Source organism: Canis lupus, chromosome 1 (genome assembly GCF_003254725.2).
Source record: "Canis lupus dingo isolate Sandy chromosome 1, ASM325472v2, whole genome shotgun sequence".
NCBI lineage: Eukaryota > Metazoa > Chordata > Mammalia > Carnivora > Canidae > Canis > Canis lupus.
The window spans coordinates 19,363,732-19,507,910 of NC_064243.1; the positions used below are offsets into that span (position 1 = coordinate 19,363,732).

The 144,179-nt window shown below is 39.5% G+C and overlaps 4 long non-coding RNA genes across 4 annotated transcripts; 3 read left to right on the plus strand and 1 right to left on the minus strand.

Moving 5' to 3' along the window:
• Window positions 1–22,662: 22,662 nt before the first annotated feature.
• Window positions 22,663–27,788, minus strand: LOC112643758 (uncharacterized). The gene is made up of 3 exons (XR_003125873.3): window positions 27,185–27,788; window positions 25,411–25,510; window positions 22,663–22,879 (listed from the first exon to the last, which is right to left on the minus strand). It is a non-coding gene; the product is annotated as an uncharacterized LOC112643758 (long non-coding RNA).
• Window positions 27,789–56,675: 28,887 nt separating this feature from the next.
• On the plus strand, window positions 56,676–72,957 carry LOC118352324 (uncharacterized). The gene is made up of 3 exons (XR_007411971.1): window positions 56,676–56,801; window positions 59,519–59,632; window positions 72,838–72,957. It is a non-coding gene; the product is annotated as an uncharacterized LOC118352324 (long non-coding RNA).
• Window positions 72,958–82,055: 9,098 nt separating this feature from the next.
• On the plus strand, window positions 82,056–90,867 carry LOC112643794 (uncharacterized). Its single transcript, XR_003125900.3, has 3 exons — window positions 82,056–82,194; window positions 89,183–89,244; window positions 90,584–90,867. It is a non-coding gene; the product is annotated as an uncharacterized LOC112643794 (long non-coding RNA).
• A 3,691-nt stretch (window positions 90,868–94,558) lies between these two features.
• LOC125755425 (uncharacterized) lies at window positions 94,559–100,727 on the plus strand. The gene is made up of 4 exons (XR_007411974.1): window positions 94,559–95,317; window positions 95,398–95,511; window positions 98,140–98,373; window positions 98,501–100,727. It is a non-coding gene; the product is annotated as an uncharacterized LOC125755425 (long non-coding RNA).
• The last annotated feature ends 43,452 nt before the right edge of the window (window positions 100,728–144,179 follow it).

A 144,179-nucleotide genomic window follows, 5' to 3' on the forward strand; every position in this document is an offset into this window, starting at 1 on the left:
TAAAAAGAGGGACTCCTGAGTGGCTCAGTGGTTGAGCATCTGCCTTTGGCTCAGGGTGTGATCCTGGGAACCAGGAATTGTGTCCCATATTAGGCTCCCTGCAGGGACCCTGTTTCTCCCTGTGCCTATGTCTCTGCCTCTCTGTGTCTCTCATGTATAAAAAAAAAGTGTAGAAAAATGAGTATATAATCAAAAATGAAAATATGAAGGCACTTAGTCTTCATTGTCCATGTATCTTATTTGGCCTATTTGTTAGAGAAAAGTAGTTTGAACGATGATGCATAAAAAGCATCAAAAATGAGTTTCACCTTTAAAACCCACGGTGCTAACAAAGCCAGATTCAGAAGGAAGAGTTACCCAAGGAAATGGAGGATTTACTTGCAATAAGAATGATGAATCAGAGTTTAAAATGCATATCACTTAACCTAATGACCATTTAAGTAAAGCCTTAAAGTTGGAGGAAGGAAAGAGGAAGCACAGTGATCTCTTGCAGAATGGGGCTGTTCAAGGGTGGGTCATGTAGGAACTTAAATGACAAAAAATGGGGGAGGAGTGGTGCCATGGTGAGAATAGACAGGAAAGCAACAAAAGTATATGCAGGGATATTCAGAAAAATACAGAAGGATATTACACAACTCGGGAAGTCTTTTCATGAATGAAATCAGACTGACTTTGGAGAAAACGCGTCACCAAGAGTAGACATTTTCCAGAGTTAAAATCAACTCTAGGACCGAAGGCTTGGGGCTAATGTAGTGGGAAATTGCAAATAGAAACTGTTGTCTGTTTATCACTCCAGCGGTCCCCTGGTAACTTAAAGGCATTAGGCACATGTATTTTCAGCGTATACTGATTCCCACATTGCCAGGCTTTCTTGAAAAGGCCATTGATGTAATTTGAGGAGTATCTGGACAATTATAAACCTTTCCTTCAAGGAGTTCATATTTGGTGGTGAAGGATGTGCTCAATGGAGGACCTCTCCAAGATGAACCCAGTCTTTGGCATGGAGGGGTCCTCACTGTGTGTTTGGTTGCAAAGACCATCTTCTTGCCCACAGCATAAGACCTGGGGGGGGGGGGAGCGGAAATCCAGGTTTTATGTGTAGTTTTAAAACAATGACTCCATCTCCCAGAGATAGGAATTATTATCTTCATTTTATAGCTGAGGAAATCCACGCACTGAGAAAGACATCATTTGCCCAAGGTCATGTAGCTAGTGAGTGACTGATGGGGCTGGGATCAGAACCCCGGTGGTGTGAAACCAAACCCATGTCCTTGATCCCTCTGTCCTGGTGTTCCCTCTAATCTCTGCCCATGCCCATCTCCCAAAGATTTAGTGGGTGTTCATCGCTCCTGACAAGAGTGAACTCTTTTTTTTTTTTTTTTTTAAAGATTTCTTTATTCCTGAGAGACAGAGAGAGAGAGAGAGAGGGAGGCAGAGACACAGGCAGAGGGAGAAGCAGGCTCCCTGCGAGGAGCCCGATGCAGGACTCGATCCCAGGATCCCAGGATCATGCCCTGGGCCGAAGGCAGGTGCTCAACCACTGAGCCATGCAGGCACCCCCAAGAGTGAACTCTTCAGCTTGGGGCTGGAATCTCCAGCTTATTTAGTGTGTGTTGACTGTGTTTTACTAACTAGATCACAGGCCTCTTGAAAGCATTGTCTCTTGTTTTTCTCCCTTTCTCATACTCCAATATATTTTATTTTTCCTTTATTGTTTCCTACATATTTTAATATGGGATACACGCACCCACCTAATCAATAGTTAAGCTGCTTGACTACACATGTATTCAGGTGTTCTGTTTTTGTTAGTGGCTGTTGAAGGTGCCATGCCTTTGCTGGTTTGAAGGCTGCCACTAAGCAGGTCAGGTTATGCCTACAAGACTGTTTACAAGAACCACAGAAGATTCAAGAGGCTTCTGTTCAAACATAGGAGACTCTTTACAAGAACTCTGGTGCACTCTCTAGTACTTCGAGAACACATCATTGGAGCTTTTACTTGCTGCAAGGATTGTCTAGTAGAACTTGAAATTATACACTGAAAATTTGTGGAATGAATAAAGGAAAACATAAAATATTGAATGCGGGGTGTTTAGAAACTCAAAATATAGAAGGAAACTTTATTTTTCTTCCTGTGTTAATTTTTTGCCTGGTGGTGAGAACAGAGGTTAGAAAGAAAGATGAAGGGAAGGGAAGTAAAATATTTTGCATCCAGTGCTTATTTAATAATTTTATACTGATTCACACTGAGGATTAAAAAAGAAGGATTTTTTTTTTTTTTTTTTTGTCCATTTAGCTAACAATGATCAAGGTCTTACTCTGAGCTAAGTCTATATACCTTACATAGCCCATTAGTCCACTGGTTCTCAAATCTGGCTGCACACTGGGCTCCCCTGAAAAAATTTAAAATTATTGACACCTGATGCCCATCCCCAGGGATTCTTATTAAATTGGTCTGGAGTATGACACAGACAAAGGGTTTTTAAAAGTTCCTCAGGTGATTCTAATGTACAGCTAACTTTGAGAACTTACCTAATACTCCTTTTATCCAGGGTTGTCAAACTCTTTCTGTAAAACCCCAGATAGTAAGTATTTTAGTTTTCTCTGGCCATGTGGTTTCTGTCACAAATATTCAATCTTGCTGTTGTGGCAGTTAACACAGCCATGGACAATATGTAAGTGAATAAGTGTAGCTGTGTTCCAATAAAACTTTATTTATGGACACTGAAATTTGATGCCATAAAATTTTCACATGTCACAAAATAGTATGGTTGTTTTGATTTTTTTCTCTCTATTTAATAATCCAGGTTTGGGGCTATACAGAGAAACAGGCAGTTGGCTGGATTTGGTCATAGTTTGCAGACTCCTGCTTTCTTTTTCTTTTATTTTAAGATTTTATTTATTTATTTGAGAGAGAGAGAGAGAAAAAAAACATGAGCAGGGGGAAAGGGCAAAGGGAGAAGAAGAAGCAGGCTCCCCGCTGAGCAAGGAGCCTGATTGGGGCTCAATCCCAGGACCCTGGGATCATGACCTGAGCCAAAGGCAGATGCTTAACAGACTGAGCCACCTAGGCACCCCAGACTCCTACTTCTATATAACTCCAAGGAGGCAAACATAACTATTATTCTCATTTTTACAGCTGAGGAAAGTGAGACAAGATGTGATGTCTGCTAGTGGTTGAGTCAGGATTTGACCGTGAGGCTAAGCTTCTCTTTTAAGAAGTATCAACATTTTTCCCCAAATTACACTTTGGGCTATATTTGAGGTTAGTTACGAGGATAGGTGATGTGGGGAAGCTCTCCTTCCAAACCCTATTATTTATAAAATAAATTGCCAACAAATTAAAACTTAAGCAGTATCTCATTTCAATTAAAAAAAAAATTTAAAGCATTGCTCACCTGTCTCCTTCCCACATTGTGGGACAGACCTGGCCTTTTACATATTCTTTGAAGGATTTACTCAATTTAATGGAAGTTACAGTTTTTTCTTGTTCCCCATGTACCACCAAATGAAGCAAATAGTGTTAAAATATTATGGTCAATTATACATATAAATCTTGCAGCGTTAATGAACATATTCTGTAGATTGTGGAACAGACTGGACACTTATCTTACTCTTTAAGATAAAATACCACATCTATATAATGCATTGCTAAGCTTTCTTCTTCCTACACATTTTGCCTAGAATCCCATTTTCCATTAAATAATAATCACTGTAATTAATAGACTGGTTATTTTATCTCCCTAATCAGGTTACAGTAATTTATCAAAGGCATGTAAAGGAATGCTAGAAAAGTAGTGCACCCTTCTTTTTATAAGAAGGTGAAAAATATAAAATCTAATAATTCCCTAGGGGAACGTAAGTATACGTGACTTCTTGTAACTCACTGCAGGAAATATGTAGAATATTTACCATTGTTTTAAGGGCATTTGATCAGTTTAACTTCTCACAGCTAGTGATTGTGGGTAAGTTGAGGGGTGACTTGAATGTTTTCTGCATATCTTCCCAAGGGCCCTGGGACTGAGCAGCAGGAGTCATTCTTGGCTCTGCATCCTGCATTCCTCAGTACTGACGAGCAAGCGGGAATGTGCAACACCCCCAGGTGGTGCTGAGGACAATTCGGAGCTTGGATGTTCTTGAGAAGGGCTTAGAGAACGCTTTACCTCACCTTAAATCTCCCAGGAGGATTTGATATCACCTCTACTGCCTGCCCCCCCCCCCCTTGTCCTCTGGCACTGACAATTTATTCAGGCAAGAAAAAGGAGGAGAATGAAGGGGACCCACCAGGTAGGTGACTGGGCTCTTATACAAGATCTGTTGCAGTTCTTCAGTTGAGCCCATCTGCCTGGCCCTTAATGCCCAGGCAGCCTCCTCCTCTGCACCCGCACCTGTCCAGCCTGATCCGTGGGACTCCCCCAAGGCTTGGCCAGATATATCTACCATGCACATGAAACGTCCGTGGCCAAGGCTGGATGGGCACCTAGCTTCGGTGCATTGGGTTTGAAGCATGACCTTTGGTGCCAGTCAGGCCTGGATTCAAATCTCAGTGACACTCCTCCTTAGCTGACAACCTTGAGGATGTTCCAAGATCTCTGGATACCTCTGTTCATCATGGGTAAAATAAGACTCATGAGCTTATTGTGAGAATTAAAATCAGAAAATGCTTCCAAATCGTACCCAGACACAGAGTGAGCCCTAGAAAAATGATGTGTATCCTCCTCCTGTTCTCCTTCACATCTTTCCCTTTCTTTTTCAATAGGCTGTAATGATCCATGTGGGACAAGGAACCACCCACCTTTCTGGCAGCCCACCCAGTTCTTTGGAATGTTCATTCAGAAAGAGGAAAAGAGCAAAGAACAAAAATAAAAGCCCCAAAGAGAAACAAAATCTGATTGTGTCATTATCTTCCTCATGCCTTTTGTGGCTTCTCATTGTTTGTTCTCAGGGTAAAGAGCATTTTTTTTGCCACTGACCCCAGGGCCTTGTGTGTGTGCTGCCTCCCACAATGCCAGCCTTTTCTGTCACCAGGCTCTGGCACTATTAATTTCAATGGCTGCACAACGAATCGCCACTAACACTGCAGCTTTAAATCAACACTCATTTAGTATCTCCTAGTTTGGTAGGTCTGAGTTCAGGCATGGTGTGCCTGGCTTCTCTGCTCGGGATATCACAAGGCAGAGTCATCTGGTTGGCTAGACTGAGAGCTCGTCTGGAATCTCTGAGAGAAAATCCACTTTCTAAGCTCTATGGGTTGAATTGTGTCTTTCTTCTCCCCTACCCCAAATTCAGGATCATAGAATGTGACCCAATAGCACAAATTAGACCCAACCCCAAACCCAGTACCTCAGAATGTGACCTTATTTGGACATAGGGTCTTTACAGATGTGATCCAGTTGAAATGAGGTCACAAGGTGGATCCTACTCCTATATGACCGGTGTCCTTGTAAAAGAAAGAAATGATATCACAGAGACAGGCATGTTAGAGGGAGGAAGATGTAAAGACCAAGGAGGAGACAAGGCCATCTATAAGCCAAGAAGAGAGAATTGGAGCAGAGCTGTCCTTCACAGCCCGCAGAAGGAACCAACCCTGCCGTGCTCAGTCCTGGACTTCCAGGCTTCTGAAACATGAAAGTTAAATGTCTATGTAATGGCAGCCCTAGAAAATTAACATGCAAGCTCATTGTTGCTGTTGGCAGAGTTCAATTCCTTACGTGTGTAGGACCAAGTTCCCATTTCCTGGCTGGCTGACAACCAGGACTGCTGTCTGCTGCAGGAGGTCATCCACATTCCTTGTTAGGGGGCCTGTTCCATCCTCAAGACAGAAATGGTGTATTGAATCCTGCTCATGATTTCAATGTCTGGCTGCCTCTGTCTCTGACTTCTCGATGTAGATTTAAAAGGCTCATGTGATTAGATCAGATCTGCTTAGTCTTTCTAAAAGTTAACTGTATCATATAATCTAACCTAATCATGTGAACAAAATCCATCAGCCACAGCCTCAAAAATTATGCAGGCTGTGTGTACCCCGGGAATGACAACCTTGGGAGCATCTTAGGATTTTGCCTACAGGGGCCCAGTTTCTGGTTTGGGCCCCACTTTCTCTTCCCACCACACTCTGTGCCTGCTGTTCCTTCTCTATGAAAACTCTTCCTTGCACCCCATTTTCTGAGACAGATCTTTATTCATACTTCCGATCAGAGTATGTTTGGTCATTTATATGGATACATAACATTTTCTTCTGAAGAACTAACTACTCACAGTTACGATTTCCATTTGGTTCATTTCTCCCCCATTCACCCTATAAAGTCTTGAGAGCAAGGGCTGTGTCAGTTTCTGGTAGTCATTGTATGATACTAACACAGCACCTCACAGGCCATACAATATCCACTGAGTGAATAAATAAATGATAAAAATACCCTCCCCCTTATTCTTCCAATCTTTGGCACAGATTGAGATGATCAGAGACTCCAACTTGCGGTATGTAGGGAATTTTCTTTTCAGAGCATTGTGCTGGCTCCTGGAGTGAGAATTTGATATGGACCAAATGGCTCCCCGCTTGAGTTATCAACCTGATGCCTGAACATTTTATGTTAATTTTTAGAGTTTAGGTGATGAGAGTATAAAGGCCACCATCATTGTCCCTGACAACTTAACCTAGAATGATGTATGCTACTTCCAGTGGCCTTGAAGGAACACAATAAAGGACGGGTCTTCTCAATGAAAGTAGAGACGAAGGAAAAATGCACCCTGGAAGTCCATCTGGCATGGACATCATACCGTGGATTTGGGGTAGCTAGGAAGTATTGGGGTGAAATAGTGTGAGGCAGAAAGAGAAGGTGCTGCCCTCCAGCTCTGTGTAAGTGCCAGATGGACTATAGTTGGTTCAGTGAAATCCATTAATGGGTTAAACCGTGGTGAGACAACAGCTTGTGTTGCTGTGCCTTCTATCCAGGGTGGCTATTTGGTGGAGGCGCAGGAGAGTGGGGGAGATGAAGATGATGGGGGAAACATTTCTCTTCTCTGAAACATCAGAACAGTTACCTTAATGGCCACTTCTGTCGGGGTTCCAAGGTTTTCATTCAAAATGATAATATAAAAAAAAATGATAATAAAAAGACACCTTAAACCCATAGGGAAAGCCCATTCACATAGAGCAGCTTTGAGCCAAGCCTCTGGAGTCACCAAGCTGAAAAGAACCTGATTAATGACAGCACCTGAGATAAGTGGCACTTTAACCAACCTTAACTGTTGATGTATGATGACATAATGTCCCCTCCAATTAATGACAAGGATATAAAACACCTGTATTTAGCAGAGCAGATGCTGCTTTTATGGTTAGATGCGCAGATGAAATTGACTTCTAAAGGACCATCTATAACTTACTTCTCTATTATTTGTTTCTATATTTGTTTCATTATGTGTGTTACAGGTACAAGAGGAAATTTAACCTCAGATTCTACACCTGTGCAGCAAAAGGGTACAAGTTATACTGTAATTTACCTTCAAACTTGCAGCCCATGATTGAGCAGGTTGGCACTGGTGATCTGCCTCATTTACTGAGGGCCTTTTATGCTGTATGAACCCCGAGTTTATATATATATACATATATATGAGCAATCCTTTAATGAATCATCCAATCAATCAATATACAGAAGCCACCTGTTTAAATCCTCTATAAGATAAACAAGGTATATGTAGTTTTTAAAATAAAAATGGTTATTGCATACTAAATATGTGCAAGGGGCTGGTTAGGTGTTTTCAGCTTACTGAGGACTTCTTTATGGAGTTATAATTTATCAGGGGAAGCAAGGCATAGACACATGACCCTAAGTGCTAAATCTCAGGGAAAGCTACTGTGATAGTGTGATTTATAGTAAGAAATATGTATTTGGTCTTCCTCCCCATTTCTGGCACAGAGCTCCTAAAACCCCTGAAATTTCCTAAGTGCTGAGAGTTACCAAAGTGTCTTTTGTTATGTTAATGAGGTAACATCTCAAAAGCACTTAGGTTTCCTAAGGATTGGGGCTGGTTGCCAGGGGGCCCAACAGTGTCCTTAGAGGGTTGAAACTTTGAGTCCACCACCCACCCTGCCCTGCTCCAATCTTAGAGGAGAGGAGAAAGGCTGAAGGTTGAATCAATCTCCAATGGCCCATGACTTAATCAATCATGGCCGTACAATGAAGCCTCCATAAAACCCACAGGGATAGGGTTCGGATGGGGAACACAGAGAGATTCCAGAAAAATGGCCCCTGGAGAGGGCTTAGAAGCTCTGCGCCCTTTCCCCATACTTTGCCCTGAGCATCTCTTCAATCTGGCCGTTCCTGAGTTATGTCCTTTTATAACAAACTGGTGATCTAGCAACAAAAATATTTCTCTGAGAACGATGAGCCATTCTAGCAAATGAACTGACCTGAGGAGGAAGCCATGGGAAGTTTTTGTCTGTAACCAGTTGGTCAGAAGTATGGGTGACAACCTGAATTCACAAGTGACATCTAAAGTGGGGAGTGGGGCAGTCTTGTGGGCACAAGACCTTCGCCTGTGGGATCTGAAATCTCCAGACAGGTAGTGTCAGAAGTAAGTTAAATTGTAGGGTACCCAGCTGTGATGAAGACTGGCCTGTTGGATGTGTGGGGGAAAACCTATGCACCCACACATTAGCATTGGATCCAGAACGCTTTTAGCTACAAATAATGGACATTCTGTGAGTTCGGAGAAAGGAGAGTGCCATGGGCTGAGGTTGGCTGGAGAAAGCCACATGGAAGAGTTGGGGTGGGAGAAGGAGCTGTGTAATAATGTGGGGAAGAAACAAATGTAATAAATTAATTAATAAATAACTTAATTAATTAATTAACTTAGCAAATCTCTTAAAAAGAATATGGGGAAGGGATCCCTGGGTGGCTCAGTGGTTTAGTGCCTGCCTTCGGCCCAGGGCATGATCCTGGAGTCCGGGGATCCAGTCCCACATCGGGCTCCCTGCAGGGAGCCTGCTTCTCCCTCTGCCTGTGTCTCTCATGAATAAATAAATAAAATCTTTAGAAACAAAATGTGGGGAAGAGAGAGTACATGTTGGATGGGAGATTATGCTTTTGAAGCAAAGACAAAGGAATACACAGATCAAGCTAGGGTCTGGAGCCAACAAGAAAACAGCAAATATAAAATGTACTTTGGATAAACTGCAGCTCATGATCAAAAAGATAGATTGAGTCAAGATCATAAGTGGTGTTGAAGACCAACTTAACTTCTTCTTTATGACGAGTTGGGAATCTAAAGGAAAATAATGGGAAATCTTCTACTTTCTATCTCAACCTGAAGTATTTTATGTTACTGACTGTGTTATTTGAGTGCTGACCTTGGAGACTGGGTAACAGTTTTAGAACATTTAAATGGTCACTGCCTAGAGGTTTCAGTGCCCTTGTTGTGTGGGGTTAGGGTCCTAGTATGCATGAGTATGGACTCTTACTGATCTCTCTTGGGTTCCTGAGGCCAGAGAAGACCTCGGGCTCCTGCTTGGGGCGGGGGGGGGGGGGGGGGGGCTTGTTAAAGCCCATCAGCAGCCCCGTCTCTGCATCTCCAGGTTATTGCCAGGAAGTGGCAGCTTCCTTCCCTCCTCCTTGTTGGGACAGGTGGCCTTCACCAGTTCTGCTTTCTTTGTGAGGGCAAACGTTCTGCCTCTTTCACTTTCTCTTGTTTGCCATTAAGAATGGCAGGTGCAGCCATTCTCACATCTCAGGGTGGTCTCTGAGATGGCAGGAGGCTGGATAGACAGCTTGGCTGACAATCGGAGGTCACGCTTTTCTTGATAAATTTGGAGATGGAATGTAAATCCCAAGAGAACAGGACTTTATTTTGTCCATTGCTGTATCCCTAGCACCTGTGCCCTACACACAGGGAGTGTATAATATACGTTCATGGAATGTGTCACTTAGCCTTGCTTTCTTTTTTGCACACATATTTCCTTTAAGGACCCAGATGGCTGATTGAGAGCAACATCAGCTGTTTGGGGTCCCATTCCCTAGACCTCCATGTTTCTGTTTGAATACCTGTTTATAGCTATAAAATGGGGCACCTCATTTTAATATACTCAACAGTAGCCACTAACAGTTTGCAACAAGTTTTTCCTTTGCTTCTGGAGAAGCTGTTGGTGGGGTCAGTAAAGCCTCCCAAAGACGGTTTTCAGTTTTCTATGCCTGTTACCTCAAGATTGCAGTCTGAGAAATGAACCAGCTGAGACCATGTGAAACTCATGTTCTCACTTCTTTGTAAAAGGAAAAGGTGCCCTTCCTTCTCGTCAAGATTCTTCTCCATCCCATCCCCTCCTATCTAAGGAGGACCAGACTAACGTTTTATACATTATCCTTCCCCATCACCTGATATTTCCCATCTCTTACTATCAACAGGTTACTTCTCAGCAATCCAAGGACCTATTTATTAATCCTTAAACAGATCTCCCTTCATCTCTATGTTCCAGTTGTTGCCACTGGCCCTCCCTCCTTTCCCTCATAGCCTAGCTTCTTGGGAAAAACAAATACACATGTTTATAGCCTCTACTTTCTCCCTTCCCTCTGTGGTTCCCTAACACCTTCTTCGGTGGCTGGCTCAGGACTCAGCCTGTGCTTTCTGGTCTCTCGCATATTATTAAGGGCCCTTTGTGTTGTCATAGATCCCTGGCTATCTGTGCTGGTTCCTTTTTGGTAATGTTCAGCCATTGAATAGAATTCTAGGAATCCTTATACCTGTGAACTAATTTTATATTAAAATGATACTGGAGGAATGGGGACCATGTGCAATTTTCTTGTTTGTTCTGATGCTTGTATTTTTTATGGAAGATTTTTATTTCTGGAAGAAGGGCAAATCATGGTTCGATGCTCCCTTATGTAATCTTACCAAGAATTTAAGGTCAAGGAATGTTAAGGGAGGGGGAATGGGTGGGTAATGGAAGATTCTCTGTGCCCCACCAGCTCTCCAAGAATCATAGGCTAGAACCACACTTTATAGAACAGAAGAGACCTCAGGGACCACCACCCGGGTGAGGTGAGGCAGAAAGGCCTGGGGGGGGGGATCCCTGGGTGGCGCAGCGGTTTGGCGCCTGCCTTTGGCCCAGGGCGCGATCCTGGAGACCCGGGATCGAATCCCACATCGGGCTCCCGGTGCATGGAGCCTGCTTCTCCCTCTGCCTGTGTCTCTGCACCACTCTCTCTCTCTCACTGTGTGCCTATCATAAAATAAAATTTAAAAAAAAAAAAAAAAAAAGAAAGGCCTGGGGGTTGAAGGTGGGGAGAGAGAAGAAGGGTGGTGTGGTGGGTCAAAGCCGTACCTTCTGGAATCTGGTTTCCTGGATTTAAATCCCAACTCTGCCACTTAAGAACCAGTTGCTTTCTCTCTCTGTGTCCCAGTTTCCTCAACTGTAGGTTGGAACAATAATAACTGCTACGGTTTAGCACTGTCGTGAGGATTAAACAAGTTAATATTTGCAAGAGCCTTGGTACAGTGCCTGGCAGATAATACACATGTATAAAGTGTTGCTTTTCATTATTATTCATTAAACAGATATTGACTGCTCACCGCATGGCCAAAACTGTACCGAGTGCTGGCAGTTGTAACGTGATGAAGTCACAGGGACAGAAGTCATATGCAATGTGAGTAAGTTACTGGGGGAATGCAGAATCCAGGCTCCAGTGGGCGCTGGGATCGCCTTACCACCAGCACCCAGTTCCACATAACCTTGTGGAAGAGCTGTGTTTCCCCATTGCCCCACGTATTGGAACGAGGGGAAAGCACCCAGGTGCGTGGGCAAGCACTGCCTGCTGACAGCCCTGCTCACACATTCAGAAAGGGAGAATGTGAACTAAGGTAGCGTTCAGCGGCAGGCTTTTCTAAGAACTGGAATGTGCGTGGCTTGGCCAATGGAAATAATGTTCTTTTTGCCTGAAACCATAAGCTTCTTTGTCCTTCTTCTTTGTCATGGATTTGTTTAGTCTTCAGAATGGCATTTAGGAACACGTGTAGCATTTCTAAGAGAAGAGAAGTAATTACTGGACCAAAAAAGAGGTGCGACTTCCATATAAGCCAAAGTGTAGTGTAGTTGGAAGTGAGACACTCTGCTTTTTGCCTGTTGTGTTTGTTTGGGTACTTATTTACTCATTTATTTTTAATGGCAGAAATATATATATGAAAGTTGTCTCCTAAGCAAAAAATAAACAAAAGCCCACTCTCAGACATTTGTGCTCATAACAGAATTTTTGGTCTGTGAATTGGGTCCTGAGAGATTAAAGACAGCTGGTGCATACCACAGCAGCCGAGAAGGAGCGCATTTCTGGGTAAGTGTGTTGAATGAAATCTAAACAATGCTAACTGGTCACAGACACTAATTAAGGAGCATGCCAGTAGCTGTAGGCCGCTCCAAATGAAACACTATCTTTTCTTCCCTCTGTTGACATAGAGATACAAATAAGGTTCTGGAAAGATTGAAAAGAAGAGTGTGGGCACTGTAATCTTATCTTCCCGGTAAATTTGCCAGAATCAGATAACACTAAGAAGGAACTGGTTCGACGCCACCAAGAGACATTGTTAAATGAGGGCTACATTGTTTTTTCCTTAAAAAAAAAAAAAAGTCAAAAAGCTCAAATCCCTTAAATCCTCAATTCTCTACCATATAGTTTTGTATTAATTGGAAAGCAAATAGTTCCACTGAGAATTGTTTGCCATGTTTTATGTAGTTTCAAGGATGGCTGTTTATTAAAAAGGACACTTTAAAAAAATCTAATGACTTTATAAGGTAGACAAAAGAATTTAAGGAAAATAAAGTTTTAAAAGATATCCATTTGCAAAACACTGTATGCAAATTCCTCATTTCAGAAAGTCTAGGGGTGTCCTTGAAGGCCGAGGAGAGAGTAGTTCTTCTGGTCAGTTGGGGGAAGGCATTTTGGCCTCTTTATGGTATTTTTGACTTATCAGGACCCCCTGGGAGAGACTGGTGAGTCAGGAAAGCAGAATAAGCCAAGATGGAGCAGAGACAACTGAAATGAGTAAACCATCTTCAACTCCAAGGAACTCTACTTTCAAGAAGACATCTCTGCTGCCCTCTGGGATTCTAAGAAGACAACAAGACCTACTTGATACAAAGCTATTTTAAATTAAAAGGATGAGAAAGGAGGATGATAAATATCTTTGCACCCAAAGCTATCTCCTTATCATGAAATAGGACCTTGGTTTTGGGGTGATGGTTAGGAAGTCAGTACTCAATCTAGGCTTCTGTCCAACTATCTCCTCAAATAGCAGAGTTTTCCCTTGTCAAGCTCTTCATGAATTCCATATTTTCCCTTTTGGAATGAAATTACAGTCATAATTTGAATGAATTCAAATTTATTTTGAATTTACTGTTAGAGGAGTCACTACACATCACACTTTAAAAGTTTTATATAGGGATCCCTGGGTGGTGCAGCGGTTTGGCGCCTGCCTTTAGCCCAGGGTGCGATCCTGGAGACCCAAGATCGAATCCCACGTCGGGCTCCCGGTGCATGGAGCCTGCTTCTCCCTCTGCCTGTGTCTCTGCCTCTCTCTCTCTCTCTCTGTGTGACTATCATAAATTTAAAAATAAATAAATAAATAAATAAATAAATAAATAAATAAATAAAAATAAAAGTTTTATATACATTATTTTGTTCAATCCTTATGACAACTCAATTCTCATTTTTGTAGGTTAGAAAATCAAGACACTGAGAGATTCAATATACCTCCCAAAGCCAAAGGATGCATACGTGGTAAAGTCAGAATTAAAACTGTATGATCTTGAAGAAGACCAAAGTTGGAATCTTCCAAAGGGTTTCAGGAAATCCATAAAGTTGCATGGCAGGAGTAGGGAGGCCCATTCAGCCTGAGACCTTGATCTGTAGATCAGGGATGGAAAATAGCTTCAGTGGGTGTGGGTGAGGTGAAGCTCAAGTCCAAGCCTATCTAGGAATATTGACTATGTATTCATTACAGGTATAATGAGCATGTTTAATATTTAACATATGTGTTGCATAGAGTTTTACTGTCAATTAAATGCAATTTATCCTATACCATATTTAAAATCATCCAAGGAGGCTAAGGGAAGTGTGCATATTGGACAAGGAGGAGGGGTGGGAGGTAAATACTCTATTTGGAATATAGCTAGCTATATCACTTAGGGTTTAAATTTCTATGGTATTTACAACTGACAGAAAATCCAAGTAACATGGGTTTAACCAAGATAAGAATATATTTTTCTTTTATCTACATAAAAAGGTTTGGATGCCCAGGGCTAGCAGAGCAGCCTCAGGGACTCAGGCACCTTCTCTCTTGATGCTCCACTATTCTCAGTCTGTGATTTCCAATTTATGGCACAAGATGGCTGCTTGAACTCCAGCCATCATATCGATAATCCATTCTGCAAGAAGGAGGAGAAAATGGAACTGGTATGCAGCAAATCTGCTTATATAACATTGGCCAGAACTTAACATTTGTGACTATGTTACGCCACTATTATGACAAAGGAATCCAAATGAAAGTGTTAATACTAACAGATATTAACATACAATAAATTACTCTCTCCAAGTACCATTTTGTGTTTTCAAGAGGCTGCCTTCACTCCAGAATTTTACTTTTATGTAGACACCATACAAATAGGTAGCTGAATTTGGGGGGAGTTTTCTGTAAAGTATAAAGCAAATAAGAAAGGGACCCTGGCTTGAAATTTTGGACCATATCTCTAGTCACTTATTCCTAAAAAGGGTGTGTGTGTGGGGGAAAGTGCTAAATAAAGGAAAGATTGGTTATCAGATAAATTGCAGGGTACATTGCTTTATTCCAACCCTGGGGTTTATAATTTAAAAAACTCCACACGGGTAGAGAAAAATAAATTCCATATTAAGTAGCAAAATCTACATCTTAATTAATGGAGGGTAGTCATATTTAGTAACATAGCAAAGAGCCTTTGAAGCACAAAATATTAAAGCCTTAAGTAAATTAAGCTAGTTAGTCAAGAGGCAAGATTTTATCAGTTAAGTTTATTTGTTTGTTTTAATTGCAAGTAACCGACACTGACTTGCGCCGACATTAGCAAGGAAAATTAAAAATAATTTGTTGGAAGATCATGGAGAGCTTACTGACTCTAAGAAGAAGTGAAAATTGGGCAGCATCGTATTTACAGAAAACTCCCCAACAATTCTTGGTCTCAGAAAAGACATTGACCATGAAACATGCTGGGGAACCAGCTTTAATCACTTTTCATTTTTGGGTCACTGCTCTCTAGATTCAAGTTCCCAGGAAGTCCGACTGGCTAAGCTGGAGTCTTGTGCTACCTCTGGGCCAGGAGAGGCTGTGACACTTTGATTGACAGAGCTACCAAGACTGATGCAGGGGGGTGGGGTGGTTCTCACAGAAAAATGAGGCCACTCTTAGCAAGAGAAGAGGGGGGAACGCTGGCAGGCAGAAATAACAGATGGCCTGCTACCTACGTGTGCACAGAGAGTAGCTCAACTTGAATCTCAAAGGATGAGAAAAAGCATAGAAACTTGGGTTAAAAAGTAGTAAGATCATGAGCGAGCCCGACTAGGTCGTGTAAATATTCCTTATTTAATTAAACAGAACCCTACAGCTGGAGAGTCAGGAAAATCCCTTTGGTCCCTCAGAGATGGAAAAAGGCAGGGGGAGAGTTGAAAAGACCAGGCCCAGAGAGAGAGAGAACGGTAATGACCCAAGGCCCATGCCATGGCCCGACTGGCTTGACCTGCAAACCTGCAACACGGGCCAGTGCTCTCGTGTTTTCATGGAAGGTGCAATGCTCTTGACTAACACAACATGGTCAACAAATGAGGCCACCTGAACACACACCACTGCAGGGATTTGGTGACGCATTGACACTGGAACAGCATCACTAGGGGCCAGGCTTCACTGGAGCAGTTTGGCTGAGCTGATAAAAATCTGGGTCTTGAAGGCAAAGAAGCTTGAAGTCAAATCTCACTTATTGCAACTTGGGAAAGTTATTTAGGAGCTCAGTACCCCCCCACCCCCGCCTCTGTAAATTGGGGCTTCCTACCTAATAGCACACGGGATCGTCTCAATTGCAGGTGAGACAGCCAGCTGCCCCCCCTGATCCCACCTGCTTCCCGCCCTTTGTGGCTTGGCTGCGGCCGAGCTGCCGCAGGTGCTCCCCAGGTACGATCCCTAGAAGAAGCCATCACCCAGGTGAGCAGCGTGGCCGGGGCTGGTTCATGCTGGGTCATCCAAAAGCATCAGCCTACCTCCTACCCCGCTGCACCCCCAGGCCTGCCTGACCAGCCTCGGGAAGTTTCTGTAGCTCAGCTTTGGGTGGTTTCCTATGTGGCTATACAGGTGCCACCCCAAACTTCGCCAAGTATCCCTGGGCCACAGTCAAGGTGTGCGCAGGGCTGCATTCCTTCCCAGAGGTTCTAGTGGAGAACTTGTTTCTGGGCCTAGAAGCAGTTTCTGGAGGCTGCCGGGCTCGCTGGCACACGGCCCCTCCCTCCACCTTCAAGTCCAACGCTGTCCAGACAGGTCCTTCCCAGTTGGGTCTCTCTGGTTCTCATCTGCCTCCCTCTTGGCATTTTAAAGACCCCTGATGATGACACTGGGCCCAACCCCCCAAACCAGGGTAATCTGCCCATTTGGAAGTCAGCTGATTAGGAACTTTAATCCTACTCTAATTTTAATCGTCCCTGCCTCATTAACTATCACATTGCCTGCTCCCTGGGACTGGGGCACAGACACCCTGGGGGGTCATGGTTCTACGTGGCCCCAAAAATAATATGCAATTCTCATTTTTTCTTAAATTCTGGAGACTCTTCCAATAAATTTTCTTTATTTTCCCTGTTTATGTTAATCCAAGTCGGTGGTGGGCCCCTCTGCCTATATTCTTCTTCTTCCAAGGTACGCCATGGCTCGCCCCCTTGTTCTCCTGTTTGTCACCATGTACCTTCCTGATGGGATCTTCATGCTCACTACCTGCTTCACTCCGGGATTTCTGAACCCCTCTCTCCTCATCAATTATTCCCACAGCTCTTATCACCTCCTACCTCACTATGTGATTTATTTATTCATCCTGTTTATTTCGTGTCCTCCTTCCCCTAGAATAGTGTCTGGGACACAACAGGCTCACAACAAACAGATGTTTGATGAATGAATGAAAAAAAGTCATAGTTAGGGTAAAATAAATTTAACTGAGATGATTTCTGTGCTACAGTGCTCATGGGATGTGCTAGCAAGTGCTCATGGGATGGTCATTCTTAGTTTCAAGTCCCAAAAGTCTCTGGCTTCTAGACTTCTTCACGGTACATGCCTCAGCCCCAACTGGAGGACAAATGTTGCTAACAAGCCCTAAGAAACTTCCCTTGTAGCATTTCTGTGACTGGTAAATACAATTTTCATTCTTTGAAAGCCACACAAATCTTTTAAATAAGGCAGTTACCATACTGGTAACTGGTTTTGTCTTTGTGGGACTGTTGGAATGGAGGGACAAATTCATGCACCCACAGCTCCATTTACTTTCCCTCGAGGGTGATGGACCTCGGTGAGAACCTGAGAGACCCTGCCCGTCTCCTCAAGATTCCAGGCAACTGCTCCCGCTGCCACAGGGACGGGGCTGTGGCCCTGAGAAGTGTGGTCAGAAAGCCACCAAGTGAGAAAAGGCCAGAAGGAGGGAACAGACCTCAGTGCCGCGTAGCAGGCTTTTTCGAATCAGCCTCTGAAGTGCCACTTCCCTGAATGTGCCAAAAATGTGAAGCTTTGACCCTGCAAACCAGAGAAGTTCAGGTTTACACTCTAGGTAAAGATTTCCTTAAAGCAGGGCAGCAGCTGCAGAACTCCGAAGAAAAAGAGGAAGACAATGCGTTTTCTTGCTCGGTCTGCGGTGGCAGGTGCACGCCGAGGGTCATGACCTCCAGGAGGAACTGGGGCCTGGCTGGAGAACCGTCAGTTAATCATCCAGGAGAAAGCCCCTGACAGCAGGGAGCAGACTCCCATTCGTTTGCTCGGGGTTGGGCTGCAGCCACACACCCAAGAATTCATTCGCAGCGTCTAGGCTCTGGGCGTCATTTGTTTGCTCCTGCTCATCCTAGAGCACGGGCTCCTAAACACACGTGTGCCTTCCTGTCCCTGGTTTGCCTCTCATTGGGAACGCACCCCCTCTTCTCTGCCCACGTAAATGCCACCCAGCCTGGATGTCCCACCAAGTCCCAATTCCTCTCCTGGCCATTTCTGTTGACCCTTGTACCCACTTTACCCCGTTTGGTGGTTTGAAGGATCATGAATCGCATTTATAATAATAATAATGAAATAATAATAATAAAATAAATAATCATAAAATAAATAATCATTTTTATTGGTTTAGAAAATTGTCCACTTTCCCATTTATTATCTACACGACCTACAGCAAGTCACTTTACATCTCTAGGCCTCCGGCTCCCTGCCTATAAGAATGGGGCGGCCAACTAACTAGGAGTTGCTGTGAGGGTGGCGGAGTGACCTGGGAGAGCTTCCTTTGGGTCACTTTACATGTTAGTAATTGCTCAGTAAATGGCAGTTGAATCTGAAAGTCCTGTCTGTCCTCAGGATGGCTCAGATGCTAAACTAGAGTTTCTGACATGGAACATTCTGTGGCCGCGCCTTTGTGGGATTCCTCAAGATCCCAGGCCCAAGTCCTCCTCCTCTTCCTCCCTTCTCCCTGCCTCCACCTCTTTTTGTCTTTTTTCTCTTCCTCCTTCTCCTTCTTTCTTCTTTCTTCACTGTTCTGACCGGTCTCTGCTGTGTCAAGGCCTTTCCGTAGCCACATCTCCCCAGCCACCAGCATCCCCGTCTAAAGGCATGTCTCGTCGGGAGACGCTCATCCTGCAGAGGGCTCACAAATCGAATTTCCAAGGTAGTGGCAGTGTGCCTCGAGGCAGCTCACACAGCATGCTCCAGAGTCCTGGGCCAGGTTGCTACTCTAAAAAAAAAATGTATTCATCGCAGGGGGAGCTCTTCCCTAGCCTGTGGTTTCATGCCACTCACCTGGCTCAGCTCTTTCTTTTCTGTAAGATTTATCCCCCAGAGGAGTTCATCTCCTGGACAACCTCACCTATTTCTAGTCCCAGAGTGTGGTGGGTTTTCTCCTTCCTCCCTGCTTATTACTTTTTCTTTTCTTTTTGTGGTTCCATTTTTGATACATGAAGTATTCATCTTGTTTGCTTTTTTTTTTTTTTTTTTAAGATTTATTTATTTGAGAGAGAACAAGCAGAAGGGGTGGGGGAGGCAGGGCACTGGGAGAGCGAGAATCCCAAGCAGATTCCCTGCTGAGCTCGGAGCCTAACCTGGGGCTGGATCTCACACCCCTGAGATCATGACCTGAGCCAAAATCATGAGTCAGAAGCTTAACTGACTGAGCTACCCAAGCCCCTCTCATCTTGTTTTTGAGGATGGCTATGCCCATTATTATTATTTTCCCCAACCTTTTTTTTTTTCTAATTTTAAATCTACTGAAAATTTAATTAATTTTAATTTAATTAAACATCTGGTAATAAAATTAACATCTGAGATTCACCTAGTACCACCAATTATTAATACGTTGCCAGATTTACTTTCTCCCTCTCTCTTTTTTTTCCTTAACCATTTAAGAGTTAATTGTAGACATCATTATCTGGAACTTCATCCATAAATACTTTATCTTCTACATGGGTAGGGAGTTCTGCATGGAGTCCTGGCACCATGTTCAATGGAACCTTTGATAAGCTTTTTCTGTTGCACTAGGATTGCATTTTATTAATACGTTGATGAAATTCATTTTGAAAATGCACTAGGATTGCATAAAAATAATAAATAATTTATTAAAAATTTTATTATTAATTTATTAATACATCGATGAAAGCTATTTTGAAAATGTTACACCATTGTCTTCTTGGATCCAGGGATAGCAATGAGAAATCAAATGTTGATTCCTTTTTTGTTCTTGTTCTTTTTTTCTTGTGCAGGGAAGTTCTTTTAGCCTTTCTACTTACAACTTTCTATCACTTTAATATATTTTTGAAAAACCTTTGACTCCGCCTTCCATGTTACCAATCATGACCCTGTCCATTACACCTCCACACCCCAATGGTGTGCTCACTTTTCTCCTTACTTTGGTCCATTTTTGATCCTTGCAAACACTTTTCCTTGCCCCTTCTCTCACTTTGTTAGTTATTTGGCAAACTCAAACCCTTCATTAAACTCAATTACCAACACACTTTGCCCCTCAACCCAGATAGCTGAACATTGTTAGAAAAAAAAAATTCCTGTGATGACAATTCTTATTAAAAATTCCCTACGGGAGTATCCCTGGGTGGCTCAGCAGTTTAGTGCCAGCCTTCAACCCAGGACGTGATCCTGGGGGGTCCTGGGATCGAGTCCCGCGTCGGGCTCCCTGCATGGAGCCTGCTTCTCCCTCTGCCTGTGTCTCTGCCTCTTTCTCTCTCTCTGTGTTTCTCATAAATAAATTAAAAAAAAAAATCCCTACGGCAAACCTCCAGTGGATGCGCAGTCGGCATTCCTATGACACTTCCCTGGTGTATTTGTTATACTATTCTCCAGAACAACTCCTCCCTTCCCTCCTGCTCTGCTTCTCCATTGACTTGTGGCTTCACCACTTAACTTTACTCAGAAAACTGAATCAGGCAGCAGGTGAGTTACCTACTAAACAACTAGAATCCATGTCTTTGCTTCCTTCCTTGTCCTTCTTTCCTACCTCCAGAGCTAGATCAAGTGCGTTCCTACTCCCATGCTGCTACTGTGGGTCTTTGTGTTCTTTCCCAGAAATCTTCCCTGTGGTCATTATCATGGCTAACTACCCCCCCCCCATCAGCTCTCTTCCTTACCTCTCTCACCAACTGCTGTTGCCAATATCCACAATAATATTAATATTTAATATTATGAATCTGCCATTTTGTCTTCATCTTACCTGCTATGTCAGCCACATTTTTAAAAAAGATTTTATTTATTTATTAATGAATGACACAGAGAGGGAGGCAGAAACATAGACAGAACGAGAAGTAAGCTCTCTGTGGGAAGCTTGATGCAAGACTCTATCCTGGGACCCCAGCATCATGACCTGAGCTAAAGGCAGACGTTCAACCATTGAGCCACTCAGGTGTCCTATTTCAGCCACATATGACACAGTGACTTTTTTTCCTTCTTGAAAGATTTTTTTTTTTCCTCTTGGAGACCACGCACATGCTGATTTTCCTACTACCTCTCTGGTACTCCAAAATTTCAAACCCTGCGGAGGAGGATCTCAGGATTCAGTCTTGGGTTCTCTTCTCTTCTCGATAGAACCTCTTCTAAGTATCTCACCCAGGCCCCAGTGCTTTAAACACCATCTTTGTATTGACCACGTACACACACATGCCCACACAGGTATGAAAATACATGCACATGCTCACATGTACACATACATATCTACTTCTGACCTCTTTCCTGATCTCCACAGTTGAGTATCCAACTGACTATTGAACATCCTCACAGGGACATCTCAAATGTAATATATTTGAGACAAAGCCTTTGCTGTTGACCCTGCCCAAGCTTGTTATCTTCTTAGACGTCAGTATTTTATGAAATGGGACCACCGACTCAGTTTCTAAGGTTCAAAGCCTAGAAGAACTTCTTGTCACCTCTCTTTCTCTCCTTCCCTACATCTAGCCCACCATCAAGTTCTCTTGAATCTACCCTGAAAATAACTCAAATCTGTCTATTTCTCTCCATTTCCACTGCTATTACACTGTACCTGTGATTCTCCACCCTGGATAGTCACTAGTGTTTCCTGGCCAGCTTTTAAGATGTATTTAGGTCTTACTCCAGAACAATTAGACTGCAGTCTCTGCAGCAGGGGGCAAGCCACGGTCATGTCTTACTTACAGCACAGTAGTAGACCATCAACTGGTCTCCCCACTTCTGTTTCCCATCCTTTCTCACCCTTTCAATCTAGCAGCAGAGTGAGCTTTATAAGCTATGAATTATTTCACATCATCCTCTTGCTTAGAACCAGTTCAGGTCTTTTCATGATTCTTAGAATAAAATTAAAATTCCTTATAAGAACCACGTGGTCTATCCCCTGCTGAGCTTACAGACATCATCTGAAACAACTCTCTATCTTACTCATCTTGTGCCAAGTCTACTGACTATTCCATTCCTTGTGCTTGGAACCAGATTTTCTTTGATTCATGTCACTAGCTGGCATTTATTTTTCACTTTATAATTTGCCTTATCATTCTCTCTGTGTTCTCAAGACTGGGACTAGGTAGGGAAACTGGGCTTATTTATATTTTCTCCTAAACTGTGTGACCTTGAGGGAGTTACTTAACCCTGAGGATATTTTCCCCAAGACTTATTTACAAGCCAATAACTTTTTATGATACACAGATAATTTCTCCTCATTTTTCTTTCTGTAACTTTCTGGTCTGAGAGAATCTAAAACAAGATTATATCCTGCAAGTAACATTTGTTTAAAGTTTTTCTATACATAAGATTATTTAATATATAAAATATGAGTCTTCAGAATGATAGATAGCTTACAAATTAATTGCTGTTATTATTCCTAATAATGGTAATGATGACACTACACTTGGCACTGAAGAATAAGTTAGAAAGATCCATGTGAAAAGTATTTATTTAATATAACCTGGCTTCAATAGTGTGTTTGTATTTTTCTTATGCTATTAAAGCTGAGAGTTCCAACTTAAATGAAGGTGCAGTACAGATAGCAGGGTAAATGCTCCCAGGTTTACACTTTTCATTAGATGCCAACTTAACTTCGGCTCCAAGAACTCATGGGAGAAGTGGTCTTCGGTTGCCATGTGTCATTTCAGGTTATGTAAGGTCTTACCACATGTTCCATTTTTAGCTACATTAACAAAAAGGATTGTTCATCATTATATCAGCTTAGCAGGCACAAATCACACACTGGGTCAAACCTTTAGGGGAAATAAGGTGATTCATTCTATTAATCCTTGGCCTCCCAAGCCCTAATAATTCTTGTCTCTTACACTGAGATGCAAACTTGAGCACCCAGAGATGTACCTTGCTTGCTGACTTTGCTGTTGTTATATCACATTTAGATTTTATTTTGGCCACATTAAAAAACTACCATGACCATATGCCTGGAAAAACAAGAAAAAGTGCTCTTGATATATGGTTGAATAAAACATTATTGCAAAGCAGTGTGGTTCAAAATCCAAAAAGATATTAGAATATATTAAGGATACAGAGTAATATTCAATATGTAATTCTTTTTTTAATTAAAACTTTTAAAATTTGAGGATAGTTGACATACAATATTACAATAGTTTTAGGTGTACATCAATTTCTCTATAAAAAAAAAATTTCTCTATACCTTCTGCTATGCTCACCACAAGTGTAACTACCATCTGTCACTATACAACACTACTATATCATTGAATGAAATATATATCATCAATACAATGTGCCTTTTATTCCCGATTTATTCATTCCACAGCTGGAAATCTGTATCTCCCAATCCCCTTCATCCATTTCACCCACCCTAGCCATCCCCTCTGTCAACCATCAGTTTGTTCTCTGTGTTTATAGATCTGATTCTGCTTTTTGTTTATTAATTTATTTTGTTTCTGTTTTGTAAGTTCTACATATGAGTGAAATTATATGGTATTTTGTCTTTCTCAGTTTGACTGACTTCACTTAGTATAATACCCTCTAGGTCCATCCATGTTGTTGCAAATGGCAAAAAAGGCTCATCCTTTTTTATGGCTATGTAATATTCCATTATATATGTATATATATCTCACATATATGTATGTGTATATATATATAATATATATATATATATATATATATATATATAAAACATCTTTGTCCATTCATCTATAATGGACACTTAGGTTGTTTCCATATCTTGGCTATTGTAAATAATGCTCTGATAAACATAGGGTACACATTTTTTTTTTCAAATTATTGTTTTTGAAAAAAAATTAGTGTTTTTGTTTTCTTTGGGTAAATACTCCATAATGGAATTATTGGATCATCTGGTATTTCCATTTTTAATTTTTTGAGGGACCGCCATACTGTTTTCCACAGTGGCTGTACCAGTTTACATTTCTTTTCTTTTTTTTTTTTTTAAGATTTTATTTATTTATTCATGAGAGACACAGAGAAAGAAAGAGGCAGAGACACAGGCAGAGGGAGAAGCAGTCTGCATGCAGGGAGCCCCATGTGGGACTCGATCCTGGGACTCCAGGATCACGCCCTGAGCCAAAGGCAGATGCTGAACAGCTAAGGCATCCAGGCATCCCTATATTTCTGCTAATAGTGCACAAGCATTTCTTTTCTTCTACATGCTTGCCAGCACTTGCTATTTCTTGTGTTTTTTCTTTTTAATCTTAGCCATTCTAACAAGTATGAGGTGGTATCTCATTGTGATTTTGATTTGCATTTCCCTGATGATTAGTGATGGTGAACATCCTTTCATATGTCTGTTGGCCATCTGTATGTCTTCTATGGAAAAAATGTCTACTTAGGTCCTCTGCCCATTTTTAAATGTGATTGTGTTGGAGTTCCTTTTAGGAGTGGTGTTGAGTTGTATAAATTCTCTATATATTTTGTATATTAACCCCTTATTGGAAATATCACTTGCAAGTATCTTCTTCCATTCAATATGTTGTTGCCTTTTGTTTTGTTGGTGATTTTATCTACTCTGCAAAGGCTCAAAATGCAAGCATTTAAGTGCCATGGAAACCAGGCTCACATCTATTTCAACTACCCCAGTGTACTTTTCAGGTACCTCTAGGTTGTGGAGACCAGAGCTAATAGAAGCTGAAGTGATAACTTCTGCCCATGATAAATCCTCCTTCCTTTGTTCCAGCAGGTGGCACTGAGCATCCTGAGTATGGAAGGACTGCTGTTCCTATCAGCCTAATGTATGCATAGTCAGAGATTTCACCCAACAGCCAGAACTGGAATGTATTTACAGATTATCTAAGGTAGCTGAAACAATGGATGATAGATCAAAACTCAGTTGCAGTAGATAAAAGAGTGGGAACTTTGAATGCTTAGCTGAAATTCTTCTAGATTCATCTCTTTTTAGGCTACAAACTCAACTGGATTTCTTCTAGACAAACCAAGCCTTTTGGTTCCCAGGGTTACCCGGATCCAAATGTTGAAGGCTCTTTCCTGTGGGATGTGGCACAGAAAGGGGCAGTTTGGAGGAAGTGAAGAGGGAAAAGGAGAAAAACTTAGTTGTAGTTTCCAAAGCATTCTTGAGTAGCAGGAGGATATATATACATATATGTAGTATGCATTTTTCTTGTTGTGCAGTACAAAAGCAACTTCAGTATAGTAGGAGAGATAATTGGAGCCAAGAATATTAATAAACTCTAAATTCTGTAGTCAACAATGGGATACCTTGATGTGAGTTATTTACTTCATGTATTATCTGCAGCAATTCTTGTGTCTTCCTCTACTTCTCAGCCATAGCCCAGAAGTCAATCCTTTGAAGTTGGGCCTAATTAAGAAGGTTGAAATGAGACATAGCTGAGATATGTGTGTGTCTAAGCTTGTAAATGTAGAAGAAATGGAGAATCCTATGATTTGCTTTTACTGCCAAAGGTAGTGAGTTATAATGGCTATGATACATCCTTGTTATATTAGCCTAGGCAAGTTTTGAAACTTCATGAGCTTTAGTTTCCTCCCTTAAGGAAGGAAAAAAATATTGTTCCCAGAAGAAGAACAATAATATTAACTTTGAAGTGTTGTGATGAATGAATAGATAAAATATAATATAAACAACATATAAAAAGTACTTTCCACTTGCCTGGCATATAGTAGGTACTCAGGAAATGGTAGCTTTTATATTTACCCTAAATTTGGTCATTCAGGAAAAAGTCATTCTGGTTAATACCCATGCCATTTTACACATATTCATTTTAATTTACTGATAGATTATATTCCTTTGTATCTTTTCTTCCTGTTTTATTAATAACTGCTTTATCTTTAATATATGGGTAGGACAGCACTGCTTTATTGATAATTTACTTTTTCTATTTTCTTATTTTAAAGTTCATCAGTGGGATTGGGTTTCAAGTCATAGATGAAAGAGAGGCTTACCCACAACTAATACTCAGAAATGTTTATATTTTAATAGGGCCATTTCCCCATTACTCTCACAATTTCAAGGGAAAGAAAAGAAATTCTTAGAAGAAGCAGAACCTTGAAGAGACAGATTAAGTCAAATGAACTGAGCATTGATTTGACATATTGGACATTTTATCTAGGGTATATATCTACTTAAATTGTACACATGATTTTTTTTCCTCCCATTTTTATGTCCTGATCGGATGTACCCATTAGGTTCTTTAGGAGTATCTGCTTGTACTGATCAATTATGTATTTATCCAGTAAATATTCCCAGTAAATATTGGATGAATACAGACTGTTAATAATAAACTATAATCAATTTTGGATGCAGCAGGGGATATTAAGTTGTTTAAGATACTCATGGTATACACATATTATAGGAGCCAATATAAGTAAATATATATGGGAGAAAGTGCTAAATGCTATGAGAGAATCAGTGAAAGTTCTAAAGAGAGATCATAACTGCTCAAGACAGAGATTTGGAAGGGCTTCTAGAAGTGGCATCTGATAGAAGTTTTGAATGAGGAAGAGCATTTTTGGCATCTAGAGATGAGCCCTTAGACAACACAGGCAGAGAAAGCAGTATGATCGATACACAGAGCCAGGCACAAGCAAGGAGATATTGAGTCCTTGTCCTGCTTTACTTCCTGTCCCTGTTATGTGATCACTTTGCTTTCAGTATAAAGATATTTTTAAAAGTAGAAGAGCATAAAGAAAATAAAAATTTTAAATGCAAAGTGTATTCATATTTATCAAGCAAAGAACAGTACGTCTGAAGCTTTCCAAAATGAATGATCTGACAGCCCAGATTGGAACATCTCAGTATTGTATTAAGCCCAAAATGCTCAGCTAAGATGAATAACAGTTCCTGTGTTGAAGGATGGACAAATTATTCCCTCTTGGTATCCAACCATCCAGGTATCCGAATTACTTAGCAGATTGGATGTGGGAGGCTTTATCCAAAGAGGTAGCCAACTGGACCAAATCTCAAAATCCCAAAATGAAACACAAATACCATAGTAGACACTTTGCAAAACCATACCTCGCCCATTCCAAGGCTTTAGACCCAATCTATCCAACTATGCTTTGTCGTTTCCTAGTATGATATTCCATGTGTGTTTCATATTCCTTGAAAATACATCCTTCCTCCTCACTTAACATCTCGGCATAGTGTTGAGCATCATTAGTACTCCTCAATGATCCTTTGTTGAGGACTTCTTAAAATAGTACTATGCCCATGCTTCATTTTCTTTTTTCTTTTCTTTTTTCTTTTCTTCTTTCTTTTTGTTCTTCTTTTTTTCTGCAGTGTTCTGTGTTTCTTTGCTTTTTCTTCATCCTTGAAAGGTAGGTTTCCTGTAGGAATAAGTATCCAATGAATATTTGTGAGTTGACTCAGAATTAAAATAAGGGTTAGTGTAGTTCCAGGACTACATTAGGTAAAAAGAAAACTTTTTATTTTTTGTGAGCTCTAGAAATACAAAACTGCCCCCAGAAAAATGTATCCAGTTTAATCACACTCATGGACTTTAGTTCAAGTTAGCAAATATAGAGCATAAACCAATGAGCCAACTTGACATGACTAGGGCAAATCCTGAGTCCTCTAAAACTACCCATGAGGTCAACTGAAATGGTATTAGCACTTGGCTCAAGGCTTAGTCTAGGAGAAGTAAGCCATTGTGATGTCACATATGAGCCAGGCTGGCTTTGGGGAGAAGAATTAGTTCCTCTTGTATGGGTAGGGCCATTGTGTTCTGTGGCATATAACTCTCATATACCCTATACCCATATACCTTAGGCTTTAAAACTCTAAATGAAGATTGGACTTGGTTAGGGCCTAGAGGGTTCTGTGCCTAAAGTAACCATTCAATGATTCTCCAGGGAAATCTTGGCTGACTCCTTGTGCTCTCCAGAGGCCATCTGCTGCTTTTCTCAGAGAACTTGCTGCCAGCAGCCTGTCCTGGGAGACTTGGCAGCCAATGTACTCCCCTTTAGTCTAAATTATCTTAGATAAAGGAAAATCCCAGCCACAGATGAAGTAGGCTCTTTTCTCCTTTTGAATTTTGGGAACATTTTATCCATCTACAATGAAGGAAGTCTGATATGTCTTTTTTTCCCCAAAAGGAGAAATTTCACTCAAAATAATCCTCCTTGAAGAAGTGGGCATTGGTTGGGTACCATATACTCAGTAGAACTGGCAAGCATAGAGGGTCTGAAGACTGCATGTGTACTCAGAGCCTGCCAGTTCTGTGACTCATGACACGGCAGAGGCTGAGTTGGCAGCAAAGCCCTGTCCCAACCAAATGTCTCTTGCCTGCACAATCTAATTCTTTACCCACTTCTGAAGGAGTATGGTCTCTGGAAGCACATGCAGTCTCTTCCTCATTTAGTTACCTGTGTTCATTTGTAGGTGTTTATGTTTGCCAATGTATAAGATGCATTTTAAATGGCATATGCAAAGTGTGAGTTTAATTGTCACTGTCCTATCTGATGAGAGAACTTTGTTCTAGTGGATGATTACAGTACTGTTTCACACTTAGACAACTCTTCACTGAGCCTTCTCTTTATCTCTGCTTTGATATTGGGATATAAGCAAACTTGAACATTCACTTGAGTTCTTGAATACTGCTCTTGAATTCAACCACTTGTGACACAAACATTCTGATCACGACAGAGTGACCCCTGAACATTCCTTGCCCATTCTTATTCTCATGCTTTTGCTCATGCAGTTCTCCTTGCTTGAAGTTCCCTTTCTCTTTTCTACTAATCTATCCCCTTCCCACCATTGGAGGCCTCCCCAGGGTAATGATCCCAGCTCTACATGTTCCTTCACTCTGTGGAATCATTATCAGGTTTGATGGTCTGGGAAACAAAGTAAGGGGCTACAAATCAGGCCAGGCTGGTCATGTACAGTTATCTTAATTATGAGAATGAACATGAGGTCAGAGCTCAGGTTATCCAGCCAATCAGAGAACATTCATGGGGTTCAGAGTCTATGTACATGGACTAAGAATAATGTGTAGTGTCCTGAGCCTCCAGAGAGCAAAAGCAGCAAAGTTTGACATAGACAAAGCATTCTAAAACAAGAAGGTATTTAGAAATCCACTTCCATCCTTTACAGAAGATCTTGAGGACAGAGAAGTTAGGTGGCATTCCCAAGATCACCAGATACTAAAAGACAAGCTAGGACCAGAGCACAGGTGGTATAGGGATCTAGAAATTTCTGTGTTTCATTCAGCTACACAGGCATAAGAATATATGCAGTTTCTGTCTCAATAGGATTCAAGAATCAGCACTTTTAATAAATGCCCCAGGTGTCTGATGTACCATAAAGTTTGAAAATGGCTGATCATAGGTTTTCTAGTGAATTCTCATTGTAGTGTCATATGGGCTAGATTATTTAATTTGACTCTTATTTTTCATTTTTAATATGTCATAATGTGTGTATGTGTGTGTAGATTATTTTTGTGTGTGTCAAAGTTTGGATGTTCAAATGACCTTTTCAAAATCGTCATAGGCTCTGTAATTATCTGAGAGGCTTTTTTGGAACATGCTTGAAAAGGTTCTTTTAGAGCCTGGGACACTTTTATCATCCATGAATCCTTCTACTTTTTATTCTTCCCTTTCTTTCCCTTCCCTTCCCTCCTTCTTTCCCTTTCCCCTTCTTCTCTTCTTCTGGTCCGTTGTGAGTTGATTTGTTATTTCAGAAAACTGATGCAAATTGGTGAGAGACTGCTTTGGGAAGCAAATTGGATGATCTCACTGGGCCACATTTGATAAAATTATAGTTTGATGGCAAAATAACAAGATCAGTTTTCTACATTTAATAACTAAATATTTATCAAGGGCCTGCTATATACACCACCCTAATTCAGGGGTGAACAAACTCAGATAGCTAAGTCATGAGATACAGCAAAGTGAAAGTGCAAGACTTAGAGTGGGCCCTGTTGAGATGTGTGGAAGAGCTTGGGGAGGACTGGAATGCACCCCTTGAATCCATAGCTAACAGTACAGAAGCTACACATTGGCTCTCTGAGGCCATTGGTAAGAGGGAATCTCAGATGTATTTTGAGTAATGACAGGATTGCTGACATAATGCAACATCCCTCAAGGTAAAAACCTCATTTGGAAAAGTAAAATCTTGTTTTATTAAAAAACTAATTCTCTTTGTTCTATTACTATATTAAAAATGCCTAAAATTACATAATAAGCCATTGGATTTTGCCTGAGATTGTTGGCGTGAAGATATCCTCAATGCAATACATGTAGACTCAACCTTGGCGTCAGTCTAAATGAACCTGTTTCTCCTTCAGTGCTGGGTGTGCATCAGCTCAATGCAGAATCCCAAGAGCATCCTTGGTGGCTCTTTTATCTACTCTTATCTGATCAACCACAGAGCTTGTCAGTTTTACTTCCTAAGGATTTTTTTAAATGTATCTGTTTCTTTCCATCTCCACCATCACTCCCCTGATTCAAGCTGCTGTGGTCTCTTCCCTGGACTCTCATAATGACCTCCAAATTTCCCTTCCCACTTCTACTTGTGGTCCCCTTCAGTCCACTCACCATATTATAACCTGAAAGATTTTTTTTAAAGAGAGGTAGGGAGTGAGAAGCGGTGGGAGGAGGGAGGGAGAATTTTAAGTAGGTTCCATGTCCAGAGTGGAACCCGACATGGGTCTTGATCTCACAACTCTGAAAGCATGACCTAAACTGAAATCAAGAGTCAGATGCCTAACTGATGGAGCCACCTTTTTACATACCAATCAGATCATGTCACTTTCACACTTAAAACTATCCAATTCTCTTTAGATAAAGATCAGCGTCTTCCATATGGCCTAATGGCATTGAATGAGTAGACCTTTCTTTAGCCCTCAAACAAATCAGCCCCCTTAATGTCCTCTGTTGTTTCTGTTGCAATCACATTGTCCTTTCCGTTCCTGGGTCTAGGCATGCTCCGTTCCACCTTAGAGACTTTATTTTCTTCCTCACTTTCTCCCTCTGGTTAAATGCCTATTCACTCTTCACTTTTCTTCAGTAGTTTCCCATGCTAAACCAGACACTTCTGTTTTGTAGTTTCCTGAGCTTTATTTTTATGACACATATATGATATAGTTTGATACTATTTATCCCCACCACAATTTGATGAAGGTCTCTCTTCTGTACTAGACTGTAATATTTATGACTTTTATCAACATTTGCTTTTGCTTACCATGATTTTCTGGGGACTAGTATTATGCCTGGCACCTAGTAGGTGCTCCATTAACATAGACAGCTAGAATGAATGAATTGAATCTTAGAGTGTTGCAAAAAGAAATGCATCTCTGGAAGCAATATAAATAATAAGTATAAATAATATAATAAATAAATAAATAATATAAATATATAAATAATATAATATATAATAATATAAATATTAATAATAATTATAAATATAAATATATAATTAATATATTAATTATATTAATAATATAAATAATAATATAAATATAAATATAATTAATATAAATAATATATAATATTATATAATATAATATATAATATAAATATAATATAAATAATATAAATATAAATAATAATTATAAATAATATAAATAAATAATAATAAGTAATATAAATAAATTCTGATTCAACAAGATCTAAATAAGCACAAGTAGTAAAGAAATAAGGGCTATGTGTCATACTCTATTAAATACCCACACTTCTAGGGAAATGTCCTCATGACACACATACATATATACATACTCTTATAAAAAGTACTGACAAAGCAATAAATATAATATGTGAAAATGGAGGCAAGAATTCTTTTTCTCCATAATTTATATATACATATATATCTCACTATATAGATGCGTATATATATTTATAAACATACAGGAAAATTGAAAATATTATTTAATGAACACAGGTATATGCACCATTTAGGTATAATTATTAACATCTTACTACATTTGCTTCATAGCTTTCTGTGTCTGTATGCAGCAGGATTTGAGTAAGTTGTATTCATTGTGAAGAGATACTTCAGCAAACATTTCCTAAGTTAAGACATTTTGCTTACATAAGTACAAGATCGTTATAACTTAAGAAAATAAGCAATAATTATGTAATCTAATAGCCAATCCAGATTTAAATTTCCCCAGCTGTCCCAAAAATGTCTTCTACAATTTTATCAAATGAAGATGCAAAGTTTATGCATCTCTTGAGGTTATTGTGTTTTGTTTTGTGTTTAGTGCCTTTTAATCTGTAATAGTCCCTCATTTTTAAAAGTTCAGTACATTGATTTTTTTGAAGTGACTAGACATTTTCTTGGACTATGCCCTGTCCTGGATTAGTTTGATTGTTTCCTGTTGGAGTGATTTATGTTGTTCTTCTATTTTTCCAAAACCTGCAGCTTCGGTCTACAAGCTTGATAAGAACTAAAGAAAAAAATTATTAGCAAGAATATCTCATAGATATTGCTGGGTATGGCATATTGCATCTCAGAACATCTTTGAGAGATCCATTAATAGTGATGCTAAATAAAATGGCCAGTTCCCTCCATTGTAAAAGTTTCTTTTTTTTATTCTTTGCAATTAACAAGTGATCAATAGGATGACACAGGACACCTTTGGACTAAACTTTCCTCCCTAAATTATTTTATCGGGATCCCTGGGTGGCGCAGCGGTTTGGCGCCTGCCTTTGGCCCGGGGCACGATCCTGGAGACCCGTGATCGAGTCCCACGTCGGGCTCCCGGTGCATGGAGCCTGCTTCTCCCTCTGCCTCTCTGCCTCCCTCTGTGTGACTATCATGAATAAATAAATAAAATCTTTAATAAATAAATAAATAAATTATTTTATCTAATAGTTTTGGCTCCCATTGATGTTCCTTGTCTGAACCAATGCTTTAGTGGGTAGGGATCAGATAACAAAATGGTGATTTTTAGAATTTCTATCATTTCTTTTGCTTTAATTAGTTGATATTCATTTGCAAAAATTAGCTTTCCCACATCAACTGGGGATAAATTAAAATTCCTTCTTTAGAGATGTTAAAATGCTTAATTCTCTGTGAGAAGTATTCCAAGTGGGCAAATCAACACACCTTTAACACAGCATTTTTGAGTGGTTGTTTTAAGGAGTTGGCTCACTGGTGATCTGCAGTAGTGCATATGCCCAAACCAATTATGGTGCTTTGGTCAATGATCCATGAATTTCAAATTCTAATTAAATCTTGACACCTTAGGTTAGAATGATGCAAAAGTTCATTAAAGATTACTGAGTGTATGATACCTGGTTTTAAAATAATCTAATTATGTATTTAGCCAATTACTATTGAAGATGATGAAGTAAATTCTGTGCATTTTAAGAAGTCTTCCAATTCAATATTTACATAAACAGCCTGGAATGGGCAAAATATCAAGTAATTAATATACATTTTAAAATGCCAAAAATATCCATGTTTAGAAAGTTAATTATGTATTTATGTGATATGGATGAGTGGGCAACTGATAGGCATTTTTAAAAGTTAATTGTTTCCTATCTTTGCAGAGGCTTACTATGGTTTGTAACGAGACACAATGGTAGACCCGTGTCACATCTCCTTTTGCAGATAGAGCAATGGATCCTTCTTTTCATCCAGACTAGCATCCGATGAATTTCTCATTTGGACTTGCACTCCTTCAAAGAGCTAAGGGAAATAAATCTACAACAGTCAACTGCATGCTAAAGGAAGTGTTAGGCTTTTAGCTCCCTGAATTCAACCAGGAAACAATAGAAACCCAGAGTCAAGGCTGGCAGTCTCTCTCCTAGTTGAGGATGTCGGAATTTGTAAGTGAGGCACATTCATAGAAATTATAATGAGGCTGTCAGTTCAGATGGGAATACCCAAGACAGATTTTCTTACTTTTCAGGATTCTCATCATTTATTGAAAATGGACTTCTTGGGAATTTATTATTTATTTAGTTTCAGATATCTCTGTTGTCTTTCATCTAGGAGCATAATAGTCTTTAGAAGGCTGAAAAGATCTGTGTGTCCTACAGGCTACTTTTTTTTTTTTTAAATAAATGGGATCAATTAGCATCAAGTGCTGAAATCGCTGAGTGAAATAAGAGAAAAACTATTGCTTGAGCTGATTATGTGCTCTGTGGTGTGCTGATATGTTGATGAGAAAATAATAAGTTTATTGATAATGTTATTCACTACAAGAAATCTGATCTTTAGAATGTAACTGAAAATAATGCTTTACAGAAGAGTTGGTTGAATTTAAGAACATAATAGAAGCAAAAAAACCATAGTCCCCTTCAGCAACAATTGCTGCCACATAACTTTTACGCATAATGGCTCAATCCAAATTAATTTAATGGACATTTATTCAACTATATTGGTCATGACAGGCTAGACAATGCTGCAGAAACAGACAACTCCCCCAAATCACAGTGGCTTAACCCAGTACAAGTTTATGTCTTGCTTACAGTGCCAGGTACTATTTCTCAATGTTTTATTTGTATTAATAACTTTTTTTAAAAAAGATTCCATTTATTTATTCATGAGAGAGAGAGAGAAACAGACACAGGCAGAGGGAGAAGCAAGCTCCATGCAGGGACCCCGATGTGGGACTCGATCTTGGGACTCCAGGATCACGCCCTGGGCCAAAGGCAGGTGCTAAACCACTGAGCCACCCAGGGATCCCTGTATTAATAACTTTTTAATGACTTATGAGGCATACAGCATTATCATCACTTCCATTTTACAGATAAGGAAACCGATCTTGCCCAAGATCACACAGCTAGAAAGTGGAGTTGCTGGGCATTTCATTCCGGCATTCTGGCCCTAGAGCCTTCTCTCTTAATCTCTGCACTGGCTTAGGCATGAAAGCCAGTGAGCAGTTCCTCCTGGTTTAGGCATAGGGGCCAGTGAGCAGTTTAATGAAGAGGAAAGCAACAGGCTTAGCAAGGCAATATGAGCATACGAATGACACAGATGTGCACATGGCTAGGTGGGATACTTCCCTTGGCCAATTATCAGCTATGACCTTGACATTACCTGTCTGGCTTTAGTTTCATGACCTGGGAAATGAGAGTGAAAAGAATCTATTCCATTGTGTTTGTGTACATGCACATATATGCACATGCAAGCACTTGCATGGATATGAGAGAAAGAGACAGAGAGAGAATGAGAGAGTGTGTGCACAGGAGCACAGAAGGTTTGACACTTAGTAAAGTTCTATCCCTTTGCAGTGGTTTCTTTTCAAATTTCCTGCAGAGCATTTTAATTGGCCTTTTGGTCTTTCAGATTATAGCTCTTGATTCCTGTATGTCTCTCCTTGTTCTCTCCTTGCATTTTCCAAAGCAAGTTCCTTAAATCACTGAGAGAGCCAGGTAAAGTCCGTTCTCTGAGAACACGTGCTGTCACCTTGCATAACTGAAGTCCTCAGGAAAATGATGGCGTGAGGACTAATGTATGTATTATGGAGAGAGAAGTTAAGAAAATGACTTTTCTTATCATGAAATAAAGACAAACTCAGTCTACAGGTGTCCAGATTCTTGGCCATTCCAGTGACAGACGCAATCTCCAGGAAGGAATTTACACCAGAAACTCTCTTCCTTTCTGTAATTTTGTGATTTAATAGTATATCTTATGTTACAAACATCCTCCATTACATATGTGCTATTGTTTGTTATTGTTTTATATAGTTTTAAACCTTATATACATGGCATCATATTCCAAATCTTATATTTACTGCCTAAAATGTTTCACAAATTGACAATAAATTGATTATGCTTTTTGAGATTGTTAACTTTTTGAGATTGTTATCAATGAGAACTAAAAATACAACTCAAATCATTGATAAACAAGCTGTTTTGTACCCATTCAATTGACTTCTGTGATCCAGAAGAATGCTATAGAGTGTTCATATGATCATATAATTTTCTTTAAGAAGAGAAAATTTGATCCTTGTTTTGATAAAATTCATTCTGGAAGTTCTATTTTCTTTTCTTTTCTTTTTTCTTTCTTTTTTTTTTTTTTTTTTGCTATTGTCTTTTGTTTGTACCTATTTAACTTAATTTATTTATTTAATAAAACTTTGTAATTGACACACGATGTTCATTCATTTCAGGAGTAACAGGCATAGGAAACAGAAATCATAGAAGAGAGTTTCTGTTTGCCATGCTGTTACTGAGGTGGTTTTGACTTTCACCAGCCTGGCTTTTGAGGCAGACAGAGGGCCTCTCACTTCCTATAGGAGCCATGTTTGTAAGACCCACACCTGTCTCCTGCTTAGGGATCTTCCTGCCAAAAATTTTGGCTCCAACAGGTGCTTTTTCTGGTCTTTCCAGAATCAATAGATTCTGAGTGCTGGAGAGGTGGACATGACTACCTTAGGTTCTGACTTTGTTTCTCAGCTATCCAGGCTTAGCTCATCCAGATCTTCCCATGTCCCACAATCTAGGGCAGAAAACTGGCTTAGATGCTGTTCATTGTATTAGGGCAGGTAGCTGGTAAAAGGTGATAGGAGAGATTCTTCCCCAAAGTAGTCTCCCCTCAGAGTAGGCTCTTGGACCCTAATACTTTAGGAGGGAGGGTTCATTGGAAACTGGCCAGTTTGTGAGTGCTGGGTATGCTTCTCAGATAAGACAGCAGATAAAAGTACAATCTTGTTTTCATTTTTTTGAGCAAAAACTAAAGAAAAAAATTCTCAGGTCTAAGTATTTGGTGAGACCATCAAGAAAGCAGACACTTTCTGAGGCTTTCCTAACTCATCCACTGGCACTGCATCTCATCTAAGAGCCAGTGACTAACACTTCTTTGGGTTGTATACTAATTGCTGCCCTGTAAGGAGGTATTCAATTTGAAGGGCTTTCCATGTGCTTTCAGTGGGGATGACTTTGAGGGCAGGTTGGACAAGTCAGCTATGAGAGAGAAGCTTAAATTTGAGGACTAACTACACACTGGATGTTTTTGAATTATATACAGTGTGCATAGTGAATGTAATCCCACACCCAAACCTAGACAGTGATGGACTGAGTAGCTATGGGTCTCTCCCGATCATAATGATCTCTTTGAATAGTGGCTCTGGTGACATCCTTCTTCATAAGCAAACTGAGAGGCTGAGCTAGCCTGGCACTAGGATTTACATGTTTAGAAATAGATTTACTTTCTGCTTGCTTGAATGGGACCTTGAAGGAGGAAATGTGCTCTGTGGAAAGGGATGTGGGAGATGAAGGGATGTGTCTCAGCTAGATATATGAGCAATGAGGGGAGTAGGAACCCCCAGGCCATTGCTTCGTTGGCTAGTGTGTATAGGAAATAGACGTAGATTTGGAAAAGTCAATAAGAGTCAGGTTTGATTTATAGGCCTAAAGATATAGGATATCTCATGGGGTTGCCCATTAGAATCCTCTTGGGAGATTACCAAAGATATCATTAATTGGGCCTAACTTCCATAGATGGAAAGTCTGTAGGTGGGCATTCCAGGCACCTACATTTTTAAGTACCCCGTCATGCTAATTGGTTAAGAACTGGTGTCATTAGCAAAGGGAAGCCAATGAACATGTGGGATAAGGACTTATACATGTAGTAGCTTAGGGTGAACCTGCAGGTGTGGCATCTCCCAGTCCTGTGACCAAAAGGGACTGGATAGGGCTTGTACATATTAGTACAGAAAGATTTTTGAACATTATACTCACACTCTTTTATTACTTGCAAGAAGGTGATTCAAGATGGCTCAGTATTTGAGTTTATGAATTGATTTAAGAAATTTAAATACTTTGTATGTATGCATACAAATGCTTTCTACTATGGGTGTGTTTATTGATGGAGCAGAGTCTTGCAGGGGAAGAAGAGTGCTAAACTTGGCTCTAACCTGTTAAACCGGCTTGCTTCTTCTCTGAAGTGATTTTAGTCTCACACCTACACATTTATTCTCATTTTCCTTTAGGAATTTGGCCTTGTGCCATGTGTCCAGGAAAGGTTCAGTAAATGTTAATTAACTTTGATTTCCAAGGAGGGAAATTCTACAGAGAACGGTGATCAGTTCTTTCTCTTTTCTGCTGGGAGCAGAACAAGGAAAATTGCAGTAGAAAATATCTATTGAGTCTGAAGTGTGTGTGTGTGTGTGTGTATGCACGTGTGTGTTAGGGAGTAGGGGTAACCTGCTTCCATTAATTAAAAGACAGGGTTGGGCCATAACTGGGGAGATTAATAAAGGATTTCCTGGATTTTTTCGTGTGCCTCTCCAGCTATCAGGTCCTGGAACAGAGAACTAGATTGAAGACCACTGGAGTAGGTTTCTCTGAGTGTAGTGTGTAGTGCAGTGTGTAGCATCTAGTACGTAATATGTTACACCTCTCACCTCCTCTTCATGTCCTCACTTTTGTAGTTTAAACCTCCACCTCCTTAAATTACATTCTTCCTTCTTTCCAATGCAATCTGGCTTTATCTCCAGAATTCCAAATTATTTTCTTCCTTAAAAGGTTGCTTCTTATTTTAGAACATGACATTGCAATCTATTGACACCCAAGCTAAAGCTTAAAAGTCATTCTAATCTACTCCTTTCTCTCCCTCACCTTCTTTTTAGCATCTCCCACCCTCAACCTGCTGCATCTAAAACGTGTTCTCCATTCCCACTGCCATTGCCTGTCTGAAGTCCTCCCTCTTGCATTGCCCTGCATCTAGCCTCTCCTACCTCCAATTCACCCTCTTACTCCCTCTGTGCAGGATTCCCTGTTCTCAATCACATGTAGGAAGAACTTTCTTGAAGTATCTGTAATGTTTTCTAATCCCATCAATACCTGTTTGCCCTTCCCTTGTTGGTCTTGTAACAGTTATAGCCACATATCAGAGACAGCCCAGCTGTCTGGCCCAGCCATATTCCCATTTAGAGAAACCCCTTGTTAATGGTCAGAACATCTGCAAACCCCATGAAGCAAGACTTGAGGCCTGGGATATCTGGAGAAGATGCAGTTTCTGTGGACAGAAGTAGTGTGTCCGCTACTGAAGTAGGGTGTACATAGAGACCGTTTCGGATTTTCTCTCCAGTGGGTAGGTGATGAAACCCATGCATGGTATGACACTATCCAATTGTTAATATATTTGAATTCCTCTCTCAAGTACATTTTTACTGCCCCCACAAAGAGCTTTTATTTTCCTTTAGGATCCTAGAAGAATCCTACCCCCTTCCTCTGGACCTCAATGTAGTAAGAACTGGGGTCTGATTTGCACCTATGCCTCCAGTATAGCCCTTCTTATAAGCAAGGCTATGCATGGGTAACATGTTCCCAGGGTCCCACATTGTCAGGTAGGTGAAGCTGGGTATCAGGTGAATATCTCTCCACCTTGATTTGGGAACTCACCAGTGATGTCCCCAGTCCCAAAAGCTATTTCTGCTCCCATAGCAGTCAGGTCTTCTTAGTTATCCCTAGTTTTGTCTCAAATTGGGAAAAGGCTGGAGTCTCGGGGCCCTCTGTGTACATCAGGAGTGATGCCCACCTGAGCTTAAGGCTTTATTGAGCCCACTGTAACTGTCCTGTGTGTTCTCACCCTTGCTGAGACAAGGCAGGCATAAAATGCACCCTACAGAGGGTGAAGCCTGTAGTATGAGATAGTAAAAATTGCAGTGTGAATGGGAAAGAACTTCATCATCTCTACTTGAAGGAGAGATTTAACAAAACTGCCTTGAGATCTCCTTAACAGGACAGTAGTGAAATTCACCCCCAGTTTATGACCGTTACCAGTGAATACAACATCTGAGATGCTATTAACTTAGGTTACCCCAGGGGCATATGAAAAATTCTAGATTTACCCCACCTACCTCTGTTTTGTTTGTTTCTAGCATCATCTCAAATAGGCTTCAGATTGATCAAAGAATAGCATATATATAGAACAGAAGTTATTAGTTTTAGGCCATGTAGAGATGCAGATTTAGGGATTATGTTGTGATTAGTAGTTCTTTACTGTATGATATCATTTGTATAGTTTAGAGCCCTTATTCTCCCTAACCATTCTGCAGAAAGATAGGAGTTACTCAGCTCTCTCCTAAATTGCTCTCTTAAACATACTGCATATCCCGTTCACGGAAGCAAAAAAAGTTTTTCTGTTAGCTTGGAGTTTCTTTCTAAAGTTCTCTATACCTTATATGTCAGGGAGTCATAAAGTCAACACCATTAGATTTTTAACCTGGGAAGTCTACAGATTCTACAGTCCTAGAGGGCAGAGCAGAGGTCATCACCTGGGTCTTTATTTTCCTTTTATTTATCTTTTTGTAAGCATTTGTGCATGGAAAACAAACAGGAGAATCTAGGTATGCAATGCCTATCTGCTGTCAACAGAACTGAGCATCCATTTCATATAGTTGGAATTTGCTATTATTAGCCTTCAAGGCATTCCTTCACTTTGGTGGAACCAAAGAAATCTGGTAAAAGATTAATGTGTGTGTTTGTATCCAGATTCATCCATTAAAATAGATTAGGACTTTATATTGTGAGTGCCTTGAACTTTTGCCGGGGAGTTGGTGGCCTTCAGAACTGGACATGAAGAATGGGTATTTTCAAATATCAGTGACTGATAAGTGCAGAGAAAACTGCCTTCCCATGTCCTGTGTGTTGTTGTCAATCGCCCACACTTACATGATTTGCTCAGTGACGTAATGCTTTCCCTAAAACCTAGTTGCCTTTTCCCTGAGCGACTGTGAAGTAGCTGCATCCACAGGCATCTTCTGGGAGAACTGGTTGACGTCAGAAGCCCAGCTCTGTTGTGTGGCAGAGGCAAATAAAAGTTCTTTGTGGGATTACAAAAATGTACTGAGACAGGGGTCTAAGTAGATGTATCTTGAAATACATGTGTGTGATATTGTACAGAGTGGATTTCTCCACTGCTGTGACTGAGGTGAAGTCTCAAGCTGGCCTCGTTCAATCTCCAAGTCCTTCCTCTAAGTTGAGGTATAAAGGTACATTCTCTTTCATACTTCCTGTGGGTGTCAAGGCCTCACTTCCTTTTTGAGGTTTACAAGTTTACATTTGCAGAGGGGGCTGTTCCATATAGGGGGATTGGCTGAATTGAGAAGTCTGGAGGCCTAGCCATGTCTCACTGCTGTCTAAGTGCAAGCAGTTGTTGACAAGATGTCCTTAAGGGACAAGTAGCCTCTAGGACCAAGCAACATCAGTGATGTTCACTAAAATAGATACAATAACAGAGGAGTCAGGATGAGTTCCCTCAGGATTCACTGGCTCTGGCCACTGGAAGTATTTGTTCAGACGCTGGGTCCTCTCTCAGAGTTGATTCTCAGTTTTCTGAGTAGTCTTAGGTACAGGGAACACCCTCCCAACACCCTTGTCGCCCACACCCCAAATTTTGTAGGGTGTCTGTCTGGTAAACACAGTGTTCTTTCTTCTACTTCATCTATTCTCTTGTCAATTTATTATTTTTGGATAAACTCTTTGGTTGCCCTATGGGTATATTAACACTCTTAGATGTAACCCAGCTATCTCTTCCTTTTTTTGTCATCATCTCAGAGAGACACCACACTGATAAAAGAATGATATACGGCACTAGAAAGTAATTGGTCTTAAGCCACGTGAGTGGTGGTGGCTTTACAGATTCAGAGACTATGCCACCATTTGGAATTCCTACCTGTGTTCTCATGCATTTTGCCAGCTTGACCAGGGCTTTGCCTTTTGATATGCAAAACTTTTTATTCCCCTCAAAATATTGGTTCTTGAAAATTAAAAGCAGTGACTTTTACTTTTTTTTTTAATTTGAAAGCTGAAATAGACTCTTTCTTGCTGCTTTCTTACTATAGAATTCTTAGTTCTCTCTGAAGCAGTGGGAACCTCTGATTTAATTATTTCCACACACGAGAATTTGTTCAAATTGCCCTCTGTCTTCCAAGTCCTTCTAGCTCCTCATTGTCTATAAGATTAAGTCCCAATTCCAGAAGAGATTCAAGAGCTTTAGTGGTCTGCCATCATACTTCGGTCTCATCTCCTGCCTCCCTCCCAGGCTCCCTTTGCTAGTCATCATGCTATTTCCCAATGAGGCCTCACCCATTAGTGACATCATACCCTTGTTCATGCTTTTCCACCACAATGGTACATTACTGACTCTTCTCCATTTGGGGAACTTTTACTTAATCTTTAATGCCCAAATCAAATATTATTTCTTCTATGAACTACTCTATATGGACTTAATCTCACCTCCCTTGTCCTCTGAAAACATACTATTCATCACTAAAACATAGCATTTATCACATTTATAACACCGAGTTTCATCCTTCTCTCACTCACTATCCTGTGAACTCCTTGAGGCAGATAATATATCCAATTAATTTTTGCAACTGTACTATCTACCACAGAGCCTAGTACAGAGTTGATTCTCAATAAAAGTTTGTTGAATTAGCTACTAGAGAATTCTTTACAATAAAACTCAATTTGGATTATGCTAATTTGGAATTTATGAGTTAAAATGTTGTTACCATTTGTGAGTAAACTACTAATATACTAATTAAAAATTAATCCCTCTATTCATTAAAGTAGGTCCCCAATGAATTTTGTCTGTCAGTATTTTGTTAGCTTGAGTTACTGTATGTATTTGAAATTTGTAAGCTTCATTTCTTTAAAAAAAATACACCATTATTTACAAATTGGTTACTCTTTAGTATAAGTTCAAGAGATTTTAAGACATTTCCATATGAAGATATCCCATTCCAGACCTATGATCAGCCATGAAGTCTCATGAAAACCCAATAGCTCTTATTTTGGCCATTGAACTGAGATTCATTGGCTACATTTTTCAAAGGAGAGAGGACCATTTGTGCATCATGTTCCACAGAAATATTAATGGTTCACCATTTGACCAAGTAATAATCCCCTCATGCAAGTGGATCACCTATGTGTCTACTCAGGTGTCCAGCCCATCATAAAGGACTTCAAGCCAAAACCATCTAAGAGGACTTTGAAGTTGTCAGTTTCTGAGATTTGGATCTGCAGTGGGAAATCTTCCATTCCAAACACAAGTCAGTATTTGGTCCAATCAAAGTGTCTTTTTGGTCATTATTCTTGTTAAATATTACTCCTCAAGTGGCTTTTATTTTCATCTAGTAGTTCCTTTGAGACACAAACATGAAAGAATAAGAGGCTTTTAATCATTACTCAAAGTGACTGTCCTACTTCCTGAAGTCACACTACAGGGAAGATAGCCAAAGAGGGTAGCCATATATGTCAATGTCAGTTGTGATCATTGTGCAAAGGGAGGAACACTCCCCCTCTAAGGTTATGTGCTATGTGCCAGCTAAGACGTGCTCTGCATGGTCGATGAATGCCAAACGATGGGAGTAAATGTAATGGAATTATTCAAGCAGTATGTCTTCCATATTTTAAAAGCACTAGAGAATGAAAAGTGATGGCACCTCTACATCATGTCATCCTCTATTTGAGAATCAGCCTGATTATTGTAATTGTAAAAGAGAAACATTCAGTTCTCTAAATATTTATGGGCCATGGTCTGTACTCTTCTGGTTACCATTTGTTGTTCTCAGAAAGAGTATGAAAGAATCCTGAGATCATTTCTGAGTTCTGGCTACTTGTTTGATTGGTTTGATCTTCATGATTCCAGATCTTGGACTCTGACCTAATAGTTAAATCTTTCCTTATTTGATGTCATAGCTTCCAAACCCTTGGATGACTACTGTTAGGTTAGCAGGGAAATACTGACCAGTGTCTTGACTTCTTGACTTTCAAATCTTGACTACTTACCTTGGCTCAACTCAGCACCCCCTGACTCACCTTAGTCCACTTTGACTCACGTTGGCCCATCTTGGCCCACTTTAACTCACTTTGAGGTTTTAGCAAAGGCTATAACATTAATCCTAAAAGTGCTGATTTAGGATATGAGTTCCCTTTCTGGTTTTACCCTGAATCTGACCCATTCTTCTGACCTTCTTCTATCCTAGGTCATTTATGCTCAGTGTGCTGCTTTGTTAGTTGGTGGCCTCTGGAACAAACACAGAGGTAATGGCACATAAACCATAACTGTGATGAGCAGAGGCCTTCTTAATGTTGAGAGGTTTAATGCAAGAAATCATATGTCTAGCTATAGTAGCAAATTAAGGAACAGCAGTGTCTTGAGAAGACCTGATACAGTAAAATTGTTGGTAGTTTTGTGTGTGAAATTGTCTGGGAAATCTGACATTTTCTTTCAAACTCTCTATTTCACCCCATCCTACTTTAAGAAAAAAAATATTTATTTATTTATTTATTTGAAAGAGAGAGAAAGAGACAGAGCACAAGTGGGGTGGAGGGGCAGAGGGAGAGGGAGAAGCAGACTCCCCACTGATCAAGGAGTCCAACACGGGGCTCGATCCCAGGACCCCAAGACCATGACCTGAACCGAAGGTAGATACTCTACTGACTGAGCCACCCAGGTGCCCCACCCCATCCTACTTTTAATTGAATCATAGCAACACAACAAGGGACAAATTCTTTAGATAAATTGTTTGCTTTTCCATCATAAAACAATGTTGATTTTAGATATTTTTGATGGAAAATGTTCTTTCATGCATTAAGTAAAATCCTATCTTCTTAAAGAGAATACATTGGGTGGAATTTAAATTTTTAAAAGAAGATTCAATTTCATCATTTCAAATGCCTGATGATGTCATTATTGTTTAGTTTAATATTGCTTTTATGTCCCCTCAAACCATTGCAGACTCAGTTTACAGTTGCTATATAACAACCATCTCCATACGGAGTGGCTTACAACAATAATCGTTTCATTATCTCTTACGATTCTACAAGTTGACTGGGCTCAGCTGTGTGGTCCTTCTGCTCCAGGTGATGTGGGCAGCAGCTGCATCCTGGGGGCTTGATTTGGCTGGACATCTAAGATGGCTTCCTTATGTGACTGGCAGTTGGTCCTGGCTTTGTCAGCAACTCAGCTGGGGCTGTTGATCAGAGGGACTCTCCCGGAGATCTGAGCTTTTCACAACATTGCATCTGAGTTCCATGAGAGGGAGCATTCCAAGAGGTAAAAATGAAAGCTATAAATCTCTTAAGGCCCCGTTCCAATACACTGTGTCACTTCTGCCAAAATCCTATTGCTTAAAGCAATTCACAATCCTGACCAAAATTCAATGTGGTAAGGCTACGGTTCACTGGGTGCCATCTTTAAGGATCGGTGATTAGAAATACTTAGCAAGTTTCCTTCTACTAATAAAGCTCTAATTTCTGGGAGAGTTACTCCAGTGGCTCAGCATCTGGTTAGTTCTCCTCTTGGTTCCAGTTCTAATCCCCGGTCTCTTGACTTGTTCTTTGTGACCAAATCCTACTTAGATACCAGATACAGTCATTGGTCTCTGCCCCTCATCTCCAGGGCTTCCAGCTGACTATAAATCATGTGCTGCCAAGTTTCTTCCATACTAACTGCCTAAGTCATCCTTAGATAATCTTCCTCTTTCCCCATCTTTTTCACTGCTGTCTCCCTCCTTGCTGAACCTCCTCTTATTTACTGAAAAGTTGGATTTCTCCCTCTGGGATCTATTTGATTTGGACCCAGATATCAGTCTGACCTGGCTCACTATCACCTGAGTTCCACTAATGCAGGAGCTTTTCTCTGAGGCTGAAGTTGCGTAGAGCTTGTGTCTGCCTGTGAGGTGGTCTCTATATCTGATTTGTTCCTAATGCAGTTTAATTCTGAAAACAATAAACCTAGTGCTCTTTGGATTGTTGGTTGGGCCATGTTTGCTATTTATTTAGCTGTGTGGACTGGTCCCCTCCCCAGGGCCCGGTTGGCCACACTAAGATAGCTACATAAGTTTATGCTCTTACCTCTGTGGCAATATTCCCCTAGCTCCTTATTTATGTTGACTCTGGCATGTCAGCTTGTAAAACCAAAGAACTTTTGCAATAAAATAATCTTGCAAAGGTCAGCCATACCTTTAACACTGGCCCCTTTTTCACGATTTTTAGAATATCCACCATCTCAAAGAATGTTAGCCTTCTATAACACAGGCTCCTGGGTCATGCCTATTCATCTTATTTCATTCTCTTCCAAAAGAAACAGAACATGTGTTGGCATAAGGTGGATGTAGAATGTTTATGTAATGACATAGTTATTTTAAGATTCCTGACTAGGAAGCAGCTTGTTGCTGCTAAAAAGCTTAAAAGAACACCCCATACTGCCAGGACAGTCTATTAACAAAATGTCATTTTAGCATGCACGATGCCTATGTGTGTACCTTTAATTACTGAAGTCACAATTTATTAATAGATTTCTTTAACCTCATGTTCTGGACATGTCCCAGTTTGAAGGAATGTATTCTTCTTGCCTAAATTTTTTTTAGTCCCAGGCTAGTGAGAGCAGAATAATAGGCTAACCCTGACTTCCCGTGGTCCACTCAGGTAACCAATAAACGTTTGATGGCGTATGAACTGAGCACCCACTAATGAACATGCATTTTCCATAATAGTAACTTCATATAATAGATGATACATATTTATTGATTTGACTTGAATTCTAACCTGACTCGATGGTAATTCATCTCATGCAACTTGTGGCCTCGTACACTAATAATAGTACAATATTTCAAGTGTTTAGTATGTGTCAGGTACTATCCCACGTCTTTTACATGTTCTATCTCGTTTGATCCTTTCAATGAACCTATGAGGTAGGTTAGGTACTATAATTATTCTTCTCCAATGACAAGGAAACTGAGGCACTGGGGATTACATAACTGTATCATGTGGCACTGACATGCTCTTGTTTTATCAGTTGTAATTCAAAAGCACCAACAAAAAAACTCAACATAAACCTCATAGAAAACAAAAGGAACTTCACTCTTCCTTTCTAATAGAGAGGTGGATTTGAAGAGGCAGGAATGAAATGGGCAGGACAGGTGCCACATGGATGAAGTTTATGAACTCTTGCTATGAACTCTCTGTATGGGATAAGGCTCACAAACTATATGAGTGTGTATGTGTGTATACACATCACTACATTTCATTTGTGCTTGTGTATAAGGACTATGAATAGCCAAAAAGTCTTGCTCCAAATAGGAAAATCTTTAAAGATTATGAAAACATTTCCTAAATAAAGGAAACATGTTCCTAATGAATCAAATGGAGAATTATAAGGTCTTGTGTTCAAATCAGATGAGGCTTATTTAAAGGTCTTGAGAAACTATCAGATCTTGGTTTTGCACTTCCATTGAGCAGGCCAGGCTTTATCTATGGTCTCCTTAACTCTGACATTGTTGTGAATTTTTAACTATGAAGAAAATTGAGAAGATCAGCAAACCATTCTTGTCTGCAGAGGATGTGTTTATCCTGTTTCTCTGAAGCAGATTCTATGGCTGGTGGCTTCAGAGAGCTCCAAATAATTTTTTCCACTATGGGAAAAACTAAAAAAGCTATGCCTATTGGTTACCCTCTGTTTCTATATATGGTGCATCTGCCCATGCTATTTATATGTAGATACTTGTTTTTTTCTCTCTGTACTGACTGTGTGCTCCAACCAGCATCCATTGCCTATCCCTTTTCCTCACACACTGCAGGTTCTAGAGCTTCCCTCTCCTCAGCTTTAGTTATTTCTTTATTGCTACTGTATGCATGGTGGCCTTGTTGTCACAGCCAAATAAACCCTGAATCTGGATCCCCTTCCTGTGTCACATGTGAGTGGATTATTTTACCTTAAAAATTATTCACACAAAGATGATTCCTATAAATGCTGCTCCATGGTGGGAGGTAGTAGGCAATTATGAGAGTCAACCGTATTTTCTAAGTTCCTCTGAGATTCTGGGTAGAAGTTCAACTGATTTCACTCAATTGCTTTTGAGTAGAAGAAACAGAAGGCCAATGTATTTATGCTATTTGCTTTGGCAATATTAAGAGTTAGTACTGTTATTTAGTTTAAAAGTCCCCCAAAACATTGATGCCAAGTTGTTAGAGCAATGAAAGCCTTGGAGAATGATTACATTCAAACAGCAGTCCTCATAAGTGCTCAAAACAATAATATTGTAGAGTAGATAAGAATCTAATTTCTACATTGGTTCCAAAGAGAAACTTCTCCAAGTCCTTTTCAAACCCTGCTTTCAGACCCATCCTCTGGAGTCTCTTGGATTAAATAGAAAATAAACAACCCAGAGTAAAACACACACGCTGGAATCCAAGTGCTTTCTGTGAACAAGGCTTGATTTTGTTGGATTGCTAATAAGACTACTATAGTTCTTTGTACTTTAAAAATAAACAAATATGTTTTATGGAAGCAAGAGATCTGGAAGCACTGTCAGAAGTATTGAAATCTAGCCTAAAGAAAGCAGCTAGAGGTCAGCTCAGAGTTGGCTTGTCTTTCCTAGGACACATTCATTTAGTCTGGGGATAGACCAAAGTGGAAAACAAAATTCCATGTTTGCTTTTGGGGCACAGATGGACAACATAGAAGCCAAGCACCTTTATTAGCAGCCATTGTGAAACGGCTGGAAGCAGAGTAGGGAAGGCCTGTCATTATGTTTCATTACCTATCCCAGGACAAGGTGGAAGGTTCAGCCATAAGTGCACGTCTTGGGTCGGGATGTCAGAGAACGATGAGAATTACCTGTTTGTGGTCAGCCTTCTTGACAGGGAAGCCTTATCCTTTTCTCTAGCTTTGCTGAGGATATCAATCAGGACCTCAGTGGGGAAAACTGCCACTGTTTACCCAAACACCTTCAGTACTGTTATTGAGTCTTGTTCTGCAATTCACATTTTATTGTTTTAGCTGAGACAGGGCCAGTGCTGTCAAAATGTGAGTTTTCATTACTGGTCTGATTGTCATTTTGTTCCTGTGCTGATAAAAAGGCTGAGCCAGAGGCTAATATCTGGCTGCCCTATAGATGCTCAATTTCTACTGGTCTCTCCCTGGACATTCATGGTACAGGGGTGGAGTTCCCACCGGCCCTCTTACTCTTGTCCCCCTGGGTTGGTTCTTTTCTTTCCACCTCTGACAGCATTGAGGAGGGAAAAAGGTCATGGGGCACATTGCCAGATATGTATGGGGCTTTCCAAATACGATGTAATAAAGTTTACAAGGTTTGCTCTTGGTTTTTCCCATCTTCTTTTGTAGAACCTTTAGCTTTTGGGCCTACAGTATTTTGCTGATAGTAAATGAAATCCTTAAGAAAACTCAATCCCTGTGTGAATAGGAAGAGAGTTTGTTTAAAAAGTTATAGTTCATTTTCAAAAATATTTGCATTTTCAAGGAGGAGGTCTGAAAAAGTAAGAATTATTGTAAATGATCACTCAGTAATAATCAAATTTAAGGCATTAGAAAGGGAGATACATTTATTCAGGAGTGGGCTCCACCCTGATTAGATGGCTACCTACTGTTTCTTTCTTTCTTTGGCTGGCTGGTTGGTTGGTTCGTTGTTTTTTAAGTCCGTATAGAGCACAGGACTGTAAAGTATCATTTATCAATTATGTGTGTTCCAGTCTGCTTCTTCATCTACCCTTCACAGCTATAGTTCTGCTCTACAAACAAAACAAAACAAAGCAGAAACCTAAAAACAATCTCCCCTGACATAAAAAACAAAACACAACTGGAAGCCAATGATGAGACAGAGAAACCAAGGAAGACTAGAAGTAAAACTATTAAAGAAAGGTATTAAGTGGCTAAAGTCAGGAGGATGACTTATGTTTATTTAGGAATGATCTAGATGCTTTACACCTGGACCAGAAAGAATTCAATTAATGATGAAGGACTTTTCCAAGTTATGAGAAAAAAATTATAATGTGGGCCTACATCTACATCTCTGAGGAGGAAAAATTTAACAGAACTTATCCCCAAGGGCCTACCTGTCAGCTATTTGTTCTACTTATTCCATTTAAAAATTTCCAAAGGATGAGGAAAAAAGACATGATCTATTTCAAAAAGTGCAATTTACACTCTCAAGGTGTCCCATATTAGCTGGCACTTTGGTAAAAAATAAGCCAACCAGTAGGAGAGGAGATGACGGTGAGAAAAAAAGGAGCATGGGCATAAATATTAAATGGGTCAAGTTAAAATTAAATTAATTCACTGGCATTATGCTCTATGTTAAACTAGAAACCTGTGAAAGTTAGATGCAGAGAAATGATATTCAATGTCTTCATTCAGAGTTTTCACAATATTTTATCTGGTTAGGAATGTTAATATGCGGAATTTTTTGAAAAGAAAGATGATTTGAGCCTAAAACAAATGCTTCTTTTATTTTTTCTGATGATACAATAATACATGCTATTTATAGAAAGACAGAAGAATTAAAATGACAATAATCTCACTATCAAGAAATAGGCACGGCTAATATTTTTGGAAACAAATTACAGAAAAAAATTCCCTTCTAAGCATTTTCTTGCACACATGTGCACATGAACACGCATTTTACAAAATTAAATATTTTGTATTTAGTTTTGAAGCCCTTTTTTGCATTCACATAATTAATATATCCCTACATCATTAACATATACTCTCCAAACAATAGCCCACTTAACATTCTTCTATTACACCTTGAGGTCAGCTCTAAAGTTTTTAATATTATAAATAAGGCTGTAATGGACGTTCTAGTACAACTGCTGCATTGAATGGCTTCAGAATGAACCTCCCTCAAATGTGCCACCTTGGCATGTGTATTTTGGTCTGATGACAGTCAAGGCCCAAAAAAGGAAGAGCTTTTTACCTTCCCCTTAATTGCCTCTGAGAATTTTGATAGAGCGCATGGCCCAGGAAAGACCTATCACCAGTACAAAAAGTGTGGGCTAGGTGTGGTAAACTAGGCTTGTAGGGGGGTGGTGAACAGTGTGGGGAGAATGGCACTCAGCAGGGCCTTTTTGCTCAGGTTCCTCTGTGCCCTATTGTCTCTGCCTGGCATGGCAAGCATTTGTTTACCAAACATTTGCTCTTCCCATCTTCCTGTGAATGGTCTTCCTACCCTTTATAGCCTCAGGCTCCCATCCCCTTCTTAGTTTAGGATGGCATATAAACCTCAATTGTCTGTCTTTTGGCTTCTCATATCTTTGTGGGGCTTCCATACATATTAAATTAAATTTGTTTTTCTCCTCTTAATCTGTCTTGTATCCATTTAATTAATAGACCAGCCAAAAGAACCTAGAAGGGCAGGATAAAAATTTTTCCTCTCCTGCATAGGTTTACTTATTATTTTATCAGGGTTTTTTTCCTTTTAATTATCGTCTAAACAACATCTATCTTATACCATTTTCTAATATAGGTGCATGTTTTCTTATAAAGTTGTAGGGTTTTTTTTTTATACGTTGATGATATGAACACTTTGTAATATTTGTTCCAAAGCTATCCCCAATTCTTCATGCATCGATTATATTTTTGATGCTTTTATTGACATATAGAAATTGTGCCAAATTTCTTGGTTTTCCTTTGGTCTTTCTTCCATGCCTTCTAAGTTTTGAAAGTCTTTCATCACCCCAAGATCAATAAAATATCCATCTACATTTTCTCTCCATTTTGAAATATGCGTGACATTGTTACTTATTGTTTTTCAAAAAACAAAAGAGAAGTATAAAGTAAAAGTAGAAGTGCCTTTGTTCCCCACCCCCTTCTTCTTGCCAATCCCAATCCACAGATGCTCCTTCAGTTTTTGATGCTTTCACTTTTTACATTTCACTTTCGAACATCAGCTGGAATTTATTTTGTTGTGTGGTCTGAGGTGAAAATCTAACTTGAGAATTTTTTTTCTTCCAGATAGTGAGCCAATTTTCCCAACACCATTGTTGAATAATTCATTCCTTCCTCTTTGGTTTGTGAAGGCCCATATTTTTTGAGTTACCAAAGACAGGAAACGCACAATGACATTATGCAACAAAAATAACCTGCTTTCAGTGCTTGAATACATGACTGGCTAAGCACATGGTTACTTATACACCTACACTCTATGTGGAGGCAGAGCATCTCGCTGTAGGGCAAGTGATTGGATTGTCCATTTTTAACAGAACGTTCTAATTTGCTGAACCACACAAGTCTTTAATTTTTCAGTTCAGTTCAGTTCAATTCAACTGACTTAATTTTAACCAGTGTTTATTAAATGCTTATTATATGCATTCACCGTAGTATGTGAATTATGGTTGATCCAGTTTTGGATTTCAACCCAGCCCATGAGCAACTTGTTTAATAACACGGGCAAGCACCAAATAAAATTCCCAAAACAATTCTGGAAGAAAAGAAGGAGGCTTTGCTGAAGTAATTTTAAATGACAACCATCAGAGTTTGAACTGATATGCTTTTGGGGCTGCAGGGTGCCTTCATGTTCTCATCTCAAAAGCTGACAATAACAAATTGTCCAAGTCGTTTGGATTATGCCATGGGAGCAGACTGAAAGCTCATAAGCACACGATTGAGCAAAATAAATAAATAAAACAACATATGTAAGTCAAGGAGACACATTCCTTTCCCAGTATAAAAACATAGGAAGACAAAGATGCCTGCCATTCTCGGATAACTACCCATAGTTCATCAAGTACAGAGGAGAAGGCGGAAACAACATTCTTATCACAGACGCCATATGAATATCTAAAATAATCATGTCCACAAATATTCTATTTTACTTGTATTTCTATTGCTTATCTTTTCTTTTCATCATGTTAGTATTCATTTTTTCCTAGGATGATATAAAAACAACCTGATGAGATTATATATTTCACTGGTTCCTATTAGAGAAAACAAAATTATTCATATGATCCCATTAGCGTATGACAGAAAACTGCTGACAGAATGGAAATGTACCAAAGATGTGTTCCTTGTGTTTGTAGTTACACTGCCATTTTTCTTTATTACCCCTGACATGTTGCCTATCACATCAGGCACAGTATGGGAAGCGAGGGAGTGCTGTTGGAAAACTTCACTCCTCCAGGGAGTTCAGAAGCACCTGCTAATTGCCCAGCACCCCTTTGCATTGCTCACTACCTCTTGGAATCTCCACAGGGCAAGATTTCCCACAATCTACATGACGGTCTTTTTTTGTGTGTTTTATTTTTTGCTTTTTTTCAGTTTACTCAACATCATCATTGTCTTTAAACTTGGTTTGAAGAGATTTTTCTTTTTTTTACACAGTGTATTTTTATTTCCTAATATTCAGCATGGCTGCAATTTTACATTTATTTGTGTGAAAAGTGAATCGACTTTATAAATTCACTACGGAGAAATTAGTGTACTTTCACACCAAGGTATTTCTAGTACTTAAAACAGTGTATATAACGGAAACTCAATGAGTATTTATTGACTGAATGTTGAATGAACCAATTATAGGGAAGACATTTTGCTGGATATGAAGAGAGACACAAAGATGTGTGACATATTGTTTCTATTCTCAAAGTACTTACAGTAGAACTGGGAGCCATGACAGACACAAAATTAAATAGGAAGACAAGCCAATAATACAAGAGATGTCTTTCAAAAGCATACAAAGTATCCAATTAAAGGTACCACAGTCTGTCCTTGTGTCAGAGACAGTGTTTACCAAATGAAACACTCCTACTCATTTCTCAGCCTCCCTTGCAGTTACCGGCCAAGCCACTAGTGCTAGCTCCATTCTCTAAAATGTGAGTGTAGTTTTGTGTGTATCATCCAGGTGGAGGCTGTTAATTACCAGTGTGCCTCCTCCAACACGCTCTTCCTCTGCTGGGGCAAATTTAGAGACGCCCTGTTCCTAACAACCTAGCTAGGAGATGAAAACAGCCTGGATCTCTGAGTCACCACTTGGAGGAGCGGTGCCCTGTACACTCACTCAACCCACCTCAGACTATGATGTGAGCTAGAGATCAACCTTTTTTTTTTTTTTTTTAAGATTTTATTTATTTATTCATGAGAGACATAGAGAGAGAAAGAGAGGCAGAGACACAGGCAGAGGGAGAAGCAGGCTCCATGCAGGGAGCCCGATGCGGGACTCGATTCCAGGTCTCCAGGATCACACCCTGGGCCCAAAGTAGATGCTCAACCCCTGAGCCACCCAGGCGTCCCATTTTTTTTTTTCTTCAAGTCATTGATTTGTTGGTGTGAAATATCTTCATGCGCTATTACCACAGTTTTAGGAAGTTGGAATCACAGATCCATGGTTCTTTGGTGAGGTCTTTGAAATGCAGGAACACTGAGAACTTCAGAACCACAAATGCACTGGTGTGGGAGGAGGAGACAGTGGGAACAGTCCCCAAAGGAAATAATCCTCAGGATAGACACATTTTATTTGGGATGCAAGATGCTAGATTCAGAAGTAGAAACCTCTCCATGTCCTGGGAGAAGGAAAATACCCTGGCAATCAGAGCCTTTACTTTATCAGGCAATCAATTCTTCTTCTTCTTCTTCTTCTTCTTCTTCTTCTTCTTCTTCTTCTTCTTCTTCTTCTTCTTCTTCTTCTTCTTCTTTTACAAGACAGAAGCTGCAAGGTACATATTCCTGTTCTACAGGATCAAGGGTGGACATACAGAACCTCTTAAAAAATTCACAGCAAGTTTTCTCAGCTTTCACAAAGTGATTTCAATCACATGGACAGAGAAAAACATACCAACTCAAAACAGTAACAAAAGCCTTTGAAGTCAGCTAAAAATATTGTGATTGCTTTTGTTTAGGAATGGAAAATTAAAGAATTGAATATTAGGCTCTTAGCTGAGGGGAAACAAACAAGAAGAAATAGCAAAACAGAATATTAAGAGGGAGGAGTGGAATTCAGCAACTTTTCATAATACTTGTAGAAATTGTTCAAGTTTTCTAAGGCTTTCTACAGAAACCATCCCATTTGAATTATGTGGGAACTTTTAGTCTAATGGGTGTCCTCTCTGGATGTTGGCACCACCCCAACTCCACTCACCAGAGACCTTAGTTTTCCTTTTTATAATTTTGTTTCTTGTGAATTTCAAGGTTTAGTGGAGAAGGGAAAATATCTACATTTCCTTTGTGGGAGGATTTCTAAGATAAAATACTAACATTCTGGATCATGCCCCACTCTGCTGTGCGTGTGTGTATGTGTGTGTGTGTAGATCGGTGACAGCTAAAAAACTAGAACTAGAATTTAGGAATTTCTCCCAAAACTGCTACACTGTTACTATTCAGTCCCATCCAGGCTGCCCCCTGAACTTTAAGTGACAGTCTGATTAGGTCTTAGATCATGGATAACTAGTGTGATACTTGGCAAAGCATTTTAGCAGCAGAATAATTTTAGGTCACATGAGGCCTGGGGAGCTCCAGCTTAACTTGATCCATCGCAGCAGAGAAACAACAAAAGACTTTTAGGTATGTGGTGGCCTAAGTCCCACCAAAGAGTACTATTCAGCACTCCGGGTCAACTCAATATTCAATTATATCAGTTAAGCAGGGAATAATCTAATACTGGCTTTGTGTAAATACTCTTTCTATATTGAACCCTACATGCCATACATTTGCCAGAAAGGAAATTTTGAGTTTAATGATGTTTAAGAGTTCCTTAATAGAAGCACCACCTATTCCTTGACCTGCTTTTTAAGACATAGACGCAGTCTCAGCTCTGACAGTCTCTAAGGGAGGAGATGAGAATGGTGGCTCTGCCACTGTGTGCTCGTGATGGGGACGCGTCTCATCAGCCTGTGTACCGTGGGCCCTGCTGTCACTCATTCCAGAGTGTGCACACCCCTCTCCCCATGAGGAGCCTTTCGTGGCTCCCTTCCTGCACATTGGCCCCCATGTCCCTCGTGGGGGAGAGGAACACAACTCCCCAGGGATGTCCCCGTTTCCTGTCCCTTTCAGTCAACCTCTACTTACTCCTCACCTCCAATCTCTGAGATGCTTGATGGGGACTTAAAAGTCTTGTTATTCCAAGACCAGCAACACCTTATCACTCTGGAAGAATATTGCTGCAAAGCCTTGTTTTGAATGGTTGTGTTCCGTCAGATTGATTGGAAGTTTCTGGCTGGAATGTTTAATTATCACCTAATGAAGACAGACTTGCGTTAGACTCTTTTTTGCATGCCATGAGGTTTGCCAGCAGCGGGGTAAGTATGGCTTGATTGACAGCTGTCAGTGGCCCAGATGGAAATGACAAATAATATGACAGGAAGCGATCAAAGTTTTCACCTCAATGCTGACCTATGCCAGTATTCCTCTCTCTACTCCAGCATTTTAGGGCACATGCCATGGCCACGGGGTGCACTGACATGGTCATTAGAAGGCTGTGTTCTGGGCAACCCCTGTAGAGACCTGTCAAGCTATTCATCCTAATTTACGTGTTGCACCGTCTGGGTTGCATGGACCACTCCACTGAATGATCCACTGGTTGGAAACTGCAGATTCTACTCAGAAGGCCTGCGTCGCTGCCCACGTAAGCCACACCTAGTGTACTGAAAATAATGTTGCATCTTTATGAGATCAACACAGAAGAAGTTAGAAGTAATAGCTCTGTAGGCTTTTATTTTAAAATCTGGTGTGCAAGGTTTGCTGGTGTTTTCACAGGCCCTGGGAGGGACAAGGAGTTGCTAATTCTGATTTTTGTTCTATTCCATTCATCCTGATTGGTACCCTAAACAAAATTTTTTTTTTGAAACATCACAGCTTTTGTCACATTAATCACCTACTCAGAGGACCCTGGAAGACTGCCCATTGCTGACCATGGTAGTCCAAACTCAACTTGGATTCAAGGCTGTGTAGGCAACATTATCAATCTGCCTGTCCGGTCACATCACCTCCTGTTCCCTGAAAGGTATTCCACTTTGACAAACTGTCTCCTCCCTATCCTCCGGAAGGCATCTTTCTTCACTTTATTTCCAACCTTGACTTGGCCTTTCTTCCATTTCCTGCCTTGGTGAGTGGAAGTCTTCTAAGTATACTCACTAGACTTCTTGCGTTAATTGGAGTTTGGCATTCTCTGGGGCTACAGATTTTTCTGGAACTCAAAAGAACAAAGGTTTATTCCCTGTACCTCAAGCAACCCAGATGAGGAGAGAGGAAGGATGTAGCATGCTTCTTGATCCCCATGGCCGCTCTCACTCTTCTACCCTTGCAGAAAATTTCCATCTGTTTGGATACTTACAGCATCCATCCAGACTACCTTCTACACCATAGCCTATTGTCTCTCTCATCTGTTCAGTCCTCACTTCCCTGTCCCCTAAACCACAATTGTGTTCTCTGATCTGTGATTTTAATTTCTGCTATGATTAATGTCATAAGAGACATCGTCAATGTATGTTCAGGGAATCCATGTAATCTCCCTTCTACTCTCTTTATTTCCCTTGGAATTGTTAGCTCCAATGACCTTTATAGCATTTCTGGTGCAGTATCATATGTTTCTGTCCACCCTCAGCATTATTGCATCTTTGAAACCTCTGATTATCTCTGTCCTCCCAACTGCCTTCTACCACCATTAGATTTGTTCATTGGCCTCAGTGAGTCCTCCAGACTTGAGACCCTTTAATTTTTACTTGTGTATCCAGCTCCGATCTCAATGATACATCATTTTGATTGTTCACTGGCTGATCACCCCTACTCCCTTTGCTCTTCCATCTTTCAGTACATCTACCCTCTAAGACACAGCTTCCTGACAGTCCAACCATGTGTTTCCTCTGTTTTTAGAGATGAACTTCTGAGCTGCTGAAGGAAAAGAAAATGTGGTCAAATAATGCTTCATAACTTGAAACAGGAACATTGTGGTCATGTCCTAAGAATGTTTCCTTCTAGAATCTTTAACAGGAAGTTCCAATGTGGTGTAAAAAAATGAACACAACTAAGAACCTGGAGGTTCTGTCTTTAATATTAAAGTAACCTTACTCGATATTTCAGAGACCTTCCTTCCTCTTTTCTCCCTTTCCTCCTTCCTTATTTCTTTCCTTCCTTCCTTTTTTCATCCATACTCCCCTTTTCCCTTTGTCTTTTCTTTTTCTTTCATGAACATTGATAAGGCATCTACATTATTTGTGTTTCTGGGGACACAAACAAGTGGGACATAGGTCCTTCCTCAGGGAGTTCATAGGACAGCAGTCAAGGAAATCATCTACTCTGGTGTGATGCAGTAGGTACAGCTGTAGTGCTCTCAACAGTGGAGTGGTAAAAGAGAGGAAGATGAGAGAGGGAAGAAGATGATTCTGATCCACATCCAATTCATCTTCTCAGATTTAGGGAATTGATCTGTACAGATAGACTAACCACATCTCAAGGTCAAGCCACCAAATGAATTTTCATATTCTGAGTTATTTATAGTAAAAAAAAAGTATAAACTTACATCTTTTCTTTGTGTCGTGCAGGCCTCACTGAAGGATCCCACCTCTGACTCTTCATTCAGTCACCCTCCCTAGAGCTAGGCCCTCACAGCAGTTCATCAATGTACAGATCCCTCTGGAACATGCTGTCTGGTATGGTAGCCACCCGGCACATGTAGCTATTTAATTTTGAATCTAAATTAATTAAACAATATTAAGATTTAATTCCATGACTGCACAAGCCACATGCCAAGTGCTCAATAGCCCCATGAGCCTAGAGGCTACCATATTGGACATAGTTATACAGATCACTGTCATCATTGCAGAAAGTTCTATTGGACTACACTAATCTGAAGGATGCTTCTTTCATGATTCTTTTTTCTTTCCATCAGATCTAACTGTGCAAGCCAGGCTAGACTCAGCCCATGAGTCAGGGCCTGCCCTGCCTTATGCTTAGCCTTTTGCCCACCTCCATGTCAGAGAGCAATATGGATGGAGGAGAATGTCCTGGAGATACCTTATGTCATTCAGTTTCATAACTGTGGCATTAGGCAGGTCCATCTTACGGGAAATAATGCCAATAGCAGTTATTTACTGTATTTTTATTCTATGCCAGACACTGTACTATTTTTTATATATTATCTCATTTAATCCTCATAACAATTGTTGAAGTCAGGCACAATCGGTCCTTCATATAGACGAGGAAACCAAAGTCTAGAAGAGTTAATTAACTTGCCAAAGATCACACAGCTAATAAGTGGCAGAACTTAACTCACTTACATCTAACTCCAAAGCTCCTGTATCTGTGGTGCTAACACACAGTACCTGCAAGCAGGTTATAACAGAACTGGCTGAGGAGATCCCAAACTGGCAGTTCCTGGGCTTTATCACAGACTCACAGACAACCTGGGAAAGTCTAATGAGTGCTTTGTATAGAGAGTATAGACAACCCCAGGCATGCCCCCTCCTCTCCAGAAAGACCCTGCATTTGGTCCGTTTTTCTGTTCTTTGCTGTCCATACCACTTGCAAATGCCCAGAGCCAGGCAGAGTCATCACCTACTGCCTGAGGCACTGGGATGAGACTGAAATACTACCCTCAACTCTCCATCACTGGAGTAACTGCTTTGGTTTTCTCAGGTGATACTTAGCACTGGACTACCTCTTTTCCTTGTTCTTTCTACTCATTTATTATTTGGGTGGCATATCTTTCTGTTCTATCACCAGGTCCTGAGCTTCTAGTGAGGACAGACACCATGACTCAGTCCTCTTGGCACCAGCCCTCCCTGACCCTCTCCCATCTACATACTTATTAATGTCCAGTGTAGTCTTCTGCATAAGGTGAGAGCTCAAAATAATTATGTTAAATGGAGATAAAGGGGAACAACTAAGCATTGTTTTAGGTGCTATTGATCCAAAGTAAGGGCAATAGCATCTAAGAGAAGAAAAAGAGCAATATGATTAATAAGCCATGAAAGTTTCTGAGGAGGAAGAGAAAATTTGGTACCAAGTAGTGCAGTTTTAGAACCCATTGCATGGAAACAATAACTTCAATGGATGTGTTCTTTATTGTTGTATGAACTAAAAGGACTTTACTACACTATTATTTAACATTTAGCATTTTTTTCCTGTTGTAATTTGAATTAACAGTGGCAGATTTTGAGACTCTTCTATTTCATCCTATTTATATAATAGATTCATGTCACAAAATGTACTGCATCCCATTTCCACTTTAATCTGTGAGAGGTAATTTAAGACCATATAGTCCAATGGCTACAAATATAATTGCAGTTTCAAAATCTGCTGAGGTCATTAGTGGAGGACATATTCCATATTAAAATGATGCTTTAAACTTATTTTGCTATTCATTACTAGCATGGTAGCTAGTTCATTTCTATGAACCTATGTAATAAAAAGAAAGTCTGCAGTTTGAGCTGGTACTTAAAGGTGAAAGTGAATCAGCTTTTTAACTCAAATCTTAACTGGACTTTTAATTTATAAAATGAAAGGCAAAGTGGATACATCAAGCATTATAGTTAGAAACTCCATTAAATGTCTCTCAAAACTAAGTTCAAGGAAGGGGAAAAGCATAAGGAAATAAATAATAAAATGAATAAACTTGATTACATATAGATTTATATATGTATATCAATATATCTCCAAGAAATTGAGAAAGTATATATTTTTTCTGAGTACACATGGAACATTTACAAAAACAGGCTATAATTCAGGCCTCCAAAGAAGTCTAAATTTAGGATTGGTGACATTAGCAACATGGTGGCATAAGATATTTCTCCCTTTAATCCCCTTTTAAGTCAATGAATTAGACACCTCTATGTGAACAAAGTGCCTTGGTGGGTCTTTGGGGTCTTAGAACTTCACTCCAGCAGACACAAGAGAAGTCTCATTCACCAGTGTAGCTGGTAAAGAGGTCTTGGTTTGAAACATTATGTGGGGGATACCTGGGTATCTCAGTGGTTGAGCATCTACCTTTGGCTCAGTTCATGATCCCAGAGTCCAGGGATCGAGTCCTGCTTTGGGCTCCCTGCAGGAAGCCTGCTTCTCCCTCTGCCAATGTCTCTGCCTCTCTCTGTGTGTCTCTCATGAATAAATAAATAAAAATCTTAAAAAAAAAACATGTAGAGGGAAATTTTTATGTATATAAATTTATATCTTTAAATCAATAGCACCCAGTGTAAAAATTCAGGTCTGCGCACAGCATTGATCTCCATGATCCTGCCCCCCATTTTCCACCATAAGCCTACTATCTCCTAACATACTGATAATTCACCTATTTATTATGTCTATTAATTATGATATGTCTTCCCCAATTAGGATATAAGTTGCAGAAGGGCAGTGCTTTCTGTTTTTTTATTCATTGATGTACTGCCAACTATTAAAATGGTACCTGGCACATAGGAAGCACTCATTAAAATATGTTGAATGAATGGATGAATGAAGAAAGGTTTTTTTTTTTTAAATATAAAAAATATAAGTAAGGGTGATTGCATTGATATTAAAGACATCTGTTCAACCCTATGGAAAAGTCAACAGACTGATGATAAGTTGGGAAATTATATGTGTAACATTTAAACCAGACAAAGAACAAATATTTAGATTATACAGAGAGTTGCTGAAAAACAATGAGAATAAGCCAGGAATCCAAATAGAATAATGTGTAGTCTGAAAAATGCAACTAACACAAAAAAATAAAATGGAAAAAAAATGGATAACACTAAGTGTCAGTGGGATACAAACACCTTTATTCAGTGCTGATGGAATATAGACTAATCTGCTATTCTGGACAGCAAAGTAGTAGTATTTTTCATTATGAATTCATTATGAATGCACATATCAATTTCACTCCTGGCTCTCAATCTCAAAGAAATTCCTATATAAGGGCCCATGAATGAAAGTGTTCATCAAAACATTCTTTGTCATGCTGAGGCCCCTGAGTGGTGCATCGTTAAGACTTTGACTCTTAGTTTGGGCTCAGGTCCTGATCTCATGGTAGTAAGATTGAGCCCTGAGACTGGATCAGCACTCAGCATGAAGTCTGCTTAGGACTCTTTCTCCCTCCCATGCTGAACCTGCCCCCTGTGCATGCTGTCTCTTTCTCTCACTCTAATAAAAAATCTTGTGAAAAAAAAAGAAAGAAACATCCTTAGTCATGCCATGATAGGGAAAATGTCTGATGACCACCACACAGGGAGTGACTGGGGAATATATGGCACATGCATACCAAGAGCTAGATATATACGTGGCAACATGGATAGATTTTTAAAATGTAGTGCTGAGTGTGGGGGAAAAAAGTAAGAAAGAGAATAAGATCTAGAACAATATAACTTTTTTTGTAAGTTCAAAATACAAGGACAAAATAATAATATATGTTATACATAAAGATATATAAAGGAAAGAATGCCATTTGGCAGGGGTTTAGATGATAGGAATATATAAAAGGGCTATAAGGAAATAAATAAATAAATAAGACAAAATAAATGCTTTGTACAATGATTCTATGCTATGAACTGAAAAATAGAATAAACCGAACCTTCCAAAACTAAGACTCAACTGAAAATTTAAAAAAATTCAAAATAAATGAATAAATAAAAAAAATAAAATAAAACAGTTGTCCAGGATAATTTTTAGGTTTCTTTACATAACCCAGAATTTTTAGTAAATGATTATTCTCCTTAAATGCTAACCTTATAGAATTCACCTTAGAATTTCATATAGAATTAGCCTTAAATGATTTGTAAATAGTTTATAAATGTTTTACAAATTCATTTTAGTGTGCATAGTGTACTTTCAGTCAACATATACTTTACATTCTAACCATTTTGTTTAATGTCTGCCTTTGATCATCATCTTTCCTATAAAGCTTTCTCTAGTTGTCCTGAGTGAAATGTTCCTTCCCTTTTTACCCTCTGCAAAACTTTCTTTCTAATAAAACTTATAGTTGACAATGAAAATATAGTCTTCAGGGAAGCCGAACCCCTATGTTGCATCAGAGAGGTTTGTAGGGTATAGAATAGAAACATCAAGTCCTTCACAGTATTGAGTTTGTCAGGGACAAAGATGTTTGGGGCTTGGATGCTAAAATGGTACCCATCAACCAATTCCTACTTTTCACAGAGTATATTTCTAAGGGAAACTGAAAAGGAGCATCCATGAATATTAATATTCCAATGAGAGAAGACTATTAGAATGAGAGAAGAATATTAGAATGCTCTAAAATGAAAAGCTAAATTATAAGCAAAATTCATGAAGAAAGGTGCAAACTTACTTACTCATATGAATTTTAAAAATTACAATGGTTTCTCCCTAATACACCATGATTAAATAGTCACACTTTGTTGAAAGTGAAATACTTGCATTTCAAATAATTTAATTTAATACTTGCAGTATGAATATATGTTAGTATATGCAAGATTTTTTTTAAGCCTAAATGGGATCATAGAATATGATCACTACTTGTTTTGCTCACTACCCAGTGAAGTAGGACTTTTTTTGTAATTTTGCCCAAAGGAAGAAAAAAATGGATATTTGATGATTTTCCAGATTACCTTTTCATGTTAAATTTCTGAGATAAAGGGTTAGTAAGTAAACTAGATGCAAAGGTCGCATTCATAATTACCCTTTTGAACAGATGTTCTCTGTCTGTTGAGGCTGGCAAAGATCTGAGCTTGTGGTTTTCTGCATGAGTTCTCTGAGCTCCAGAGAGGCGGAAGGTGGGGTTTTGAGAGGGTGAAAGGAAAAGCAAAAGCAGAAGTCAAACTGTTTTCTTGCCTCCACTCCTCTGTAGGAAACTCTTTTCTCTTCAGGCCAACTCCTATGGTAGGGACAGCTTTTCATTTTGTACTTATTTGTATTTATGGTTATGTGGTCCTCTACACTTTATAATGCTCTTAAAGCTCTTTCAAATTCAATATCTCATTTGATCCTGACAACCACCCTGTGAGATAAGTAGAACTCTATTTTCACTTTACTGATGAAGTAACCAAGGCTTAGAGAAGATAAAACTAGAACTCAAACAGTTTTGTTAACTTTGAATATAGCGTTCTTTCTTTGAACCAAGATAAGTATTAGGTTCCCTTCACCCCATAGCTTTCTCATCCCATGATTCTCTCATCCAATGCCAACATCACCATGATCAAAAATGGGTTTAACATTTACTTTAAAATTCAACATCACCGTGCATCTCATACAAAGTTATTATTTTAAAAAAGAGAGAGAAAAAAATAAAAAAATAAAACAGAGAGAGAGAGAGAATAACAAAAACAACAAAAAAAGCAGTGGGACAGTTAGAAACCCTAAAATTTGTAATTTGAGAAGACATTCCCTAAATAAAGGAAGACTCAAAACTGCATATTGAAAGAAGACATCATATTTCTGGGATATCCAGCACCAAGATATATGCTATTCAAATTAGTGGATATTAAATTTAAAAAAAATCATTTGGACATCTAGGAACCACTGTTTACACAAATAAAGTAAAACCAAATATGAATTAAAAGTTATTTACAAAGGAAAGAAATCACATTTTCATTAGATAATTTTGATGGTTGTTGGTAGAAGAGCATGGAGTAACATATTTTCCTTTAGAGACTAAAGTTTAAAAAGGAGCTAAGGATTTTATACCCAGCTAAAACAACTTCCAAATATTACAAACTTATGAATATGCAAGGAAGAATTAAAGGAATATTCTTCCCATGAATACTTCTTAACAATTCATTTGTAAACATGCAAGGAATATTCTTCCCATGAACACTTTATTTATAAACGTGCTTTACTTAAGCAAAATGACCAGAAAGACACCAACCAAAAAAATAAAAAATGAATCACCCCTATGCTGTGTAGTTAAATATACTATTTAAAGCCAAGAGATTTAGAAAGGCTAAAAATAAAAAGGTAAACAAAGATATATCAGACAATGAAAACATAAATGAGGCAGAGGTTATAATCTTGTTTCTTGATAAGGCAGAGATCAGGTCAAGCATTATGAGTGACAAGTTTAAAAGATAAAGGCTAAATTGTAGTGAAGATAAAAGTTATTAATATAGTATCAACCAATGACTCATTGACAACTTTCATACATCAAAACTTTTGGAGATTCAAGGAGAAATACATAAAGCTACACAAAGATTACTCCCAAAATGTAAACTATAGGGCAGCCCGGGTGGCTCAGCAGTTTAGAGAACACTTCAGCCCAGGTGTGATCCTGGAGTCCCAGGATCGAGTCCCATGTCAGACTCCCTGCTTGGAGCCTGCTTCTCCCTCTGCCTGTGTCTCTGCCTCTCTCTCTTTCTCCGTGTGTGTCTCTCATGAATAAATAAAATCTTAAAAAAGAAAAAGAAAAAGAAATTGATTATTAGGGGTTCCTGGCTGGTTCAGTTGGAAGAGCATATGACTCTTGATCTCTGGGTCATGAGTTTAAGCCCCATAGTTGGTGTAGAGATTACTTTAAAAAGTTAAAAAAATGAAAAAAAGAATTTATTATAATCCATTTTTATAGAGTTAGGAAAAAGATTCATGTTTTAGAGCTAGGAAGAAAATTCCTATCTCCACAAATATATAAAAACATTGAAAAATTTAACACCTATTCACAATGAAAGTACTCAATAAGGTAGGAATGGGTGACTATTTCCTTAAAGACAAGTGATAGGTAGCTTCTTAATAGATAGCTTCTTAATTAATGGATAGTTAGCTTCTTAATTAGTGGAGAAACACCAAAAGCTTTTCTATTAAATCCAAGAACAAGTAAAGGATGTCCATTATAATAATTATTATTTAATAATGTATTAGAATTACATGCAATTATATAAAAGAACACTAAAGGCAAAAGAATTGGTAAATAAGAAGTAATTACTATCTTTTTATTTTTTTATTTTTATTTATTTATTTTTTTGCAAATGGTTACAAATCTGGAGAAACCAAAGGTCAATAGGAAAATAAGCATTATAAACATGTTATAAAGCAAACCTTAAAAAGAATAGCTATTATGAATATTTTCTGGATACTACCAAAAGAAACTATAAGAGTTTTTTGGTTTTGCTTTTGTTTTTTTTTAGAGAGAGAGAGTGGGCAGAGGAGGGGGCAGGAGAGGAGCAAAGGGAGAAGGAGAAAGAGAATCCTAAGCAGACTCCCTACTCAAAACAGAGTAAACACAGGCCTCAGTCTCACAATCCTGAGTTTATTACCTGAGCTAAAATCAAGAGTTGGATACTTAACCAACTGAGCTACCCAGGCACCTAAAACCACCTTTTTTCTTATATCAAAAGATTCAGTATTGCAAAGATAAATTTAATTTAATATCAAGAAAAATACCATAATTTCCTTTTCTTCAGCAAGACAAGTTGGTTTTTAGGTTTATTTGAAAGGAAAAAAGAAGCAAAAATAGCCAGTATAATTTTGAAAAAGAACAATGAGGTAGCACATGATATTTGCCCACTCAGTAGAAGAATATATTAAAACTCTCTATAAGTAAAATAATATGATGTTAGCACAAGAATAGACAGACCAATGGGACAGACAGAAAGCCCAGAAATCAATTATCTTTGGATATTCGAATGCTTTGAGATAACTAGATGGCTGGATGGTGAAAGATAAAATTGAAACTTGCTCTTACACTCTCACCAAGATAAATCCCAAATGGATCCCATATTTAGATAGTAAAAAGTGAAAATATACAACTACTAGAATAAAACAGGAATTATGGTTTCTATAATATAGGAGAGAGAAAACTTTCCTAATTATGCCTAAAAATCCAGAATAATTGTATTGCTTTAAAACCCCCCACACTTTCTAATAAAAAGTTGTATCGGGGTATAATTAACATACACCATTGTATTGGTGTCAGGTGTACAACATAAGGATTTGATATTTTCTTTTTTTTTTTTGGATTTTATATTTTCATACACTGCAAAACCATCACTATAATAAGCCTAGTAAACATCCATCACCACGCATAGTTCATAGTTATGCATAGTTCATATTTATGGAATTTTTTTCTTGTGATGAGAATTTAAAGATCTCTCTTAGCAACTTTCAAATATATAATAGAATATTATTAACTTTAGTTGTACATTACATCCTCATTACTGACTTATTTTATAACTAGAAGGTCTGTAGGTTTCGACGATCTTTACCTATTTTGCCCAGCCCTACACTTCCCATCCCCAGCTTCCCTTCCTCTGGCAACCTGTAGTCTGTTCTCTCTCTATGAGCTTGGAAAAACCCACATTTTCACAGCAAAATTATCATAACTAAAATAAAGAGACAACAAACAAATGGAGAAAACCATTTGCAACTGACATCACAAAGGGATAATGTCCCTTACATTTATACAGTTTCTTAAATTAGAGAAGAAAAAAACCAAGAACCCTAGCAAAATGAACTAAAGAAATGAAGAGACTGTTCAAAGAAAAAGGTGCAGTGACTCTTGAACTTGTGAAAAGGTAGCCAATCTCCCTTCCTCATAATAAGGGAAATGCAAAATAAAATTACATCAAAATATTATTTCTCATATCTCAAATTGACAAAATTCCAAAAGTTTGACAACACACTCTATTGGGAAGGCAATTGGGGGGACGGGATTAAAAAAATGGTACTAGCTCTGAAAAGGAATTGGCAATGTCTTGCAAAATTGCACACATATAACTTCGACCTCCAAACCTCACGTTTAGAAATCTATCCCAGAGGTACATTAGCAAAAATTGAAGAGATGTATGCTATAGACTACGAATTCCAGAATTATTTGCAGTAATAAAAGACAGAAATCAACACAAATGTCCATCAGTAGGGACCAGGTTGAGTAAAACATGACGCATCCTTGCAGTAGGGTACCACGCGGACCAAAAAAGGAATGAGGAATATTTGTAAATATTGATATATTGTGAATTATTTGAAAAATGGAAGAATGAGTAATTTTTCAAAAAGTTACCAAAAAAGAGGAGTCATAGAAACTTGACTTATCTGAATATACATTTTTTTTTCTGTAGTTTTAACTTTAGAAACTTGTAAATATTTTCTCTAAGTATAAAACAAAATTTAGGGGCAGCTCGGGTAGCTCAGTGGTTTAGCGCCGTCTTCAGTTCAGGGTGTGATCCTGGAGACCTCTGCCTGTGTTTCTGCCTCTCTCTCTGTGTGTCTCTCATGAATAAATAAATAAAATCTTTAAAAAAAATTTAAAAATTTTTAAAGATTTTATTTAAGGACACCAGAGTGGCCTAGTGGTTGAGCATCTGCCTTTGGCTCAGGTGATGATCCCGGGGTCCTGGGATTGAGTCCGTGTCGGGCTCCCCCATGAACCTGCTTCTCTCTCTGCCTGTGTCTCTGCCTCTCTTTCTGTATCTCTCATGAATAAATAAATTAAAAATCTTAAAAAAAAACATTTTATTTATTCATGAGAGAGAGAGAGCACAGAAGCAAGGGGAGGGGAAGAGGAAGAGGGAAAAGCAGGCTCCCCATGGAACAGGGATCCTGAAGACAACAACACAGGGCTTGATTCCATCCAGTACCCTGGGATCATGACCGGATCGGAAGGCAGATGCTTAACCAACTGAGCCACCTAGGTGCCCCAAAACAAAATTTAAATTTTTTTTAAGATGTGGTATATCTACACAATGAAATATTACTCAGCCATCAGAAAGGATGAATCCCTATCATTTACAAGATTTAAATTTTAAAAGCAGTCACTAAAACATCAGAAGGAAGGTGAACCAAATGAACCGTATTTTATTCCGGAAGCAATGTGCCCTGATAGAAGCAATTCTTTCTCAGCTTTGTTCGTAGATAGCAATAGCTAATGAGGTGTATTTGCAAGTCATTCAGTGAGGCTTCTGAAATATCTCTTTAAAAGATCCAGTTTAGCTCTGAGAATTTTTTTTTTTCCCTTGCCCTTTGCCTTCTTCCCTCCTAGAGTGTCAGCATGATGGCTGGATCTCTAATAGCCATATTGCAACTTTAGAATGAAGTTATTCTTCATTCTTCCACAAGTTATTGATGAAGGGAAAGTAAGAAGGAGTTTGGATGCTTTGTAAATTTCTGGTTTCACTATCCTAACCCTGGATTACCAAGCTTTGGAATGATTTTATATGAGAAAACAAACTTTTGATTCCTTAAGCCACTGTAATTAGGTCTCTATTGCCAGCCTTTGAAGGCAATTCCTAATCAATACAGTGTTCTACCCATTTTTTAGCAGTCTGGAGGGATGGCGAGGGTAGGAGTTTTTAGGTGATGCAAAAGTTGTCCTTGTTAAAATAGCTGAGCTGTGCTTTCTCAGAGATATTGTTTTTTATTAGGGTTTTTGCTACATGGTTGGCAGGTGTGGACCATGACCATTAGGGTGTAGCTTGCTCTTCCGATTCCTTGGGTAGCCCTGAGCCTTACTTCCACCAGAGAGTCAAACCCATCTCATCTTTTCCTATTTCTTCCCAAAGACCATTTCCACAGGTCAGAAGAATGAAAGATGCAGATACTGATTCAAGTTGCTTCTCTCCAGAATGGGGGGATATTAGAGATTTGTGGACTCACCTGTACATTCTCTAGAGGGTGAGAGCAGAGCCAGGAGCTGACCATGCCTGGTCTCTGTTTCACTCCAGATGCTTCTGCTTTCTACTGTGGCAACTGGTCTTTGACACTTATTTCATTACACCTTTTACTTCTATGAATAATCATGTCCTCTTATATTGAAGAGAGAGGTTTTCCAATACCGTTTTAATTATTTAATGTAATATTTTTTTTTAAAGATCAATATTGCCTTTATTTTGATTTAGTGTAGAGACACAGGTTAATCTGTAGTACTGGAAAAGTCTAATTTTTAGTGTCTTTTCCACTAGTGTGTCCCCCAAGTCAGAAATCCCATGGAGTTCTTAAACAGGAATGATCAGATGTGGTGCTACAGCTATCATGGCTGTTTATAGCCGGTGTCTCTCTTGAGTGGACATTTCCCTGCTATCCTGATCCTTAGATATTTAGAATATCACACCTGTTGTTTTATAAAGAAGGATACCCATAGAGATTGTCAAAGTATGTGTGAGAAAGGATAATTATTTAGGGGAATCAAGGGATAAAGTCAAGCAAATTCATGTCTTTGCTGCAGGATTTATTATCGACTTTAATATGCTAATGTTTTTTCTGGAAGCTCCAAGTGAATGGCTTAGTGCGTGACAAGAACTTCACAAATTTATTCAAACTCTGAGCTTCTTTAACTGGAGCATCTCTTGGGACTAGTATTCTGAAATAAACTCTGGGAAACACTTCCTTAAACATTTAAATTTTTCAATGAATTTTGAAGAATGAAGAAAATATGGCAATTATCGTTCAGCAGTACAAATGCTAGGCACAATATTTAGCTGTGATTTTCCTTCTTTTGTGTATCTTCAATTTTTTTCTCCTAGAAGGAACTTTTATTTATATGCAGATTTAGTTTTCAGAATATTCTTTAATATTCAGGAAGACATTGTTTAGTAGGAGAATCTATGCTTTTTTTCCTGACCCTCAAGTTTGAAGAGAGCCTTTGTATTTGAACTAGGGCTAAATGTATTTTATAAATAAACACAGGCACAAATCAAAGACCTTTCCATCATCTCTGTATATGTCAATCATAAAGATATTGTGAGCTTTGTGTAGAAAGTGAGCATTATATTGATGAAATAATGTTCCTTTTGGAAAATCTGTAAAAATATAGTATCAAGAAGGCAGAAGGGAGGATCCGAACCCTCTTTAAATGTGGTTGGATTTGTCCCAGTACCAAATATCTAAATAAGTGCCCCAAAGTTTAATTTATCGTCAACATTTTCATGACTAGAATTTTTACTTTCATTTCTTTGTGTTAAAATAATCACAACTGTGGACACTTTTCAAAGCCTTCTAATTTCAGATACTTTGAAGTTTATATTCTGATTTTTATCCCCTTAGAGGTTTTTTTATTTTTTTTTTTAAGATTTATTTATTTATTTGAGAGAGGGAGAGAGTGCAGGACGTGAGGGGAGAGGGTGTAGAGGGAGAGAGTTTTAAGCAGACTCTGCACCGGAGGCAGAGCCCAGTGTAGGGCCCAATTCCATGACCCTGAGATCAGGACCTGAGCTTTCACCAAGAGTCAGACCCTTAACCAACTGCACCACCCAGGAGCCCCTACCCTTAGGTTTTAAATCCTTTCCCTCAACCTGAAATTCATGTATAAACTAACATCCCATTTTCTGTGTTTTGCTTTCATCCTATTTTTTTGGTTGGCCATTCCCATCGTGTCAGGGGCAAGACTTTAATTGTTTGGATTTGAATATTCTCTTATTCATTTCAGTTTTAGCAACAGCAGTTTTTGCTGTTTTGTTTGTTTCCCAGGGCTTGCCTTCAGTTTCAGGCTCATGGTGACCCAACAATGTAAGCTACAAAGACACAAATGGGATAAACATCCCTGACTGGCCCCCTCCTGGGCAGAGGCCAGGTTCACCAACTCTGCATGGGCCTTCCCATGAAGCAAATGGGCATTTTACAAGTTGGAGATTTATAATAATTAGATTTATAAATTAAATAAACACCAGATTATAAACAATGACAATTTCTTGGTGGGTGTACTGATAAGCCTTTTGTTATCATGGTTTTTACATTTTATCCCCAGAACTTATTTTATAGCTGGAAGTTTTTATCTTTTGACCACCTTCAACCATTATTCCCACTCCCCTCCATTTTTTTTTTTAAAGTTTGTGCTTTTCCATGTTTTGTAAAATTTTGTAAATATTCTTTCATCAGAAAAAAGTCAGTAAATGTCTTCGGCCTTTATGAGGATGGCACAGCAAGCTTTCTTACCTTTGGAAGGCAGAGGACATGTCTTTTTCCTCTCTCTCAACACCTTCCTTGCTGTGTTTCCTGCAGTCTTCCTGTGTTGGCAACATCTCATTTAAATTACATGCAGTTATTTCTTTTTTAAAAAAATATTTTTAATTAATTTATTTATTCACGAGAGACACAGAGAGAGAGGAAGAGACATAAGCAGAGGGAGAAGCAGGCTCCATGCAAGGAGCCCAATGTGGGACTCGATCTCAGGATCCCAGGATCTCAACCTGAGCCAAAGGCAGGTGCTCAACCACTGAGCCACCCAGGTGCCCTCACATCCAGTTATTTCTTATCAAGAACCAACAAGATATTATTGGTTCTTTAGGTGGATTAGATGGTGTAGTAGTGCACAAAATATTCTCCACATCCAAGGTATTTATAACACCCTAGGGGAGACATACATGAAATCACTATAGAATATTACACAACAATATAAACATGGACAGGAATGTGTGGTCAATGCTGTAATTGCCTAGGCATTCAGAGAACATGATCAATCCCCTCTCCCAGTGTGTTTTTAGAACTTTCTTGATAATAGAAATTGGGTTGCTCCTTAAACATACAGAATCCTGGGCCCCTGCTCTAAATGTATTCATTCAGAATCTCTAGAGAAGAAGCCTGGGAGCCTGTCCCTTCCCGATGATTCCTATTATCACAGATGTTTGGGGAAACATGAGCTAGAATGACTGGGGAAGTTTTCAGAGTTGCCAGAACACGAGAAAAACATTAAGGGATGGGCCAAAATTAGGCAGAAAAGTCAGAGGGCGAGAGTTCCAGGGAAGGCTTCTTGTAAGAAACAGAATGTGAATTTAAGTACATATATCAGCAGGAAAAGGGAAATTTGTATAACCGAATGAGTCCCTGGGCCACTTGGTCAATGGATTTTATAGAGATACAGATTTTAGGGGGGAATAAAAGTAATGTGGCCTTAAGTGAAATTCTCTCTCTCTCTCTCTCAGGCTTGCTCTCTCTCTCCCTCCCTCTCTGTCTTTCAGAGTAGAGTAGAGCGTGCATGCCATGGTCTAACCTGAAGACCTTTTGAAGATTTATATTTAAACTTGCTACCCAGACTTTGAAATGAATACTGGAGCCAGGAGGGTATCATGTTAAATTCATTTGCAGAACCATGAGAAGCTATCACATACTTTTATCCATTTACATTAAATCCGAACCATCCATCCTCATACAATTTTTCTCTGCCTTCCCTATAGGATTAATATAAATCACGGGAGATAATTTGCAAAGAAGGCTATTTAAAATTGCGGCAGAGCAGTTCATTTGTTGCGATAATTCACTTTGGTGTAAAATTCAATTATTACTGACAAATAAAGGTTAGTAACTTAATCATTATAAAGAACAGACGTCTGGGTGAGGAACGAGTAAATTAGGGGATTCCCAAGCCTTTTAATCTCCAACTCCCCCCCGCCCCATGATTCTAGAGGATTTTTAAACCTCGTAAAAGCTTTTCTTTTTTTTCTTTTTTAATTCTCTTCCTTATCCTTGGACAGAATCTCTCCCATCCGTTTATATTCAAAGTAATAAATGTGTAAATACATGCCATTCAGTTTGTATACTTGCAGAACTCTGAAGCATTTTTTAATCCAGCCTAACTATTCAGAAAATTTGGTCTTGATTTTTCCCCTTCTGTCTCAGACCAAAGAGAACCCAGCCCGTTTGTTGGAGGCCCTGACATCTGCTGATTTGTCAGTTTTGTTTAGTTAAAGTGGATTCACGTTTGTGAGGAAGGGGGCCGTTCAGAGGAGCCAGTGTTGAAGCAAATGAGTTCGACTTTTTCCAGTATGAACTCCCTGGTTTTGCATTAATTGCAATAGGCTTTGTGAGTGCAGGAGCCACTGTGCGCCGGGATTTGGTGCACCGGGGAGATTTCATAAACCCAGATGAATCCCAACAGGGAGGGTGGGTGTTAACAGAGGCTGCCGGCCAGGATGGTGCAGGCTTGGGCCCAACGAGGCAGCCCTCTCCTGCCCATTTGTCCTGCACTGGGGTCCAGTTCTGATGAGCCAGCGGAAATTCTAAAGAGCTGGAATTTGTCCTCCTCATTATACTTTCCCACTTTGGGTAGTTAGTATGCATTTAATTCATTCATATTTGTATTGGAATCCACAGCTCTATCCAGACCCCAAAGGAGTGCTACTAAACAGTTTTCACAGCTCAGCACTTTTTTCCACTAAGGAAGAAAGCTGGACAACCAGTTTATAAATGCTGACAGAAATACACAGTAATTTAGAGAGCTTCCACACACAGTCTCCAAGATTAACTGCCCTACATCTCCTATTATTGTTTCAACTCATCCTTCTGAAATGGTTTTCCACGTAAAGAAAAGCTATAAAGGTATGGTGAGCAATGAATTATTTGCAAGCAGAATAAGGATGGTGATAAACCTTTTAAAACTTGTATCTATAGAGCGGGCACTTCAGAAAGTAAATAGGTATAATAACACATCTATGGGGTTCCCCTTCTCTTCCCATCTTTACGTGTATTTCTTTTCAAAGCGAAGAAAGCCTGACTAGGTAGCTGGCCTTTAAGCCGTCAATTAATTGAACAAAGATTTTAAAATTGTTCAATTGGTTTCATAAGGAAGTGTACAATGAAATAATAAAGTAAAACAAATGATATAAAGCAGAGCCACTAATTAGCTCTACATGATTGATATAGCTTTGGACCAGGCATTTGATCTCAAACAAAATGCAGTTCCTTGTTAAGAGGATTTTTAATTGATGTGCAGAGAGGTATTAGATGATGTTGGAAAATAATTACTCCAAAGCTATTCATGCATTTGGCTGAACATAACAAATGAAGTTTGGGCACTGGATCTGGCGAAGTGGACACGTGCTAATTAATAATGAGGAGAACAAGCATCTTCCAGGCATTTTAACCCAGTATTTGCTAGGAGATTGCTGAGCAATTATATGCCATAATGAGGTTGTCATATAAACAAGATTAACATTACTCAGATGTCAGATGAGATTTCAAATTCATGCAACCCATATGTATTTTCCGGTTGTTATAGATTGTAACGGGGAGCTAACCAATCAAGGTTGTTGCTCAAAGTTCAGGTATGATTAAGGAAACATCATAATGAGATAGCAAATCTTTTCTCTCTTCTGATGGACAAATTAAGACTGTCCTCTCAGAATAAATAAGCAGATTCACTTGAGCTCTTGTCAAAGCATCAATACATTAAAAAAAAAAAGAACTTTTCTCAAAGATATGAATATTGACTAGGGTAAATATGCTCTTCATCTCTAAAAACTTGATGAGCATATGCACCGAGTTACACATAATTTGTTAAATCTTACAAGAACATTAAATTAGCATTTGGTTGGGCTCGGCCAAATTCTTTGCTCAGAAAAATGTGTGCATGTTGACATGAAATTAGAGGGACTTATGGGTGAATATCTGAAGGCAGAATTTGTCTTTCTTTGTTTTATAGAATGCTATTTTCCACCCCCTAACCGCCCCCCCCCCCCCCGCACACAAATGGTAGAAGATAAAGCTAACTTAGGATATGTCTTCATAGTCAAAATGTAGCACTGATTCCAGGACTTTGATAACAGATACAATCCATTTACAATGGCAAGAAGGAAACCTTGAGTGTAGTATGAGCTAAAAGTACTGAATAATAGCTTCACAGCTCAACTCACTTTTGTAGTATGTTAAGCTTGGTTCAAGGGACCAATTTAATATCTGCCTTTTATTTTAATTAGTTAATTAATTAATTTATGTTTGAATATAGCTGACACACAATGTCGCATTAATTTCAGGTGCGTTACTTTGATGATTTGACAAATTTATACCTTATGAGTAGCTGCCTTTTTAAAAGGTTCATTTTACTCAGTGATTCTCCACAAACTCTTAAAGTACTGAAAGTTTGAAGTGTTCCCCTTCAATAGTGGTATCCATGAATTAGAAACTTTCTAAGGTCTGGCCAGACATTGTGTGTGAGTTTATATGTAGACTGAGCATGTTTGTGTGAGTTGTGCACTGGGGATGCGTGTATAGAGTGGGAGAGGGATCAGAGGAGGAGCAGGGAGGAATTCCAGACTACTAATTACTCTCTTAGTTTCTTCCTGAAGCTTCACTGCTCACCCTAGTTCCTACACAATTGTCTTTACCTCTTCATAAATATGTGTGTGTGTGCACATGTGTGTTTCTTTGCAAAGGCTCCTTGTCTGAAAAAAAAAAAAAGATTTTAAGCCACTCTCCTCTGTGCTTATCCTTTCTTAAGATTATCCTTGATTATCTTGATTATTGACACGTGTTTCTTTGCTAATCAATATTTGATTTTTAACCCCTAATAAATTAATTTTTAACACCTAGAAAATTAATACATTTTCTAACAGGAAGCCTTACACGACCGAGCAGTGGTTCCTGCAGGATGCTCAGGACCCTGATCATGTGTCACTGCAATCTTGATCCCTGTTTTTGTGAGTAAATGCCGCCCAAATGCAGAGACCAGAAGACAAAAGCCCTTAGCCCAGCGGTCTCTGTGCTCCTGGGACCATAGAGCCGATATCAACAGGGTACATTAACACCTGATGGGAAGTTGCACTCTTGTCTGAATGGGCTCTGATGTAGACCACATCACTGGCTGGCAGGATTGGTAGGACTTGGATGGATGGATGGGAAGGTGAAGGAATTCTGGTGGGGAAAAGGGGTGCTTCTTCCCTGAAATAAATGAAGGAAACTTTTATAATGAAGAAATTAATTAAGAACTGCCTTGTTGCCCAGTTCTGCGGAGACAGCAATAGGAGTGAAGGAGTGGAATGTGAAACCCGAGGGGTAAGCAAGCTGGACTCCAACCAAAGGAGAGTCATTGGTTTTGATCTGTGGACTTGGATATATCTAAGTAGAGCTTGAGAAGTCCCCCTTTTCTTGGGGTAAGCACTGAACCATCTGAATAAATGCTGCAGAGCAAAAATGGACAAAGAAAAAAGCCCCTGGAATCTAAATGAAAGTCTAAGTGAAAGTGGGTCTATCTTAAATATGACCGTGGATTGTATCATAGAACCGACTAGAAGAAATGCTGTGGACATTTAAAGACTCTTCTGTATCTGAAGTCTGAGTAATTACACAGATTATTATCCTGTATAATGTTAAGTGAAGGAAGAGTTATTGACAATGTAATTACAAATTACGACCATGTTAAATAATATGAATAGAAATGAGACTAGAAAGCAATAAACCACAATGCCAATATCGGTTTTGTTAGAGTGGTGAGATTATGGGTCATTTACCCCTTCTTTTCCAAATTGCCTATAAATTTTTTAAAATTATTTTTATAATGAACACATTTTTTTTAAAAAAAGAATTCACTACACTAACTCATGCCAGAGCAAAAGTGAGCGGGCTTCTAGCAGAGTGGCTGGTAACTCTCATTGTTCTGCTAACTGCAAGCTGACTGATTGTGTTCTATGGTCTCAAAGAATGTCAAGAGTTATCATCCTCACCTTTGAGAGCAGTTCCTTTCACTGCAGTTGTTGGACGAGAAGTGCACTGATGCGTTTCTACATCTCCACACAGAGCACGGGAGCTTAACTGGCAACCAATACCTTTGGAAGACCTGGTCTTGACAGCACTGGGCAGCCCTTTGAAATGTGCCGAAGATTTAAAGAAAATTGTTAGCAGGTGAGTATCTTTCCTTTGTTCAGGGAACATCACAAGGCTAAGTATCCTTCCTTTGTATGAGAAAGCACTACGAAAATGAAGTTTCTCTCTATAGTTTATTTTACATCAGATTTTAAACTGCGACAGAGTCAGTGGCTTTCAAAGTCCCATCCTGAACCACCAGCAGCAGCATCCCCTTGGAACTTGTTAGAAATGCAGAATCTCAGACTCAATGAATCTGAAATTCTGGGAGTGGGACTCAACAATCTGCTTTGATAAGACATCCAAGGGATTCTGGATTCTGGATTCTGCTTGCTAAAATTTGACAACCATTGACATAACTAGAATGGCAAAGAGGGTGACTTTTGAATCAGCTGTAGATTTAAATCCTGGCTCTATCACTAGTTGGGTGTACTTGAGTGAAAGATGGAAGTAAATGGGAGGAAGATATGGAATTTCAAGAATATCCATGGGCCTCATCTTTGAATAGGAAAAGCCCAAGTAAAGAATTTGAATTATTTTGAATTTTATTTCTTGTTAATAGAGTATACGTCTTTGATCACCCTTAGGCTAGACTATTTGAGAGATAGCTTTTCTAAGTTCCATATTTACAAAAAAGCTTAAAAATGAAGAGTTGTGGTATATATATATATATATATATATATATAATGGTTTTCCACAAGTAATTGTGTTTCAACCACATAGGAACCCTAGAAAGAAAAAACTTCACATGTAAAATAATTCTTAAAAGGTGGAGAAGAAGAAGGAAAGAAGATCTAGCCTTGGGATCTAAAAGAAATGTAAATAATCATCTGAGATATGGCAAAGAAATGGAAAGATTCTGTGTCTTTACAACTATTTAACGATCAACTGAGAAGTGAAAATTTTAAACCGTGATTTTTTTTAAAGCTTTTTATCCATAGCTTTCACCCGGGTCATGATAGAGGAAACCCAGGGTAAAATAAAATGTAAGTACCCCTGTTCAAAAAGTAGAAAAAAAAAGGTCCATTAAGAGTACTAATAAAGTGTTTTCATTTCTTCTGTCCTTTGTCTCTCAACTTGTCAAGGAATTTTTATTTGTCAATTAATGGTATTCTAAGTCAAGAAAAATTAAAATTTATTATATTAACATGAGTTTTCTTGTTCATCTTTGTATTGTACAGTGTCAGTTTTAAATGCAAATATTAGAACATTTAACTCGCACATAAATTCACTGAATGTTAGATGCAGGACTGTTGGAAGGAGAGAGAGAGTCCCCCAAGACACAGAACTAGCCTGAGGAAGTGCTCTCTTTTGCAGATACTCTTGGGGGGATTGTGGCCTTTATAGGCACCTGGGGCATCCTTGCCTTGAAAGTCAGAGAAACTGAGTACACTCAGGCCAGACAACTGTAGACTCTCCTTTTCTTCCACAGACAGGGTTTATATGCTGGGCCCCACCAGAGTGGGAAGATAAACCAGACATCTCCCTTCCCCATAGACTCACTGCCCTAATCCATGGCAGATGGTGCCCTCCTAGCCCAGGGGTGCACTAAGTACCAGAATGGGGATGAGCGTTTTGCTCATCCCTGTTGAGCTGCCCACAGCATGTGCTATGACCCTGTCATGCCCAACCCTCACCCTTCTAGGCTCCTGGAGTTGAGATGATCAGAAGTAGGTAGAAGACAGCAGCCTCACCTTCCAGAAGATGAAGGCGGGGAGAATGAAACCCAGTGGGCTGGAGGCAGCAGGAGGGGGCGCCAATGCCAGAGACTGGAGGATGCCAGACTTCGGGGGGTGTGTGCAGGTAGGCTACCACTCCACTTCCCCCTCCATGCTTCTTCCTGCCCCTCCTCCACACTCCGCTGGCCTGTGAGACTTCACTTACAAAGCATATTCCAAACATAAAATTAAGAATTTTAAGGCAGTAACTACTACAGAGCATTAAATCACAAGCACAGAGCTCTTCTGAACACAGGGTCCTGGGTGACTGCACTGTCGCTGGCCCTGGGTAAGCAATGTGGTGAGGTCTCAGGTGAGCCAGGTGGCAGGATGCCTTGGAGAAGATGACTCCGACTTTGTCATTTGTATTTGGAATCTCTTCTCTATTTGGGAAGGCTTAGAGACTTATAAAATGAGTTTTTATTTAATTAAATTAAATACAGTCTAACAATTTGTTGAAGGATCTTATTAAAACAATTTATTGCACTGTCCCATCAGATCAAGGACATTGTTTAGAACCAAGGGCTCTGAATTATGGAAATTTTCACATCCTCTGTGGTGCATAAGATTGCAGTTTCTAACTGATAAAGAAAAACATTTGAATAGACTAAACTTGAAATGTTAGGGGAAAAAAAAGCACAGATTCTTATGATTTAAGAAAATATAGATAATTCCATTAGGAGTATGGCAACTGATTTTTACGCTTTGCACTCGTTCCTCCATGCCCATCTTCCTTAGAATGGATGGAATCACCAATTGTGTGTGTGTGTATGTGTGTGTGTAACTTTGTTTAAAGTAGATTTGTTTTGAAGATATTCACAAACGGTCACCATATGAAATTTGTTTTAAGCTTTTCTATCTGCCTTTGGAGAACCACCTGCAGGGCTTGGGGTGGTCACAGCATCTGGTAAGTGTCCACCTAATATTGCCGAATGAAGTTTGGTGAGGTCATTCTATTGGCACAGTTTGGTCTATCGGAGCTCCCCAAGGAGACACAGCGGGGATCCCAGACCATCTTGACATTTCTGGCTCTGTAGGCAAACTTGGGCCAACATTTGGGCTGTAATCTTTTTAATGAAGCAGCTAAAATCAAAGCCAGGTGCTTCCTTCAGTGATTGAAACCTGGAGTCAGAAGTAAGATGTACAAAGATCAAAGCCTGGACTGTCATAGTGGATGTTAAGCTGGGAGCAGGACCCGGGAGCCTTCCATTTTGATTTAAATTATTGTTAACATTCCCTCCACACCCCCCCATCCTTTTTTTTTTTTTTTTTCTTTTTTGCAGGTGCTTCATCTGTGCAGTGAATTCAGTATTTCCAAACTTCTCAAATTCCTCACTGGCAGCAGTATCATTTTGGTGTAAAGTCTATTCAATAGCTAAAAAAAGTCACAAACTCTTTCCCCAGGACTTTTGATGATAGAGATGAATTCATGTTGCCAAACACTGTACTTTTAATTGACTTGCTCCCTAAACTGACTCCTACCTAGCAATTATATTTGTTAAATATAATAACACTTTTGTATAAGTTTGATTAAACTACTTCCGAAATACTGAAGCACATTTTAAATAAGAGGCTAAATGTCATCAACGGTTATCAATGAAAAATTCATGCATAAATACCAATTTCTTTTTCTGTGGATCTTTCCTAAAAAAAAAAAAAAATTGAGTGCCTGCTAGGTGCCAGGAACATTGCAAATGATCTCTCCTGTATCCCTCGCCCCAGCCTCCTCAGAGATATTTTATTACCATTCCCAAGAAGTGCAAGAAGTTGACCTAGTCACTTGGGGTCACATGGGTAATGGGAAGCAGAGGGAAGATGTCAATGGTAGTCCCTTAGACTCCCAAACCCTGGCTGTTGTCACTGAGCTCTCCCTTCGAGTCTAACTTTCCCTGAAAGAACAGCTCTCTGCTTCCTTTTGTCACCAAGTGAAGGATTCCTTTCCCCTCCACCCCACGTGCCCTGGGGCAATATTCTCCCTTTAGGAGATTTTTCAAATTCCTCCAGATTCCCTGGGCCATCTCTCTTCTTCACATTTTTTGGTGACTTCACCTTCCTGTGACAATATCTCTTAGGAAGAAAGGTTGGGAGAGGGCCGGGGAAGGTTATATTCACTGCCAACTAATCTTCTCTCTCCTCCAGGCTCTTTTTTCCTTTCTCTTCAGTGAGTCATTACTTTGAATAAATATCTTCTTTGCTGAGCAAGATTTCAGCAGGCAATTTTTACAGCCCTATTTTTTTTTTTTAAACACAACGAGGCTCTTTTCTTTCTGGATGTGTTTAGGCTTATTGTGAACAGCATGAAACAAGGCTAGACTCCTGGACTCTAGGATTTTGTGTGGATAAAATAGCTAGTGTCTAAAGAATGAGCCTTCCTGAAGGCCTGAAAAGTAAACCTCCCATTAGGTACCTCTACTTGGTTGTTTAGAGTGTGTTCTCACCTGTGGCCTCCTTTTGTCCTCCAACAATTGTGTGAAATCACCAGAGTGGGTCATTATCACTTCTGTTTCCCAGATTAAAGGCACTGAAACCCAAGTTTTAGAAAATTGGTGGCAGAGGAGGTGTAGAACTTAGTTCTTCCCTGGCAAGGGCCCTTGGAGCTATTGACTCTGTAACTTCTTTCCAGGAGGGACCTGCAGTGGCCCTTGCCCCAGGCCCCAGGCCCTGGGCCCCTGCTCTCTCCAGCCAGCCTTTGATCTATTCTCTGTACTTTCTCAGCCACATGCCTCTTTGATATAAAAGAAAAGTGAGAAAAATACATGTGCAGCAAAAACAAACTGTACAAGTCCAAGGAAGTGTTTCTATCAATATTTGGGTCTCTTGTTTATTTTTTTTAATGTTTGTGCAGTTGTCTATGTATCTTTTTATTGTGAGCCTATATCAATATTTTTTGTTTGATAGAGCAAATTCCTAGAGAGAGAGAGAGAGAATTGTGTCTATTTTTCTTTTCCAGCTTTCCACAAAACTCCCAAACTATGTGAATTTTTTTTTGATGTCAAATTTTCTTGCCCGACCACCCCCTCCCTATTTTGTCCTAATTATTTTCAAAAAAAAAATAAATTCTTTGATTCTAGAAAATATTTATTTAAGCTTTGTTTTTTTGTTTTTAAACTTTCAGCTGGTTCTGGTCTTGGACGCGAGCAACACTGACTCATCAGCATTTGATTCTGCTCTTCATATCGAGAGAAATCGAGAATTATGAACTTAAAGCTAGACCTAAGGAGTGAGCATTGGCTTAAAAATGTGAGTTTACCTGTAACATATTTGAATGTGGGTCTTTTTTCCCTGGATATATCAGACCTTCAACTATGAAGGATGACAGAGCAGAGAGGATACACTCTGTAGGGAGCCCCTTGAAAGCACAAATAAATGATATATTTACAATATAAAATGCATTCTATTAAGCTTGACAGTTTTCACCAAGTAGGACAGAGAGATTCCCTTCATTCCAGACCTTCCAGGGGCAGCCATCTATCCCTGTTTCCTCTGACTTTTAGAAAAGACAATATCCTGTGACCTGCCGATAGGACATCAATCAAAAAGGAGAGAAATACTTGGTGGTCCAAATACTTGGTCTCCAGGAAGCCAAATAGCTGGATGCCTGTGGTCTAAACAGACTGGAAATGGCTTCTTTGCAGCCATAGTCTAAGCCTAGCTTTGGTTGTATTTGGAGTGTCCATGTGTTTATGCAGCCCTGTGAGTTAGAGCACAGATTCCAACCCAATTTTTTCTAAACTCCCAGAAATCCCTGGAGTGGGTGTGCATCCCATCTGCTGTGAGACTCTGGGCTCACCAGGGTGGGCCTTGCTTGGAAAAATGACTGATCCCTAAGAGCTCCATGCCCATCCAGTGCCTCTGATAAAAGGCCCTGGGACAAATATCTTGCCAAGCCTTCTCAAACTGAGGGTGCACTACACTTGAAAAGTCACAAGCTTGCCAGATTAGCCCAAGGCTTAATTTGGAGCTAGCAACTTCTCAGGGGCCCAGGACAGAGAGACATTGTGTGGTAAAGGAGTGAGAGACCTTGCTGTCTATGAAGACTCACGTGCATCACTTCCATGTCTGAGAAGCAACTGAGCTTCCAAGAGGGGAGAAGAACCTCAAAAGTGGCCAGTCCCTGATGAGCCTTGTCCTGATGAAACTGTGGTTTCTGCAGAAGAAGCCAGCCAGATTAAGAGGGAATCCCCCACTGCTTCCCACCAACATCTCTGCTGTTGATCAAAGTGGGAGTGACCAGGAAAAGCCAATTGTCTTCTACTTTGCCCCCTTCTTTCCCTCTTCTCCTTTCCGTCTCTTCCTATAGCCTTGCATTCTTGCATCATTCAAACCTTTATTGAGTAAAATTATGTGCCAGGCATGGTGCAAGGGGCTGAGTGACAGACTAACACATAATGCAAAAAACAGAGGTGTGCATGTAGTGGGACAGAGGCTTAGAGCGGGCAACCAATTCTGAGCAAGTTAATTAGGCCTTATTGGAAAAATTTCCACCTAGAAAGGGGTAGTGGCATCCTGAGCAGTGGGAGCACATGCTCCAAGGTTCAGATAATTAAACAGGCCTGAACTGATCTGTAGTCCAGATTCCCTTGGTAGCAAATAACAGAATTCCACCTAAACCATCTGGATAAAAAAGTGCAGATTTATTATGGGGACATGGTAGGGAGGGCATGAGTATTCCTCACCTCAGAAATATCTCTTGGACCTGCCTCGACCTTCATTGCCCCCACCTTAGTCCAATGGGCAGGATATCCCATAGGACCTTTGCAGAGGCCTCTTCCTTCTTTGTTCTTGCCCCATTCTAATGCCCCCTCCATCTGGCAGCCTCTAGGGTTCTTTTAAATTGCAAATTAGATCTCAAGGTCTCACTCAGATCACTGATTTACCATGGCACAGAGAACATAAGCTAAATCCAACATGGCCAACAAAACCACTGTCTGCTCTCTACTGGACCAAACCCTTCTTAATCTCAGAGTCTCCAACCACACTCCTCTTCACCTCACTGTACACACTCATCCTTCAAGTCTAACTCAAGTCATCCTTCTCCCCTTCCCTAATAGCGCACAGAGCTTTTCCTTCCTAGAACATGTCATACTTTACCATCACATATATTTATGTGTAAGTCTGTGTAACGTCCATCTTTACTGCTTGACTGTAAGCTCCCTGAGGGTATTCGGTGGAAATCTATGGCAAAGAATCCAGGAGGTGTTTCTTTTGTCAGCATTTCTCAGTCCATTTACAGAGCGATTTTCCTCCCATCTTCACATGGTTTCCCATGTGTGTTGCCATGTATAACTTTCCATGGAGAAAGGATCAGATCATGAACAACTTCACTGTTTTGTTACATATATTTATTAAAACTATAAATCTGGGGCCTGCCAAACAGTCCACATCTATAATAACAAGACATGAGAGTTAATTTGAAGCAAATGAGTCAATTACTTGTTAGTTCAGTCTTCTCTAGATGTTTCTGGAATGTGTATCTCTGGGAAGCAAAGGCAGTTTTTGACTTCAGTATGCATTTGCTTCACAATCCACAAACATTTTAAAAGCAAAGAAATAGGGGTACCTGGGTAGTGCAGTGGATTAAGCATCTGACACTTGGTTTTGGCTCAGGTCTTGACCTCAGGGTCATGAGACTGAGCGCCATGTTGGGCTCAGTACTCAGCGGGGAGTCTGGTTAAGACTCTCTCTCTTTCTCTCTCTCTCTCTTCCTTTGCCCCTCCCCCTGTGTGCTCTCTCTCTCTCTCTCTCAAATAAATAAATCTTTTTTTAAGTGAAGAAATACATCTCACAACCCTGTGATCATCAAGGTCTTGACTTTAATCTCAATCAAGTCTACACTGCTTTTTCCTCCAGGCCAGTTTGTTGTAGTTTCTCCTATGGACATTTCCCCCTGATGGTCATTCCATTGATTAGTATCTGCAACCTGAATTGATAGGAAGCATAACATTAATAAAAACCTTTTGGAAATTCCATCTCCCAAGCCTCATAGTTAAACAGATATGGTAGATTATTAAATAGAATACTCAGGTGTGTTAAGGAGCAAGAGCATGGGCTCTGGAATTGGAGAGCAGGTGTTCAACTGTTACCAACCGTGGCACCTGGGGACAGTCCTAGCACCTGGTAAACTGGGGACAATAATAAGATCTACCACACAGGGTAACAGAATTATGCGAGCTTAAAAATGCAATGTGCTTTCAACAGTGCCTGGCACATCACTTATCATTCAGTAGAAGATTCTCTCTTCTTTTTTCTGTATTTCTTAACTTTCAAACTCTACCAGAGTCTACGGTTCTTTCCCAACTCAGCTAAATGAAAACAAGCAAGTAAATATTTTCAGACTATAGAAACACCTACTCAATCAAGATATAATTTCCTTGAAATTTGTTATTAATGTTGCCAAGCAGTATTTTGACAAAAGACTTTTCATAAATGTACCTTTGAAAGCACACTTTTGTTTTATATTCACTTTAGTTGTATATTATGGAAGAACTTCATGTGTATTATTAAAAATAACTGCAGAATACATACAATGGAATATCATTCTGCCTTAAAAAGGAAGGAAATTTTGACTCATGCTACACATGGAGGGACATTGAAGATGTTAGGTTCAGTGAAATAAGCCAGTTACAAAAGGACAAATAGCATCTATTTACACAACACTGTAGAAGAGGAAAAATATTTTCCCCCTCTACTCTTCCAAATTCCCAGCCAAGGGCCCTATAACAAAAGTCAAATTGACAATACAAAGGCATATCAATTTATTTAATATAAGTTTTGTGTGACACAGGAGCCATCATAAAGAAACAAGGACCCAAAGAAGCAGTCAAACCTGAGTGTTTTTTACACTAGCTTTGATAAGAATGGAGAGTCATGGAAAAATGTGATAGGACAATGGTGTAGGTACGAGCTAATTGCAAGGAACCGGGGAAGCAGCAATGCCTGTTTGTCCAGATCCCTTTTGGTGTCCCTCCGTCTTGGAGGTCAGGATGCTCCTTTCCTCTGGGTACAGAGAGGACACCTCTCACATGAGGGTCTATGACCTACTTCAGGGGAAGGTCAGAGAGTCCTTCCTGCACCTGCTGTTTCTCAAATTCCTTTGGCTTAAAATATTCAATATGCCAAGAGGCTTTATTTTGCAGTAGTGTGTCCTGAATTCCATCAAGGTACTAAGAGTAGCCAAATTCATAGACACAGAAAGTAGAATGGTGGTTTCCAGAGGCTATGAAGAGAGAGAAATCATAGTTTAATTTTTTGTTTTGTTTTTTAGAGAGAGAGAGAATACACATACCTGAGCTGAGGGGAGGGAAAGAAGAAAAAGGAGAGAGAATCTTAAGCAGGCTCCATGACCAGTGCAGAGCCCAATGAGGGGTTTGATCTTGCAATCCTGAGATCACAACCCGAGCTGAAATCCAGAGTTGGACACTTAACAGACTGAGCCACCCACATGTCCCATAGAATATATTTTTTAAGAATTTATTATGGTAAAGTAAACAAAGTAAAAATCAAAGTCTCCTTGACTTTGTTACCTCCATTCCTTATTTTCTTTGATCTCATTCTCCTTTTAAGGAATAATTCCTGTAATAATTTGCTTTACTTTATTTAGTTAATATATCTTGGAGCTTTTCAAAATGGTTTTAAATAACCTGTATTCTATATAAAGCATAATATTTTAAATTAAGGGTTTTTAAATTCCAGTATGATTAACATACACTGTTGGGTGGGTGATTCAAAACTTCCATGGATCACCCAAGGCTCATTAAGATAAATGTACTTTTAATCTCCATCACCCCCCACCCTCCTCCCCTCTGGTAACCATCATTTTTTTCTCTGTAGTGGAGTCTGTTTCTCAATTTGTCTTTCTTTCTTTCTCTCTCTCTTTTCCCCCTTTGCTTGTTTTGTTTCTTAAATTCCACAAATGAGTGACATCGTATGGTATTTGTCTTTCTCTGACCGGCTTACTTTGCGTAGCATAATACACTCCAGCTCCATCCATGTCATTGCAAATGGTAAGATTTCATTCTTTTATTTTTTTTTTTTTATAATCAAGTCATATCCCATTGTATATATAAACCACGTCTTCCTTATCCAGTCATTTGTCGATGGACCCTTGGACTGCTTCCATTATTTGCCTATTATAAATAATACTGCAATAAACAGAGGGGTGCAGGTATCTCCTATAGAAAGCATCATTTCTTTCATCATTCATTTCACTTTTGATGGGCATTGAGATTATTTCTAATTATTCATCATTGCAAAATACCACAGTGAATATCTTTGTGATGAATCTCTGAGCAAGTCTGTCATTTTTCTGTAGTATAGATTCCTAGCAGGTGAATTGCTGGATCAAAAGCCAAACACATTTCAACGTATGAAAGATGATCAAAAAGTGTCCTTAAAAATGCTATCCATTTGTATAAACACTATATGAGGGAGCCCTGTCTGACAACACTTGATGTTTGTAATCTTTAACGTTTTTGTTGATCTGATGGGCAGACTAGTATAATGTTCTTCTAATTATCAAGTCACTAAATACTAGTGTAATGATCATATTTTCAAATATTTATTAGGTTTACCTTTTTCCTGTACATTCTTTTGTCTGTTTTTTGTTTTTCCTCTGTTGCCTGCCTCTTCCTTATTGATTTATAGGAATTCTTTATATGTTAAGGATGCAAAGCATTTGTCTGTTATAGGATTTGCATACATTTTCCATCTGATCTGTTACTATGTTAACTTTGCTTATCAAGTTTTCTGTGTACAAATTCATACTGAGGTGGAGTCAAATCCGTCAGTGATCTGGGTACTGTATTCTTAAAGGACTTCTTTATCATCCCTTTATAACTTATATAGTTTGTTTTAATGATCCTTAAATATTTTATTAATTTGTATTTTTTGTATATACATATATATATCTATATACATATAAATGACTATACAATATTTATGGGACTATATATGAGATAGTCCCCAATAGCTGTGTAATTCCTTCAATTTCTCTCCTTATTATGATGCTTTAAATTTGGTCTTACCATGTGCTCAGAAAAGGATCACTCAGAATAGTCTTCAGTTAGGACTTTTCTCCATCTAGGATCTGTGTCTGCATTTCCCCCTTGAGCGTCTATTTAACTAAGTACCTAGTGAAATAACCTTGTGTAGCGTGTTCATTTCTCCTCTTGCTACTTGAGGGTGTGTTTGTGCTTTTTGTGTTTGTTTTTATTTTTAGAAATCATTCAGGGGGGAAGAAAAGGTGCTGCATTATCCTAGCAGATATCAGAAGAACAAAGTGTTTCTAAAAACAGCCTTTGCGCTGGTGACTGCTTTGTGAAGAAATTTCATAACCAAAGGCCCGTTAACGGGACTGATTATTTAAGACAACTGTGGTTCCTGTGTAGATTCTCGTGCAATGTGTGAACCACACTACTAATTTACTCTTTGACCAAATGCTCCTCTTCCGTAATATGCTGTACTCCCCTAAAGCTTGGGAAAACAGCTTTAAGCTTCTCACTTCTTTAGTAAAGAACTTCTCAGTTGATTTCAAGTGAAATGCCAACAGTCTCACTTTTTTTCAAACACACTTCACAGCCATGGCTGTATATCCACTTTACAAGTGTATGTTTTGTGGGTGGGGGTGCGGTGTGCTTTGAGCAGTTGTCAGATGTTTTATTTTTGGAAAACTCCAAATAACATTTTGGAAGATAATTAAGGGTTGCTGAAGTTTCCTTCAGAATTAAAAAAAAAGGTATATTTTACCTCCTTTGTGCATTTCTGCACTCAATCCTTCATTTGTCACCTCCTCCTCTATTTTATAAATCTTTTAATTAATGGTGTTTATTCTCCTCTCAGTCTGGTCTGAGTCGTGTTTTTATGATCATATTATTAGGAAGTGATAACATGTGTGGATTTTTTTCTGTATCTGGGCTTGCCAATCACTATGGAAACAAGCAAATATTTACATAGCTCAGATACTGATTAATACCTACTGGTTATTTTGACATTATAAAGTTACTGTTTGAATGTAAAGAATTTTCTCCTGAATAGTAACTTGGTCTATTCTAATTTATTTATATTTGTAATTTTACCATCAGAAATTAATCCAGTAACGATTGCTTCATCAAGTTAAAACCATTTCTGAAAGAGTCAGGCTTGTTTTTTTTTTTTTTTTTTTTTTTTGCCAAAGAATGACTCAAAATCAAGTGCTAGATGTTTGAAAGTGGTTGTTTTACATTTTTTACAGGGGCAAGTTCTGGAAAATAAAGAAACTCACCTGACATGTGTCATACAGATATGTCACCTAAGGTAATATCAGCATTACACTATATGCAAGATGATGAAGGTGAAAAGGCAGTTTTAAGGAGATATTTTATTAGAACCCTAAAAGGAACATTTATCTAGAAATGGAAGCCCTGGAATTGGGCTCCTTGAAGGCACTTGGAAATTCCCTCTGAGGGACAAAAATTACCTCACTCTTTTGCTCTTTCTTCATTTAGGTTGCCTTCTTTTCCTAGGGGAGATCTCTTTGAGTTACTTTATTTTTAATTTTTTTTTCCAGCTCAGGATCCAAAAAGTTGTAGTCCATATTGCAGAGGAGTGGCTCTTCACACCTGAGCGGCCATCAGTGTCCCCCAAGAGGACTTGTTAAAACAGATTTCTGGGCTCCACTTCTAATTTCTGAATCAGCAGGTCTGGGTGTGGCCACAGAATCTGTATTTCTAACAAGTGCCCAGGTAGTACCGTGGGCCCAGCAGGCATCACACTTTAAGAAACCCTATCTGCAGCCTCGTGGTTTTTTTCCTTTTTGTTAACCAAGTTGGGAAGATTTTATAGACATTGCAGAATGTTTTGAAACAGTCTTGAAAATGACCATGCAGCATATTTAAGCAGTAGAGTTGAAGCTTCAGAGCTGAGTTTGAAATTCAAACAAAATGAGTTTATTATTCCCATAAAGCTGGGAAGTGGTACCGTAGTGGTCCAAGCTGCAGACTGGTCCAGAGAGGGTGAGTCAGGAGCCCAGTAATAATAGTAGAGTCATAATCTCATAAAGGAAAATGTTTCCCAAAACTATGGAAGTATCTCCTTATTAATCAAGCTGATTGAATTCTGAAATCACACAAACACATAATTAAAAGGGGTGTGGACCGGACAAGTGGAGATTGGATCTGTCGAGATTGGCTATTCTTCACATATTTCATTAATATTGCCTCATAGTCTTCAAAAAGGCTATTTAGAATTTACTATATTACTCATTTCTTCAGAATTAAACGTGACTCCTAGCATCTCATCCTAGCCAGCCAAATCGTCAGGGTGGCAAATCTTGGAGCAGCATATTCAAGTAAGACTAAGATTTGGAATCAGAAGATCTGGGTGATTCTTAGGATATTATCACATCCTAGATGCATTTCTTATTTTCTTCACCTATAAAGTGAGGCTAGTAATACTTATTCCACCGAGGCATCGAATGTTCATTGAATGCTCATCAGGCATTGTACTGTGCTGTGGTGATGTTTCAGAGAGTAAGGCATGCTTCTTACTTTTAAGGCACTCATAGAATTATTTTAATGAATTGATGACAGCATGGCCATTAAGGGTTTCAGCAACTATAGAGTTCTAATGTAAAATATTACTGTTCTTTGCATAGCACTGGCCATAAACATGGATGGAATGAACCTCATCGTTTCATGGAAAGAAGCAAGACAGAGGGCAACTCCATGCTAAATGGAATCCTCTCTGGAGAAACATTGCTACCATTGGTTTTGGCATCCAACTAGTCGGTTGCAATTACATTACAACAGGTATTTTTCCTCAAAATACTTTTGACCTCGGAAGAACTCAAATTATATTTTCATTTCAAGAAAATATTGATTTAGTTGCAAACCAGAGAATCTAAAAAAGAATGATTGGAATATTTGCTCAATGAACAGCACTCAGGTATGTGATATAAAAAATAAATTTAATGAAATATAACATATAAAAAAAAGCACTGAAAAGACACTTTTCAGTGTCTTTTAAAGCTTAACATCAAATGATTTGGAGTCTTATCACACATAGTTGTTTTTGCTTTTGTTCATTTTGCTTTGCTTTTTGACAACTCTTTAAACTCCAGCTCAGAATAGGAGGTAGATTTCTTCATATCCGGGGAAGTTGGGCACCATGGTAGCGTTGGAGGCATTGGGCTTCAAATCTTACTGAATTTTGTTCTGGTAAAGCAATTTCGTTCTCAAATTGAACATGTCATTTCTTCTTTATTAAATTTCCCAGTTATTCTTTCACCTCAGGTTTTTATGTTGCCTCCTATTTATTTCTGTACTGTTCACTCAAAATGTGGGATGGCACAGGGTTTATATCAAGTCCGATGTACCCTGTAGCTGTCAGTTAGAAGCTAACATCTTTTAGACAGATCTTCATTTCAGTGTGTTTTATGGAAGGGATGATGCAAACATGGCATCACTCCACCATTTCCTGCAAAATGCCTGATGTCTTCCTGGAAAACACCAAACAACAACTTAAAACCTATAAGAGAAAATCAGTTGAACTACTTGTTTAATGTGCTCTAAGTTTTGAGACAGTTTAGCTATCCTACCATTTTTCTTCAATCTAGACTTTCCTTAAGATTTAGTTTAAGGAGGGATCCCTGGGTGGCGCAGTGGTTTGGCGCCTGCCTTTGGCCCAGGGCGCGATCCTGGAGACCCGGGATCGAATCCCACGTCAGGCTCCCGGTGCATGGAGCCTGCTTCTCCCTCTGCCTGTGTCTCTGCCTCTCTCTCTCTCTCTGTGACTATCATAAATAAATAAAAATTTAAAAAAAAGATAAAAAAAAAAAGATTTAGTTTAAGGAGTTAAATATCTATTCTACTCCTTTCTTCTTTGCCCCTGCTACTCATAACATGCCATCATATTCAAATTTTCCCTGAATTTATTGGTGATTTTCCTATGTATAGTCAATTCTTAACACTTCTAAAGAAGTAATGTTTGACACTATTATTTTATTCCTCAAAACACTTCACCAAGCTCACGATCTTCCCTATGGGCTGCAAGACCAGCTATTTCTTCTTTCATACAACTTTGCCTTATTTTACCATTGGTCCTTGTTCAGTACCTCTCACATATGTTTCGCTAGTTTGCTTCCTAGAATTGCTTTCAATTGGCTAATTTTAATCTTATTCATGCTACCCATTTCCAGTAAGTTAAATCACTTTCAGCCTTCTAAATCCAACATGTCAACTGCTTCTTCTAGAAAGACATCAGGAGGTAGGTGGACATTCAGATAATCTTCTGTGGGTAGTGTGTAATGCACACACTATCAATGCAGGGAAATCCTGATGAATAGTTTAGTTATCCAATTACACAGAGTCACCTTGACCTTATTGTATTTTTGCTTCTCTTTCCTCTCTCCCTCCTTCCCTTCTTCTTTCTTCCTTCCTCCTTCCTTCCATCATTCTTTCTTTCCCTCCTTCCTCCATTCTCCTTTCCCCCTTTTCTGTTTCTGTCTGTCTCTCTCTTGTATCTACTTTTCTTATACTCAAACTCCCCAAAATATGGATAGGGGAAGAAAAAAGGAATCAAGATTCATTCATCTGTTGTTTTGATGATTTTATTAGCATTATGACCTAAAGATTAGGTATTTTGTTTAATGGCTAAGTGAGCCATGTTATTCTAAATACGTGGACTTGTTGTAGACTGGGAGGGTTTGATCATCTATTTTAGTATCTCTCCATGTAGAACAAAGACTGTTATTTTGGCCTTATTATGCAATTATTAAATGCTAGTTAAATCATATCTTCAAATACAAAACTACACAACAAAACTTTAACCACAAAATTTTGTGTTTAGCTGTGGCACTGACTTCTTTAAGAGAAGACAGCCATAAATAGCACTCGATCAGAACTATTCCACCTGTACTTAGATAAATAATTCCAAAGGCATTTCTGCTCAGGGTCATCATTGCACACTAGATGCCTATACCTCGATGCTCTCCAGGCAATTCTAGGCAATTTCTTCTTAGTTTCACAGTCATAAGGCATTTTTCATTCATTAAATGAAATTTTGTTGGTGTCTACTAGAGCCCGGCACTATGCTAAATTAAACATCGAGGACATAGAAATAAAAGATACTTAGACTCCTTGGTTTAGTGGTAGGCAAATTGCAGGGATGGGTAGAGAGGGAAAGAAGAAAAAAAATGCAGAATTACAACACAAGTTGATGAGTGCCATCATAATACAAGCTCAGAGAATGACACTAGAAGAGTGAAAATTTCCTTACTGTAAGCATAAAGTGTGAGCAACATTTAAAAATACATAAAAGCACAATAAAAATTAAATTGAACCAGGGATCCCTGGGTGGCGCAGTGGTTTGGCGCCTGCCTTTGGCCCAGGGCGAGATCCTGGAGACCAGGGATCGAATCCCACATCGGGCTCCCGGTGCATGGAGCCTGCTTCTCCCTCTGCCTATGTCTCTGCCTCTCTCTCTCTCTGTGACTATCATAAATAAAAAAATAAATAAATAAAAATTAGATCGAACCATATGAAATTATTATTATTATTATTTTTTTTTTTTTGTAGGGCAAAATGGTAGGCTCTCAGCGATCTCATATAGCCTAACTTTCTCATAGTCATAGTGTCTTTACTCAGGGAAAACATCTAATAATATATTGGAATATGATTCTCTACAATGTTTTCAATGATATTACATATTCCCAGAATATAGGCACATATATTCACATTTAAAGTGTGTCTTTTAAAGTAAAAATATATATTATGGTTTGGTTTTGGACTTTCTTTCACTAAATATATCATAAACATCCAATCAAATATAGGCCTACGTATTTTTAATGACTGAATACTATTCCACAGTATGAATGAGCTATTATATCCTCATCACCAGATATTGATGCTGTTTTCCAATTTTCACCATATATACAATAGTTGTATACATACTGCCAAAATGAACATGATGACATGGCTCTGAATCATTCTTCCTCAATGATTTTAAAAAGATCACCACAAATTAAAATGACAATTGAGTAAGTCAGGTAAGATTTAGCCACCAAATCCCATATTTTAATCCCTATGATTTGCATAGTGTATGGAATATCTTGGAATGTTTAATAAAACCTCTCTACCTGACTGCAGTTATTTTCAAACTTCATAATTTTTTTCAGGAAAAAAATAGGCATAGAAAGCAGGTTACCCAAAGACAGGCCTGGGATGGATAACAATTCTAAGGAGCCAGATAAAGCCACTTCCCAGTAAACAAATAGCATCATGTTCCTGTAACAATTGCCCTGGTCTTTCCCCTGAGAAGAACCAGGCACTTGCAATTGTTTGGCCCTCTTTCTGCTCCCTAGTTATTGACTTAGAGCATGACACGTCTGTATGATTGTCACTAAGTCACCAAATGGGAAATGTCCAAATCAAGTTGCAATTAATGTGTCATAAAGTGCTGGGTAATAAGCCACACATTACCTCCAGGAGTGACTAATTTTTAGAACTAAACCTCAGTGTACATCTGAAGCAGCAGCAGAAGACTGGAAAGAAAAAAAAATAAAAGCCAATCCTTGCTAGGTTATTGTGGAGTGTGAAAGCCACACTGTTGTGGAAAGGCAGTGTGAATCCATATTATGCAGAAATCAATGGCGACCCAATCTTTGCAGACTGCACGAGGCACCGTGTGACAAGGGCACAGCGATTCTCCTAATCAAGCAGGTTGTGTGAAAGCAAAGAGTCCAGCTGAGCTTGATATATCCAGCTGGACTTTGTTTGCTACTTAATGGAGCAGGTCATAGTTATAACACCCCAAAGAAATGAACCAGCCTCTGCTTGAGGAGCCCACGGAAAGTGTGGGAACTCCAGCAGGTCTAAGTTAAATCACTTCTATAGGTCATCTGCAGAGAAAGAACTCGGCGAAATAATAAAGGAGCGTCGTTCTGCTGTGTTTATGATTCTTCCCCAGGGAAGGGATTTGGGTGGGGAGGAAAAGCAATGTGGCTGGAGAAACATTTTGTCTTTTTTATTCCATGCATTATAAAGCTCTTGGCAGGGCATCAGGCACTGAACCTCGCTCCCCCTTCTTGAAAGCCACACGTTACAGGGGTTTATAAGCCAGAGTGACAGTGATAAAAGGCCAATTCAGGGCTTGGGGACAATTTTTCCTAACAACATGCTTTTGCCTCTTTGCCTCCTTAAGCACCTGCTGCTTCCCACAGCCTTCTCCAGCTTAGCCTTCAAGGCAGCTCTGACTCTGAGCGGGGCTGGGGAAGTTCAAAGTTAATGTCCTTCTCTACTGTCACTGTCAGGGGTGTGCAGAAGATTAGTGCCACCGCCCTCACCCTGGCATGAAAAATGCCACCCTCAGAATGCATATGGAATTCAGGAGGGTAAGTGGGGCTCTTTAACCTTCTTGGGCCTGGGACTGCTTTTGCTGGAGACATTGAGATCCATCTCCCATTCTCAACAGAGTCCTTAAAAAGCATTCCAGCCACACAAGCTCTTGGGACTAACGGAGTACAAAAGGCACCTGGTAAATAGATAAATGAATCAGATCAAGGATTGACAAGGGTTCAACATACAGGTATGTTGGAGGTGCACCAGGGCGGAGGAAATGAGCACTCTATCAATTTGAACACTGACCGCCTTATCCCTTCTCACTCCTCATTCACTGTGAAGAGCTAGACGTTGGCACCCTGCAGGGTTTTAGCCACTGAAATTTGGTGAAGATTCACTAGGAAAAGCAGGGAGCCCTGACCGCACCCCCCACCCCGATTCCCATGCACATGCTGTGGAAAGGGCTGAGTTTGAGGTGGAGAGCTGCTGACACCTAAATGGCGTGGGAAATTTGAAACTTTCCTCTTTTCCTAATTGATGGCAAACAGAAGAACCTTGAGTTGCTGGGTCTGGGCTGACCAAAGTATGGAAGGTGCCGTGGTGTGGTGGAGTCTCAAAAACATGGTGCCTCAAGGCAGAGCTAGGTTCAGATCTTGGCTCTGCCACCATCTTGCTAAGAGCCCCAGAGTGAGTCTCCTCACTTCTCCAGGACTGGGCTTCCTCATCAGCAGAGGGGAGAAACCTGGAGCCTATGATTTTCAAAGTCCTACCTAATATGCTGTGATTTTCCTTGGTGTAGTCATCTTGTGCCTTTGTGGAATTGGGAGGATAGCTTGCAAGAGTGGGTCTGTCCGTTCTGATGCTCTTCCCAGACAAGCCAAGCAAGTCCTGCTTTCTGGGCCTCAAGTGTTCCTTCTTGCTGTGGGATGGCACTAGTCTGTCTTCTGCCTTAGACCACTTTTTTTGACAGAGTCCTGGCCATTGGAACTGCACATTGGATGACTAACACCCCCATTAGAACACCCCATTAGAGCATAGCCTTGTCATTTTGCATTTTTAATAGTGTACAGTGAAAATTCACTGTTGACAGTAATGGCCTGCACACTGAGATTCCATATTTTTAGCACAGCACATAACTTATGAGGCAGGAGGGTAGACTTATTTAATAAGAAACCTTTAGGAATAGCAATGGCTGAAAAAGGGAAGAGTTGAGTTGTGTCATAGGTTGAATAACGACCCCAAAGATGTCCACTTATGAATCCCCAAAACCTGTAAATGTTATCTCCCATGGCAAGGGGATTTGTCAGATGTGATTAAGGGTCTTGAGATGAGATTATCCTGGATTATTTGGATGGGCTTGATGTAATCTCTGTGTAAAAGGGACATAGAGGAGCCAGAGTCAGGTGACAAGTAATATAATGACCGAAGCAGAGGTAGGTGTGATATGGAAATGAACCAAGGAATATCAACAGCCTCTAGAAGCCAGAAGGGACAAGGAACAGGCTAATTCTCTTCTGGAGTTTCCAGAAGAAACCAGTCCTGCCTATACCTTGATTTTTATCCCTGTACAAGTCATTACTCTTAACCTCTGGGCTGTAAGAGAATAAATCTGTGTTGTTTTAAGCCACTACATTTGTGGTAATTTGTTACATAAGCAATGGGAAACTAATACAATTTATAAAAATACAGTTAACAAGAAAGTTGAATTTTTTAAATGCACATTCACTGAAGAGTTTGGCTAATTTAGATTTGATTTGAAAGCAGTTCTAATGAATTCTTTTCTAAATGTGTCTTTCTTCAGGAAGACCTAGGAATTCACGATTCACATCCCTTTTGTTTCAAATTCTTCTCGATCTTTAGAGTTCGTTTGCCATAAACATCCCACCATGTCATGGTGGGCCGCTGCCATCCAAGGAGTGGGATGACCCCACATGGGGCCTTTTTTTTTTTCCCCCATTCAGAGTAGTCAGTAGTTCCTGTCCTCAGTCCATCAGTAACTTGGGAGAAACAGCCTCTCAAGAAGTCTCTAAGTCCTTAATCTTCAAGCTGCAGGTAGGAAAATTTGGCCTCTTCAAACTCCCAGAACCCCCTGAGAAATATAGGCATGAAGCATTCTTAGTTCTCTGTTAAAAAGAGAAACTGTAGAGGAATGGCAGCCCAGCAAAGAGGACCACAATGCTCAGATGTCTGCTTTTTCTGCCTCCACTATGTTACCCCCAGGCCTTTTTTTGTAAGCTTTTTCTGCCAACCCTTCCTTGCTACTTAATTCATCTCGATGTAATTAAATTGAAAGAGTGCACCATGTGATTTAGGCTTGAATGTCCAAGGACGATGGAAAGATTGATTTTAAAGTAACTGAAGAGAAACAAATTTAAAAACTATCCTTCCTTAAAACTTCAGAAAGGTCAGTATTCTTAATTGGAGAGGCAGGTGTTAGATAACAATTCTGCTCATTCTTTGCAGATGTCAGCTTATAATTCCCCCAGAGCAATTTTCAGTTAATATGGGCCTTGAGATGAAATTGTTGCTTCTGAAAGCCTTGCCATAGATGCTAAATTTGATGCTCTTCCTCAAACGTGCACGCAGATTTTCACAGTTGATCATCTGCATGAGTGAATTTTCCACTGGGAGGCTGCTTTTGGAATTTGCTGTCTGTGAAGACATACAAGGGACGGTGACAATATAATTAATTTTAAAAGTTATATGTAAATCGAGGACATGGTTAAGATCCAAACAGCTCTTAAGTTTTGTTAATTTGTTTACTTGCTGTAAACTTTTAGATGTATAGAACTAATTTTTCTCTCTCTTTTCTTATTTCTCTTTTCTTCTTTTTTCCATTTTCTTTTTCTTTCTTTCTTTTTTTACATTTATTCAGAATTCCTTGATATGTCAGGTATCAGGTGCTGTTTAACAGATTACTCCAAAACATGCTGCCTTAAGAAAACAAACTTCCTCGTGACTCTAGGATGGCTGGGGCTCAGCCAGGTGGTTCTTCTGTTGATCTCACAGAAGATCTCCCAGATAGGTGCTGTCAAATGACATCAGGAGACTGGAATAACCTCGACAGCTCTACTCATATGTCTGGAACATTGATGGGGATGGCTTGAAGGTTAGAAACTCTCTGTCTCTGTTTCTGTCTCCCTCTCTCACCCCACATGGCTAGTTTGGACATATTTACATGGCAGCTGGGTTCAAAGAATGAGCCCCAATGAACAAGGGGATCATTTTTTTAAAAGGTTTTTTTATTTATTCATTTGACGGAGAGAGAGCCAGCAAGATCACAAGCAGGAGGGAGAGTCAGAGGGTGAGGAAGAAGCAGACTTCACGCTGAGCAGGGAGCCTGATGTGAGGTGGGACTCGATCCCAGGACCCTGGATCATGACCTGAGCCAAAAGCAGATGCCTAACCGACTGAGCCACCCAGGTGCCCCTGAACAAAAGATTTTTTTAACCTCCTGTATACATTGTGTTTATTAATATCCCACTGGCCAAGCCCAGAGTCAGTGTGGGAGGGACCACACAATCACTACTTCTAAGAGGTTTGAGCCTAACATACTGGGATCCATGGTGCCATACCAGAAGAGAACCCTGTTTTTATCCCCATATCAAACATGTATTTACAGAATTTATATTAAAAATGAGGATAAATATAAAATTTAGTCATTGTTCAGCCATGAAAACAGATACATCAGCTAATGAATTCATTATTTTGTTGCATTATTTTATATTTGGTTGTAATATTTCAAAGATTGTGACATTTTGATGCTGAAGAGAGCAGAAAGTAGGTGCTAGGCATCCCATGTTCACCCCTAAAGAGCCACAAGATTTCTCCCTCACTCAGCTGTCAGAATTCACTGTAAGGTTCAATTGGGTGGTGACAATCATAAATTGTTAAGACAGGAGTCCTGGTCAAGTGCATTAAAGTTCCATTGCTTCTACCTACTTACCATGAGAAAGAATTTGCCTTTTAGTGTCTTGATTATGCCCATCTTTATGTCTACAGACACAAATCTTGGACATTATCTATCCATCATTTCAGGGGATGCCTTTGATGTACCTTTGCCTTTAGGTATGCCTTAGGGTTGGGCTAACTCACTGACAGCTCATTCTAACTGTAGCAGCTAAGGTAGCCTGGCACATAATATGTGCTCAATAAAAAATTCTTGCCTGAAAAAATGCTAGGCATAATAGCTCAGTATATGCTGGATTTTCTCACTCCTCCAAATTAGGGAGGTTTTTCTTTCTTTAACCCATCAAATCTATTGTGACAATGTTGTATATTAGGTAAAAACTAGGATAGGTCTTTTTGTATGATGGAATGAGGCAGAACTTTGGAAAACTTCCAACCACACAATATTTCTTCCCACACAAAAATTTTCTCTTTGTCATCAGTTAAAATAATCAAGTAAAAGAATTCACTAAAATAAAAAAAAAAAGTCACCCAGATTCAGAACCTGAAGAAAACATGGTAACTTGGTCACTGCTATTAACAGCCTCCTACATAAGGTCTTTGTAAGTGGTCACTGTACAAAGAAATTGCTAACAACCATGGTTTTTACCTGTGACTCTGAAACATGCTGATAAAATGCTCTCTCATTTCCCTCTCTTTCTTGGACCATTAGCGTTATTCTGCTATATTTGGAGCTGAGCTCGAATCAAATCAATAAAGTCATTTATTTTAAAGGAAACAGATTTAAGAAACAACAGACTTGACTACTCTGATAAAACATAGCAAGCTCAAAGTATGAATGCAGTGTTGAGTGAAGGATTTGATTTATATGCCATGCAGAAAAATCCAGTAAGCAGAAATGGAAGTTTTTATTGTCTTGTCTATAAATGACTGTCCATAAATATAAAATTATTATTTATTAAAATAAATTTAGCATTTTATTGTAAATATGGCCATTGTAAATAACAATCCTTTATTATCTTCTACTCACAATGCTGCCTTTTAAATTTTAATCACCTCTGTAAAGTAGCTGCCTCAGTTTGCCAAGATTTACATAAAAATAAATATCCATTTATGAGTCCAATTTATGCTTTACAAATTACTCACTATGTAAAAAGCTTTTGTTTGCAAGAGAGAAGAGTGGTAAAGGAGGAAGGGGAGGAAATCTCATGTCTCAAATACCATCTGGTGTCAGGATGATCAACCTGGTCTGAGATATCAATATCTACACCACAGAGTGTCTTCTCAATGAAGAGTTATTAGGGGACACCTGGGTGGCTCAGTCAGTTGAGCATCTGATTCTTGATTTTGGCTCTGGTCATGATCTCAGGGTTATGAGATTCAGCCCTACAACGGGCTCCATGCTCATCTTGAGATTCTTTCTCTCCTTCTCCCTCTGCCTCTTCCCTCACTCTCTCTCTTTAAAAATAAAATAAAATAAAATCTAAAAAAAAATAAGTGCAGAGTTATTAACATTTGTAAGGTGGAAAGAGTTGGGTTCTTTTATGGAAGGTTGGGCTGTTTCCTATGAAAGGCAACTAGGGATGATGAAAACTCCTTGCTGCAAAATAACTCCCTTACCCAGGTACCGAAGTATTTGGAATTTTCTTTTTTTTTCCTTCCTTACTTCCTGGAAACAAAGAAAGCATGTAAATCATCCTGGGAGAGGAGGCATCAAATCAAATTAACAGTAAAGCCCTGATGAGACTTTCCCACCCAAGTGGAGAATCTCAAAGCCATGGCAGTAGATAGAAGCCCACAAAAGGAGGAAAGAAAGGAAAGCTCTGGAGAAATCTGAATGAGGCCACAGTAGAGAGACCAAGAGTACTGATGGCAAGCTGGGCCTTCCACATGGTTTTGCCAAAGCTGACCTTGCAAACCTGTGATCACTGGGGATACAACTTTGCTCAGGGGTGAGAGCCAAAAGAATGTGACACAGAAGAGTCAATGTAAGGTGACATTCCTCAGACATTGACTTGTTTTGCTGATACACTGAGAGAAGGACTTGAGACTTGTAAGTCCTGAGTTTTGATCTCAGAGTAACTCTCAGCAACTACAGCTGCAGCATCCATCCTTGTAGGCACAGGTGATGGGAAAGGTATCATTGGTGCTGTTTTGACCTGGAAAATCCTCATCAGCCACCATGTAGGACCTACTTGTGTTCAGAGCATCAGCAAAGTGCTTTCTTCATAAATCATAATTGTTAACCTTTATAAAATCACTATTAGGAATTATCTCTGAGTTATTAAAAGTTAAATAAGCAATTATTCCTGCATTGGACCATTACCATCCTCTTCCCTTTTTTCCTCAAGGATGTATATACCTATATCTCTATAGCTAGATATGAACATGGGTATAGACATAGATATTATATATCTATCAGGATAAACTAACTTTGTAGATAAATAGTATATAGATATTATATACCTATCAATACAAATTAATGAGCTGACTTACATTGTTTATAACTGTAACTAATGAATTAATGAATAATATGAATGGAAAATTTCTTTTTTTTTTTTTTTTTTTGAATGGAAAATTTCTTTGTTTCCTCTCTTAGCATTTGTACTTTGTATCACTTAGGCTTCAACCAGGAAAACAAACCAATCTCAGTATATCAAGCCAGTGGATTTTATTTCATTTTATTTATTTTAAAATATTTTATTTATTTATTCTTGACAGACACACACAGAGAGAGGCAGAGACATAGGCAGAGGGAGAAGCAGGCTCCTTGTGGGGAACCTGATGCGGGACTCCATCCTGGGACCCCGGGACCACAACCTGAGCCAAAGGCAGATGCTCAGCCACTGAGCCACCCAGGTGTCCCAGGCCAGTGGATTTTAATATAGATAATTGGTTAACTGGTTCCAAGAGTTGATAAAAGAGCTATGAAGAGCAGGGAGGAATGCAGAAATTAGCAGCAGCAGGAAGTCCCTACAATTCCTATGCTGCAGGGCAGGTAGTATTACTAGAGCGTAGGGGTTGGGATCATCCAACTGAAGTTTGACCCTGTAGGTCTGGCTATCAAGCTGGAATCTAGAAGGAGATGAAGCGGTGGTTGGAGATGTGGCCCGAAGTTGGGGGATAAAAGGATACCTTGACTTCTCCCTTCCTCTCATCTTATAATTTCCCACCAGTGCTTCCCACTGTGAGGAAGCTGGGAACCATCTGACATGGGAGCTTGGAAACAGTGTCAAAGGTCAGCAATCCCATCCCAACCTAGCAGATGGAGAAGAATGGACCAGAAGGCAGATAGACCCAAGCATGCCATAATGAATAGTATTTTGTGCATTTTATTCAGAAGTAGGATCCATAATACGCAGGCCATATGACTGAATGGTAGGTGAGTATGCTGGACACCTGCAGGATGTCAAGTCCTCCAGTTTCAATGTTCAGTGCCCCTGCCTACCACTCTGGGCAACTTCAGAACTCCACCCATGACTTGGAAGGCATGCTTAATGTCCCATAGTCACCTCTGGGTCCCAACACTCAATTTTCATCTCTAAAAGTGTTCCTCTCTCTATGCACATATTTGTCCCCTCTGCTACCTGCCCCCAGGGGTACTACCCATCATTTACTCCTCAACTATAGTGAGTTGAATAGCTTCCTTTCAAAATGTATATCCACTTGGAATCTCAGGCCATGATTGTATTTGGAAATAGGATCTATGCAGATGTAATTAAGGTGAGGGTGGAGATAAGATAATGCTGGATTTGGGTGGGCCCTAAGTCCACTAAGAATGTCCTTATAGGAGATAGAAAAGGACACAGAGACAAAGAGAAGAAGGAGATGTAAAGGCAGAGGGAGAGACTGAGTGATGTATCTAAAAGCCAAGGATGCCAATGACAGCTGGAGCTGCCACAAGATGGAGAGGGCAAGAGAGATTTCTTCCCTAGAGCTTCAGAGGGAGCACAGACCTGCTAACACCTTGGTTTCAGACTTTGTCTTCAGAACTGTGAAAGAATAAATTTCTGTTTTTTTAAGATCCCTAGTCTGTGGTAATTCATTAGGGCAGCCCTAGGAGACTAACACAACAAAAGAGTGCTCCCATAAAGTTGTGTGCCAAACGGCCCTCTGATAGAAGGTATGCAGAGAACCAGAGGTGGATTTCTGGTGAAGCTAAAGCTTCAGGGAATCTCACTTGCATAGACCTCTTTGAAGACTCTAGTGTGTTCACATCATCATATTTTTAAAAATTAAGTAACATTAATAAGTTTGAATTATTTAAAAGTATTAAAAGTCAGCTATCTTATTGGCAATTAGGACTATTGATCCTTTCCTCCAAGCACACTTCCCTGTAAATCAAGAGGTATCAAAGTGCCTGTGAGTGTTGTTGAGATTCAGCTAAGGTGGGATTTAGGTGGGGATCTTAGTTTGTGTTTAGAGAAATTTACAGGGACATCTGGGTTGAGTTTGGTGATTGCTGGGGGTTCCAATGTTGGACTGGCTTCCAGTGGGGAGGGTTGAGGTTGTACAGTGAGATGCATTTATCCTACAGCACCAACACCTTGGCGATGTGGCTGATGAAGGAAAAACAGTAAAGAGAGTGAAGCCAGAAGCTTAGACTGAGCAAAATCTCCTAACCATCAGATGTTTATAATTGGGAGTAGAGGATTCAGTTCTCACCGATGGCTGATCAAAACAGAAGTGATCTCCTGTCAGGAGTATATTCAATTTTTCAGCATATACAAATACAAATGCAATTCTTTCTTGGTGGGAATTGTATAGAATAGACAATATTATAATAGCTTGATTGTAGAATATAAGCATATAGCAGTCCTACAGAGAATAAGTATTATTTATAACAGCTCATATAAGAAACTTCATAGAAATTTTCCTGAATTTGACAAAAGTCCTGAAAATTTACATGACATTGTCAACAGGTTGTGAATCTGAAAGAACATTTAAGAAATAAGTCAATTGGAGAAAGGTAATTATCATATAGTTTCACTCATATGTGGAATATAAGAAATAGTGAAAGAAACCATAAAGGAAAGGAGGGAAATTGAGTGGGGAAAAATTAGAAAGGAAAACAAACCATGAGAGATTCCTAACTCTGGGAAATGAGCAAAGGATTGCCAAAAGGGAGGTGGGTAGGGGATGGGGTAACTTAGTGACAGGCATTAAGGACGGCAAATGATGAGATGAGTACTGGGTGTTATTGTTGGCAAATTGGATTTAAATAACATATAAAAATAAATAAAATTAAAAAATCGTTAATAATAAAAATATATTTTAATGAACTATCCTAAAGGAATTGTTTTATTATCTTTTAATTCTATGAAACATTGTATTAATAAGAACCTTGTTAAAAAAAGTGGCAATCAAAGCAGATGCAGCCAAAAGATACAGAAACAAGTATTATAGAAGTGATTCAGGCCATTAATTAATAAAAATGCTGTGTCGTTTTTCTGAATTTCATGATGTCTGTGGTATTTGTTGCTTTTAAAATGTATAATTTGTTGTGGTTCTTTTGCTCCTTCTGAATAAATATTCACTTTTGTTAACCAAATTTTGTATTTGTCATTTTTGTGGTCTTTTTCTTAGAGAGGGCTTACCAAATTGTATAAGCATGAGGTGTCTCAAAGCCTATGTCTGTCCTGGGAGGGCAGAGGAGTACTGTGTCAGTCAGTGCAATTACTGCAAGTCAATACCCGAAAGTTCCAGACCATCTTCTCTACATGAAAGCTCTCACTGGCCATTATTTTCAGTAGACGCCTCCATCTGCCCTGCTGTGGAGTTATCATCCTTTCCTTCTCAGTGGGTAGAAGCTGCTTTCCTTTGACTTTGTTTTGCCAACTAATTGATTCAAACTTCAGCCCATAACAGGTTCAAGGCCTTTTATAACCAAGAATCCCATAGAAGAATTTTCTTATCTGAAAAACCACCTGTTTCTCATCTGCACTCTTCAAAACACACAGAATGAGCATCTTTGAAGTAGAGTTGAAGCAGATACCCAGCTATTCTTTCAATGGTTCTACTCCTGCGTCCATGCCCTGGACTTGACTCTTGGATGTGGTTGCCCACCCAAGGTTTATATTTTCTAGTATCCCACTTCCCAGTGTTAGGGTTTCACTCTCACTTTGGCTGCTCCAGCCTGGACCTACTACTCTCTGAACTCTAGACACTTACATCTAACTGCCTATTTAAAATCTCCCCTGGGGCATATGGGTAGCTCAGTTGGTTAAGTGTCAGATTCTTGATTTTGGCTCAGATCATGATCTCAGGGTCATGGGATAGAGGCCCAGATTGGGCTCTGTGCTCAGTGGGGAGTCTGCTTGAGATTTTCTCTCTCTCTCTCCCCCTCTGCTCTTCCCCACAGCTCTGTCTCTCTAAAATAAATAAATAAGTCTTATCAATCAATCAACCAATCACTTAATCTCCCTTTGGTTGAGATATGTATCCCAACTGAGTTATACCCAATGGAAAGGAAATGAAAATGTTGTTTCATTTCTAGCCCTGATCCATATGAGCCCTCTCCCCCCAGTACACACACACCTCCATACTTACTTCCCTTTCTGGAATGGAGATGACCTCCAGGATGACCTTGAAATCCACACGTTGCATGTGGCATCAGTCTGAGTCATTGAACAACTATGTGGAGGAGGGTTGTCCTGCCAACTGTTCACAGGCCCAGTCCTACTCCACAATCAAGAAATCATCACAAGTGTGCCAAGCCACTGAAATCTAGGGCTTTACTTCTCAGAACAGCTAGAATTACCCCAATATGCTGGTTTTCTATTTGGTTACACCTAGATAGGGCTCTTCCCTTCTCAAACACCATCTATGTAAGCAGACATAGGTGGTTAGAGTATTTATCCTCTCTCTTGAGAGAATGAGCCAGAAAGGGATTAATTAATTAGTTAATTATTTATATATGTATATTATTAATTATTCTTTATTATTATTATTATACTTAAATTATATAAAACAATTTAAACTAATGTCACTACTGAGTGCTTACTCTGTGCCAGGCCCTATTCTTTTTTTTTTTTTAATTTTTATTTATTTATGATAGTCACACAGAGAGAGAGAGAGAGAGAGAGGCAGAGACACAGGCAGAGGGAGAAGCAGGCTCCATACACCGGGAGCCCCATGTGGGATTCGATCCCGGGTCTCCAGGATCGCGCCCCGGGCCAAAGGCAGTCGCCAAGCCCCTGCGCCACCCAAGGATCCCCAGGCCCTATTCTAATGTAAAGGACTTAGCGTGTACTATGTCACTGAATCCTCAGGTGATTCCATTATAGTACACATTTTCCAATTGAAGAAATTGAAGCACAGAGAAATTAAATCAGCATCCTGAGTAGAGTCAGAATGGAAAACTAGGGGCCGACCCTCACACAACCCAATACTGAGCCCCATATACAGAGCTCGGGTCAGTATTGATTCACAGACTTGTACTTAGATTGCATGGTGACATGCTCCTGTCTTGTCTCCCGCATTCAAATATATACTCTAATATGGCCTCTTAGCCCTGGGGAGCTCCTCGGCCACATTGTTACGCCGAATCACCCAGGGCCCAGAGATCGTCATGGATCCTTGGTTTCTTGCATTATTTTATTCATGTGTAACACAGAGCCCAAGGAACCTGACTCCCTACCTCAGCAAGGAGAAGGAACGAGTTCACGTCATTAAGGTCATAAGGTCATGTCAAAAGGTCTTACTCCAATGTTATAAGGAGCTCCTTAGTTAGGCCGCTTGATCAGTCGCTCCATCTTCACATTCCACCCAAACTTGCGTGAATAGACTAGTCTCCCCCTGCTCATCTCTCCCACAGGCAGCCTGCCCATTTTAACTTGGACTGAACTTCTGGAACATCAGCAGAGGGGCTGAAGTGGCTGGAGGATGGAGCTGGGAACAGGATGTAACAGAGCCACTGATTTTGCAAAGATGAGTTCCACTTGTTGAGCATATTAGTAGGGTTCAGCAGCACAGGCTGAGCTCATTTCTTGCTGCTAGAGGAGCTTGAGGGACTTGAATTCCCTGCACTAGACTGCTCAGTGCGGGCCCTTTGGGGAGGAAAAGAAAAAGGTTTCTCCATGTTATTTTGCCCTTCAAATGGGCTCCTTTTACTAGGCCATAGAGTAAAGGCTTAAAAATATCTGTATCAAAATACACTTGCTCCTAAAGCGTTTCTCTTCCACCCCTCTCTCTGTTGAATCATGTTAAGGCACCACAGACACTTACCTCACCAGGCACCAATGGCTCCCACGTCCCAGGCCAATGGCCAAATCTGCCTCCTCCCACTCCACTGACCAGCTGCATTCCATAGACTCTCCTCCTGGAAACACTTCCTTCATGTCAAGATTCGGCTCATTCTCCTCTTTTCCCAATGACCACTTTGTCTCCTTTTTCTGGATTCTTCTCAGATCCATGACCTCTAAATATTAGAGGGCTCTAAGGATTAGTGCCCACTCTTATTTTCCCTTTGGTCTAGAATCCCACCCTAGGTGATCTCATCCAGTACAATGGCTTTAAATGTCATACGTCATCTCTATGCCAATGACTCTCATATTTGCAGCTCCATTACTGACTTACTCTCTGAACTCCAGACTCTTCTATCCAGTCACCTATTTAACATCTCTCCTTGGTTGAGATATGCATCTCAAATCTGTCCAAAACTGAACTCTAACCCCCATCTTCAAACTGCTCCACCCACTGTCTTCCTCGTCTCTACATTATGCAAGTTGTTCAGGTCCCAAACCTTAGAAGTATTTTGACTCTTTCTCTCACTCTTTTAATGTTCCATATACAAATCCTAACTGGCTCTATCCTCAAAATATCTTCAGAATGCCATAATTTCTCCCCACCTCTGCAATTAGTTCCTAGGTATGAGTCACTCTCACCTGGATTATTCCATTAGCCTCCTGGCTTGTCTCAGCCTTCACACTGACCCCCAAGAGTCCATTCCCAACACAGCAGCCAGAGGGATTCTCTGAAAATCTAAATTAGATCACATCATTCTTCTGCTAGAAATCCTTCAAAGCCTTCTCAAATCATGCAGAATAAAACTCAAATTTGTGATCTAAGCTTACAATTTGTCCTGCCACCATCTCCCTGACCTCATCTCCTTCTCATTCTTTCCCTCTTGCTACAGTGGCCTCCTTAATAATCCTTAAACATGCCCAGCATGCTCTTGCCTCAGGGCCCTTGACTTATTATTTCCTCTGCCTCAAATGATCTTTCACCAGATGTCCACAGTGCTTATTCTTTCTCTTTATTCTGGTCCTTGCTAGAAAATCATCTTTTAAGAGGGGACTTCCTTGGTCACCATATCCAATAACACATTCTTTCCATCAATCTATCAATCTCTGTGCTCTTTCCTTGTTTTATTTTTTCTTAGCATTTTCTAATAACCATGCATATTAAGTACTTATTTATTTAATTTGTTATTTCCCTTCTTGAAATAGAAAATATAACTTCATTTAAAAAGGAGCTTTTTCTGCTTTCTATACCACTGTACCTACATGTGAATCACAGCAAATACATGTTGAATTGATAAATGAATTTCTTCTGATTAGTAGAAGTTAAAATGTGTGTGTGAATGGTGGGTGTGTGCGTTGACAACTGAACCATCAAAAGCTGTGTGCATGGAAGTTTAGACTTTATTCCCTTAATATTTTATTATTTCTCAGAGAGTCAATGTCTTTTTCATTGTATTCTTTCTGCCATCATGGCCCCAAGGAAAGGAGCAGAATAAATGTGTTTCTGGAAAAAGGATACAATGGGGGCGGGGTTGGGGGGGGGCTATTGTGGCACAGAAAAAGGAAGAAAAAGCCCATCTATCTTGGCCTAAAATGATTCTAGGGAAGGGAAGGTAGACAAAAAGATCAAAAGATCTTTTGTCATTTTTTTTTAGAAAAAAGATCAAACAGAAACATGTCAGGCTTACCCCTCAGATCCTCTTCCCACCTCAGAAGAAATCACAAAATTTCTGAATACAAGAAGTTTCCCCTGTTTCTTATTAAATATTCTGAAAGACCATTTCATAGAGTCATCTCCTACCTTCTCTATACCATCTATGAACCAATAAAATTGCTGCTATGGCCTGATTAGGAGGGGGAGGTTGAAATCAGTGCCCTAGAACCAACCCACCTACTCTACTTAGTTTCTTATGCCTTCAAAAATATCCACAAGTTTCAGTTTGTTCTGTGAGGAGTCAGAGAGGGAAGGAGATGATGCTTCTTGCTGATGAGATTATTGTTGAAGTGGCTCTGTTGCCACAACCTGCTAAGGAGGTTACCCAGTCTAAATATCAAATGCAAATCATTTTCAGATGTCAGAGACAAATAGTATGAACAAAAATTGATCTGGGACTAGTCACCTGTAAAGGCCACCAGGTCCTTGGTGAATCAAGAAGAAATCGATCATAAATCTACTATTTGCAGATTTCAGTGGGAGATGTCAGTGGGGCAAACCATGGCCAATAGAACAATTAAGCCATCACAACAGAGGACCAGCTATGACCCACATGATCCTTTCTCCTGCTAGTAAAAGGCTAAGGTGAACTCACACACCCAGAGGTGATATTTGAGACATTTAATAATCATATGACCCATGTAGTGACTCTGTTCATAAGAGGAGTTAATTACTTTTTCCCTGTCTTGAGGTCACACAGATATTTTCCTATATTAGTTTTGTATAATATAAACTTTATAGTTATTCCTTTCACCTGGTATCTTTCATCAAGATACCTGGAATTGATTTCTGTGTATGGTGTGAGGTAGGGATCCAATTTAATGTTTTCCCCATTATTGACCCATAAAACTTCCAAAGGTTCTTAGGTTTTTTACCATGTGAAGGGTGAGGTTTCTTCTAATAAAATAGGTCAGAGGGATGTTAGTGGCAATTTGTAAAAATGGATTATTTGTAGGTCAGGTGTTTGCCAGCTGGATGCCTATCCCTCTTATTGTCCATCAATGCTCCATGCTTAACCCTTTAATCTCCAGTATCAAGTTTTAATAAGTTGACAGACAAGAGACTAGGTCAAGTACATTGGCTGATGTTGCAACACCAAGGCATATAATTTGTCCAAATTCCTTGATGGAACCAAACTCAAAAATAACTTTGCCTCAGTATATGACACATTTTGCTTTCCATATTACTTCAAGCCCAAGGCAGAAAAATTATGTATCAGCAAGAGTGAAAATGAAATCTCTAAAAGCCTGACACTCTTAGGAATTTCTTTATACTGAGGCCATAGATTTTGCCACTAAACAATAAGCATTTATGCAGCATCTATGAAATGAATTTTAAGTTTACAAAGCTTAAAAAAAATGGCAAAATCCCTAGTTCTCTGCAATAGGCAAACCAGAAATTCACTTAATTTGTTACTCATCGTTTTGGCCTATAAACTCAAATACTTATTAACGCTATAAATATGCCTTTTTACTGGCTGTCTGACAGCTCCCATGCTTTCTGTGCTGTCTCCTTAAACATTTATGAGTGTTCATGAATATGCAAATATACAATCTAATGTCTGCAAATGGTTGCAAGTACAAATGCTATGTTAATATTTCATACAGTGATGGGAGCAAATCAACAATCATAAATTTTGAACAAATATGTTGCCTCATTAATAACTAATGAAGCAGTGCATAGAGCTGAGGATTTGGCATTTAATACTAGGAGTGGTGTTTAAATAGAGCCTATCAGGCAAGGCTACCGCTTCCAAAATTTTCACCAGGATCTGATTCTTCCAGGATGTTTTCTGTTTGAAGATAGGGGAGGTATCTAAGAAGAGAGGGCTTCATAATACTTGTTTTAAAACCGAAATATCTTTATATGGTAAGATTAAAAATAATTCTTCTGACTAATGAATTGTCCCAAAAGTGGACCTTCCTTCGTGCACAAGAAGGGTGTTTGATTTGATGCTTCCACTTTCCTGAGAGCTGAAGATATGCAGTATCAGCTGAGGAGAGCTTAAATACTCAAAAGATTTGTAGAAATGGAGACATCAAAGGCATTTGATGGGTTACCCCCTTGAGCTACTCAGGGCCTGAAAGGAGTGAAGTGATTTGCCTTTAGTTGCAGGGCCTATTCCAGTATCCATAGCTTTTTGTTCATGATTCCTATCCTTCCAAATTTCCCCATGCTGCCACCATTCTGGGGGCACCAATTTCTTAAGGAATCCCATGTCCCAGTTAATCAATTACTAAAGTGCAAAATTGCAATCACTATATGTCTGAAAGATTATGTCAAAACTTTAGAACAGAGTAAAATATCAACAACACATTCAAAAGTCACTTTATATTTTTGGATGTCAACATATTCATTTACCAACTGGATTAAGATCCTTTCCATCTCCTAAAATTTGAAAACCCTCAGTGGGCTCTTCCCTGGATGAGATACAAGATGTTTCAGGATTTTTCAGCTTCTCTGAATTAGCATAAAGAGCATCGTGACAGTTTTATGGGCCTACAGGAGCAGGATGTGTAGTAGATTGAATAAACTAGTACTGGCTGCATGGTATATCCTGGAAGATTCTCTTCAAAAATAAATTCTTGATGTCAGCCTAATTATCATTTGTGTTCTCTTCATGGAAATCATCACAAGACTTTTAGGAGCAGTAGTACTTTACCATTTCTTGAGTGCTTTTTTATATATTATTTTATGCCATCTTCACAAGTTGCTCCATAAATAGGTATAATTATCCACATTTTACAGATGAAAAACTCCATCTGAGAGAAGTTAAGTCATTTGCTAAAAGAGAGGGAAAAAAATCTGGTTATCTGAATGTGTGAAAGTTGGGTTTTATTATTATATACGGCTTTATAAAATAGTCTTTTAAAAATATTCTTGACTTTTAAAAATGGGTTCCTTTGCCATTTATGTACCTGCACCCATTTACTTGCATTTCTTTGATTCAGATTCCATTTTCAGTTAGCCTAATTCTCCTCCTTGCTTAAGTCCCTATCCAGGTAGAAAAGAAAGTATTCATGGGTTGGCAGTAAATTTTTTAGTTATATATTTAATGCTTAGTGATAGTAATATATTAAAACACTCCTTTGTAAGGATCTCTGTGGTGATGGAACTCTTATGTGTCTTGGCTATGGTGGTGATTGCAGGAATCTACACGTGTGATAGAAGGTATGGAATGAAACGCACACACACGTACATGGAAGACCAGGGATATCCAAATAAGACTGTTGCATTGTATCAATGGCCATTTCCTGGTTGTGGTAGTCTAATACCATTATACAAGGTGTTACCATGGAGGGAAAATGAGTAAAAGGTACATGGGATCTCTCTGTACTGTTTCTTACAACTGTGTGTTAATCTACAGTCATTTCAAAATTAAACTACAATTTATGAAACCTCAATTAAAATATAATTGAACTATTTTTTAAAAAGCTCTTTCTGGTTAATTGACATTGAATTGTTCACACAATTCTTTTGGACACTTTTGGACCCAGAAGAACATGAAGAGTATTTCAATATTTTTTACTCTGAACTATTGCAGCCATGGAGTGTGGCTGGGTATGGTGGAGAGGATGCTGGGTGTAGGTACCTGGACACTAGCTGAGCCCTTTTATTCTCTAGCAATGTAATTTCGAGAAAGTCACTTTCTACTTTGAGCCAGTTTTCTCATGTATAAAATTTATGAGATTAGCATAGAGCTAACTCTTGATACACAGTCGGGCACCTCCTTCCCCTCTCCACCAGCCTTCCAACTTGACTTCACTCACCATGTCCATGGTAGATATGTCTTTCAGCTTCCTTCAAAGACATTTTTGATTTACCTTTTTCAAAAACCAAATTTTTATCATGGAAAAATTGAAGCATATGCAAAAAAGAATATTTTAATGATTCCTCAACAATTATCAACTCAGGGCCAATCTGGTTTTCTGTATACCTACACCTGTTTCCTTTTCTAGCACCATATCCTACCCAGCCCCTAATCACTTTGAAGCAAATCTCCAACATCATAGCATTTCATCTGTAAATATTTTAGAATGCGTTGCTGAAAGAAACAAGCACGAAAAACATCATCGCAACACTATTACCATATCTAAAACATTAACAATTCCTTAATATCATCAAATATTCAGTGTTCAAATTTCCCTGATGTCTCATGATTTTTAAAAACAGATTATTCAAATCACTATCTGAATGAGATCACCAGATATTTCTAATGTGTATTTTTTCCTGCTGGTCCAGCAATGGCTCTAGAATCTATCTCAACCCAGCACTTCAAACCAGACTCACTCTATAGGTCAAAGTTGCAATGTAGGGGAACGAAAACCAATTTGCTTTCCCAGACTAGAGTTCTGATAAGTCCACTTAAACCAATGGTTTCTAACTGATTTTTAAATCATCATTGAGTATCTGATAAAAAGCTAAGCTAAGTGGGGCACCTGGGTGGCTCAGTCAGTTAAGAGGTTAAGTGTCTGCCTCCAGCTCAGGTCATGATCCCAGGGTCCTGAGACAGAGCCTGAAGAGCCCCTCTCCCTCCACCTCTACCTACTGCTCCTCATGCGCTCTTGCTTGCTCTCTAAAAATATATATATATATTTTTAAATGCTAAGCTACGTGTTTTTTTCTCCTGTAATTAATCTTTATTTTTTCAAAAATATTAAAATTTCATAAAAATATAAAATATACATTTTATGTGATTCTATATATTTTATTTAAAATACATTTTGAAACTAAAAGTCATATTTAAATTCAGGCTTCTATGCAAGTGGTTATGATGAGGGTAGTTGGGGTCCAGCTGACCTGGTTTAAATCAAAGCATCGTTACTTACCAGCTACATGACTTAAAATATGTCTTGATCCACTTGAGCATTAGCTACTTCATCTATTACATGGAGATGAAAGAATATGTATCTTAAAGGACTGCATGAAGATCAAATGAACTAATTTAAGTAATTGATAATAATTATAAGCAATTAATAATAATGAAAAATAATTGGCCTAATAACCAACAAGGAGTTAGTATTTATAATTATATTTACTATTTTATTTACTGTTACTTTAGAATGTTGCCATAACATCAATTTTGGAATCCAGAATGCTGGGAATCTCCACTCGTGTGAAGATCTGACTTCTGGAAACCTCTATCATTCTGAACACAGCCATCGTCCTGAAAATTATGAGGGGGGGGGGAGGTAAAAAAAAATTGACTTGCAAGAACACTTGCAAATTTTCCAAGATTAAAAACGGAGCTCCCCTTCATTGCTGATAGGAGAGAGGCCACAGGAGCTTTAAGAAAAAAAAAAATGGTATTGCAGGGTCGTTCAGTGTGGGGGGCAAATGGGGCTCCTACCTCCTCCGAGGGCATCCTGGTGGTAGAGAAGAAGCAGGAAATGACGTTCCTAGGCTAACCCAAGGAAATATTAAAAAATGTTCAAAAACACTGCAAAAGAAGTGAATTGTCTGTTACTCTTAGAACTAGAGAGTTACCTGTAAGTTATTTCTTCACTTAGGATACACACACACACACACACACACACACACACAAGAAGCCACACGTCTCATGTAGATGAATCTGTTTCAGAGTGCTTCAAAGACCTTTCTACATTCCTGCCCCCCTGCACTTTCTGGCACCGTGTCAGTGGCAGGAGCCCCACCACACAGAATCTGTGCCCTCGCAGGCCTTGCAAAGGTAAGGCTGTGGCCCACACTGTGAGCTTCCCTCTTCATGGCCTATTAAGAGCACTGTCTTCTTTAAATGTGGCCATTTAGCATCTTCTGTAGTGTTGCACTTCCAAAATCCTCCGGGGTAGGATCGAGTCACGCCTGGCCCACTGGCAGAGCAAGGTTATGAAAGAAAGAAAACAACGCTGAGCCATGAGAGGGCAGGAAATCCTTCCAGCGCCAAGAACACGGCTTAGTCACGTCAGCCGAAAACTGAGTCTGGGCGAATGGGTCTCCCCATGCCTGGGTGGAGGGGAACAGAGAAGAGACGGAGTTTGGTGAACTTGAGACCAACCCCCCCCCCCACCCCTTTTTGGACCTGAAATTGCCCAAGAATCTTGAAAACAGATTGTGTTTGGAAAGCAGGGTGTCTAAGCCAAGAGCTGCTTGAACCAGCCCAGGCCAGGGAGCCAGCCCATCTGTACAGGATTTTTTTTTTTTTTTTTTTTTTTTAAAGATTTTATTTATTTATTCATGATAGTCACAGAGAGAGAGAGAGGCAGAGAGACACAGGCAGAGGGAGAAGCAGGCTCCATGCACTGGGAGTCCGACGTGGGATTCGATCCCGGGTCTCCAGGATCGCGCCCTGGGCCAAAGGCAGGCGCTAAACCGCTGCGCCACCCAGGGATCCCTGTACAGGATTTTTTCCCTCCCCTCTAATGATGTTGTTTGGGACTCTGGACTGACATAAGGCCTGGTGGGTGGCAATGAGAGAGGGAGGACGGGCGAGCTTTGGGATTTTTCACATCAGAGTGAAAAAAGAACAAACTGTGGCCACCAAAGGGAGTGAGTGAAGAGAGGACAGTAACACTTCCAGAAGGCGCAGACTGACCATTTCCCCAGATGTTGGAGTTGGGCAGGGCGTGTCCAGCATTACCAGGGACCCTTATGAAACCACAGGCCTGAATACAACTGCTGAAGACCTTCCCCATCTCTGCCCTTCAACATGATGAATCCTTATTTTGAAATCATAGAAGGCTGACCCCACCTCCCCCACTTTCCCCAAAGTCTTCTCAGCCTTCCTTTCCGATCATGCCTAAAACTTCAACTGCCTGAGAAGAAAAAAATAAGAGTAGGCAACGACCACCAAAAAGAGCATCTCCTTTCCCTTTGATTCTTCCTTCTGTTTCAAACCTCTTCACTTCCACAATGAGTCTCCAATTAATCCGCTCTCAATTATTCTCCGAGTTGCTCAAATCTTTCCTTCACTGTAGAACATCGACTTGTCCCAGCCCTGGAAATCCGAGAAAGTTTTCTTATTGCTAGACTAAACCAGTGTATATTTTACAAGAGGTAATTTTTTTTTTTTGCCTTCATAAACTAAACAAAATAAACCAAACAACCACGCACAAAAGGATTAGAAGAGTAAGTCTGAATATTATCCCTAAGTTACTAGCCCGGCAGTAGATAAAGAGGAATTTCCTACAGGAAGACAATCCAGAGGGCACACACTGTTGTTTTATAAACCAGATGGTGCTTTTTGGGGCCAAGAAGGCCCAATTTACTCTGCAGTCCTGAACTTACTATGAAGTAGATCAGTGACCTAAAAAAAAAAAAAAAAAAAAAGGAAAAAAATAGATGCAACTTCCAGGATGCTTATGATGATGATGATGATGAACGTAGTGGGGACAACTGAGATTGAAAGAATCCGGAGCAACATGAAGATTCATCTGCCTGCCTAACATGCCACCTGATGTCCCCTCAACTCTTCCTTCCAGCTGGGAATGAATGCCCTCCCCCTTCACTTTTCCCTGCAGCTTCTCCCACTCACCATCCCATGAAAGATGACATGGTCTTCTAAAGGTGGAATTTGACCAGGGCTGGAGAAGTGGCTCCTCTGCTGCCTAGGCTCTTGCCCTGGCTCGAGTTTCTAATCCTCCCTGTGCCTGTTGCCACATTTGTAAAATGGGATTAAAAAGGACTTCCTGAATGGGCAATTTTAATTGTTAAATTGGAAAATAGTAAGTGATTAACTAATAGTAGCCATTATTATTTGTAGCAATGATCACATTAAGAGATTATTTAGAGCCTAATATCAACTTAGGGATGATATTCAAATATTTAATATAAATCAGGGCATGGACCCATTGCATCAGAGCAAATAGTAACCCCAGTCCCTGAGCAGAGGTCCCTGGTGTGCCCAGAATTAGCTCCTCCATTGCTAGATTGTGGTGCCAGTGACTGAAGGTCCTCAGGGAAGATCTGAAGGGGTCTGAGTAGCAAGTGGAGATCTCAGTGGAGTTCTTAAACCACCCAGAGAAGAAATATTGAAATGTTTTTATTGCAAGTACCCCTGTAGCAGAGAAAATAGATAAAATATTAATCCTGCATATAATGCCTTGTACTACTACTTTTTATGTTAACTGCACATGATTTATATTCTCAAAGAGATTACAAGCTAATAATCAAATGTAAAATTGATCTTGTGCTTCTCACTCTCCATATAATAGAACCAACTCTCAGAGGTGCTCAGGAAACATTCACCTATTGATTATTGGATAGAAGACACTATTATACATTATTTCTATGAACCACTCATATTTTGACTATATTGTTTAATGATTTTATTTATTTATTCATGAGAGACACACAGAGAGAGAAGCAGAGACATAGGCAGAGGGAGAAGCAGGCTTCATTCAGGGAGCCCGATGCGAGACTCGATCCTGGGACTCCAGGATCACGCCCTGGGCCAAAGGCAGGCGCTAAACCACTGGGCCACCCAGGAATCCTTGACTTTTTTTAAAAGAGATTTATGGTGGTTTAATTCACAAGACAATAGATGCCTTAGAGTCACATTAGGTCAAGGGTAAGAGCACAAGATAATAAGATGTGGTGCACCAAGCCGTGGTCGGTCTACAACAGAGCCCAGAGGTTTGTGAAAACAAAATCCAAAAGGGAAGCTAATCTGGTGAACAGATTCAACTATTTAATAAAAGGAAGCACTCAAATGTGCAAGTATTTCCCTCTGAGAGGATATCGTTGTCCTGGTGATTCTGTGTGCATTGTCTTCGGGATTTGGCCTTCCTCTCACTTTCCATTTTTGCTCCTGAGCTCCTGACCCTCACCACCCACATATTCTATGTCACAGCTGCTCCAGAAGTCTCGATATGGTCTTACCACTCTGTGGCCTTTCACCCATTGGAGTTTTTGCAGAGCTGGTCCTTCTGCCTGGAACTCTTGTTCCTCATTTTTTTTTCTATCATATAGCTCAAATTCACCCCCTCTTTGACACCTCTCCCCACCTCTCATCACATCCACAAACTAGGCCACCCATACCCATTATACTCATTGTAGGTCAACAGTCAATTCAGGAAATTCATTCCTTTTGCTTTCTATTCCCAACTTCGAAACTTTGTATTTTTATCTGGTTTCAATTTCAGGGCCTGGTACCTGGATTCTTCTTCTCTTTTAGATGGAAATTCATGTAAAGAGCCTGCTGGCATTTGATTTTGTTCCTCCCCAAGAAGAAGACAACCTTTTGGATTTTTTCTCTTTGTAACACATACTGCTTCTCCAGGAAGGCATCACTTACCCTTATGGAAAATAGAAAAAGCTCCCCAGAAGGAATATCCAACTTAGAGACCGTAGTGTTGCATGGTTCCATGTCTTCCTTGCTTTCAAGCAGATAGAACTCCCTATCAGGGCCAAGGAAGTATAATGAAGCAGGAGTCTGTATGTGTTGCAAAAACTTCACATCCCTAGATAAAGCTCTAAGTCCCAGGCTCCTGGGGCAGTTCCTCAGCCTAGGCTCACAATGGGAAGTGATACTTATACAAAGCCATCCTAGTTCCTCCAGGAGAAATTTCTCATTCCTTTGAGCTTAGATAACATTCAATTAGACATGCAACTCCATAATGTGAATCTTCTCTTTCTTGTCTGACTCCCAGGATAATGAGACCTGAGTCATCCGTATATTTCTAGAACCTTTCACTTACCTAGTACTGCTCTGAAATTTCTTTTAGATGAATTGGTGAATGAATATACAGCAGAAAGTTTTCATGGATCCCCACCATTTTCTTGATGAGCTCCATTTCACTGACAATAGTCAACAGAATTGCAGTTAAGGCTAAACTGTTTCTGTTCACCAGGCAAAATATTAATTTGGGAGGCTCTGGACAGACTTTTTTGGGGGATTGAAGCTGGAGTCAAGTCTAGAGAAAGTATCAGTTGATGCATCAAATTTTATTAAAAGAGAGAGAATATCTCTTTATTAACAAGTTAATAATAAATCAATCATCACGCAAGGTTAGAGTATCTCTCTTAGGGAAGGATTTAGACAACTCCTGGTTAACTTTTCTTCAACTTCCTGTGACTTCCATGCCTCCAATGCTCTCCAAAATGAAGGGGCTATAAGGCCAGAGAAGTTGCTCACATAGGGTGAAACTTTGAACAGAAGTGATGCCCAAGTCTGCAGATACTCTGTGCCCCACTAGCTGGATCAAGGTCCATTCCCCCTGTATATCTGAATGTATATCTGTTAAAAAGTATTGCTTCCTTTGAAAGGAAGTTCTTTTGATAACTTTAGACTTTATCAACCAAAGGAAAATGGAAAGTCAGTCTTGCACATTGCCTAGATGAGGTACATTTCAACTTATTTTCTGTCTAAAAGCTTCTCCCAGAAGGTAGCCAGACTTGAGTGTTCTGAACCACAGAGGCCAGTACATTTTTAGAGGGATTTTCCTTCTTTTAATCCTCCGGATCTACCAGTTTCTCCATCCCACTTTTTTAAACAGTTTGACTAAGAGAATGCAAATTTAGTGGGAAATATTATCATTTATAATTCTCATTTCTTCATCCTCGGGATTAGTAAAGATAGAAGAGATAATAATTAAATAGAAATAAGCAGTTGCCCCTATAGCAAAATTTTCATTTGAAGTGGAAGTAAAATTGGTCCTAAACATTTCTCAATGACCAAAATGGTGTCTGGTGCATAGAGTAAAATATATACGTGAAAGGATAAACCTGATGGGCTACAACTGAACAGTATTGAACTGTGATGATCAAGTAAGGAGACCCAATGGCTAGCTTTAAAAAGTAGTCTATAAAAATTAAATTCTCCCTTTTAGGTCTTATGATGACTATGCATCAGTAAATCCTTACCTTACATTTCTGAGCCATATGATTTTTGGGTATCTGAGATTCCAAATCCAAATTAGCATTCCGATGAATTTCAGGGTTTTTATTGATAGAATTATACAAAAGGAGAAATAATAATGATAATGAAACCTACACTTGAGTTCTTATTGTGCATTTGTCCCTGTATAACCCTGAAATGCAGGTTTGAGTATCCACTCTTTTACATGAGGCTAATTCAAAGTTAGGGGCTGAATTTTAATTTAATCTCTATTTTTTTGGTACATAAAATCTGTGCTCCTTTCTCTATATTTGCACCAACGAGACAAATGTCTCCTTTGAATGAGTCAAATTAAGATTGAAAGTCATAAGCTTAGAGTTTGCAATCCATGTGTCTCAGACACTTTCCTACTGATATTAACTAAAATCACTGTCATCAGCCCACTCTTACAGCTACCAAAGGAACACTGTCCAGTCATTGACAACAAAAAGAATACAACCATCACAACAACAACAAAAATTCTGACACCTTAAAATGCTCAATAAGAGGAAATTAGGGGTTTTTTTATGAACAAATATTGTTAGAGCGCATAAGGAAGATGATCAAATTAGAATATTTTTTATCCTGCCTCATCCAAGAAAAAACTTCTTTATGGAGTTTCTTCCAGAGTCCTCGGGATCAAAACAAAATGCAATTATCTTCTTTGAAATTTAAAATTGAATGATTCTGTGGCTGCTGATTACCCAATACCACTTGAGCAGAACAGGTCTAGACGGTCATGACTCACCAATTTTCTCATGAAGGCAAAAGCTGATAAAGAACCTGCTGACTGTAAAGCGAATTGGCTTCTACAACTAGTGAGCATAGGATCCAACGTGGCTAGATCAGCAGATGGGGGATTTTGATGGCATCACACTGTAGGCCCCGGAGACAGAATTATTAAACCAGGAGGGTGTCAACTGGAAGAATTTATAGATGATATATGGTGCTCAGTGGATTACTCACATTCAGATGTTGCTAAATGAAGAAGTTTGATGAAAAAAATTATAAGACTTAGTAAATTCATTTTAGGCAAGAATGCGTCCACATTGCCTACCATGGACATTTGGATAGGTAGTGCCACTAATCCTAGATGATAGAATATTCATTAATGGTGAAATGAATAAAATAAAAAATAAAATAAATTGAAAGCTTATTCTTTAGAACAAATAGAAACAAAATTAGGCATATACAATAAAAACATATTATTAAGGTCTTTATCTAAATCAGAAATAACTAAAATAATCGAACCATGAGTAAATGATTAACATGAGTTTTAATGCCAGAGATATTTCTTTAGGATAATAAGGGGGGAAAAACCTTTCCTTCAGCAGATGCCATGCTGAGCCATGTGCAATTTTTATGATCTCTTGTACAAAGCAGACTGATCTGCATGCCTTCAACAAATGGCTAATACTACTCCTAGGAAACCACATTTATAACTCTTAAAAGTTCCCTTTATAACTCTTAAAAGTTCCCCTAACCTTAGGTTGCAATTTAAAGATAAAACCTTTCAAAATCCCTTTATACCCTTTGGCATTCCCTTGTTAGGTTGTTTGTTTGCTGGGTAGATATCTTAGGATTTTGTTAAGGAAAGTATCTATGACCTTAATCAGTCAAAATCCCAAGTACCATAAGTATTGGGGTTAGAAGAAGCTAAGTGTTCTTTGAACTTCTGTGTGTCTAGTACTGAAGGACATTAATCTTTGTAACCCTCAAAATATTTATTTTCGGTACCACATATTTTCATATTGATCATTTGCTCTTCTTGTGGTATTAGTCATTGGGTTTCTCCTGGTGAAACTCTAAACTTCATCAGCATCCCCTTTCTGTCTGTCATATCCCTTAGAGCAAAGAATGAGACAAGCAAGTTGTGGGACTGGTAACATCTACAGCCTAACACTATTTAGAGGAATTGGAAAGATTTTCAGCAGGGTGTTTCAGAAAACATCATCAAAGGAAGAAGAAGAGAAAAGAGAGAAGAAAGCATAAAGGTACAACAAGTTGCCAGTTGAAGCATGATTACTGAAGAGCAGGGAGAAAACGTTTTCAAATGCTCACATATCATAATATTAAGAAGGAAAAGTGTAACTTTGAAAGGAGTTTAGTAAAAAGGAGCTTTTCAAAAGGACTGCAGACTCCTGGTGAAAAGGAATTTGGAAGAAAGTCTTGGTACCAATTGTTTCTTCTAAAATAAGAGACAGAGCTTGTATATTTGTATTGCAAAAATATTTATGGTAAAAAGTGTCCCCAGGAAACTTCATAAAATGAAAATGGGTAAAGTATGACTTGTGTGCTTTTATGCTTTTAAAATGTGTAGATTTAAAGCAATATTGGTTTTAAACAAGACAGTTGCCCTAGGCAATTCTTGAGACTGTGCCTCTATTGCAAATATCAAGTGGTAGATAAAAGCAATTATCGGGGAAATCATGCATCTTATATTAATAGAGCATAAACCTTTAGGGCAAGTCTTTGTAAAGTCGGAGTATGTAGTCATTGCTTTGTCCCAGTGTGGTTTAGAGGGAGTCAAAAGACTTCATCTACCTCAAAACTACTCCCTTACTGAATTGGAATCAACACCCTTGAGGACCACTCTTTTTAATCAAAATATATTTAGAGAGCTCCTGCTAGAATGCACATCTGCTAACCAGGAGGAAAATACAACAATACAAGATTACCTGCTAGTGAATTAACTTGATTTGATAAAAACTGTAGGTAGCCTGGAAATCTGGGTGCAGAATCCAGAGAGTCTAGGACCAGGATAAAACCTTTTTACAGAGAAAGGGTATTTACAAAGTTACAGACCTGAGGGAACCACTCAGAGAGGAAAAGCTTGGATTCATAAGATGGGGCTTCATTAGGACATAGAACATCTGAGGAAAAGAGCCCAGTGGAAGAATGCAGGGTGATAAGTACAAATTTTGTCTTTTCAATCATCTTCTCTAGGAGTGTCCCTACTAGACTTTCTGGAAGCCTTATTCACTATAAAGTTTTGGAATAGTTTGTCTGCCTTGGTTCTCATCCAAATGTACCCTACTACTGTAGTGTCATGAAGACTTTGAGGTAGTTCTACTAATTAGGCACTTCCTTATAGTTAGGCAATTTGAACCTTCTCTAGGATTTGATATTCAGGTGGACCTAAGTTCACCTCCATCATCACTCTTCCCCTCCCCACACATTCACACCAAAAGGAATGACAAAAGACCAATACCCAAAAAGAGATGGTCATCCAGTGGCCAAAAGACTAACTGGTCTCATTGGACCCACAGAAGAACAGCATTATAATGGAAAACCAGGATGCCTATGTTCCAAATTAGAAATAATATTGGGAAACAAAATATGGGATTTTCTATGCTGATGACTTCGGTGAGGGTGGCTAGTCCATGAGTCCACTTCTTCAGGAAGTCAAGGAACTGTTTTTCCCCTTGAGTTTGCCTTGAATAGCCTTATCGCTTTCCTCTCCACAGTGAAAAAAAAGTAACATCTTCTTAGTATGTGCCTTGGAGCACTGTATTTGGGGAAGAGTGGTATAATTTTCCAAAGACAAACTTGGGCAATGGGAATGTGTGTTGGTAACACAGACTGACCAGGAGTTTTATGGGCTCTCCAGTTCTCCCAGACTCTCACTTCCAGCAGATAAGAGCGACTATAGCAACTCAAGGCTTGTGATAAACCCTTCATTGAAATATTTAAGCAAGAATGAAACTGATAAAGCCTGAATTTTGACCATTATTCAATTCTTTAGTGTGATTTAGTAGAGACTCTTCTAGTATAATAACTGCGAACTCACACATCCTTGGTTTGATTTGGCATTTTCTTTTTAGGGACTGTTAACTCCGACATTATTCATTAGTAACCAGCTAAGTCCACTGGTAGCATCATGGTCACCTGTACAATCCCTGGAGGAAGAGGACAAGATAATCATAAATGTGTCTCAGGTCATCACTTCCTTGGCTAAGTCTTGACTGGGGAGGAATTTATATTATTTTATTACTTATATAATATATAAATTATATATGCGTATTATATATTATTATATTATTTCATCTATATGGAAGTGAACATAGATGCAAATCTATCCTCAACTCTATCCTTAACATGTAACACTTTTTATTCATCCCAGTGGATTATTTACAAAAATAGAGACATGTAGTTTCATTTCAGGTAGCTTCCCAAAAAGAAAAAAATGGCGTGTCTTTGGAGGGCCTGCTATGGAATGAAACTTGTTCGAAGTCAATCTATTTATTTTATTTAACTTTGTTGGAAGCTCTATAATCCCATTGTGAGAGCTCCTAACTCTTAGGAGAGATACTAAGCAGGAAAGAAGGCTGCAGGTTTTTAATCGTATTTATTCCCCTCCCTTCCCTTCTGTTGTTGAATTCTTTTTTTTTTTTTTTTTTTAAATTTTTTTATTTATTTATGATAGTCACAGAGAGAGAGAGAGAGGCAGAGACACAGGCAGAGGGAGAAGCAGGCTCCATGCACCGGGAGCCCGACGTGGGATTCGATCCCGGGTCTCCAGGATCGCGCCCTGGGCCAAAGGCAGGCGCCAAACCGCTGCGCCACCCAGGGATCCCTGTTGTTGAATTCTATTTGTATTTCGAGATTGAGTTCTCAGTTCAAGTACGTTCTTGTTAATAAAATAGACGTGGGTGAGTCTTCTAAATCCCTGCACATATTCCTCGCAGTTAAAAAAAAAAACAGTCTGCTTACTAAATACCCATTTTTCTTTCTTGTTGGCACTCCCTCAGCAAAGGACGGTTCACAGCAGGGTGAACTGCTGCAGTAAATGTCAGAGGAAATGGAGAGAGGTCAAGGGGATAGCTCCTTTGAACTTATTGGTTAGTTTAAATTGACCAAAGCTGCAGCAAACAATTCCATCATGAATCTTAAGGGGAAAAAAAGATGGTGACAAACAGCAAGAGTTACTTAAAAAAATACCAACATCTGTCAAAATGTCTCCTTTTTATGGCTGAAGAGTGAAGGTTTGGAGGAGGTATGTGAACCTTCTCCAATTTAACAGACTTGAACAATTTTTGTTTGCATTTTTTTTAAAAAGAAACTTGCCCCAGCCTACCCTGATAGAATGATGGGATTGCTAGTGTCCACTGTGTTCACCCCTTGACATGTGTGTCACATAATGAACTGGACGTTCCTCCCAGTCATGTCTAAATTTCTCCTTTTGCATTTTCACTGGCTTTTGGCACTGGCATGTAAGCATAGTTAAAAAAAGAAGTAAAAAAAAAAAAAAAAAAAAAAAAATCATTCTTTTTCCTACCTTGGTATAAAGATGAACCAGCCAATCATTCATGGAGTACCCTGCTCACATCTGATGGTACAATTTCAGAGGTTGATAATTTACTTTTGATGCTAATTAATTACAAGTAATCATAAAAACAAATTAAAACCACTATACTTATTGCAGGTTTTCTTATGCTCCTGAAATAATGCATTTTTATGCATCTGTTTACTTGCTTTGTAAAAAAATGTAATAATCTATATTCATAGAAAAAACAACTTTAGTGCTTTGCGTCAAAGCTGTAAACTGTTATTGGTTATTTGGGTGGGTTTTTTTTTTCCTGAGATATTAAAATGGAAGAATGATAGTAAGCTACATCAAGTGAAAGAGATTAATGCATTTCAGGACTAACCTAAAAACAGGAATTTGGGATTTTTAAAAAAATTTCTGATTATTGTTTGTACATTTTTCTTTTTAAGGGATGAAAGTATTATATTGCTCCTGGAAATTAGGAGGGGGATGGAGCACCAGCTTTGGCTTCCAGGCCTAGAAGAGACATAAATCTCTGGAGACCCCTCTATTTTTTTCCCTGTTAGGAAAAGGGTGGGGATTACTCCCTGGGTTCTGTTCTCTCCAACAAAGAAATCTTTTCACCCCATTTGAGACATGTAGTGGGTGGGACCACAGTGCATCCTCTGCAGATCACTGTTTGTACTCTGATTTCTCATTTCATGCCTCCTCCTTCTTCCCATCTCCTTACAAAGTCCCCTGGGAGGCAGCAGAGGGTAAGGGAAAAATGATGGGTGGGCGTCAAGAGACCTGGCTTTCTGGTGTGGGCTCCTGCCATCTCTGTTACAGGGAGCAACCCAAGTGCAATGGAAATGCTACCTGAAAGTGCTTTGTAAGGCACCATGCCCATATTGCTATCAAGACCACCATCATACGAGCATCATCACAACCATCATCACTTTAATGGCTAATAGGTATTGAGGGTTACAGACAGATACCTTTACCTATAGCATCTCCTTTAATCACCCCCACCCCTCTGCAAAGGTGGATTCTCTTTTCTGTAACCTTACAAGAGTTTGTCCTATCTATCAAGGGTAAACAACAACAACAAAGATCTCAGGAAAGAGACATTCAGGGCCTGGTTTGCAGGTTTCAGCACTGCATCTCCTCCAGCCTTCTATAGAATTTCTTTTTTAAAAAAAGATTTATTTATTTATGAGAGAGGGAGAGGAAGAATGAATGGGTGGAGGGAAAGAGGGAGAGTATGTCAGTCAGACTCCAGCCCATCGTGGGGCTCCATCCCACGACCCTGAGATCATGACCTGAGCTGAAACTAAGAGTCAAATGCTCAACTGACTGACCACCTAGGCCCCCCTCCACGGAGTTTCTTTACACAACACAGCCAATTTGTAAGGCATTACATACCCCTTAGGGAAGAGCTGGTGGCAGCATGTCTTGTTCCATGGGAGGATATGGGGTAGACTTCAAAGATTTTCACTCTTTCCTAACTCAGCATTTATCCCCTACTTCTCCTTCCAAATACCCTTTAAATACCACCTTCTCATTTTTTTGACTATCTGCTCCCTTTGGGAGGCCCAGGTTACACTTGGAGATGATATTAGCTGGGAAGACAGTTAAATTTCTTCTGAATACATCAAGGCAGTTTAACCCAATCACCAACCACCTCCAGGGTAAACCCAGGATGAAATACAATTTCTGCAAACACACATTACCCAGCCCCCACCCCAAACCAGACCCAACTCAAGACATGTGTTATGTGTTAAGTGCTGGGGATAAGTCTAGTTTGACCCTGAAGACATCTCTGAAACCCGGTCACTTGATTTGTAAATCTTGAGACTATCATGAACCTGTTAGAAATCAGCCACACTTGTGGGGTTTAATTTATGTGATCAATTTATTAGGTAATTGGAGCCTCAGTTGTTAGTCTCAAATCATTGTTTAGAAAATTATTGCTATTTAGAATTTTAATTGATTTTCACAAAATGGATTTAGTTTGTCTACACAAATAATTTGCATTTATGAATGTTTGGTTTGCCCTTTTTTAGTCCCTAAAAATCCTAAAAAACAACATGTCAAAGCATATGTTGCTAACCCTATTTCTAGACCTATAGAAATACCAAGGAAGTCACAGACATTGAGATGCAAGGTGGCAGAGTGCTCTGCAGGCAGGCACACCTGGTCCAACCTGGCTGTTTCATGTGGGACCTTAGGTAATTTAACCACTATGGACTTTGGCTTCTTCATACGGAATGAAAGAGATTTAAAAAGCCTACTCCCAATTCCCATGAAGTTGAAACGAGGTAAAGTTAAAAGTGCGAGCAGAATGTCTGGCACAGAATTGGCACACAATAAATGTTCCTTCCCTCTTCTTCCGCCCCCTGACTTTTAAAACATGTAGCAAAAAGAAGGAAGTATTCTCTGTTCCTACAAGTCATCTTTGTCCCCAATATTCTCTAATCCATCCATGAATTGATTTTCTCCTTTCTCTTTCTTGTTCCTCTTTGCCTTATGTTTCCCAAAGGGAAGGAGCACGTCAGACTCCTAAGGTCCCTTCTGATGGGGGAATCTCCTCCAGTGCGTACCCTCAAATGTCTACCAGACCCTACTCTCTCCTCCTTGTGCCATTTTTGTTCTCTCATTCTCACCCTGTTTGGCTTGTACACTAACCACCTGCAAGTCCAATTACCTCCTTCCTGCTTCTAGCAGAGCCAAAGAGAAATGAAGGAGCAGAAGTTGGGGGGATGGAGTCATACCTCCACTTAAGATCTGTATCTCTGGCTGGACTACTGGAGGGTTTCATATGCAGCAGGGACATGTTGCTTTGACAACAGGATAAGATGGCTTCTAGCTGGATTCAGTGTCCTGGTTTGACATTTTGGAGGTTCCTCCTATCTCCATCTTTAGGGTAGGAGGTGTGCTTAAAGGCAGTTTGCAGCCACTCTAATGATAAAGCCGTATCTCATTTCAAGCCAGAAATGGAGGGGTTTGGAGCAGGGTGGATGCATTGGGTGCCTCTCTCAAGCAATGTTTCACACATTTTAGATTTAATAATACCCTAAAGGCAATCCACCCAGTGCTTTATTCCCATAATCATCAAACGTGTATTGAAAGGGAATTTAATCAACATAGGACTCATTCATTGGCTGTTAACCCATTAAACTGTAATTTTAAGAATCCACTGCTATTAATTTTAAAAAATCACATAGTGCAACTAAACATGTCTACCTGTCTCAGTGTCTAAAAAATGGACCCATGCCTAATGTCAGGCAAAGAAACCCCTTGGCCCCACAGCAGAGCAGAGCAGAATAATTCATTCAATTCCACTGTCTACACCCTACAAACCTATCACCACCAGCATACACATCCCAACACATTACCCAGATAGAATCATGCCCTGGTTTGGAATCACCCTCACATGAGCCTGACCAATGAAGGGAAAATCCTCAGGGCATTGTATGTAGCCAGCAAGAGGCTGGATTGTCATAGTTAGTATTTGAACATTATGTGCAATGTCTTTCCTTGAATAGAGCTTTTTCTCTAATATGGCATCTCAACTAATTCTTAAAACAGTTTGTTATCCGGTTTCATCAATGAGGAAACTAAGGCTTATAGAGGAGATCCAATGTTCCCAGTAAGAAGTTGTGGGAATTTGAATGCAGTCTCCTCTGACTCCAAACTTTGCACTTAACCATGGCACTAACATGTGCCTTTAGTCATCAAAAGACGCCATCGCCCTGGTGCATGAGACAAATACTGATTTTGTTTTAAGTTGAGAGAAAGCAATTATGATTTACTTTCCGATCTCAGAGACGCAGGCATTGGCACCGTGCAAAATTGTGACATTTATGTTTGGAGTGTATCTTCTTTTTTCAGTACTAATTCACTTCCTACTTGCTTTTCTCTCTATATCCCCATTGAGGGTACCCCAGATAAGACATTAAGGAGTAGGAATGCAGGAAAGAAAAACAGATAGGCTCTTCCTCACTTCTGAAATCTTATGTGACCCTCCAGGGCATTTTCATGTACCCTGCATCTGGCTGCCTGATATTCCTACTCAGAGAATAAAGAGTACAAATCCCATTAAATGCTGAGCATCTATACAAGTGACGTCATAAAGACAAATAAAACATAGTTTCATAAATGACAAGGCCGTGGCTAATGATCATATTCAGATGCATTTGCTAAACAGGTGAATGCTAGCACTTGTTTAAGATTGCTTAGCCACTCTAAAACACCAACAGACCCTCAGGCCAGACCCTCAAAAGGAAAGCAATCTTCTAGAGAATTTTCACTCCAAATGGAAAACAGATTGTAGAGATGACAACAGTAAACAAGTCAACTGAGTAGGCTTAGGCCAAGAGGATAAAATTCACAGTCTAACTATTCTGGTATCAGAGCATTACCAACCCAAGGACTCTCCTGGAATTGGTCAGGCCCATTTGGGGTCCTTTTGATCCAGTATGGAACAAAAAGAGTAAAACAGATGGAGAAGAAAGAAAGAAAGAAAGAAAGAAAGAAAGAAAGAAAGAAAGAAAGAAAGAAAGAAAGAAAGGGATGTGCCCAGAACAAGCTGCTTTCTAAACTGTTCTGCTAAAAGCCAAGCCTGCTCTCAGGAAAGCCACAAGCTTAAAAAGCGATCAGAAACTGTAAACCTTCAAAAGAAGAGTCCATTGATCAGAACTGGTGAAATGGTGACATTTGCTCATCTTGAGTGTGGAAGTCAGATGAATAAGAGAGGCTGGCAGGTGAGACACAGATGTAAAGGAGCTCAGAGTGACAAGAGCCGGGGATTGTTTTGTCTTGGACAGGCTCTGAGTAAAATCCCACAGCACAGAAATCCAGGGGAGAATTGGCCAGAAGGCCAGGACCTAGGCAGAAATGCAGAAGGGGTTGTAGTTGAGGGCTCCTCCTTGGCATAAGCAGGAAAAGATACATAAACAGTAAGGCCTGGAAAATGGACAATCAGATGCAATTGTGGGAGTGAGTGGCCTCACTGGCATGTGTGTTGGATGTTCAGACTGATGGTAGTGGTGACCGTGGCTGAATTACAGCCGTTTAAAAGAGGGGACCAGAGACTTCTTGGAAAGCCTCATCTACAGGATGCTTCCTTTGTCTATAGGATATCCTAACATGACCTGTCTCCTAAGCCTGGGTCATAAAACAGCAAAGTGAAAAGTCCTTTAGCTCTTGCGTTCATCTACTCATCTTTTTACCTTTTGACAAGGAATTATCAAGTAAGTGTCTCATGCCAAGCATCACACTGGATGCTGGGACTACACACGTGAGGAACACATGGTCCCTGCCCATCGAGAAGGTGAAAACCTGACAGTCAGAAAATTGTAAAGTACTGTGTTGAGTGATAGGAGAGCTAGCTGGACCCCATTAGGAAGGTTGTTGGTAGGAGCATAAAAGAAAATCGAGGATCTGGAAAGGGATATGAGCCTTTTTCCCAAAAGAGACAAGAAGAACTATTTCAGGGACATCTAGCAATTATTTCCTGGCAATGCAATAACCTCATTTTTAAAGGTAATTTTTAATCAAGGTGTGATATAGTTGCAATAAATTTCACAAATATTAAGCGTCTGACTAGACTTTTATGTGCATAAACCTGCATCATCACCCCGCAGATCAGAGTGTGGACTACTTCCAGAACCCCAGGAAGCCCCCTCGTGCTGTCTCTCAGTCGATACCCTCTGCCAGAGGTACCACTGCTCTGGCCTCTGCCACCTTGGATTAGTTCTGACTGACTTGAACTTCACAGAAATGGACCATACAGCCCGTGCTCTTCCTGTCTAGCTTTCCCCCCTCACCAATTCGATGAGATTCATCCAGATTATGCAAATGTCTTTATACCAAAACGGGGTAGCAGTGGAAGTCATTCCTGGATTTTAGGATTTTCTTAAGGGGAGTTAATTGGCTGAGAAAGGGGAAACAGATGGTGGAGTGGAAAAAACATAAAAGTTTAGATTCAATGGGGGTGGGTTTCAGTTTGGAAGAGGCCACTTGCTAGCTGTGTATCTTGAGAATATCATTCTCTGAACTTCAGTTTTCTTCTCTGCAAATTGAAGAAAACACCACCACCTACTTGATGGAGCTGTTAATATGATGTATGTGAAAAAATCACTTTTAAACTGTAAAGTGTGACACAAATAGATGTTTTAAACGCTGTTTTCATTAGTTTATTGTTTGTGCACAAATTGATGTATACGAGTATTTATGAACAGCTAAGGATATGTGAAAGACAATTTTTCTATTATGCCTTTTATAAGTACATTCTTAGTAATCAATTGAGTTTTATTACTCAAAATGTAATTCAATTAACATTCAACAATTGCCTTGTTAAATTTAAAATCTTATTCTAGTTGCATGTAATCTGAAGCTGAAACATGGGTTGGCGCTTTAAGTCTTGGGATCTTGCTGCCAAATCAAACAATACTCTGAATTTACCAGACTTGCTAGCACCTGTAATAATGCACATTAAAAAGTACCCTACCTGGAGCATCTATTTCCCTCTGCTACAAGTCTTGCATTGTAAAACAGCAAAAGCAAACATTCCACAGAGGAAGGAAAGGTTTTAGATTTCTTCTTAGTTTTTTTTCCCCCCCTGATTTTCCATTTGTGACCACAAAGGGAAATGCAGAGATGAATGTCTCTTGAAATAAGAAGTGATAGGAGATGGCCAGAACTGAAAAGTTTCAATTTGAGTCAAGTTGGAGAAAGTAAAAGCCATGAGAGCGGCTTTTTAATTTCTTGAATTAATTGGTAAATACCTTACTTGCTCTTCAGTGAGATTATGAGTTCAAAATTAGAAAACAGATTCATTCAAATTCTCCACCAACTGCTATAAATTTTCTTGCTGATGGGAAAGAGGGGAATTCATTTTCTCAATGGCTACATTGCCAGCCATCATCTGGAGCACTCTGTCTATAAACATGAAACCAGAAACGTTGGCAGGAGGAGACATTAACCAATCCCCTACCAGGCTGTAAGTAATACCACATCCTCCACCTGGCACCATTAATAATCCTATTCAATGAACCCTTTATTATTAATATTACTGGTATAAAAAATGACCCCACACTTACAGGTGTAACTTAATGAGGCACATGTTGTGGCCAGATGTCTCACAAGGCTGACTCCACCACCACAGTACACATCTTTGTGCACGTTTCATAAAAAAAGAAACCATCTGAAAGCATTCATTTCAAGAGCATATTCATCACGTAGCATGGTCAGTTCAGGAGTGACGCTCTCCTACTTAAGTTTAAACAGATGGAAAAAACCTGGGAATTATAGTCACCATACCTTTTTTTTTTTTTTTAAAGTAATTATCTGATTAAAACTGCCAAATACATTTGCTTCTTTTCACTTCCTTCGTGAAAATGTTGGGGAGCTGGCCGTGCTGTCACAGCCTCCAGTTAGAAGGGATGCCTGCCACTCAACTGGCCTCCACCTGCTGCCCGTTAGAGATTGGGTTTTGTGATTATGTTTCTTTTTCCTGCTCTGCATTTGCTAAAGTGTAGAACAGATTCTTGTCAAAACTCAAGGATCATTCAGAGGTTGATTTAAATAATAGGAAGAACCGCACCTAATTATGACAATGTGGAATTCTTATTTACAATTTCTGACCGGAGTCTTCCAGAAGTAAGGTGTCATATGGGCATGGAGGTTCTTGGATGCCCCTATCTCAGAGATAGACCTGCTTTTCTGCTGCCAATAGCATGGATGCCCCAGTGTCAACTAGCATTTGGAGGGATCACATCTAGGGTGCAGATTTGTTGAGTTTCTAGCTCTCATTAACCCTTCTGCAGAGGATCTAAGGTTGGTGTAGTTGGTGGTTTAAATGGAACCACTGTCGGATGAAATAGATAGAAGTCTACTGGTTCTTGAAAAAAGCATTATGTAGAGAAGTAAGGAAGAGCCTACTCAAAGCTGCCGAAGAGAATGATCATGTAGGTGTCCTTGATAGGCTGAGATAGGGGTGCTCTGGGTAGGCTTGATAGGCTGAGATAGGGGTGCTCTGGGGAGGCTTTTAATATGCCACTCTTTCAAACTAATGCTCTCTGCATTTGTTCAGAAAAGGAAAGGAATAAGAAATTTCATGAAGGGAAGGGCAGAGGATAAGAGGGAGAGTGATGGCGCTCAGAGTTCTTTATTCTAAGATAAACCCAGCTTTGGCTCCAAGCTCGTAAACTTCACTCAACACAATGAAAGCTCTGTTTGGATGATTCAATCCCATTTGAAGGTTATTTTAAGACCACCAGTTGAGCCTCCACATGTCTCACAGGAGAAGGGTGTGTCTTCCTCCCCTCCAAGTAGCTTGTCAAAGAAGGCTTCCACTGAGAAGAAGTTTAGGAAATATAATTTGCGGGCAGCCCAGGTGGCTCAATGGTTTAGCGTGGCCTTCAGCCCAGGGCCTGATCCTGGAGACCTGGGATGGAGTCCCATATCGGGCTCTCTGCATGGAGCCTGCTTCTCCCTCTGCCTGTCTCTCTCTCTCTCTCTCTCTCTCTGTCATGAATAAATGAATAAAATCTTTAAAAAATATACAATTTGCTCCATGGTATTGCATTTCTAGCGTCACTGGAATACACCTGAGGATATTCTGGTGTTGGTTTAGCATCCCTAAGAATATTCTAATACATTTCCACAGTGGTGAGCCACATAATCCACTTGGGTGGTCTACTCCCTCAATCCCATTCAGGAAGCTTGATTCAGTAGGGCGGCAGTGAGATGAGCTGTGCAGATCAGCTGTTCTCCAAGGCTTGCACCTCCTCTCTCACATCCCCTCCTGGTCTGTGCTAATATTCCTCCAGGGAAGGGATGCTTTGATTCCTCATTTCTTTTTTTCCCCATCTCAGTTAGAATGCCTTTCAGGTCTCTCTATCTCCCAATCTCTTCTCCTCCTTCTCCTCTTTACCTCAGCTCACTCTTTTCCCTCTGCAGACAAACCTTCTTCTTTTCTAGGGTTCACATGGAAGCACCATCTTCCAAGGTTTACAAATTACTGTCTCAGTCTTCTGGAGAAAGAACAGTTTCTCTTTCTTGGCTCTGATTCCAAAAATTCCCAGGAAGGACTCTGATGGACTCTCTTTCCTTCGTTTCCTATCCCCAAGGAAAAATGCTTTGGATGCCAGTGTGGAGATCAAACAGTAGTAGTTGAAGCCACAGTTCAAGTGATGGAAACTTGGGAGATCAGTGGGGGATCATGAGGAAGCGAGATAGAAACGAGGTTCTGGAGGCTCCAAGTACAGCCAGAATATTTGAGTATCACATTTTCAATGAAGTGTTGCTTCCAGAAGAATAATCTGCCTTAGTCATGAGTACACTAGATCGATTGAAGCAGAGGGATTGCAGAGCCAGGGAGACAAAATTTAGAGGATATTACTTACATACAAGGATGTTCATTACAGAATTTACTTATAATGGTGGATGATTAGAAATGTAGATCGTCTAACAATTAGGGGTTAGCTAAATAAATGACAGTAATAAATTAGGGGAGAACCATTAGATGGAATACTGTACACTCAACAAAAACTCTGTTATGAAATGTTATTTAAGCAGTGTATTTTAAAGCACATGATATCATGTTTTCTAACCTCTTAGGAGACATAGTTATGACATAGCATAAGTTGAAATCATTGAATCTAGAAATAGTTGAATTCCAAACCTGATTTTGCCAAACCCAAACCCATTTTCTCATAAAGTTACTACCTAAGCCTGATTAGCTAAGACTACTAATCTCTTCCTTTACCAGTAGAATTTATGGGGACTTATATGTTTTGGTCAAATACATACAAATATATTTGTGTATGTGTATAGATATACACACACACATATATATTTGGTCAAAATAATTATCATTAGCCTCTTGAGCAAATTACATTTTTAATAATTCAAGCTGACCAAAAAATTAAAAATCATTTGGCATGGACCACCTTCAATATGAAATGCAATCTTTGTCTCTTTTGGAACTGAATAGGGGAAAACACACTAGTGAGGAGATAGACAGAAATCAGGCTCAACCCAACGTTTGCCTGGGTTGCACATTATCAGTGGAAAAATATAGCATTTGAGATTCCACTACTATCAATTTGAGCATTCTCTTGCAGGCACTAAGCTGTTTTATGGACTATTAGGTGTTAGAAGGAAGTTAGCTTTAAATCATTTTTTAAAGCCAGTCTTAAGAAAAGTGGGTAAACCACAGTATAAATGAGCAAATAAAGTTCAAAGAAGTTTGTGGTGGCCAATGAAACAGCTATTTGCTGACAGAGCACTTCTAATACCCAAGTCTGTAACCTCTGCACATAGTGATATCCTTAGTGCAATTATGCACTTGGCAAAGGCAGTGACTCTTGTGAGGTATCTTCCATCAGAGTTGGTGGAATCAGCTTACAAAGAGGCATCGCTTAATTGTGTTGCAAGAAGGAATAGTGCTATGATCTCAAAAGGACAGAGTACTTGTAAAATTTATGTAGCTCTTTAATACAATGCGCTTTGGTTTAAAGAGGTGGGGGATTTACATGTGTTAAGTGCTCCTACAAATCTACTTTACCCTTTCTTGGAAAAGGGCAACACAATAATAATAGTTAAATTTATGTGTAAGATGTCTGTATGGTAGAGCTGCTCAAATCAGTAAATATTACACAGTAGACTAACTGCTTCTGCTTTTAATCTTTAAATATCTTCAACAAAATGCTGTCTGCTGAGCGAGGGACACTTAGCCCACATTCTTTAAACCTTTGTGGTCTGGTTCTATATTATGAACAGAAGATTATAAAATCCAAACTCCAAATGGGCTTCCTGCCCACTGTTGTCTCCAGATTTCTGCCCACCCTGCATATAGATGTCAGAATATTCTTTCTTAAATAACATTTTCAAAAAGTGCTTTTCTATTGAATTTTTTATCCTATCTATTTTGATCTCTCTGTCCTTACAAGCCTCCAACAACTTTTTCTTGCTTTTATTTTTCCATTGGAAAAAACTCGTTTCTCGTTTTTCTTCAGCATAAAATTTATAAGCAAATCTTCAGAGTATTAACCTGCTCACTTGTTACATACACACACACACACACACACACACACACACACACATCAATATGGTTTTAAAAGAAAACAATATGTATATATATTCTTTTCTTTAGAACAGCTCCTGTGCCAACTCCAGCTGAAGGGCTGGACCCCTCCTGCCTCATTTTGTCACGGGATTTTACTCCTCGTGGGCCACAGTGGATGGGACCAGGGCGGGACACCTGACCCATGACCTGGGCCATTCAGATTCTCTCTCTTAAGAATTTAAACTAGGAGAAGAGAGACTAGAGGTCACTGTGCTCCCTGGCCCATGAAAACTCGGTGCAGAGAGAGGCCGTCTGCTAAGAAAAGCAAGAGAATGGAGCAGATGGTAGATCATGTGGCCCCAGAGAGAAAAAGGAGACTGGGAAAGTAGCTGCATTTGCTCCTGATGATTTTCCAGGTCCCAGTTCAGTCTTCTGGGGACTGGCTGTACTTCCTGCACTGAGGCTCTCTGTGATATCCCTGTACTGTTTTAACAAATCCCTCTGGTCTCAAATTAGGTGCATCAGATTTCTGTTTCTTGCACTCAAACGAATACTAAGATAATGCGCATATATCCACGTGGATCATGCATCCATATTTACCATACATATATATATATATACACACATGTGGATATCATTTATATTTGTCTATGATATATGCTAAGTGCAAAGAGACTAAGTTTAAAACAGTGACAAATACTAAGACACGGCCTCTATTTTCATGTGACTCTTAGCTTATGAAACAGTCAGTAAAAGGGAAGTGCTCAGTGAGAGGAAAGCACTATAAAGGCTCTGAAGAATCTGGAAGACGGAGCTCACGTATCCTATGGACTGAGTTGGTCAGTAGAGGGAAGGACGCATGAGAAGGAAGATAAGAAGGGGGCCCCACATTGCAGCAATAGCCCAGACAGGGTTTTGACAGGTGTCAAGGACAAGAGAGAGAAAAAAGGAGGAATAAGGAAAAAAAAAAAAACAAGGAAAAAGGCCACCGGCGTGTGTTTGGGGAGTTGGCAAGGGATTAGACAGCCTAGCTTTATAGAGGATTGAGATTATAAATTGCTATATACATGCTTCCAGAGTCCTTTCACTCTAGAGAGGCCCAACATGCCTGAGTTGGAAGCTCTTAATGTACTAAAAGCTTAATTTTCGAATGCAAAAATTTCAAACTGATTGAATGGGAGGTAATTATTAACCAAGCGGATTAGCTCTTCTTTATAGACATCAATATTTTGATGATTTATTGAAACAAGATGACAACATCTACAAAATACAATTGTTACTTTTTTTAATTTTGAAAGCCATTAATATGGCTATAAACCTAATGGTTACAAGCGATCAGCCATTATCTCCAAATAAGATTGAACCGAATCTTGGATTTCTTTTCTTTGGAGGTAGATGCAAATTCTTTACTGTCTTTCATGGAACTTTAATTTCACACGCTCACAGGCATACAAACACATCATCAGAGAATATCAGAGCAGTAGTGGGGTCTCATTTGAGAGAGGAGGAAACAAAAGAGCAGCACGGCCAGAGGTGCTAGCAGCTGGGATTTGGGGTTTTGTGGTCACAGGACCTCATTCTTCTCATCATGTAACTGTGGGCAGGGGACCTCAATGACCTCAACCATAAATGGAGATAATAAACCTCACCTCACAAGCTGCCATTAGGATTAAGTGAGAGCATGTACACAAGACACCCAGCACTAGGTCTGGTTCCCAGCAAGTATTCAAAACTTGGTCACAAGTTTTGTGTTATTAGGTCACAAGATGCCCTGGGCTCGGGCAGTTAGACACTGACATGGCTGAGACCCAAACTCAGGCCTCCTGACCTCAAACTCCAGTTCTTTCCATAATTTGTCCCAAAAGGATATTTGGATGTGCTGTAGAAGTGGCAAAGAGAATAAGAGAATGTGAAAATGGGGTACTCAGGAGCTGTGCTGCGTAAGTCCACTGAAGCTATCATTTCCTTGAATCTGAATTATTTTTTCTTTTGCATTGCATGATTTGGCAATGGGAAAGCATATTGGTGTTTATTAGTCTCCCCGACCCTGCCATATCCAATTGGTAAAACTCTTTAGTCTCAGTTGAAATTAAAGACATGGGATTTTTTGGCAACTTGGTCACAATGGAGAGAGGGCTTGGCTTAGCACATCTCCAAAGACCAGATCTGGTGGCAAAATACAGATGAAAGCCCAGGGGCAGGAGAGAAGGGGCTGGACCAAGGCTCACAAAGTGGGATTCCGACAGGGTGGAAGCCAGGTCATCTACAGAACCCACTCTTCCCTGTTTGGGTTTTGTCCTTACACTATGATCAGCACTCATGCTTCCAGGTCCATTCCAGAGTCAGAAATAGGCATCGAGGACATGTCTTAAACCGGAGGATTTGCATTTATCGTGTACCCAAGAGAATTCTCAGCCATTTTCTCTTCAGATATCCTATTGCTCTAATTATTCTATTCTCCCTTTCTAGATCTCATCATAGATACATAATTGCTTCCAATATTCATAACCTCTATATCACATTTTCCATTTCTTTGTATGTTATTATTATATTCTTGAAAATTGTCCCTGTCTACCTTCTAGTTCATGAATTCTCTCTTTAGCAGTATCTAGTCTGCAGGTTGATTTAGATTTTAATTTCGATGATTAAAATTTTTATTTCTAGAATTTCCAGTTGGTTCTTTATCAACCCCTCTAGCATACTTTTGTTTGGTATGGGTTGCTTATTTTTTTTCTTCAGTCATTTAAACATTTATTTTATAGTCTCTATAAAATTTTTGCTACCTGATGTTGTCAGGTTTCTAATCCTAATGCTTCTTATTGACTCACCCTCAGTACTGGATTGTATCTTTATTTTCATAGTCTTAAATTGTGAGTTTTTCTTCAGCAGATATTTATCTGTGGCCTGGATAGGTGGTGAGATTTTTAAATCTGGAGAAATTTCAAACTCACTTCTACTTGATGTTCCAGAAGTACTACCACCTGTCTCCATTTGATGTTGATTCTTTATCTTATGTCAAACTTTATTAAGTTCAATACCTCCAGCAGTCATTCTCTTCAAAAACTCTAGTTTTAAATTCCTTTTGCATTTCAGAAGGGTTCCTTCCCCTTCACCTCTCCCCTCTCCTCTCTCCCAATACCTCTTCTTCTTTCCTTCCTTCCTTCCTTCCTTCCTTCCTTCCTTCCTTCCTTCCTTCCTTCCTTTCTTCTTTCCTTCTTCTTCCCTTATAGTGGGTTTTTTCTTCAGGTAATATATTCTTCTTTGGGGTTTATTTTGAGATTATATTTATTTATTCATGAGAGACACACAGAGAGAGGCAGAGACGTAGGCAGAGGGAGAAGCAGGCTCCCTGTGGGGAGCCCGATGCAGGACTCGATCCCAGGACCCCGGGATCATGACCTGAGCCAAAGGCAGATGGTCAACCACTGAGCCACCCAGGTGCCCCCTCTTCTTTGTTGTTTTAAACAGTTGTCTTATATGAGTGTTCAGTACCATTTTAGATGGGTACCTAGTCTCTTTGGTACACAAGTACACTTTGTGACCTTCTCAAACTAATCTTTTACTACTCTCATACAATCCCCTGTGCTCCAACCATGCTGTTCTCTAGATTTTTCCTTGAATATACCCCCTGCTGTCCTGCATCAGAGGTTTTATTCAGGCTACTGCCCTTGTTTAATTTGGTCTTACCTACTTCTCCTCATTTGTTAAATTTCTACCACCCTAAAAGTCCACTCCAAGTGCTTCTTCATGAAACCAACACTTATTCTACGAAAGAGGTATAAATTCTCCTCTGTAAATTCCTCTGACTGGCACACATACTCATCTCTATTGTAGCACTTAGAGTAGTTTATTTGTGCCTTTGCTTTATTCTCCAACTTGTGTTTTTAATTGCTTGACAGCAGAAACTAGAGTATTATACCTCTATATTCCCTATAGTACCCTGAATACTGTTTGGTGTTAAGTGTTCAAAGAAAATGTGTTTGCTTTTTTTTTTAATTGAATATATCTGAGTAAAAGGTATAATAGAGCAAAGATTTTACTTATAGGAGTTGGATGCTCTTTTGAAGTATCTCTTTTTATCTACTTGCTGTGTTTGAAATTTCTTCATGCTACAATGAAAGATAAAGTTGAAAACTGAAAACATTCCCAGGAGGGAGAGCTCCATTAATTCAAATATACCACAGGGTAAAAATTGTGCTACCAGTTCCTTCCAGAAAGTGGAAAGGGGGATGGAACAGATGTACTCTCTTCCTTTTTGATGAGTTTGATGTGAGGGGGTTGATGTTGGGTAAAGGAAGCATTTTCTATGGTAAAAGCATGGAAGAGAAAGGTGAGCTTCTTAGAGGCATATTTTTTCTGTATCCCCAGTTCTGCCATGGATTGGCCTTAAGCAGGATCCCAAGGACATGACCTCTGCCCCTGGATGATGGTATCTTGGTAAACTTTCCTTGGGGACCTGGGAGAGGTGTTTTTTACTTTTTTACTTGTCTTAATCCACATCGTAAGGTTAAAATTCTACTGTCACTTTCAGCGGACTGGTATGGATTCTTCTGGACTTATTTCTTCACAATAATAGCATAACTTACTCTTAAAAATAAGATTATGTTATACACACTGGTCTACAATTTCTCTTTTGTTTTAATGAACAATACAACATGGATATCATTCCACATCAGTACACTGTAATATAACTACATAGAAACGATCCATTGTATAAGCATCCCGATGTTTATAGCACCATTATCTACGTGGCCAAACTATGGAAACAACTCAAGTGTCCATTGACTGATGAATGGATAAAGAAGATGTGATATATGTATATATCTGTATATCTGTATATATTTATATATATGTATATGTATATAATGGAATATTACTCAGGCACAAAAAAGAATGAAGTCTTACCGTTTACAATGATGTGGATGGAGTTAGAGAGTAGTATCTAAGCAAAATGTTAGAGAAAGACAAATGTCCTATAATTTCACTCATATGTGGAATTTAAGAAACAAAACAAATACGCAAAAAGAGAGAGAGAAACAGACTCTTAACTATCAAGAATAAACTGATGTTACCAGAGGGGTGGTGAGGGACGATGAGTGAAATAAGTGATGGAGATTAAAGAGTACTTGTTGTGATGAGCACTGGGTATTGTACAGAAATGATGAATCACTACATTGTACATCTGAAACTAATGTTACACTGTATGCCAACTGACTGGAATTCAAATAATTTTTTTTTAAAGAAAAGGGAAAAATAAAAACAGTTCCATTGTAAGTGGTACATAATTTAGCAATCTGAAATTTTCTGTATGTGTTTCAAGCTCTATGGTTCTAAATTTATTAGTTCAGTTCTTCCTATCAAGGATTTTGCTCAGGAATAGAGGGAGAGGGGATCCCTGGGTGGCTCAGCAGTTTGGCGCCTGCCTTTGGCCCAGGGCTCTATCCTGGAGTCCCGGGATCAAGTCCTGCATCGGGCTCCCGGCATGGAGCATGCTTCTCCCTCCTCCTGTGTCTCTGCCTCTCTCTCTCTCTCTCTCTCTGTGTCTATCATAAATAAATAAATCTTTAAAAAAAAAGAGAACAGAGGGAGAAGTAGCACCCCCCAATCACCGCACACATACCAGTTTCCCTTGGGACTGCAAGGAAGGTACCCTGGATCCAGAAGAGAGAATATAAGTCCACTCTCAGGATTTTCCAGGTGCATTTGCTGCCTATCTGGGTACCTCTGCAGGTGGTTTTGTGAGCACACACTTGATTGTGACAGAAATCTGAAGGAGACTGGATCACTACTGCTCGGTAGAAGTCATGTGACAGATGTAGTGTAGTGATTGAAGTTAAATCACCTAGATCTAAAATCCCGCCCTGCCATCCACCAGTTGTTTAACATAGGAAAAAAAAAAATGACTCAGCCTCCTGTGCCTCTGTTTTCTCATCTTGAAAATGGAGATAAGAGAAACTACTATATAAAATTGTTACAAGGACTGAATGACTTAAAATCTATATAATGCTTGTAAGATCCTGGCCCACAGTACACACGTAATTAAAGGTTATCAAAACCTTGACATGTGCCTGATGATACACAGTGGAAAGAGAAGGTTCAGTTAACAGCCGAGTGCAGGGAGTTGGGGAGCAATTGAGAATTCCAGCAGCGAAACAAAGGGGCTCCTTGGCCCATCCGAGGACTCTGGCATTTCAGTCCTCCCAGGATTGCAGCACTAATTCTGCTCTCCCTCCCTGGTAAACTTCACTGAGTTGCTCCAGCATGAAACAATGCCACAGTAGTGGCATTGGGTCTGGATAATTCTTTGTTGTACGTGGCCGTCCAGTGCATTGTAGGATGTTTAGCAGCAACCTTAGCCTCTACCCACTAGATGCCAGTAGCACACCCTCAGCTGAAACAACCAAAAATGTCTCCTGACATTGCCAAATGTCCCCTGGGAGGCAAAATTGCCCCTGATTGAGAACCACTGATGTAACCTCATACTGGATATGAAGATTGCATTTCCTAGCTCTTTCTGGTTTATAAATCTATTTATTTTACTAGACTATAAGAATCTACAGGCAAGGACCATCATTGTATCCCACCCACCAACCAGCACAGTGCTGGATACTCAGACTCCACTCAAATGCTTACTGCTTAACTCAAAAAAGGCAATCAAGCTAGTTGGTTAACATTTTAATTTCTGATTTGTACTAAGATTGATTTAAATAGAGGTGACATCAAGACTAATTATTTCTGCTAACTCTTGAAATGTCAATTACTTCAAAACACATCCTTCCCATATAATACGTAACACAACTCAAGCTGGGGCTTTGTCTTTTCTCTGATCACAATTCCGTACATAATTCACACAATAGCTGGGATATATAAAGTTTGGTTTTAATTGCTGTCTATTCATTTCCTTCTTTACAATGAACTGGAAATATCTCAGATGCACTGAAGATGTCTTTCTTGAAATCCCTTTGTCATTGGTGTCACGACGTCTGAATTTTAAATCACTAGAGATGTTCAGCCAAAAAGGAGGCAAGGGGGGCTCTGCTCTGTGCCTCACACATGGCCTGGCAGGCAGGAATGCTGGAGGAGACTGTTTGTTCCCTTGATATGCTTATTATCCTGACATCCATCCCATTCTGATAAATATAAATTCCACACTTCTAGTTTTGCCGCTATTTTGTGTTTTATACTTCTTTTTGTCTTGCAAATGGAAGCACACATGTGAATATAAATATCAATATGTACCTGTGGGGATAAATATGTATTGCTCTGTTCCTCCCTTACTGAAAACTGCAGCTTTTTACTGAAGACTGAGAGCTGGGGCTGAGGAACACACCTGTTGTGAGTTTCTATTGGAGTAAAAGAAATCTTTGCATGAGGGAGTGTAAAGGAGCATGCGTACAGTGTCCAAGATATAGATGCACGTCATGGGGAGGCATCAGAAGCCCTTTTCACAGGCCCCAAGAGGGGGCATTTACATCATTACCTTGCCACGGCATTGGGTGTGGCCCTTGACTTTCGGGTTGCAATCACACCGATGATGGGCAGTTCCAAGGACAGAATCCCACAAACACAGCTCCTGAGATTATGTTCAATCACAATGCCAATAACTGGTTTTCCTTAAGAAGTGTAGCTGTTGAAGGGTGCTCAAGTTGATAGGGCTGCATCTCATCCCTCTGTAGGCTTTGCTGTGATAGGGCTGGTCGACAACAGAAGGAAGTTTAATGGGCTTGCAGTAAGCAAGAGGGATGTAGTCTAAAGACAAAGTACTCAAGCCAAGATACCCAAGGCACCCATTCTTCCATAGGAACACACACGCCACCATAGGGATCAAGTAGAGTTTTCCCCCAGAGTATAGTTCCTTTGCGCTTGGGCTCCCACAGGCACTGGTGATAT